General features: G+C 39.5%; 5 protein-coding genes, 1 long non-coding RNA gene and 1 other non-coding gene across 19 annotated transcripts; 4 read left to right on the top strand and 3 right to left on the bottom strand.

Moving 5' to 3' along the window:
* Positions 1–12301: 12301 nt before the first annotated feature.
* On the top strand, positions 12302–12403 carry LOC124085981 (U6 spliceosomal RNA). The gene has a single exon (XR_006849658.1). It is a non-coding gene; the product is annotated as a U6 spliceosomal RNA (small nuclear RNA).
* A 3447-nt stretch (positions 12404–15850) lies between these two features.
* Positions 15851–29945, top strand: Chgb (chromogranin B). The gene is made up of 5 exons (XM_046433752.2): positions 15851–16098; positions 20439–20485; positions 20916–21009; positions 26974–28733; positions 29557–29945. The coding sequence occupies exons 1-5, from the start codon at positions 16050–16052 to the stop codon at positions 29632–29634; spliced, it is 2028 nt and encodes a 675-aa protein (XP_046289708.1). The 5' UTR covers positions 15851–16049; the 3' UTR covers positions 29635–29945.
* A 4922-nt stretch (positions 29946–34867) lies between these two features.
* Trmt6 (tRNA methyltransferase 6 non-catalytic subunit) lies at positions 34868–47779 on the bottom strand. Its single transcript, XM_046433312.2, has 11 exons — positions 47507–47779; positions 43630–43757; positions 41986–42095; positions 41229–41320; positions 41016–41099; positions 40625–40749; positions 39192–39547; positions 38740–38825; positions 38084–38186; positions 37894–37980; positions 34868–36418 (listed from the first exon to the last, which is right to left on the bottom strand). Exons 1-11 carry the CDS (start codon positions 47632–47634, stop codon positions 36227–36229), a joined length of 1491 nt encoding a protein of 496 aa, XP_046289268.1. The 5' UTR covers positions 47635–47779; the 3' UTR covers positions 34868–36226.
* Positions 47780–47829: 50 nt separating this feature from the next.
* Positions 47830–82045, top strand: Mcm8 (minichromosome maintenance 8 homologous recombination repair factor). 4 transcript variants are annotated; one of them, XM_046433306.2, is made up of 19 exons: positions 47830–48224; positions 49137–49289; positions 49575–49658; positions 51256–51338; positions 51765–51914; positions 54604–54707; positions 55678–55876; positions 57892–57977; positions 61219–61370; positions 62051–62246; positions 64649–64679; positions 65202–65342; positions 67936–68077; positions 72475–72670; positions 75051–75270; positions 75641–75850; positions 76727–76803; positions 81009–81198; positions 81735–82045. In XM_046433306.2, exons 2-19 carry the CDS (start codon positions 49142–49144, stop codon positions 81825–81827), a joined length of 2502 nt encoding a protein of 833 aa, XP_046289262.1. In that variant the 5' UTR covers positions 47830–48224; positions 49137–49141; the 3' UTR covers positions 81828–82045. The 4 variants fall into 4 exon arrangements, with proteins under 4 accessions (XP_046289262.1, XP_046289263.1, XP_046289266.1 ...); XM_046433307.2 differs by having other exon boundaries at positions 47830–48284; XM_046433308.2 differs by having other exon boundaries at positions 47831–48173.
* Positions 71372–85428, bottom strand: LOC124085546 (uncharacterized). Of its 4 annotated transcripts, none has more exons than XR_006849460.2 (5): positions 85290–85428; positions 84768–84992; positions 84166–84296; positions 81301–81478; positions 71372–72634 (listed from the first exon to the last, which is right to left on the bottom strand). It is a non-coding gene; the product is annotated as an uncharacterized LOC124085546 (long non-coding RNA). The 4 variants fall into 4 exon arrangements; XR_006849457.2 differs by having other exon boundaries at positions 84204–84296; XR_006849458.2 differs by lacking the exon at positions 84166–84296.
* Crls1 (cardiolipin synthase 1) lies at positions 84297–104104 on the top strand. Of its 7 annotated transcripts, XM_058575608.1 has the most exons (8): positions 84662–84759; positions 86002–86158; positions 87376–87513; positions 92028–92157; positions 98586–98671; positions 99491–99559; positions 100919–101010; positions 103115–104104. In XM_058575608.1, exons 3-8 carry the CDS (start codon positions 87403–87405, stop codon positions 103200–103202), a joined length of 576 nt encoding a protein of 191 aa, XP_058431591.1. In that variant the 5' UTR covers positions 84662–84759; positions 86002–86158; positions 87376–87402; the 3' UTR covers positions 103203–104104. The 7 variants fall into 7 exon arrangements, with proteins under 7 accessions (XP_046289269.1, XP_058431594.1, XP_058431591.1 ...); XM_046433313.2 differs by lacking the exon at positions 86002–86158 and having other exon boundaries at positions 84297–84759; XM_058575611.1 differs by lacking the exons at positions 84662–84759; positions 86002–86158 and adding an exon at positions 84511–84529.
* Positions 104105–105067: 963 nt separating this feature from the next.
* On the bottom strand, positions 105068–116518 carry Lrrn4 (leucine rich repeat neuronal 4). The gene is made up of 5 exons (XM_046433311.2): positions 116306–116518; positions 114636–115302; positions 113071–113275; positions 109984–110121; positions 105068–108449 (listed from the first exon to the last, which is right to left on the bottom strand). Exons 2-5 carry the CDS (start codon positions 115291–115293, stop codon positions 107255–107257), a joined length of 2196 nt encoding a protein of 731 aa, XP_046289267.1. The 5' UTR covers positions 115294–115302; positions 116306–116518; the 3' UTR covers positions 105068–107254.
* Between the last annotated feature and the right edge of the window lie 17999 nt (positions 116519–134517).

Raw genomic sequence — 134517 nt, 5'->3', positions numbered from 1 at the left:
GTGGTCACCCGGGACTTGCCCTGGAAGGGTGGATCTTCATCTACCAGCCCTTCTCCCATCTCTCTGCTTCCCACCTGCTCTGATTTGAGCAGCTCTCCTCTACCAAGCCCTTCTGCCATGATGATATGCCATCACCTCAGACCTAAAGCAATGGAGTGGACCAACCATAGACTTAACCTGTGAAACCATGAACCAAACTAAGCTTTTCTTCCTCTACACTGTTCTTGTTAGGTATTTTGGTCACAGCAATGAGAAGCTGACTTACACACAAAGTGAGGTAGGGAATTCATGAAATTATAACTTTTTCTTTCCCTATTCAACTAGTGCATCTGTGTTAGGAATGCCCTGTTTATTAGGTACTGAGTTGATTACCTTCATCAATATACAAATTCAATGCAATCCTAATATTATATAACTCAGAGCATTTTTTTTACATGTATTTACCAAGGGGAATCATTGGTGGCTTTTATCAGTTAAATATTTTATAAATGCAATCACAATGCTAACCACAATTGTTTGATGTGATTCCTTATAATTCTAATGGGAACATATCTATTTTTTTAATATTTATTTTTTAGTTTTAGGTGGACGCAATATCTTTATTTTTTGTTTTTATGTGGTGTTGAGGTTCGAACCCAGCACCCCATGCATGACAGGTGAGCATGCTACCGCTTGAGCCACATCCCCAGCCCCAGAACATATCTATTTTTTAGTATTTTTTCTGTGTAAAAAATTTGTAGAATTTTGACTATTGCCTGCTATTCTAAATCGTTTTTCCTTTAACATGCTATGTAATTGTGATGCCAAAGAAAAGATGTCACTTGAGAAAAATAAAAGATTCTAGCCACCATAAACAGCAGCTCTCAGATCATTTATGAACATAATGGTGGTTTCCATGTACAGAATGGGTCTCAGTTCTCTCAGAGGATTTTTCTTGGCATTTCTGTGATGATTCAAAATTCTATTCTTAAATGACTTCTGAATCTTTCTACCAGATTGAGATGATCTTTGCAATGAAGAAGGCCTTGAACTTTACTGAAGTCCTACATTAGTCAGCTTTCTATAACTATAACAAAACACCTGAGATAATTAATTTACAAGGAGAAAAGGGGGGTTTGGCTCACAGTTTCAGAGGTTCCAGTCCATGATTGATTGTCCTCATTTGTTTTGGACCTGTGACAAGGCTGCCAACATGGCAGGAGGACATACTACACCATCGGGAGCAAAACTACACACCTGATGATCTGGGAAGAAAAAAGAGAGAATGAGGAAGGGGCTGGGGTCCCACAATCCCTTTCAAAGTCACTCTCAATGACCTAAGGACCTTCCACTGGCCCTATCTCCTAAAATTTTCACCACCTCCCATTAGTGTCATCTGTGGAACAATCTTTTAACACATGGGCCTTTGAGGATTGTTCAACATTCAAACTATAGCAGGTCCTAAAATCTCCTTTATGTGTGTGTGTGTGTGTGTTTATTTAAGAGTTTTAGGGCTGGGGATGTGGCTCAAGCGGTGACGCGCTCGCCTGGCATGCGTGCAGCCCGGGTTCGATCCTCAGCACCACATACAAAAGAACGTGTTGTATCTGCCGAAAACTAAAAGTAATTAAATAAATATTAAAAAAAAAAAAAAAAAAAAAAAGAGTTTTAATATCCCATCACTGACTCTATCATTTGACACTGTTGAGATGGCCCTTTCCCACTTGGGAAGAACACCTGCCAGGTAGAGTGTCACAGGGGAAGGAATATGGGTATTAAAAGTCAATGAGCTTGTTTTAGATATCAGTTCTGTCATTAAAAGCTGTGTGAAGAGGGAAAAGAAGAGGAAATGAGTGCAAGCTGTGCAACCTTCAATAAGTTGCTTAACTTCTCTTAACTTCGGTATTCTTTCCTACAAAATGAAGGGAATGGCCCTACCTCTTATGGGAGTAATGACTTTTACAATATGGGAAGCACATCGTAGGGATGAAGGAGATGTAAGAAGGCCCTCAATGAGTGCCAACCATTCTTATTCTTCCCTGTTCCCCAGGTATCCCTTACACTTCCCACCTTCCTGCCCCTTATGAGAGAGTTCTGCATCCATTTCCTAGGATGGCTTAAAAACAACAGGAATTTGTCTTCTCACAGTTCCAGAGCTTCAAGTCTGAAATCAAGGTGTCAGTGGGCATTTCTCCTTCTGGAACCCATCAAAAGGGATTCTTCCTTGCCTCTTCCCAGTTTCTGGTGGTTGACAGCAGTTCTTGGCATTTCTTGGCTTGTAACTGCATCACAAAAATTCCTGGGTCCCTCTTCATGTGACCTTCCCTGGGTCTCCTCTGTGTCTCTGTATCCAAAGCTCCCTCTCCTGTCTCTTATAAAGACACCAGTTACAGGAGTTAGCACCTGAATTAATCCAATGTGACATCACCTTAACTGACCGCATTTTTAGAAACCCTATTTTCAAAATAAGAGCACATTTGAGGTTCCAAGTGGACATGACTCTATTCCATCCAGTACATTCACTTTGACTTATCCAATGTCACCTGCCACAAAGGCCCCGCTCACCTTCTATCACCAGGTGTACTGTCTCTGATTGTCAGTTGTTACAACCATCCCCTCAGACAAGCCACAGTAGCACACTTGTCCTGTGCTTAGGAATGGGCTAGTAATGTTTAGCAACCAGCTGCCTTGGGCAGGCATGGAGAGAGAAACCCTGATAGTCATAGAGCTAGTTTCTGTGTTGTAATTTCCCCCATCATAACAAAATTTAAGCTACCAATGTGATATTAACCCATCTTGAGATCCCTGAAAATGTATCACTTGGCTCTCCAGCTCCAACACCAGCGCCCCACTGCTGGAAACTGCTGTTTTGTCTTCAGTGTTATACATCCTATGAAATAATAAACTCGTCTGATGTGTTTATTGAAAAGGCAGCTCAGAATCACCACCATGGAAGCCTTGAGAGCCCCCCTGCCAACCTTCAATACCTCTATTGGCCTTAACTTGTATTTTGCGTTTTCCTCCAAGGTAGCTCTCAAAATCCTGTATTACTGATGGTCCCTGAACTCCAATGCTAGTTTGACCTACAATTTTTCAAATTTATGATGATATAAAAGCCACGTACTTCAGTAGAAAACACATTTTGAATTTTGGTCTTTTCCTAGGCTACCCAAGTGCAGTGCAATTCTCTCATGCAATACTGGGCAGCAGCAATAAAGCACAGCTACCAGTTACACGATCACCATGGAAAACAACTGATTCTCCACACTGGACTCTGTTGCTAAGCTGGGGCATTCTGCAGATTGTTTTAAATGCATTTCCAACTTGTGAGATTTTTTTCAATTTACCAGAGGTTTGTCATGAAAAATCCCATCATAAAACAAGGAGCATCAGTATTTATTTGCTTCTTCCAAGTCCTAATAGGCTCACTGAGATCAGTTACTGTACGACGTAATTGTCCTTGAATTCCAACAATACATGCAGTATCAGACTTTCAGCAGGAGGTTTCTTGTCAAACTGAATCGAGCTCAGGGGCTACGGTCCATATCTTGTTTTGTGTGGGTACTAAAGGCCCACCTTTCCTCAAATCACTCAATGTCATAGTTTTGGCCCCAAAACTAGACCATCTGTTGGTTGACTGTCTTTCCTAATTATGGTTCCTATATCTGCTTATATATTATGCATTCATTCAACAACAGGCACTGTACAGCCACCGCAAGCCAAGTCCTTCTCTAGGTACTGGCAGTAGACTGCAGAATGAAACAGGCAAACCCCCATGCCCTCATGGAAGAGATGGGCAACAAATAAGTAAAACATATCTGGTGTTTTACTGATGGTGATAAATCCTTTGGAGAACAGTGAGCCAGAAGAAAGGATAGGGAATTTTGACAAAGAAAGAGGGGGAAGGTCTGTGATGGTCTCACTGAAAAGATGACACTGAAGCAAAGCTCTAAAGGAGGTAGGAGGTGTTATGGGCCAGCCTAGGCAAAGACCAAACAGACTCCATTTTACCCTGAGACTCCATATCATGTAAGAAATGCTTCTCCTATGGGAAGGCCCCACCTCTGTACCCATTAATAGTTACCTAGCAATTCTTATACAATGTAAAATTGTTCTCTTTGCTTTGCATATTTCTTGGACAGTGTACCTTGTGAAAGATTAATTGTCTAGACATTAGTAACCATTCTCTAACTTGTACTCAACTAGGGTCATTTTGACCCACTTCCTGTCTGCTTGCTTGCTGCTATGCCAACCTGGAAAATCCTGTGGGAAATACCAATGTAACCCATTGCATTGTCTCATTAACTGCCCAACTCAGCTTCTGTACTTGCTTGTTTACATTGGCTAAACCCCCAAACATCCCTTTTGTGGTTTTTTGGCTTAAATATGAGGCCAAATGAAGATGGATGTGTCACTCTGACCATCTCACTTTTAGAGCGTAGAGTGTCCGCCACTGGCCAGCAATAAAGGCTTTATTGGCATAAAAGTGTGTGGTCTGAGAGTTATTTGAGGGTCTCAGTGTAATATTAGTTTTGGTATAACAGAGGGAGCATGTGGAGTTCTGGCCCTGTGTCAGGGCACAGTAAGTACAAAGGACCTGAGGCAGGAGGGTGCTTAGCAGGTATCAGGGATGGTACAGAGGCCAGTATTGCTGGAGAAGTGTGTGTGAGGGGGAGAAGGGGAGGAAAAGTGAGACAGGTAATGGAAACCAGATCATAAAGAGCTGGTGGACACCACGAGGACTCTTGCTTTGTGAGAGAGATGGAAGCCATTGGAGCATCTCCAACAGAGGAGTAGCAATACCTGACTAATCATTCTAGTATATGCCCTTTCTAGCTCCAAGTGGAGGAAAGACCATAAAGAGACAAGAGTAACATTTTAGGGCTCTAAAGACTTGACATTTTTCAAGATTCATGGGAATTTTATTTTGAATTTTCTGTGAGAGCATTCGCTAAGGAAATATTTTTTGGGGGTGGGTGGATACTGGAGTTTAAACTCAGGGGCACTTAATTCCCAGCCCATTTTGTTTTTTATTTAGTGACAGGGTCTCACTGAGTTGCTTAGCACCTCGCTTTTGCTGAAGCTGGTTTTGAACTCGTGATCTTCCTGCCTCAGCCTCCTGAGCCCCTGGGAGTGCGCCACTACACCTGGCTCACCAAGGAAATTTTAAAAAGCAACCCAAGGAAATGTGTAACCTGCCTAAAAGTAGAGTCAATACCAGAAGGAACTTCTAGAAAATCATCATGTATGAATACCACTGCAACCACCAATGTGATAATCATGGTGATTTTTATCTTCTTACTAGGTAATAATAATAAAGAATATTATTACTATATGTTTCTACATACCTAATTTACTGATCTTTATATTTATTAAGTAGAATTATCAAATGTATTCTAAACTTTCCTTTTCTATTAGTGGAGTTACTCAATGAATATGAAAGCAATACAATTATATTTCTTCAAAATAAAAAAGAGAGAGAGAGAGAAGAGCAAAAGCAGGGAGACCATGAAGGATAACAGAGACTTGTGGCAGTGATGGCAGTGATGGCACAAAAATATTTTTAAAAACCCACTTGTATGCTTTGAAAAGATATATTGTTATATCTCAATATAGTTGTTATTTCTTAAAACATAATAGAAACTACCATGTCTTGAGTGCTCCACATACCAGGCACAATGCTAGAGGGTTTACAAAAACTAGCTCGTTTGCTGCATAGCCCAGGCCTCTGAGGCTGGCCTTGTTACCCTCTTTTTTTTATTTTTAATTTTTTTTGGAGGGGAGTACCAGGGATTGAGTACTCAGGGGCACTCAACCACTGAGTCACACTTTTTTTTGTATTTTATTTAGAGACAGGGTCTCACCGAGTTGCTTAGCACCTGGCTTTTGCAGAGGCTGGCTTTGAACTTGTGATCCTCCTGCCTCAGCTTCCTGAGCCACTGGGATTACAGGCGTGTGCCACTGTGCCCAGCTTACCCTTCTTTTATAGATAAGGAAGGCAAGTTTCAGAATTAGGTTAACTTGTCCACAATCACACAGCTGATAAGTAGCCTAAGTGGGATTTGATTAGAGGTCTAAAACTCTTAACCACACGTTATATAATATTGGACTAGAATGGAGGTGGCTAGGAACAGGACAGAGACAAGGCCAGTTATAAGAACTCAGATTCCAGATTGGGCCAGACCATGTATAAATGTAATCTGATGCTAAATTCTGTGTCTCTCCTAACAGAGACTACAGGAGATTCCAAGACTCAGATGTGGCTGAGCTCATAAGTGTCAGGTAAAATGTGTTAGTTTTGAGTGAAAGAAAACAACAGAAGCAGTCAAGTGATGCTCTGAGATCAACACCCCTTTAACTCTGCTAAGATGCAGACCACCTGATCCAGGCAATCATCTCTGAGTTGGGGCTAGATGCTTCAGAGATAAACAAGAACCCATACCCTCTTCCTAGGAGTTCTGGAAGGCCTTCCAACCTACCACCTATTCTGCAGTACTCACTGAAATGTCCACTTGAGCAGGCTCCCCCCACCCCACCGCCAGGCTGTTACCATGAGAGTTATCAATTCCAGGTGAACCAGAGCAGAGTTGGCCCACTCAGTTAAGAACCATAGGTTATGAGCTGAGGTATCCTAAGAAGGTTCTTAATGGGAAGGGTGTCCCTGGTAGAACCTCTGCACTGAATCTGAAATTCTACTCATGTTCTCATTCCACTTTGGATGTCTTCTGGAACAGGTTGTTCTGAAATGGCTTCAGGGATAATTTGAGTTTGGAGCCTCCCAGCATTTACTAGCACTTCATAATAGCACATTTTGTGCTGATTACCTTTTTCACCTTTGGATATGGTATGGTGGGATGTTAATCAGGTTCTTGAGAGGCAGGCAGATGATGCAGCTGGACTCATTTGGATGCTTACTCTGGAGCAGAATGACAAGAAGACAGAGAATAGTCTCTGAGTTACTCCCTCATCTTCCAAAGTTGCCTTGGTGTCTTCCTTTCATTGAGAAAGGCCAGGGGAAATGGAAGTAAAGAAACAGATTGGGGGACACTGACTGACTTGGTATTTTAACACCTGCTCTGAGCCTTGTGTGACCTTCTATGTGACTCTCAAAGTATGAAGCCGCTTCCAAGAATATCATGTGTGGGTTTACCAAGAGCAGAGGGTGGGAACTCTGTGTTACATTCTGCCTCTTACAAACACTTCCTGTTTCCTTTGTCTCTTCACATCCCCACTGTCCAAAATGTCATCCAAAGTTTTACAATGAAGTCTTGTGAGTTACTGTACAAACACATTGTTGCTCTAGCCTTTGAAGAATGCTGTGTGTCCATCTCATGGAGCCTTTAGGTGAATTTAAGAAATGAGGAGGGCACGGGTTGTGGCTCAGTGGTAGAGCACTTGCCTAGCATGTGTGAGGCACTGGTTTTGATCCTCAGCACCACGTACAAATAAATAAATAGATAAAATAAAAGTAAAAATGTTAAAAAATAAAGAAAGAAAGGAAGAAACAAGGGACTCAGGTTCACTTTGAAGTGACAAGTCCATTTATTTCCCTAGAGACAACTCCTATCCTCATGCTTCTCTGAACATTTTTTTTTTCAGTCCTTCCTTGTGTTGAAATTGGTAGGACTTTATGGTTGCCTTTTTACTTTCTCTTCTATCTCTGGCCTAGAAGTCAACTCATCTTCCAGCAGACTCCACGTCTGGAGAACCCTGATGATTCTGCTTTAGTCTGTCAAAACTTGGTTACCACTCCACCCCTTGGGTCACATTCCTGAAAATGACCTTGTCCTTTCCAAAGGTAAATTCTCCACTGTGCTTCTGGGAGGTATGGAAAAACCACATTCAGCAAGTCTTTTAATTTTTTTTTATGTCTTTTAAGATAACATACCTTCTTAAAAAAAAGATTAAGATTGCTTCATTTATTGGTCATTTAACAGTTTCAAACAAGACCGTGTTTCTATGGAAGTCTAAAATTATTTGGCACTCTTTTCTGAGCTTTGTGAGTAAATGAAAGAAAGAAAGAAAGAAAGAAAGAAAAGAGAAAAGCAGCTAAGAGAGAGGAACAATCCTTTAACAAAACTTATCAGAAGTGACCCACGGTACATCTCTATTTCTGTTACCCAGAACAAAAATATGGGCAATTATATTGTGGTAGGTTTCAGACTATGAATATTTACTTAACAATAATGGTTCCTCAAGGGCCATTATGAGTTATTGGGAAATAAAATATTCATAGGTGTAAAATTGAAATTAGCCTACATGAAATTTTCCTGGAGTTTACCTCTACAGAAAGCATTTTTGTTGAGGAGAGGCCGGCCTGGGAGTTAGTATGCGCTAATATTCACCATAAATAATTAAAAATTCTGCATCAGTGGAATGCTCCTCTCAGAGCTAAGTCAGCCAAATCTCTCAAAATCATAGAGGCAGAACCAACTTACATTTTATGACTCCTGAGGATGACTGCCGAGAGAAGGGCCAAAGGAATTCAGCAGGCAGAGCAGGAGAGGGAGACCTCAAAACAATCAGCACAAGTCTGCTTCCAGATTTTTTTTTTTTCAATTGTTTCAACATTTTTTTTTAATATTTTTTTTTATTTTTTAGTTATCGGCGGACACAACATCTTTGTTTGCATGTGGTGCTGAGGATCGAACCCGGGCCGCAACGCATGCCCGGCGAGCGTGCTACCGCTTGAGCCACATCCCCAGCCCTGCTTCCAGATTCTTGATCTCACCCATATTTGACTGTAAGTGGTGTGATTTCAGGATCCCAGCCCTCAATTCTGGCTGGGTGCTGCAAATGTGACATATTTAAATACATATTTGGGGATGAACTCAAATTTCAAAAATCCCTAGGAAGAGTGCCATAGAGAGAAGGTTTGTTTCAGAGGAAGAAAAGAAGGAGGCTGTGAGTTTCAAGGCACCAGAGGTAGAGTAGTAAGCTGCTAAGAGGTGGACAGAACCAGAATGGGATGAGGGCTTGACACCTTAGGTACTCTCGCTCAGCTAAAGTTGGAGGAAGGAAGAGCCACCACACATTGTGCTTCTACCAGGGACCCCAGCCAGACTTCCCAATAGTTACCTTCAAGTCCCATTCTGCTTCTGGGCTTGAAGGAACCCCAAATCTCCCCCAATCTTTTGCATTAGTCCTGAGAGTCTGAGATCTTTCTTCTCGAGTATGAACTCATCTGCTTTTATTTTTTTTTTTTTGGTGGGGGGATTGTCAGAGTACTTCCTCTTGTATTGTAGCATCAATATTTGTAAACAATGGGTATACATTTTTCAATCCTATATTATACATATAGCATTTTGCAGATGATGAATTTGGAAGGTACATGCAGGAAACAGCTTCAACTGTTCTCTCACAACTTCCTTCAAACATGTTCTTGAAGGATCTCCCCTCCTGATCCTGGAACAATGATTCAGGCTTTTCATTAACTCTGGACCATACCAACAGACTTATCTAGGCCTGGATTTCCATGCAGATGCATGTGTGTGAAGCATCACTCTGATCTCTTGTGGAGCCTAAAGTTGAAGAAGACTGGAACATCCTCTCATTCTGCCACATTGATCTAGTCTTTCTGCTGTCAATTCTAGAAATAAATATTAAAGCAAAAGATGTTAAGGAAATGAACAAAATTAATAAAATATTCCCCCAGTGGGTTTCAGTACTCTTCCTGCATTGACTCTGCATTAGCACTGAATAAACAGGAATAACTTCTGTTTCTAGGTCCAAGCTTTGAGCAAATGTGTGAAGTAAGTGAAATGTGGTTTGCATTAGTCCTTTTTGAGAGTCTGTGGTTTGGTCTTTTTCTACCCAAGACATCTTGGAATGAAATGCCCCACCCCCAACTCCAGGGGGTTTGCACCAGGGTGTTACATCACAGAAGAGCGCCATGGGACATCCAAACAATCTAGATTTGAAACCCAGTCTCTCTCTGGTGTAGCCATTTTAGAAAACTAGTAGTGTCTGCTAGATCTGCTGAATAAGTGTACATAGAAGTGAATATTCATTAGAAAAAAGTGCCTATGTCTCACATAAGTCATATGTACACAAATATTCAGAGCATTATTCATAATATTTCCAAACTCGTACCAATCCAAATATCCACTAGCTGTGGAATACATAAACACATTCTTCTATGTTTATACTATGGAATACTATGTAGCAATTTGAAAAATGAATTTTTGCTATGCATAACAACATGGAGAATTCCCACAGACTTGAAACCAAGTGAAAGTAGTCAGACAAAAAAGAGCACAAAGTGTATGATGCCATTTATACAAAATTTTGACAGGCTAAAATAATTTTTGGTGGTTGACATCAGAAGAGTGGCTATATATGGTGGGAGTGTTGGTGGGGAGACACGAAAAAGCATTCTGGGGTTCTGGGAATGTTCTGGATCTGGATGGTGACTATATGCATGTATATATGTGTAAAACTCTAATGATTTATACACTTAAGATTTGTGTGTTTCACACTTGGCTCTATGTTAATACACTCAATTTTTAGAAACAAATTGCAAAAATTAATTTTAAGAAGTTAACGAAAACGAATCTCAATCCTGCCTCTTACCAATATGTGATCATGGACAAGATGTTTTGTTTTTTATTTTAACCTCATTTTCTTCATCTATGAAGTGATGATTGGAGACCTAAGCAGTCTGTTTCATCATTTTTTTAAATATAAAAACCCAATGTGCAACATTAATGAAAGTGCTTTGAAAAACGAAACTACTCTACTTAGTGAGCATGTCTTAGAGGGAGAGACACATAAAAGAACATGAAGCACCCTCCATTCTAGTTCTGTATCATGTGATGTTTTATTAACTCTAGAGATTTGTCAAGAGCCTGATGGTCTTGTCAACTCATTAGGCTTGAAGCACCCTTCTCTTGCCTACTTCCTAATGTCAGGGTCTTAATTTTTCATATATATATTCATCTGCCACATTCCATTATATGTAAACTTCAGACTGAGAAGAACATTCTCTGCTCTGTCGCACTCCAATGATTGTGGTTTTACCTCTTGACTTCTCTTGAGAAGTGCTAATTTTCGTTAATACTTATCTACATGCAAGTTGCAAGGAGTTACATTATCTACAATGTGGTAGACTAACAAAACAGTCTCTATCCTCTCTTGAGATGAAGGTTTGGTCTGTAATTTTGTAAATACTTCTAAGTGCCTCAGGAGTTTTACCTGACATAAGAAACGTATGCCAGGACCAAATTACCCAAGGAAAATGACTTGTTGATATGGTGCTATTTATTAGGGAAAAAAAACCCTTAAAGTCATAAGAGATAAATGTTTATCTCATTGGTCACAAACACAGGGAATTCTGTGTTTTCAGGGAAGCAGTTTCCATGGTAATGCCATTCCCCCGACATGCCATGCTCTCTCACCCTCCATCACTGGAACTGGAGTCTACTCCACACCTCACCCACGGTTACTCCCTAACTGGCTGCTGGACTCTCCTAGAGCAATAGGAGTGTACCCCTTTGCACCATTAATGTTGGATTTGACCATGTAATTTACTATAGCAAGAGGAATATGTGTTCATCACGGTATTTGACACATAGTCAGCATTCATATAGGCAAATAAACTGAACTAGTGATACTTCTATTCCTGGGTGGTTTTGATCTATATGCCATTCATTGTCTGTTTGCTTTCCACTTTTCTCCTCTGCACCATTCTGCATCACTGGGGGATGGGAGAACTAACCTTGCATACTGTATTTTCAGGCTTTTGTCAGTAGGTCCTAGATAGGTTCAGTCACTAAGAAGCACTAACAGTGAAAAGAAGGAAAAGCCAAGGTGTTTCTCTCCCTTTCTCTTCTTGGGAGGAAGAGGATGCATCTCTAGCAGGGGCTACTTCTCTTCTCTATTTCCAGCTCCCATCAGACAACCCTTCCTCCCCATGAATCCTGCCTTTCTGGCCTGCAGTTCTATGAAGTGGCCTGTGTTTCTGGGAAGCAGGGAGGACACATCCTTCCTTAATCCTTCCATCCCTAGGGGTGAAGCAGCTGGCTGTGGTTGCTAATCTCTGGTTTTCCTTGCCTTTCCCTATTTGCTCTTTGAATGTTTCTAATCCCTGCTATTTCCCCTTATTGGTTTCATTTTTCAGGCTGGACTATTTCAGAAGCTATGTACAAAATCAGGCTTTGTCTTAAATTCTGGTCCCTTAACCATGTTTGTTTTCCTCTCTTTTTTGGAGAGGATTCCTGGAAGATATTTTTCTCTATGGCTTCTTTTCCTGGTATTTTGTACTACTTCAGATAAGACTGTATTCAGAATATTATCAGCAGTCAAAAAGCTAACTCTGGTATATGTATTTGGCAATACATATGCTAAAATCGGAACAAAACAGAGAAGATTAGCATGGTCCTTGTGCAAGGATGACACCCAAATTTGGGAAGCATTCTATATTTTTTTGTGTGAACTAAATAAACTTTTCTATATTGTTGTACTTTTTTTTTTTAAAGAGAGAGAGAGAGAGAATTTTTAATATTTATTTTTTAGTTTTCGGCGGACATAACATCTTTGTTTGTATGTGGTGCTGAGGATCAAACCCAGGCCGCACGCATGCCAGGAGAGCGCGCTACCGCTTGAGCCACATCCCCAGCCCCTATTGTTGTACTGTTGAAAAAAAAAAAAAGCTAAACTGCTCAAAATTGTGAAGATGTCAGCTGTTCATAAATTGATCTATAGATTTGCTATAATTCCTCTCAACATTCTGTTTTTTTAAAAAATATTTTTTAGTTATAGATGAACACAATACCTTTATTTTATTTACTTATTTTTATGTGTTGCTGAGGATTGCACCCAGTGCCTTATACTTGAGAGGCAAGCACTCTGCCACTGAGCCACAATTCCAGCCTTAATGTTTTTTTTTTTTTAATGGAAATTGACAACTGATTTCACAATCTTATGGAAATGTAAAGAGTCAAGAGTAGCAAATACCCACCTAAAGAAAAACAAAGTGATAAGAGCTTTTCCACCAGATAGCAAGACATATTAAATAATATGATACAGAGAAAGTGTGGTACTGCTTCAAGGAACAAGTAGAACAATGAAATGGAGTGCATCCATGGTCTAGAAGTGTCCAGAAACATACCCATAAATGAACTCTAGATTTTTTTTCAAAACAACATTGAAAAACAGGTAAAAAAGGAAAGTGACTTTAATATAATATTTTCAGGACAATTTGGTGATGATATGGTAAAAAAAAATGTGACCATACTCCTGTCTCATATCATGTTTATTCTGAACCCTGCTTCCTTAAGGAAATATTAATTTTCCTTCTTTATCTTGTTTCAGAGAATTCTTCAGAAATACTCCTCCTGATAACTTCTTTTCTTCTGGAACAAATAGATATAGATGTAAGAGGTAAAATCATAAAAAGTTTATAAGATAATGAAGAGAGAGAAAAAAAAAGGAAAGCTGAGTCTGAATGTGGAAACTGACTATAGGCCAGGGCTGCCTCCCCCACTCCATTCCAATCGGCAATAATGAAAAGACCTTTCCGACATCAAGGTTTTCTTGATGACTAATAAAATCATCAGCCCAAGCACACTCTGAAAAGCCACAAAATGATGTTAATGTGCTTACCAAGGAGCAAGAAAAAAGGAAAGCACTGGAAAATCAGAATGCAGATGCTTCTGGAAGGTGGTGATTTAAAGGACTATTGGCAATCAGTACATTTTAAAGAGCAGTTGGAACCCTTATATAAATTCAACAGTGGAGAAAGAATCTCTCACTTATCTACATCAAGGAAGGGCCTCATTTGACATCTCCTTTTTCTGTACCCACTGCTTTACAGACGTTTTTGAACAATATTTTGGGGCCCTGAACATTCTTTTTCTTGTTTTGAAAGAATTTCAGATTTCAGACAAATATAAAAAATAGCATACATATCCCTACATGTTGTTCATCCCAATTGTCCAAATACTAACATGTTGTCTTACTTGCCTTAGCATTCCCTTCTTCTTTTTCTACTTCTTTATTTTTTTCCTAAAAATTTGAGAGTAAGTTGTACATATGAGATCCTTTTACTTTTAGAGACCTCAGTGTGCTTTTCCTAAAATCAAGGACATTCTCTTACATAATCACAGTACTAATTCTCAAAGCAGGAAATTAACATTAGACAATTAGACAATAAGATGATGTAATTCATAGATCATATTCCAATTTTACCAATTTTCCTACAAATATCCTTTTTAAGACGACTACTCTTTGAAATATTCTTTGGCTCTAGTTTTGGTGAGATAATTCCCAGCTTTTTCAGGAAGATGTAGCCAACCACTCAGCACATGCAAAAAGAATTTGAGGCCTCATTATTTTTTAGTTGTACATGCAGGCAATATCTTTCCCTGAATGAAGAGAACCCAAATGAAACTTTGCTTTGTTCCCCAAAGCCTGTGTTATTAGAGAAGATTGTTTCTCTTCTCTGTAGGGTTCTTGCCTCATGTTTTTTCCTGATTCCTCATTAGGCTGAGGCAGTTCATGTAAAAAATACTCTGTAAGATGTTTTCATCTCCTCACATATAATAACAAGATACTTTCCTATTTCAACTTAAAAGCAAGAGAGTATGCACAGGGTGTTCTAGTTCCTGAAAGCAGGTTATTCCATAAGCCACCCCTAATTCTATGCTTCTGTTATAAAGGAGTTATCAAAGGGCAAAGGGTAACAACCTAAATAAATGTCCATCAGAAAGAGAACTGGTTTGTCAGACATGGTGGCACACACCTGTGATCCCAGAGACTCCAGAGGCTGAGGCAGGAGCATTGCAAGTTCAAGGCCAGTCTCAACCTTGTCTTTTTTTTTTTTTTTTTTTTTTAAAGAGAGAGTGGGGGGGGAGAGAGAGAGAGAGAGAGAGAGAGAGAGAGAGAGAGAGAGAGAGAGAATTTTTTAATATTTATTTTTTAGTTCTCGGCTGACACAACATCTTTGTTTGTACGTGGTGCTGAGGATCGAACCCGGGCCGCACGCATGCCAGGCGAGCGCGCTACCGCTTGAGCCACATCCCCAGCCCTCAACCTTGTCTTAAAAACAAAAACCAAAAGGGCTGGGGATGTAGCTCAGGGGCAAAATGCTCTTGGGTTCAATTCCAGTGAGAGAGAGAGAGAGAGATGCTTGAATTCCAGCCTATCCATACTATGTAACACTGCAGTCATTCAAAAGAAAATGCAGCTGTATAAGTTCCAAACCAAACTAAATCTAAACCATAGAAAGTGACTCTGAAGAGGGGAATTGGGGAACTTGAGAATTGAGACTGAGGTGGGAGTACACCATTTTGTATCCTCTGATTTTTAAAATTATGAGTATATATTATGTTTGGAGGGGTGGGAGAAATCACAAATGGTAGATAGATTCAAAGACTCCACATTTGAAGGAACAGCAGGTCCCATAATCCCTAGCTGTGCCTTCTATTTTTAAAACCATCACTTCCTTTTTCATTTTCCCTGAACGACCATCTAGTACTGTCTCGTTAGCAGGAATCTTTCCCTCAGCTAGGTAGTGAAGTCACAAAACAGACCGAGTCATGCACACACTCTCAGCAGAACTGCCCGCACATGCACACAGCCTCAACTACACGTTTTTAGATTTGGAGGTGTGTGTGTGTGTGTGTGTGTGTGTGTGTTGGGGGGGGGGGGGGGGGGGACGGGAAACAAGCTTGAGCAATCTAAACCAGACCCCCTACCTCTCCCGGCGTCGCAGATCTACACTACCTTCCGTCACCCCTTTCCTTCCACCGCCTTACTCCCCACCCCCGCTCCAGACCTCGGAGCCTGGACTGGCGTAAATTTCCGCCTACTTGCGCCACCGCCCTGGGGGCTGCCTGATGACGTCAGGGCTGAGCGAGGGGGGTGCCTCCTTCTGGCTGCCCGCCTCTCCCAGGACTTGCGGCCCCCGCCAGCCCTTTAAAAGAGCTTGGCCTGCGCCAAACGCGCCACACCGCGGGGACCAGGACGCACAGCTGGTTTCCCGAGGCATCTCCATCTCGCCTTCCTTCGGCACCTCGCCTCCCTGGTCCAGCCGCATCCTTTTTCCGCGAAGGTTTTGGGCGAGTGGGGCCATGCAGCCGGCGGTGCTTCTCAGCATCCTGGGAGCCGCGGTGCTGGCGGGTGAGTGGGCGCGGTGGGCCCTTCAGCACCGCGGACAGCGCCAGCCCCGTTGTCCCCGCAGCTCCGGGCGTCCTGGCTGGCGAATAATGGGAATCAGGGAGGGTTAAGTGTAAGATTTCTCCCTTTACTTGAGGTTATTCATTTCTTCCCGTCCCTGGTTGTTTCCCTTAGATTATCCACCCCCGCCAGTGCTCCCCTCTGACTTGGAAAAGCCAGAGGATTCCCTAGCCCAGCCAGGAGAGTCTCGGTTTTGTCATGTGTGGTTTTCCAGGTAGCTAGAAAGGGAGAAAGCGTGCCGCAAACCCCACATTTTTTGCTCACTTTAAAGATGTCACACTCTCTCTGCTGGTCTAGAAAGTCGTTGTTGAGGTCTGGATTCTGTATTTGTTTTGACTTTTTATAGCCAGGTGACTACAGAGAGGTGGAAATTATGTAGTATGATATTAGTTGGCACCTGAATAATTTATTTTATTATTATGACTATTACTTCGTAAACAATTAGGTAAAACTGAGTTCCATATGCATAAAAGATAAACCTTTTTCTTAACATGTTTATATGTATGTTCACATATATGTGTGTACACATTTAATATATTTCTGCAGTATGCTTTTTTCATATCTGGAGAGAGGAGATTTCACATTCAGTTAATCCATTTTTAAGTTATGAATGGAAGCTGCACTAGACCTTTGTACTCCAGGAAAATAACTAGAGTATTTAATAATCACAAAAGTGTCTCTGGAGTAGTGGAAAATATTTTGTTTTAGTCAGGTTGGGAAGATGAAAATTTTAAGTAGTAGATATTTGATAGTTTTTCTTTATGTGTGGAAGATTGTGGGTTCCTCTTTCAAACTACTCTGAACCTCAGAGAAATGATCTTGGAAGATTCAAAGTTGTGTGTGTGTGTGTGTGTGTGTGTGTGTGTGTGTGTTTTGAAGTAAAGTCCAAATGGATAATCAGTCTATTGAGAAGTAAGTATACCACCACCAAATTAAAATAGAGGTTTTCTTTAGCTGTTTTGATGACCTATCGGAAATTATTTTCTTCTGAGGTTGATATTCCTGTCTAGAATTGAGATATTGAATATTCATAGCTATACCCATATCCATGAGTATGAAACTCTTATCGACAGCAATTTCTGTGTCAAAAAAAATGTTGAGACAAAATTAAAGCCAATGGTAATTTATTTTATTGGAAACTACATGCATTCAGGATTTTCTAAAATCTTTGTCATTCTTGCAAATTGCTAATAAATGTTCTCAATTTAATTAAAGGAAACCAAATGAATAATTTAGAATTCTTTATGGTCAAAATATTTTTAAAAAGTAATTGCATAAGAGGACAAAAAAATGCTATCTATTGTGTTATAAACTAAAAAAGTGACATTTGTGGGACTTAAATAAGTGGGATCAACTATGATGATAAAATACTTACAGATCTTTCATATAAGAGAATATTGTAATCAAGGTTCATATGTTAATAGCAGCTAAAATGGAGTCATAATATTATTTTTAAATGTCTGTTAAGCTCTAATTCACACATCACAAAATCCACTCTTTTAAAGTGTATAATTCAATGGCTCATAGTATATTTACAGACCATGTGATTATTACCAATATCAAATTTGAGAACATTTTCATCACCCCCAAAAAATAACCCAAATCCCATTAGCAATCATCTCCCCAATCCCCCTCCCACACTCCTGGCAATGAGACATCATATCCTTCAATTGGAGTATGTTATTTGGAAAAATCACAGGGCTGAGGGGAAACCTCAGAAAGCCATCTAGTTCATTTTCTACCCTTAAGAGCATCTAGAGGAAGTTCCACAACTGTCTATGGTAACTTTTGTGCATTTTAAAAATTAATGTAAGTGAAGTAGCCACATGATCACCATCTAGGTAAGATGGTTTCTGGCATCTAGAGTTTGATTGACTTTCATTTTAGGAGGAACTTTGAGGTCTTTGTAGCTTATTAGCAGAAGAGCTTGCCTAATCTGTTTTGCAGTTGTATTTTCAATCTGGAATCAAGCCTTAATAGTCTTATGCAACATTAACATTTTAGAAGTTATTCTCAGACTTATTATATTATTATATTATTTGGTATAATTTTTAACCATTTGATTACTTTTAACATGAGCATTAGATTGTTTTATCTTTTGAGCTCTTAGGATCTTACTTTCTACAAAACTAAGTTTAACTACATCATTTTGGCTATCATTTCATTGTCACAGATTCTATTGGAAGAAATACATTGACACTTATACGTCTCTCCAAATGTATAATGTACTTACACAAATGGAGTCTAGCTCCTTTCCATCAAAAAGAGTCTGAAGACATTAATACCCTTTGTGCATATATGATTACATGACCGGTGCAATTCTACATCATGTACAACCAGAAGAATGAGAAATTATACCCCATTATGTATGAGGTGTCAAAAAACATTCTGCTGTCATATATATCTAATTAGAACTTAAATATATTTAAAAAAATAAAATAAAGAGTATGAAGAGCTTCAATTAGGGAAACAGGGCTGTTCTGTAATGTCATATGCAAACCCCAATTGTCTAGAATATTGAAGAAACATATCCCCCTCCATCTGATAACTGTTAATACTTTGGTAATGTCAGTAGTTAATAAAAGCATCTATTTTACATTTATGAAAGAAGACAGAAGTATTAGCCTGAAGCTGTGTTACCAGAGAAGGTTTACTAAAGCTGAATTTTTAAAAAGGCAACTTCTAGTGTATTAGGAGAGTAATTCTTTCAGTTAGTTCTTTCCAGAGGATTTTATAGCTTTCAATGAAAAGAGAAAGTGCCAGAGTAAGTAAGTATACCAAATAACAACCATTTGGTCTATAAAAGAATAGCCCAGAATATTGGATCCTGGGTACTAAAGGTTGGTCATTGAGATCTGGTGTGACCTGTATTGTAAGAATAAATCAGGGTCTTCATAGCTTGTTAGGCACTTCTCAAACATTTTTAAATAATTCTAATAATCTGGGCAATTTGGGGCCTCTTGAAACACTTTGGGTAGATCCCAGGCCCTGCTTTGTAAAGAGAAACTCAGTAAAGTAAGCAAATGAAATAGGTGTTTTATTTCTAGGCTGAACCCAATGATATGTAATTGATTGGATGAGGATGGATTGATGTTTAAAGAGGCTTGGGGAACAAAGCATTTTGGAAGGAAAGGTCTAGTTACTGGTCACAAATAAACTACATATGAGTAGCTCCCATGTTTGGTGTCTGAGGGTTTTGCTCCAGCTAGTTCTTCTTTAGTTTCAGAGACCTAGAATAAATTTCTGTACTGTGTCTTTCATCATAATACCAGGAGTGCCAGAAGAACTGTAGAGATGGACCTACATGTAAAAAAAGCATTGAGCTTCTCCAATGGAAAGGGCACAGGCAAGTTAAAGATAAAAGTGAAAGATAAAAGAATCAAAGCAGCATTGAGAGAGAAAAAATGGCACTGGAAAATTTAAATTACCTGAAGCACTTCCTACGAGTTTTTAAAGCAGTCAAACTCTTGTGAAATTTGATATACATAAAATTAAAATTTTCTCCTTTTAAAATATTCGCATAAACCTATTGTTAAACATCAATTTGCATATGATATTATGAGCTCCATCCTGTACTGGGAGAACTTGATACTTCCCACGTTCTTGACATGCTTATAGATAATAGAAAGAAAAGGAAACACAACATTGATAGGGATGCATAAGCAAACTTGTTCAGAAAAAGACCTTGGGTTAAAAAAAAAAAGCACATGTGGGAATTATTACCCAATGATAATGTTTTTGTAAAGTTAGTTTGAGGGAGGATATTTTATTGGGAACAAGCATAGGAAGAGAGAACAACAGATTGGTACTCATAGGGTATTGAGGAGGGTATATCTTAGACTATATTTTTAGTTTTAAATTTTTTAACTGAAATATATAGAAAACTGCAGGAATCATGAGTATACATCTTAATAAACTTTTTGCAAAGTTAGGACAACTGTGTCACCAGCATCCAGATCAAGAAATGAAACATTACCAAAACCCAAGAAGCTCCTCTTATTTTTGTTCTGGATTTGATCTATTCTAGATTTCTTATAGCATTCATTTTCAAAAGTTTGAAGCATTGCTCAGGAAAAACAACTATGTGTGTATGTGTATGTGTACATGTGCAGTTGGGGCAATTGTGGCCACTGTAGCAGTTGTCCCCAGCCATCTGCACTCTGCTCAGTTCTGACTCTGTCCTTCTCTCCAAGTAATGTGGGGTGACTTGGGGAGTATGGGTGTATGGCTTCCAAAAATCAACTCAAACCAATTTTTTCCCCACTCTTTTTCCTCCTTCAAAGCTGTCAGCTCTGTGCCAGTGGATAGCAGGAACCACAGTGAAGAGATGGTAAGTCAAATGTCAGTTGATTCTAGCTTCTCCTGCTCTTTAGCATACCAAACCCAACACAGTGTTACAAAGCCAGGTTTTCATCCATGAGAGAATGGTGACAAGGGATGCCCCTCCCGCACTGAGCTCCTACATCCTCTAGGGAAGGTTTAGCAACTCTGAGATAACTGTGTCATCATAACATTTTCCTTCTGACCTGTTCAGGAAAGGAGTTTATTTCCCTTCTCAGGGTAATCACAATTCAGTGACTTCTTCCATCATTCTGGTGTAGGGGCTTAAGGGCTTCATCTAGGTACTGTGAATCTGTTTCCCTGCATTAAGAATCCTGCATCAGTAGTCAAGTCTACCTGACAGCGGTTCTGGGTTGAGTCATCATCCCAATGACACCAGTTTTTCCAACCTGCTTTTGTGTCCTCCCCCACTACTCTAGGTGACTCGATGTATCATTGAGGTCCTCTCCAATGCTCTATCAAAGTCCAACATTCCATCCATCACCCCTGAGTGCCGGCAAATTCTGAAGAAGAGTAAGTATACCATGCTGCAGGCAGACCAGCATCTCTGCAGTGATTCTTACTGCTGCTCCCTCCACCTCACCTACAGATGAGCCCAGGGCATAAGGCAGGAGGAGAAATAGTGTTGATTGACCAGATTAGTACCTGGGGATACGGAGATATGACTTCTATTCTCTGCTGTACCACTTGGTAACTGGGTGACCACAAGGGAAGACCCTTTGTCTCCCTATGTTTATTTCTTCAAAGTAAAATGAGGGAGATGAGCTCAAAGATGATCTTTGAGATGTTTATCAGTTCTTAAATTCCTTGGTTTCATATTTTAAAAACACATCTTCATTTGGGTGGAAGGAGCTGTGGGAAGTACTTCTTTTGTGATTAGATGAGGAGGGGTTTGGGGAGATGCTAGATGATAAAAGTGCAGACCTAGATTTAAAAATCACTTTGCCCTCTACTTTTCCAACGGTGAGAAGTTAGAAACTTAGAAAGGCAATCCAAAGACTTCTGGCCTGTTTACATAACAAATTAGTTAAGACATTTTAATGCAGAGCTTATTAGAGTGGAAGGTACTGCCAAATGGTACAGTAGTTTCAGTTCTGAAGACTGGAAGGGTTTATAGGGCAGAAGCAAAGCATCCTAATGAGTCAGACTAATGGCCTTCTGAGTCAAGACTGGGATGCTTTCTTTGCACTAAAGAGCTTCTGTGGGAAACAAGATTTGAATAGTGATAGAAGCAGCATTCATTGGGAACTGACATTATGAGATCAATTTTACAAAACTATGCAGTCCTTTTTATGCTTGAAGTCAGACTGAATCAATAAGTGGCCTCTACTTTTAGGTTTTTAGTTGAGCTAGGAACAGTAGTCTGCTGCCTTTAAAATCTTTAAAATATTGCAAGACAACATGCTCTTGCAATTGCTGCATATGAGTTCTCATGCATAGAATGGTAAAAACAAGTATTAGCAATTGGCCCAAAGAGTAACCTGGGTAGCTCAATCTGCCTTTGGGGTTTTCAGGATAACCATGGGAGCCTTGGTCATCAGGGATTCCACAAATAATGGAAGCTTTCCTATCACTCCCAGCCCACATGGCTTTCTTTGAATTTCATGTCAACTTTCCATTCCAGCCATTACAGGAAGTGAGAGCAGAGTGGATCTTCAGCAGGGAATAAAGACTGCTCCTTGGTGCAACCCTATCTTGCTATCTCCCTTTCCCATTGTTTAGTGGATACATGCAGAAGTGAAGGGTCTGTTGTGTAAGGTCAGGATGTAATTATGATTGCTTAGGAAAAGTTATTAGATGTCAGGCTCTGCTTGCCTACCAAAGTCATATGCTTATCCCTCAGGTTGTAAACATATAATTCCAGCTTCTGCCTGTCACTAATTGTGCCCTGAGGTCTTTTGGAATCTATTGAGAGAGCACCAGGGAAAATGGTAAAAACCAAATGACCCATGTCTATAAGAACCTTGAAGATGTGGAGAGTGGCAGAATACTGAGACAGAAAAAGTTTAAGAGTTCTCCAAGGCTACAGCCTCAAAAACCAGTCAGGGCCAGACAAACAGATAATATAAAGAAATAAGGCAGGACAGGAAGTGAGTCACAAATTTGAGATCACATGTCCCTTCCGAGTGGAACATATGTTTCTCAATACTTATCCTTTTGTGGAGAACTATAGACCCTGCTTAAATCTTGCAACTTTTCAAAAGAAGTTACAATTTTTATTTTAATTAATTAATTATTTATTTATTTTTTTGCTGTGCTGGGGGTAGAAGCCGGAGCCTGCTGCATACTAGGCAAGTAAGTGCTCCAGCACTAAGCACCCCCAGCTAAAGTGTGCTCTTTAAGCCACATGCATTTAAATATTACCTCTGAATTCAAATTTACTAAAAATGCTGTTTAGGCCAAATAGAACTCATTTCTGGGCCACCAGTTTGCAACATCTGTCCTATTCTAGTCTTAACTCTCTTGGCAATATATTCTAAGCTAACCAGAAGACCGGTAGAACTTTGGCCAATTTGATGCAAGATTCCTGCATGCCATCTCTGTTCTACCCCAAGCCCATCTCCTCCCACTCTCTTCTCCACATCTCTGAGTCAGCTATGCTCATTGAGCAAATGAGCATTTGGTGAGAAGGAAAGAATCATTGTTTTATGGAGACTTTAGGGAATACATAAACCAATTTCTTAGCAGGTAAAAGGTCTTTCTGACTAAGGTCGATCTCATCATCCTTGCAGCATGGCAAAAGTACAAGGTGCATTTTCCCCTTTTAACTTTAAAGTAAGGGCGAGCTTTACACCTTGGTTTTACAGATTGACAATGACTGTGTGTTGATTACCACAGCCCTTTTCCAATCTCACCTGCGGGGGCTTAGAGCTAAATTTAGGAGGAAGTGGCTAAGCTTCAGGCACAAGCTGCCACAGGCAGTGCACTTTTAACTGAGAAGAAATAAAAATACTTCTGTTCCTGTCACTTAAGACCTGTGTGCACCAGCAGGCCACATGTCCCCTTCCCCTGGAGGCTGAAATCTGTCTGATCTCAGATCAGCTCTCCTTCAGGTGACTCCAAAATGACATCAGCATCTGCCTGTCTCAGCTCAGGATGCTATAACAAATACCATAGGCTAGTTAGCTTGAACAACAAATGGTTATTTCTGGTGTCCAAGATCAAGATGCCTAGTGAGGGCCCACTTCCTGGTTTATAGACAGCTACCTTCTCATTGTGTCCCTGTGTGGGGAAAAGAGATAAATGATCTCTCATGTCTCCCTAATTGGGGGACCAATGCCATCATGAGGGCTCCAACCTCACGATGTAAAATACCTTCTCAAGGCCCCACTTCTTATTACCAGCACATTGGGAATTAGGACTTCAAAAATAACTGAAAGATGAGGACACAAATATTCAGTACCACCCCAAACCTCCCTGTTTATCTGTGCCCACCTGCTAGCCTTGCCTCAATGTCGTACACACCATCATGGACTATTAAAGTTCAAAGAGACCAGTGATGGAAAGGCCAGCCCTCAGGTATCTGGATACGGAAGGTTAGAAACATTCCTATTGACTCATAAACTTGAGAATGTTATTATCATGACAGGCTTGGCTTTAAATAGAGAGGTACAGACTGTCTGCTATTTCTTGAACTTTTTTTTTAATAGAACAGATCAATTTTTTTTCCTTTTGTAAATATCAGCTCAAAATGACTCATCAGTGTCTTTCAGTAGAAAATTAATATGAGCCACAAATATAACTTCTAATTTTCAGGTAGCTATAGTTTTAAGAAGTAAAAATGAAATTAGTTTCAATAGTACATTTTATTTTATCCAAATAGGTTTTATCTAATGTATAATTTTATATATCAAATATATTTGTAATATATTCTCTAATACCTTCAAAATATTATCATTTTCAACATATAATCAGTACGAATTTTTAAAAATATTTCACATTCTTTTTTTTTATATGAAGTCATGGAAATCTGATGTGCACTTTACACATACAACATGTCTTGGTTTGGACAAGTGCTCCATAGTTCAAGGGCTCCACAGCCACAGGGGCAAGTGACTCCCACAATGGAGAGTGGAGATGTTGATGCCAGAGGCCTTGGCTTCAGGCTTTCTATCTGAACTTAGTGAGATAAGTTGAAGTTCAAGTCCTCCCTGCTAACCACTAAGACAATGTTAACTGTGTATATCCTTTCATGGGAGGTACAGACCATCTTGGTTAAGGAAGATCAATAAAAGAACTGTTGATATTTGGAAAAAATGGAAGAGAATAGCAACATATCAGTTAACCATCTACTGTTGACTTGTGAAACAGAAAAACAACTCAGTTTTCTGAAAATTATACTCAACATCTAAGAACATGTGAAGTAGATGTGACCTGAGTGAAGGAAGAAATGGTCCTTTCCATTGCAGTGCCATTTTCTCAGGGAAAAAAAAATATACCCTTATTATCATCAACCACAGTCATGCATTGCTTAACAAAGGGATTCATTCTAAAAAATGCACTGTTAGGCTATTTTCTTGTGGTGAAAACATAGGATGTCCTTATGCAAAATAAGATAGCTATGACATCAGTAGATAAAGTGATCTTATGGGCCCATCATCGTATATTTGGTCCATTGTTGGCTGAAACATCATTATGCAGTCCATAGTTATACTAAGTTAAGTTGCCATTTACTTGCAGGTTGTCTACACAGTTGATTGGATGATCAGGTCGTCAGATAAACAATTAAGTTTTTTTTTTTAATATTTATTTTAGTTTTCGGTGGACACAACATCTTTGTATGTGGTGCTGAGGATTGAACCCGGGCCGCACGCTTGCCAGGCGAGCGCGCTACCGCTTGAGCCACATCCCCAGCCCAACAATTAAGTTTTAAGTCCTCCTTTAATCTTGATATTACCTATTTGGGCTGCCTAACTTTATTTAGCTCAAGTATAGTTAGAACCATTCATGCAATGCTAACTTTTTCAGCCAACTTTGAGGAAATACAGGAAGAATGGTTCTGAATTTTACCACTCTGAGGATCAGAGTCCTCCACATCTGCAAAAAAGAGGAGGTTGGACTGGAAGAATTCTAAGATTTCTTCTAGTTCTACACTCTAATATTTCATAAATCTATCTGGATTTTGATTTGATCATTGACAGTCCCAATAATAAAAGCTGATTGGATATTATGAAAACTTAAAAATATATAGAATTTATTATTAAATTCAAATGTAGTTAAGAAGCTTCCATAGCATTTTAAAAGGAACTGTAGTATGTTTTTTTATTCATTTAAAAATTATCTAAGGGCTGGGGTTTGTCGCGATGGCAAAAGGTATGACTTATGCAGTTAGTGGTGGGAGGGGAGAATGTCCACATGCTTCCGCCCTTTTCAATGCTTTATTCACTCAAATCACTCAATACAATTTCACTCTATAGGTTCTTAATAAAGAAAATGACAATCCTTAAAAAAAAGAGAATGACAATCCTTAATGCTAGGCACTGCAATAGACATAATCAATTCACAGCAAACAATTATAGATTGATTCTCAGCACTGCAAACACACTTAATCATGACAGGCTCATGACAGACATTCCCTCTGCAGGCTAAGCTCAAGTGTCAGATCAAAAGTCTCAAGCCTTAGGCTCTAAGTCCAGCAGATGCACATTCATTCAGACAGTGGTGATCAGGTCAGGAACCAAGGCAGGCTTATCCTGAGATGGAGTGATGGCTGGCTGAGGAGAGGGTCGGTCGTAGGGAGAAGTCGCAGCTCTCATCAGGGTCAAGATGTGGCTATAAAATTTGAGAGTGGTGAGGAAGATGCAGAGGATCAGGCAGATGATGAGAAGAGTTGGGATGTCAGTCCAGGTCCTCATCAGGCTCTCAGCGTGAGGGCATCAGTGTCGGCTGCCTGAGTGTCTGTTCATTTGCTCCATATTTATACTAAATTTGGGGGTTTCTGACCATCCTTTCAATCCCTATCAGCTGCCATCAGATTTCTCAGTGATGTCATTTTCCCTGGGGTTAAAGCATCTGGTCTGGTGGTCCCCACCCTGATTTTCTTGCCTTTCCCCCTTATTGGGGTGAGAATAACATGACAGACTCTGAGCTTTTCAGGGTGAGGAGAAGTGACTTGTTTGTGCTTGAGGACCATACTGGAGGGCTCCGAAGTTGTGCCTGGGGAAACTGCAGGTTTCAAACCTGAGTTTTAAAATGGAGTTGCTTAGGTTCAGGCCTAAGGCCATCCTTACAGGGTTGTGGCTCATTGGTAGAATGCTTGCCTGGCATGTGTGAGGTACTGGGTTCAATCCTCATCACCCCATAAAAATAAATAAAAATTAAAAAGGTATTATGTCCATCTACAACTAAAAAAATTTTTTTAAAGAATTATCTAAATAATTTTTAGGGACCTCAAGATTTGAGGTGATTACTGAGGCTGGTATTTGTTGAACTACAAGCATGACTGATATTATCTTTACTCTTACATTTTCATGGTAGGTGGAAAAGAGGTCCAAGATGAAGAGAAAAGTGAAAATGAAAACACAAAGTTTGAAGTAAGATTGTTAAGAGACCCAGTTGGCACCTTGGAAGCCCACAAGCCCTCCAGTGAGGAGGAAGCAGGAGACCTGGGGGAAGAGGATCCTCAAGGTCCTGCAAGGCCAAACCCAGAGAAGTGGGCAGAGGGAGGCAGGCATAGCAGAGAGGGAGCAGAGGATCCCCAAAGGAGCCCCCACCCTTCCAACAGTCAAGTACCCAAAGAAGCAAAGGCACACCATTCTGAGAAGAGCCAGGGAGAGGATGGAGAGGAGGAAGAGGGAGAGAACTATCAGAAAGGGGAGCGTGGGGAAGAGGCCAGGGAAGGGAAACCCCTTGAAGAGCCAGAAGAGACACAGAATACTTTTCTAAACAAAAGAAACCAGGCTGCAGCCAACAACAAAGAGGAATCAGTGGCCAAATCAGATGCACTCCCTGTTGGGCAGTCTGAGGAGAAGACGCACAGCAAGGAGAAGAGCAGCCAGGAGAGTGAAGAGGAGGTGGGGAGCCAGGAGAAACATCCCCAGGAGTCTGAAAGTCAACCCCAGAGCAGGGAAGAATCTGAGGAGAGCGAGGAAGACACTACCTCTGAGGTAACCAAACGACGCACAAGGCCCAGACACCACCACGGGAGGAGCAGGCCCGATAGGTCCTCTCAGGAAGGGAATCCTCCCTCTGAGGAAAGAGGACACACCCTCGAAGAACCTGAGGAGGCAAAGGTTGGGGAGAAGAAGGACCACCATTCAACCCACTACAGGACTTCAGAGGAGGAACCCGAATATGGGGGAGAAGTGAGGAATTATCCAGGCGTCCAGTCTCCCGAGGACCTGGGTGGGGGGCACTATGGGGGCAGAGGAAGTGAGGAATACAGAGCTTCAAGGCCTCATAGTGCCGAGATCCAGGAGGAGGAGGAAGAGGACAAGAGAAACCCCCCCAGCTCAGAGCTTGACCCCATGGCACACGGATATCGTAAGGAAAGTGAGGAAGAGAGGGGCCGCGAGAGGGGAACAGGACACCATCCCAGAGGCAAAGGAGGGGAACCCGGGGCCTATTTGACTCCTGACACCAGAGAAGAGAAAAGGTTCTTGGGAGAAGCCTATCACCATGTTCCAGAAAGCCAGAGGGATAAGGCCAAGAGGCACCAGCAAGGTGAGTGGCAGGAGCCGGACAGAACTTACCTCAACTATGATGAGGAAGGACTCCAAGGGAAGTGGCCACAGCAGGAGGACCCCAGGGACCTTAGAGAGGACAGGGAGGAAGCGAGTCTACAAGACAAACAATACGCCTCCCATCACACCACTGAGAAGAGGAAGAGACTAGGGGTGCTGTTTAACCCGTACTACGACCCTCTCCAGTGGAAGAGCAGCCGTTTTGAGAGAAAAGACAACGCAGATGACAGTTTTCTGGAAGGGGAAGAGGAAAATGGGCTGACCTTGAGTGAGAAGAATTTCTTCCCAGAATATACCTATGACTGGTGGGAGAAAAAGCCCTTTGCAGATGATGTGAATTGGGGATATGAGAAGAGAAGCTACGCTAGGGCCCCCAAACTGGACCTGAAAAGGCAGTATGACAGAGTGGCCGAGCTGGACCAGCTCCTTCACTACAGGAAGAAGTCCGCTGAGTTTCCCGACTTCTATGACTCTGAGGAACAACAGATGGGCCCGCACCATGAGTCGGAAAATGACAAGGAGACGGCCGACCAGAGAGTTCTGACAGAGGAAGAGGTACACGGTGGAGATTTTTGTTTAAAGTTTATTTACTATGGTCAAGGTTAATATGTTCAACACTAATATGAATGGGGGAGAAACTGGGGAGAATTTGTCACCATGGGAACATAGCCCTAGAAACCAAGTGGAGGCCACTTCTGGGATTGAGTTCACATCCATCCCTACCCACCTCTCTCTAGCGGGGTGTTTCTTAACTCTGTCTGCACAATGGAATCACCTGGTGAGCTTTGAACTTTACCCTATTTGGGATCCACCCTCAGGGTTCTGTTTAATGGATCCTGGGTGCTACCTGGCCATCAGGTGATCCCAGTGTTTAGCCAAGGTTAACAAACACTGTTCTGGTGTCTTTCCTTTAATCATTTGACTGCTCATTCCTGTCTCCCAGCGTCAGGAAAACAGATGATACAGAAATTAGTTACTTTGGTATGTCTTTTTGGTTCATGTCATACTTCAATCAGAAGTTTACATCTGGGAGAGGTAATATGATTGAAGATATACCTACCCAAACAATGCTTCCCACTCCCATTAATATGTTAGTTGGTGCTTCTCAAACTTGAATGTGCATCAGAATCATAAGGGATTTCTAACCCCCAGAGTTTCTGATTCAGTAGGTTTTGGGTGGAACCCCAAAATTTGTGTTTCTGACAAGTCCCTAGGAGATACTGGGAATGCTGATGCTACTGGTCAGGGGACTACACTGTGAGAACCACTGATGTAGGTTGACTTGTGTACCTTGTAGCATATCTAAAATTCATACCCCCTCAAACTATAGCAACATCAATTGATCTGGAACCTCATATTTCCACTTTTTATTTTCCAGGAAAAAGAACTTGAAAATTTGGCTGCAATGGATTTGGAACTACAGAAAATAGCGGAGAAGTTCAGTCAAAGGGGCTGATGGTTATTGGAGCAGTGGTTGGTTTTAAGGAGCAGCAGCCCTGGCATTATCTATTTTCCACCACCGCACTGAAAGACACAATTTATTTATCCAAAGGCAGAAAGTAGAATGTACTACTCATTAAATGTTCGACACAATTGAAAATGTCATTAATTTTTTGCCAAAATGCTATTGAAAATATGAATAGCATGACTTGTAGCATATTCTTTCTTGCAAAGTAGATATGTTAACATGCTTGTGACAATGACTTTGTGCTACTGTCTTTGAAAATATGTTTGTCTCGATTTGAAATAATAAAAGATTCACCTGAGACCCAAAACTTCATGGTCCTCAGCTTCCTTTGGGCTAATTAGGAGGAGTGTGATTTTTAAATCATTCTGTAAATTCTGAAAGATGAAAGGATTTGTTGGTCTTTGGATGTGTAATAGAAAAAATGGAAAACCTTTTGAAGTAAAACAATGCACAAGATCTAAAATGAATGAGATCAGGAAAAAATATCTGCTGCCCCAGCTGAGAGAGATTAGCTAGGCTTGAAGTACCTGTTTTTAACATAATCATAAAATACTACTTTAAAAATCCTATAAACTGGAGGCTGGGGGTTGGGCTATATCTAGCAGTATAGTGCTTGCCTAGCTTGCGGTTAAATCTCCAGCACGGGGGGGGGGGGGGGGGGGGGGGGGGTCAGGTAGAGTGGGGGAAGCAGTATAAAAGAAAAAGCGGCTGATCCTCATTATCAGCTGGGTACAGTGGTATGTGCCTGTAGTACCATCTACTTGGGACCCTGAGGCAGGAAGATTACTTGGGTCTAGGAGTTCAAGGCCAGCTTGGGCAACATTTATTAAAATCCATTTCAAAACAAATAAAAATTCTATAAACTAGAGAGCTCTAGGAGTAGCCAGCCAAGGGCCTCCTGTCCCCCACTACCCTGCCCCTGGCCCCACTGCTAAAAAGAAAGCCTGGATAACAGGAAGAGCCCTGATTGGCACACAGAACATCTGGTCTATTAGACAGTTCCTTGGTCCCTCTCTCATGACATGATTTCTACCCTGTAAGAAGACAGAGCTCTGACTTTGTTACTCTGTAATAGCAGCTGTGAGCCTTTGAGAAAGTGACTTTCCCTCTTTGAATCATCAATGGGACACTTGTCTGGTTGGGTTCTTACAAAATGATACAAGTTCATATAAAACACTCAACAAGGTGACTGGTATGTCAATGGCATAGGAAGTTTTGGATACTACAATTTTTATCCCCGTAGCTTCAAGACAGTTGGACAATTTCCCTTTTACCTTCTATTATTACCTGTCATTTTATTCCTCACCAATGACAGCTTCTGCTTGGCTATTTGTACTGTTTTGCAGTTCAGGTAATGAGCTGTTCTCTGAGAGGTGGAAAATAGATCTGGGGATCACAAGTTGTCTTTTATCCATCTAGGAAGTCTGGTTCCCTTCCTCTGTTAAGAATTGCTTCGCCCCAGCAACTTGGGAGGCTGAGGCAGGAGGATCCCAAGTTCAAAGCCAGCCTAAGCAACATCGATGGTGCTAAGCAACTCAATGAGACCCTGTCTCTAAATAAAATACAAAATAGAGCTGAGGATGTGGCTCAATAGTTGAGTGCCCCTGGGTTCAATCCCAGGTACCAAAAAATAAAATAAAAGAATCGCTTTGCTAATTTAACCAGTTTCTTTCCAGATAAACTTTCAGCGACATACTTTTTCCAGGTGAGTTGCAGTTTTATAATATGGATACAAGTGAACTGGTGCTATGAATTTGACAGCAAATTGTTCTAAACCTGGGCACATACTTCTAGAAGTTTGCTTACTATTTCTCTGCCTGGGATCATTTTTCCCTGGCCATAGAGTCATGACTTTGCAAAGGCCAAGGAGGGGTGCCAGGGAGATTGTGGCTTCTGGAGGTGGCCCTCATAGTGGATAAAGGACTGATATATAAGTATCATACTAGTTTCCAGGGCTACCGTAGGAAAGTACCACCAACTGCTTACAGCAACAGAAACATATTCCCTCGCAGTTCCGGAGGCCAGAAGTTCACATCAGGCATTAGCAGGGATGTGCCCCCTCCAGAGTCTATAGGGGAGGATACTTCCTTCCCTTTTCCTAGCAGCTTCTGATGGTCCCAGTCATTGCCTAGCTGGTGAAGGTATAACTCCAATCTCTGGGTCCTCTTCCTATGCCATCTCATTTTTTCTCCGTCTCTGTTGCTTCACATGGCACTCTTTTGATAGAAGTATACCAGTCATTTTGGTTAAGGGTCCATCCTACTCCAATATGATCTCATCTCTGCTAATTATATCTGCCATGATCCTATTTCCAAATAGGGTCATATTTTGAAGTTCTGGGGGGTGGGACTTGAACATGTCTTTTTCTGGGTACTGGTTCAACCTATAACAAGACAGTCTAGCCACCATCTTCCTCTGGTGGAGTGACTCTGAAGCACATACTCTTCACTGCCTTCTGAGATTCCCTAGTGAGTTGGGCCCAGGTGACGCCACAGGGACCTTCTCCATCATCCTGCTCCATCTTTTACTGGCTGCCTTTACCCTCCTGTTTGCAGCCTTCTGGTGACCTTACTGGTATTTCCTGGGAAAACCTCCCTCATAAACTGCTTATCCTCAAATTCTTATCTGAGGATTTGCAACTGGAGGATCTTGACCTAAGAAACCATCCAAAGTTGAGGCAAGTATCTTTAACAAATAATAAAGCCACAGTTGTAATATATCAGAGTTTGTCTATCAAGACATGTAAGATACTAAAATGTAAGTTACCAAGAAATGCTTAACTTGTGCCCAAACACAGAACTCAGTAAGACTCTGCCTTGGGCTGGGGTTGTGGCTTAGTGGCAGAGCGCTTGTCTTGCATGTGTGAGGCCTGGGTTCAATCTTCAGCACCACATAAAAATAAATAAAAATAAAGATATTGTGTCCATATACAACTAAAAAATATTTTTAAAAAAGACTCTGCCTTTTTCCCAATTGCATCCCAGTAGAAAACAAAATCATTTCCTAAGTAAACAGCATTTGAGGGGCCCAAGATGGATAGGAGTTGATCTCACTAGAAGAGAGAAAGCAAAACACTGCAGTGCACCAAATGCCAGCCTAGCAAGTCTCACACACACACACACACACACACACACAAATACATTATGTGTTGCTTAGTGACAGGGACATGTTCTGAGAAATGAGTCCTCAGGAGATTTCTTCATGTGACCATCATAAAGTGCACTTGTACAACTAGGGGATATAGCCAAACACATATGTAGACTATGTGGTGTGTGTGTGTGTGTGTGTGTGTGTGTGTGTGTGTCTAAAATAGCATATGCTCTAAAGGCCATGATGAAGAGAACAATATGAGATTACATTGAGCACAGAGAAAAGGATGCAATCAAAAGAGACAGTAAACTTGGGGGAGGGAGGAGGGAAGGGAAAAAAGAAGGGAAAGAGGGAAAGAGATGCAGTCACCTGTTATTTTAGAGTTTTTAAAAAATTGAGTATTTTAATTGTCATGGCCTCTAATATGCTATCAACATATGGGGAAGACTGCAGGAGGGACTAGCTTGGGAAGGAAGAGGCGGGGAGCTCAGGTTTGGATATGTTAAGTTTCAGATGAGAAAAAACACATGTGGAAGATGAGTTGGGTACGTAGGGCTGGCTGAGGGAAAGGACCTGTGCTGAAGACAACCTGGGACTCACTGTCCTGGAGATGGCATTTGAAGCTTTAAAACTGGGTGAGGTCCTTCACATTATATAAATGTCAAGGATGACCTCTGTGAGGTGACTCCTAGACTGCTTATTGCTTCATTGTAGGGCCAGACTGGTTAGCTCACCTATGCCAAATACAAATTTTATATATCTATTTTAGACACAGTGTAAGCAATCTTATTTAGCCATTTAGGGTCTGCTAGTCCCCTTCCTCCCCCTTGCCAACACACACAGCAGACTAAGCCCAACAAAGATCAACCAATGACAGCCATTGATAGGAGAGAGCCTTGTGGTTTAAGAACCCAAGTTGCTTCCCAAGAATCCTGCTCAGCAACATCACCAAGATGAGCTGCCTCTTTCAGGTCCCCTCTCCCTGGGGTGGAGGTAGGGGTGCCTTGGCTTCCTTCCTCCCTTTCTGAGTAGTAACCCTGGTGGTAAGGCCTCTGGCCAGACTCATCCTCTCTTCCCCATACAAACCTGTTAAGAATGTTAGTTACCCAGTGAAGCATGTGTGCTACTGCCACCTTATGGTCACATCTTTCTTTGATCGGCTCCCAAATCATCATTATCCTAGGGAACCAGTATAGTAGTAGAAGGAAGAAAGGTACAAGGTTGAGCTCAGAGCACACCAGAGATGAGAAGGAAGCAGTGAAAGAAATCAGGATGGGAGGAAGCTGGGAGACAGTAGGGTCCTCCAAGTGAGCAGACCGGCAAAGGGAGTATTGGGTGGGCTGGTGATATGGCTCAGTTGGTAGAGTGCTTGCCTCACATGCACAAGGTCCTGGGTTTAATCCTCAGCACCACAAAAAAGAGGAATGGGATGCTGCTGACAGACTTAAGAGGTCTAAGAAACTCTGGATTTACTTTTATATCTTTGCTGCCTACTCCAGACTGTCTGTGGTTTCATTCAAAACACAATGCCTATAAATGAAATTTTAATGGAACACTCTGCTTTCACACTGTGACACAGCTGAATAGTTGTGATTAAACCCCAAAATATTTACTGAGACCCTTTTTAGTTTGTTGATCCCTGAAAAGCTATGAGATTATGTCAGAGTAAGTTTGTGAACCACTGAATTAAGTCATTTATACTCACAAAGAAGTAAATTACATTTGAGAAAAAAAATAACACAAGTTCACTTTTGTTGTTGCTGGGGAGGAGTTAGGTTATCTCTCAGGGCAGGAACATGTACAGGCAGGGCCTTGGTAGCTGAGACCTGACCCATCCCTCTGAGAACTGAGAACCCATGCCAAGGGGTTAGGGAAGGAAATGGGACTTGGAAACTGGTTGAGTTCCAAGTAGAACACTGTTTTAACAGTGACCAGAGGAGACAACGCTACTGAATCTCATCTACAGTTTTGTCTTCTCGATAAACTTGACTGGTTGTATACAGATAGGTGAAAAATCTGATTGATATTCAGTGAGGTGTGCTCTCTACCAAGACAGACCATGCATCACAATTGACTGGAAGCTATCAATATGGCACCATGACTGCATCATTAATGACAGTTACACAGATCATAGTAGGAAACACTTTTATTCTTTAAAAACAACTGTTTTAAGAAAAAGGAATCAAAATTGTACTTGTTGGTAATCACACTGGCCATTATCAGAATAGCACATGCTGTTAGGAAAAAAATTTTTTCTGTGATTCCTCATTGGATGATAACCATCTATACTATGACAATGTGAACAATACACAAGAGCATGTTCTAGTAAGCAAGACTGATTCTCAAATGGATAAGAGCTGTGGCTTGCTCAGAACACTTTTATTTGCTGCAACAGATGATTAAATAATCTGATTATAATTTTTCAGAGTTTATAAAGGTTAACCACCTAGTCCTGGCAGAGCTTTTCAGACCAGTATTTAATAATCACCAGAAAAAGGCACTTTTAAAAAACATTTGACAAGGAGCAACAACAACGCAATGAGAACTGGTCTAAGTCCTGCACAAAATTTTATCATATTTCAAATAAATAATATGTTCTCTGTCTTTGTGTGTATTAATATAGGTAGTACATTCTCTGTGTGTATATATGTGTATATACCAACACCTATACACCCATATACATGTGTGTGCATGTGTGTATATATGTATATACAATCATCTATACATACATATATATACGTGTGTGCACAAGTGTGCATATATACACGCATGCATGTTGTATATCATTAAGTCTCTGGGGAAAACAATTGTTTCTTTAATTAAATATCATACAAAAATTCTAGTCACTTTATTTCAAACAGGGAATAAAAGGATTGGCAAATTAACACCAAAAAAGTACCTACTAAACCTTTCTAATGTTACCCCCCCCCCCAAAAAAAAGACAGTAAAATGAATAATTCGAACTTTCTCAGGTTGACAACTATTAGAATAATAAAACCTAGCATTTAAAAAATGCTTTTTCCACGTTGGGGAACAGAGTGGATATTTTTGGTACTATAAATCTCATATACTCACACATTCATATTGCTTATGTTAAAGAGAATGGAATAAGCAGAGGAAATTTCTTCCACAAATTCCTTCCCTTCAGTACCCATCAAGTTTTAGTTATATTGTGTTATTCCACTTAGCTTAAAATGCAAACAAGGTCTTGTATAAATACGTTTTCAGTATTCTGAAATTCTCAAGATATTTGCCGAGTATTTAGAATTACTCAGAGGATTTTTGTTAAATAAACAAAATTGTCTCATTAATCCACTACTGCATACTTGAGTTGTAGTTTGGACAGAGTAAACACATCTGTGTCAGAAGTGGACAAAGGCTATTCCTTCTTCCCAGAAGGTGTATACAGCCATGTTCTTATTCTCAGAATATGAAAAAGAACAGTTAACTGCAGAATGCCTGAGAACAAAAATCAAAGCCACTTGAAGAATTAAGAGCCAGATTCTGGGCATTTCTGTCTTTTAGCTGCTGGTTCTTCAGTCTTGTGTGATTCTAAAGTGCTCACGCTGGACTTGAGGCTGGTGTCTGCTCGAAGATTGTCCAAGACAACAGTGAAGCCTGACAGAAGGTACCCCCCGCCTCCACTCATCAGCAGCTTGGGATGACTTCGATCTGGCAAAACCTAATCAAAACAAAAAACAGACATTCACATTTTCCCAAGATGATAAAGTACATGCCAATGACACATTTACTAAGAATCATTAACAAATTCTCTTGAAGATTTAAATGAGTGAATTTCTAGAGTTCATTCCTCCACATGTCAGTGTAGAAATTGGGAAAATTGTTTGTGCAGTATTCTGGGTCTATGTGCTACTTTCCTCTTGGTTTTAGGAAGTTTCATAGCCAATATGGCACCTGGGTTTATGGAAAGGTGGCTACTAGATGCACACTCAGAACTCCCTTCCCTGCTGCCCTGTTAACTGACAAGAACTCTTCTCTCCTGTTACCCTTAATTAAATAAGACAACTTCCATAAAGGGTAAGGTCATTCAGGGATCAACAACATCCCTATCACAGTATGACAAGATGCCAAGTAGTAGAACAGGGTGTGGTAGTATGGAAGAGCCCCTAGCCATTTTCCCCAGATGAGGGAACTGGCTTTGAGGCATCCAGGCAGCAGAAAGCTGCAGAAATCAGTTGCTGCTGCTTTGGGATCCACTACAGTAACCATACTGAGGGAGATCATGGCCTGCTCGCAGTGGTAACTGAGCAGAGATACCAAGAGTAGACCTTTCTGCCCAACACAGTACAATCTTTATTCCTGAGGTCCTCAATAGCTGGGCTGAAACTTTCTCAGAACAGCACTGCAGGCTCTTCCTCCCCTGCTCTCCTTCTTCCACCCTCCCACTTTAAAGGCATCAACCTGCACCTAATCCTGTTCCGTCTCACCTTACCTCTTTTTTTTGGTGGTGGTGGTGATGGGGACCCAGCATTGAACTCAGGGGCACTCGACCACTGAGCCATTTTCCCCAGCCCTATTTTGTACTTTATTTAGAGACAGGGTCTCACTGAGTTGCTTAGTGCCTTGCTTTTTGCGGAGGCAGGCTTTGAACTTGGGATTCTCCTGCCTCTGCCTCCAGAGCCACTGGGATTACAGGCATTTGCCACTGCACCCAGCTCTTTTTATCTTTCAAAGGCATTTTCCCAATAAATCTTATACTCGATTTCCATCTCAGCATATGTTTTTCAGAAAATCTAACTGACATAGACTCCACCTGCAAATCCTAAAAACATGCTGTGAAGATGTTCTAGCAGAGAGAGAGAGAGAGAGAGAGAGAGAGAGAGAGAGAGAGAGAGAGCCTCCCTCATTCACCTGAGGATTTTGCTATTATCGATTTGTCCCCTCTACAGAGATGTCGAGGTCTTGGGGAAATAAGAACTACAACTCTTTGTACTTTACAGGCTTCTGGGCTGGAGTAATGAACCTTGAAATGAAAATAGAGTCAAGAATGGTAAGGGGCCCTTTCTCTGAGTCACAAGAAGAAAACATATCCATTGCAATAGCCAGAAATATTTCTACTTAACCACTTCCAGTACTACTGTAAGGAGCCGGCAACTCTGGAGAGCAGCTCCTCAGACAGACTGTAAGAACATGTACCTGATAATTTCTGAGCCAGGTTTCAGACAGCCTGAGGTTGATGACTCCTCCCCTCTCACGCAGTTTTGTGTAGCATTCCAACAAAGGCTGAAGGCAAAAACAGAGTTCTGTTAAGAAATACTTCCTGTGCTGCAGTTTGAGAATCAAAATTCAGATGTAAGAATGCCTGTCCATCTTGTTCTAGTATTACCTCTTTATACTGACAGTAGACCACAAATGGCCTTGAAGGGGCCACAAAGTCCAACAAAGACAGCAACAATGGAGTGGGATGGAAACGACTGGCTACAATTAAACTGCAAGGAAAATGTTAGACAAATTATTTCCCTACTACTCCGAAGTGAAATTTATTTAAAATAAATTTATTTATTTCACACAAGAAAGACTTAAATATGACATTCTAGAAATTCAAAACAATAAAATCATGAGCTATTTATTTCTAGGAAACACAAACTGGGTTTAGTTCTCAAATTTTTCTCTGGCAACAAGTCCAACACCAGATATACTGGTTCTGTAGATACTTAAATATAACTCTCCCTGTCAGGAGATTTTCACTAGATCTTGCCATTAGCCAGTATCACAGCTATTTAAATGTCCCACCCCTGCACCCAGTGGGACCACACAGCTTTGTCTGATGCATTGTCACTGGAGAACACTCAGATTTCTTCTGAAACAGACTAGCACCATCAATGTCCCACTTCAGCCAGATCTAGCCTTTCTTAAAAAATAGAGAATCCTTATCTCGGTTCCCACTAGAATCAGAGCAAACAGGCAGAAAGAGAGTGCTGATCCATTTGAAGCAGAGCCTACGAGCACCAAAGAAGTACCCTGCATTCTTTATTAACGCACCCATCTGCGTTCCTTTCACTCAGTAGAGCAGCAGCATCCAAGTGTCTCTTCCTCTGCTCTTCTTGTCTCCTTTGCTTTTCCTGAATCTTCAAGAAGAAAAAAAAGAAACTGATGTATGGAGGTTATTCAGTCAGGTTTACAGAAATACTTTGGTTTATCAAACATTTCAATGATATTTATCAACTCAGGCTAAAGCAACAGAAGGAGGGTCTTTGTAAGAATGATAAAAACCTATTATAAACCCCCACCAAGCAACTACACAATGTTTCTGAATCCTAGAGCTGCATTCCAAAGATTAAGTCACGTGTACGTGTGTGCACATACACAGTCTCCAACTATTTTGATATTTATCAACTTGGGCAGGGATGTTCCATAGCCAAATCAAATCTCATTACTTAAGTTAATGAAGGCCCTGGGAATATTACAAGGGATATGATTCTTGACATTCTTACATAATCTTTTTTGCTTCCTCTATCTTTAGGCTCCTTATATTCTGGATCTTGAGGAACAACTTCCATTGATTCTTGTTCTGGGTGATTGCTCTCTGGGGCCTCTGCCATGCTGTCTTCATTGTCTGGTTTAGAAGCCTGCTTTTCCTCAAGTGCACCATTACTTTCTTCAATTGATGCACTGTCTTTTGGCTCTGCATATAACATCTCAGCAGAAAATGTTCCATTTAGGAGACTGTCCACTTTGTTGAGGGGGAATTCATAAAGACCACTGAGAAAAGATTTGGGAAATCCAAAACACGCTGTTGCTACCCGAACAGGTCCGTCTCCAGGGTAGAGCTGAATAATGGAGCCAAAACCTGAGCAAATAAAAGAAACAAACATCTGCACAATGGAGGCAATTCTAGAGTACATAAACACGTAGAGAGTTTTCCACAATAGTAAGACTTTCCTACTCTGTTTAGAGGCTGAGGAATGATACAGCTCCTCTGGGCCTATTTGGAGCCTATGCCTATTTCCAGTGAAGAAAACATAATTCCAAAACAGATAAATAAGAAGTCTTAAAGAAGCTACCCCCACTTGACGTTACCCTTAAAACCCTGGGATCATGGGTTAGGGTGTGGCTCAGCGGTAGAGCACTTGCCTAGCATATGTTAGGCCCTGGGTTCGATCCTCAACACCACATAAAAATATATAAATAATATAAAGGTACTGTGTCCAACTACAACTAAAAAATATTAAACAAACAACCCCTGGGATCATGTGAATTTGTCTTTTACTCCAATCCTTAAGCGGCATAATTTATATAACCTTGTCTTCCACAGGGTCAGAGAACAGGCAAATCAGGTTGTATTCTTCCAGGAGACAATACTTCCCCAGTAATTTTCCCACTCAATCCCTTCAATTTGGGTCAATAAAATGAGTACCAGCTATTTTACCGAAATCTGTCCTGAAGATCCTAGCCAGCCACAGGTCCCACACTCATCCCCCACTAATACTGAAGCGGAAAAGCAAAACCATCAACAGTAGGATAGATATACAGACCACAAAGGAAGGTCCCAGAACGGCAGTTATAAGAGTTCATGCCAAATCCCTTCATTAATCTTGAAGTAACTCAATCCAACTTTTAAATTTTTAATTTTTGGACTAGAGATTAAACCCAGGGGTGATTAACCACTAAGCTACATCCCCAGCCTTTTTTTTTAACTTTTAATTTTTAGAGCGGGTCTTACTAAGTTGCTAAGGGCCTTGCTAAACTGCTGAGGATGGCCTTGAACTTGCAATCCTTCTGTCTCAGCCTTCAGAGGGGCTGGGATTACAGGCATGTGCCACTACATAGGGTTTCCTTAACCCAGCTTCTTATCAGTTTACACTTTTGGGCCTCTCTACTAATGCTAGAGTAGGATTTTACTGAACTTGCAAATGTTAAATCTTACCTCCCATTCGTTCCATCATTGCACCCAGCACCAAGCCTGAACATGTTTCCATTACGATCATTTTATTGCCAGCACGGATATTTCCCAATGTCAGCATCTGGGCTAGTGTATCATATCTCATATGGCTAAAGAAAAAAAGGATGGTTCACTCACTTATTGCTAAGTAAAAGCCTCAAATTTTAATCATCATTTTCAAGTTTCACTTGCTTAATAAAAATTATGTTGATAAAGACTAGTGATTGCTTTGGAGGTGACAGTAAAAGGACTTACAATTTATGAGGTAGGAGGGCACTTTATGCAGGTGAGCAAGTTTTTCATTTTATTTAAAATCATGACTTTCTTAAAGATACATTTTCCCCCAATTATACTTTTGAAAGGAAACAAAGCGTACTTAATTTTTCCAGGTTCTCTTGCATAATACATAATTGAAAGAATACGGGTAGATGGCTTCAAAATAGTTATGACAGCTTCATATCTGGGGGAGTTAAAAACAGAAACCAAGTTTTTAACAAATGTTTAAAACATTTTATTTTTTAGTAATATATACTTTATAAATACAAAAAAAATCAAATATTTTTCATCATTTCAAACTGAAACTACTTACTTCTTTTTCTTCTTTTTTATATATTTATCTTGAGCAAATTCTGTCTTGTCTCGGAATGTTGTACTATTTTCAATTAACTGCTGAACTATTTCCTATAAAAAAAGGAGCAAGCAGATTTCCTGAAACTTCACTTTCACAGAACAAATAACTTCAAGGGTTTCTTACCCCAGAATATATCCACAGGTCTGATTTTCCAGTCCCTCTTCCACAAAAGTCCAAATAGATCAACTCTGTAGTTCTACACTCTATTTAAAGTATTTTTAAAAATTCATTTAAACCAAGGTAAAGAAGAGAAATATCCAATAAAGAGATAAAAAACACCGTCATTTCTAAGGGCACTGGCTGAAAACATTACTAAAAATAAAGTTAAATCCTAATATGTATTGTTATTAAATTCTATAGCATTAATACTATTGGTAATATTATTCACTTATATTCTTGCACTTAAGAAACAAAATCTTGGGCCGGGTTATGGCTCAGTGGTGCGGGGCTTGCCTAGAATGTGTGAAGCACTGGGTTCAATCCCAGGAACCACATAAAAATAAAATAAAGGTATTATGTCCATCTACAAAAAAAAAAAAAAAAGAAAAAAGAAACAAAATCTTGATTATTGAATCGCATGTACATTACAACCTATTTCTAACAAAAGTATAACATTATTTTTTCCATTTTGCCTTTGGTAAAGACTGCTTTAAAAACTGAACCATTTCCTATATACCAAGCAAAGACAAAACTTTAAAAATCCTTTGAATATTACCTCTCCTTTAATGCCCTTGTCTTTCAAAGCTTTAATGTCATCTTGAGTAAGTTTCTGAGATTTCCCATCATCAATTATATTTCGATTATCAGTGCCAGCTTCTTTGGTCTCTAAGGAAAAGAAATTGCTCTATGATAATGACATTTATTATCGGAAATTATTTTACAATTTTTTTTTTCTCCAAGTAAATTACCACATCTATCCCATGGCCATTCCAGTGTGGCTTTCCAGTTCCTTTGCCCTCATTGCAGTCTACTCTCCTGTCTTGTGGCGACTAATCCAATCTTTTAACTCATTTTCCTGTTTCCACTCTTACCCTCTTCCTATCCACATGGATTCCAAAGTGCCGTTTTTAAAAATAAATACTGGTGCATCTATTTGGATGTTTAACAGCATAGAGTGGTTTCCCACAGCAATGAGAATGTGTTCCAAAAGTGACCTGCAAGGTCCTATCTATCTGATGTGGACCCTGCCTCCCTTTCCTGGCCTTATCTCCTGACCCTTAAGCATCAGCTATATTGCCCTTCTTTCTGTTCCTTGAACATTCCAACCAAGGTCCCTCAGCAGAATTTTGAGACTTGTTGCTCCCCTGCCTGGAAGGCTCTATGACATATCTCCAAGTGGCTGTTTCTTGGTCATCCCAGACAAGGTTCATCTTGTCCAATCAGGCTCTAGTACACACCCCCTGCTTTACTATTTTCACATGTACCATCATCAGAAATCATGCTATTTGCTTGTTTCCTTGATAATTTTGGTTATTCTCCACTGGTAAATACATTTTATAAGATACCATGTCTTATAAATTGCTATAATAGGGCTAGGGTTGTAGCTCAGTGGTACAGCGCTTGCCTTGCATGCGTGAGGGGCTGGGTTCGATCCTCAGTACCACATACAAATAAGTAAATAAAATAAGGACATTGTGTCCATCTACAACTAAAAAATATTAAATAAATAAATAAATAAAAAATAAAATAAATTGCTATTAAGTACCAAATAGGTGCCAGGCATGATTAGGGAACTGAACCATGATTAGGGAACTAATCATGCCTGGCACCTATTTGATACTTAATAAAAATACAGATGTTAATTTTAAAGTATCTAATTGTTCTGGCTTAGAACTTTAACAGTATTTAAATTAACTTTTAGTAATTATTTAAATATATTTTACTGGAAATGTTAATTTAAATAAGCAAGAATTTATCTTCAGTTAATAATAGCTAAAATTATAAGACCTGACTATAGGCAAGGCACTGTTGGGATCTTCCTAAGAAGGCTATGTCACTAAACACGCATCATTACCTAGGCATTAAACATGTTTATGTCCCCACTTAATGAATTAGAATCACACAAATCAAATCATCTGCCCGAAGTTGCAAGTCAAGTAATAAAGTAGGCACTAAACCTAGCCACTTTATTCAAAGCCAGATCCTAATCTTCACCCTATCCATGACTCTGCACCAGTTTCTTAGCTTTTGGATACTGAAAAAGTTTTTTTGCAACAAAACAGCAAGACTCATGGGATTAACTGCCTGGTTCAAGGTCAGGGAGTCAGTTAATAGTGGGCTAGAGCCAGAATCCAGGTTATTTCATTGCTGAAGGAAGTATTTGCTTCATTCCACCAAGATACAGTTCTAATTGGTGCACCTGAAGTAGGCTCTTCCTTCTTTTTCTTGAGCTGAAGACCTCCTCCACTAGTCACTTCAAATGTGGCTCCATAATTATGGCCAATCACGTTATCCAGGTAGAACCACTGTTTTTCAAAAGTTACTTTCCTGGGGGAAGAAAAAGCAATTAATTAACTGATTTCTTTTGTATTCAGTCAAGAAAAGTCTGTTCATTCTAATTTATTTCAAAAGTGGTCTCCTCAACAGATGATCAACAGCACAAACTGACAAACTACAGGGAACAAGTTTGGGGCAGAGACATAAAATTAATAAAGAAGCCAGGAAAACACTGAATTTTGGAAAGAGGAAGCAAAGACAAAAGATGTTTCTCCTCTAGGGCATCATCTGAGCCCCTTTTGTAGTGTCTACCAGGATGTCCAAACTCATAGGCTCTGCAGATTCCTGAATAATACACATGGTCACCAAGATTGCCAGGTCACTGGACATGCACCGTGACACCCCTCACAACTCACAAGTACCAAAACAGAACAATCACTGAGATGACAAGGATTACAATCAAGACCAAGGAACTCCTTGGTCTTGGTCTACATAGACATTTTACTGAAAAATTATCTAATACAAGCAAATCACATTTCAAATAAACATTACTGGCAATCTATATATTTCTATACATTTGGAAATGGAATCTAACACTGACAATGCTCTACTGTGACTGTGGACCAGGAAAGATTTTCTTATTACTCAGATTTGTATCTTACTGTTAGGAGGGGAAATCCCATAAAAACAAAAATCTTTCCTTTCAAAAGAAGAAAACTGATACCTGCTGCTGAACATCAACCAGAGATTAGGCACTATGTTATGCTTTTTAATTCTCATACTAATCCTGGGACACAGCTCTCTCCAAAAGAGAAATCTGAGGCTTAGGGAAAAATGTTCTGTTCAAGATTGAGTTACAAGGTGCTAGAGCTAGGATACAAATTCAGGTCTGTCTGATCTCAAGGAATAGTTAATTCCAATATATTACACAATATTTCTCAGCAAAGGCCAAATGACCTTAGGAAGTACCATTGAGCTTCAGGGCCCAGCCCACATCCAAAAATTTCTGAATTTTGGGAGATGTAGTGCCTGTCCTATTTGTGCCCTCCTTCACTCCTTATCTTCCTTTGAGCTCCTGGAGTGTAACACAATGCATGCTGTATCACCTGGGTTCTCATCAAATGCTTCCCACCACTGCTAGTTCCCAGGTACGTCACCTTCATTTTTTTGGTTCCTTATATCCTGCCACACCTTTGTATATGTACGTGTCCCATCTTCATTATATGTTACTTGACCACATGAGGGAAATACTGCATGATCCCAAGTGATCCAGACAAGGCCAATTCTTGTTTCGCTGGGTCCCCCAAAACTAACACATACCAGATATTCAAAATATTTGTTGACACAACCCCCTGAGAAGTTGAAACTCAGCTCAGATATACATCCGTCACCTTCATCCTTCAAACACTTTAGTGTTAATGAACCAATGGATCTAAGCTTGGGTGAGTTATGCCCCAGTCTACTTGATATGCAAAGGCAGGGAGGGGTGTCACTCAAACTGATTGGTTTGACAGGCCAATACACCAGGCGGGAAGGGCATGTGTAGTCAGAGAGGATGTGGACACCCCATCTTCACTGGGAAGGAGTAGGGCTTGCCGTTCTCAGAGAGGCAGAACCACTTCTACCTAACCAGATGAGTGCAGCCAAGAGTGAAAGATGATGGGAGTCTGGCCTGGGATGCAACTGAGCTCAGAGGGTCATTTTCTAATTAAAAATAGACATCATGGCTTTGTCAAGAGAGACCAAAAATAAGTGTTTCCAAATCAGGCCTAAAGAGAACCTATTAGAATTAAAGATGCTGCTATCTCCTTAGTAATGAAAAAGCTCCTGTTTAAAAGAGCACATAGTTAGAAGCACAACTATGCTTGAAAATTAAGGCACTTAGAAGAATAGTATGAAAAAGAAAGTAAAAATGCTTCACCTGGATAGTTATTATACAGATGTGTAAATTGGGCTTAATCATCAAACTATATACTTACAATTGTTATTCTTCAACGAAAAAGTTCAAGCAATTAGTATTGGAAAGCTCCAAAAATTTTGCACTTGGAAGCAGGCACAATTTTTTCCCCTATTAAAAATTTGTTCTTTTTAGATATACATAAATAGAGTATATTATAACTTATTATACATACATGGAATATAACTTTAGAATAAAGCTAAATAATAAACCATTCTTGAGGTTCTACATGATATGGAGTTTCATTGGTAGTGGTGTGTTCATATATGAACACAGGAAAGTTGTTTCAGGTTCATTCCACTGTCTTTCCTATTCCTATCTCTCTCCCTTCCCTTCATTCCCCTTTGTCTAATTCACTGAACTTCTATTCTTTCCCTCCTACCCACTTGTTGTATATTAGCATCCTCATATCAGAGAGAACATTTGACCTTTGGTTTTTTGGGACTGGCTTATTTCACTTAGCATGATAGTGTCCAGATCCAGCCACTTACCAGCAAAAGTCATAAAGTCATTCTTGATGGCTGAGTAATATTCTATTGTGAATATATACCACATTCTCTTTATCCATTCATCTGGTGAATGAAGGACACCTAGGTTGGTTCCGTAGTTTAGCTATTATGAACTGAACTGCTATAAACATTGACTAATTCTTAATGATACGTGCTTCACCTTAAATACTAGTTTGATGAAAACAGTAGTAAAATAATTTATGTGAAGTAAGCATTTATCAGAAATTCAAAATACTTAATGCCTAGCTTTTGGGTCTGCAGTCTCCTGCCACTGCATTCAACCTGCACCTTACTTCTTTGTCAAGAGTTGATATAAGACTGAGGTTGTAGCTCAGTAGTACAGCACTTGCGTAGCATGTGTGAAGCCCTGGGTTTGATGACCAGCATTGCAACAAACAAACAAACAAAAAAGTAATATAATAACCTAGCTCAAAAAATAACTCTCAGTACAACCAAGCTATTAGAATTTAACAACCTCACCATTGTCATTGCCAGAGTTATCAAAATCCTACTTCACTAGTACTAACACAGAATATTAGGTAGCAGGTTCATAAATTCTGAGACCTTGAGTAAATTGCTTTTGAGCAATTCAACTTTTCTGGAATTTGAATACCTTGGTGTAAAAATGAAGCAAGCCCCATTGGACTCCATACTTTACAGGAAGTTGTCTTCTTTCCTTATTCCACGTAGACAGGTTTTCCCGTTTGGGTAGAGAGAAAAGGCCGGCCAGCCAGAAAGCCAGGCTAGGTAGAAGAGGTCATTTTTTTTGGCCGGGGGGTGGGGTGGGGGCTGAACTGATCCTGGCTGAGGGATAAAAAGGAAGGAGACCTGTGAGGAAAAGGGGGGCAAGCAAGGAGGAGACTCTGAGAAGTAAGGATGAGAACCCACATGAAAAGAGTGGGGGTCTGTAAGAACACAGAGCAGATCCTAAGAACCTAAAGATAGAAACCCAGGCGGTGGGAAGCGGGGACGACGACGGTGGAGAGGGAAGCATTCAAACTGAGCAATCAAGGACCAATAATGGGATTCTGGGGAAGGGTCTCGGTGGCAAAACTGGAAAGGACGCCGAAGGTAGACCGCCGGGTATGGAGTCGAGAAGGGGGACTCTGTGGGAAGGTAGGAGGGACATGGGAGAACCTGAGTGTCGAGACTGGATAAGAATCTCGGAGGAAAAGGCCACTGTGACAGGATTATTTGAGAAGAGGCAACGACTGCGGGGGATGGAGATCCAGTGAGTTAAGAATAGGATCCTGGAGGAAGGGGTTTGGGGAAGATCTGAAGGGAGGGAATATCTAGGTGGGGTGGGAGACCCCAAGGCCAGCAACCTGACTTACTTTCTCCGCTGGACCTGCACTGCTTTCAACACATCTTCCCGTTTCAGCACCACAAAGTCGCCCTCGTGGATGCGGTTATCCCCGGGATGCGGGGGCTGTGGGCTCGGGTGTTCCCCTGAGCCCTCCATGACGCTCAGCCGGTCTTGGTGTTCCGCCACGTCCCTGCAGTCCCAAGCGTCACGGCCGCGGCCGCCGGCCTCAATCCCCACAACACCACGGAATCAGGAGCCCTCCGACCGGCACCGCCCCCACGTGCTGTGCGCCGCTTCCGCTTTCCGGTCTGGTCCTTTCTTTCCGGGGGCTTCACGACTTCCGGCTGACCGAACTCTTTGATTGGCTACTCTTCGCCCTTCCCTTCTTGTTTCGCCGCTTCCTGGAACGGAAATTGCGTCACGGAAGCGCCAAAAAAGAATTAGAGGGAGATTGGACAGTGTCTTGAGATGTTGGGTCCCTTTTCTCCGGGGTTCTTTCCCGAGGTCGCAGTGGAAAAACTGAAGGTCCTGAGCTGCTGTGACTGAAGGGATCCGGCCCTGCGCAGGGACGTCAAAGAAGCTACCGCTGAAAAAACTCAAGACCTGAAGGGTCGTCTGAGGAGCTGGAGGCTCTTCGTAGCCCCGTGTGCTTTCCACTAAGGAGGGAGGGAGAATCAGGCCGTTGGGATTAGCAGGTACCCCGGAGTCGTGAACTGGGAGAGCCTGTTTGAGTTTTCTCCATGCAAGTAAGAACAGCCTGAGGAGATGTAAATGAAGTATTTAACGACGCACAGCTGCCCTCTTAAGTTTGTGTTGGAATTATTACTATTCTCATATTTTCTTGTTTGAGAAGGGTATGGCACGTAGCGTTATCTGAAGGAGCACTTCAGCTTGGGAGTCTGAAGACAGTTTGTCTGCTGTACTGTCACCAAACAAGTTTGATCTTCATTCGTTTCCTTAATTTCTCTGAGCTTCAGTTTCTCAATATATAATGTCTGGTTGATGATGAGAGACCTGTCGTGCCCTAGAATCGTGAACTTTTTAGTTATTAACTTATTTACTAACTAAGCCCTCTTTAAATAGGGATTTGTAAAGGTCTTTGTGATGAATTGCACTACAATGTACAGATATATTTTTATTTGTGTCAGTAGGATGTGGAGTTTTGTAAGTAGAACAATTTTTTAAAGAACAGTTTTAGTTTTTGGAAAAAATTGTGCAGAAAATGGATATGATACTGTGGGACTGGAGCTATGATGATGTTTCCCTGGTATCTCATAGTTCAGAATTATGTTCAACTATTCCTGCTCTGTAATAAGTTTTAAACACAGCAAGCAGGCATCTTAGAGTTAATTACTTGTCTTATCTTTATTTCTGTCATGGAAGCTCCTTGAAAACTGTTACAGTATAGTACCTTATTCTTATTCCATAAGAACTTAATGTTTTTAATAAAACATCTACTGTATACCTTAAAGAGTGGTGGAAATTAGAAGAGTAATTGCAGACTGTTTGAATTTTCTCCCATAGTATATACAACTTTGTAAACCTATATTCACTCAGAAGCAGAATAAATTTTCTGTTTTGTACTACATTAATACATTTTTAAGAGCACAACTTTCCCTCCTGTTTTGGTGAAGTCTTTTCTAATATCTATTTATTAGAAGACATGAATGGTGAGTGCAGAGGCAGAGGATTTGGACGGGGAAGATTTCAAAGCTGGAGAAGAGGAAGAGGTAGTGGGAACTTTTCAGGAAAATGGAGGGGAAGAGAACACAGACCTAACCTGAATAAAGCCATTGGAAAAAATAGCTCTGGTATGTATGACCATGTGAGACAATGATTGTTGTTTTTTCCTTTATGAAGCAAACAGTTCATCCCTATCAGACAAAGTAATTTAGCTCAAACTTCAATCTTTTATTTGATGTTACTCCTTAGCAAGTATTTGAAAATTAATGTGCACAATTCTTCCAGAAACCTTTTTTAGGTGCACTATTAATGTCATTTCATTGTTGAAAGGGGAAACAAATTGGAGAGAAAAAAAAAAAAGCTTTGCTTTGTTTTTATTAACCTAGCATTTTAGTTTTTGTTTTGTTTTCCAGAACAAATCCCACAGCCTTTGCTACTACAGTCAACATTGGATCAATTCATACCATATAAAGGCTGGAAGCTTTATTTCTCTGAAGGTAGAATTAAAAGTACAAAAAGTACCATAAGTTATATTTCCTTAACTTGCCTTGTTACATCTTATGTTTCTGTGATTTATTTGGCTTACTGCTATGTACTTCCTAATCTTTGTTTTTTCAATTAAATCATGTTTATATTAAAGAGCGTTATTTTTAGGTTTTATATCAGGTGGTAAAATACACTAGGTATTTCAGAAGAGAGATTTATTATAAGAAATTGGACATTCAGATGAAAAACTGAAAGAGCAGAAAGGGGAGATCAAAGTAAAACCCCAGAAAGTAGTAATTTGAGGAAACAGTAGCCATTCTTAACTTTAGCAGAAGTTAAGAAATACTGAGATTATCAGAACCTAGGAATTCAAGGGTAGAGGCATAGCTGTTTGGCCTCTAAAGGGTACCCTGTAAAGCTGTACTTAGGCCCCTGAGGGATACACTGTAGCACTGTGCTCAGACCACTGATATAAATGAAACTGGTTGTCACTGGTAACTCAGGGGGCATGACTTAGTTGTTGCTTGGACCTGGAGGCTAGAACTGTAGTTATCCTCTGCAGCTGTAGACATATTGAAAAGAATTGGAGACAAGAAAAAATTCCTTTCCCACTTCCTGCTTTCTTCCAGTTTTTTGAAGTGCCTCTAATTGGCAGAACCTAAAAGGAATCTGGGAGGTAGGGTGCAGATCTTGATCACAGCAGAAAACAGACGATAGACCTGGAACCAGGAGCAAGTAACCAACACAGATTTCCATAGAAATCAGTTAAGAAATATCTCTGAATACCAATCTTTGTCATACATCTATGTGTATGGATATGGGGGGCTATCTTTTCTGTGCTCTTATAACATCTATGTGTTCGTTATCTCTCTTATAAGATATGGGTTTTGTTTTATATATATGTGTGTGTGTGTATGTCTGTGTTACACTGCTTGAAGTCAAGGACCCTGCGTCATACCAGACGCCCATGATTTATTTTATGAATGATGCTTTACAAATATTTTCCTTATTGGCAGTCTTTTTTTTCCCCCTATTAAATAGACACATGTGTTTCATAGATTGTCTTGTTGCTTCAGGATACATTAGTCACCAACACTTCAGTTATTCCCTTAGTGGTTAACCTCAGAACACTATAAGAGATTTTGGGACTGATCTTAAAAATAAAGTGCAAGAGATGCCTTAGGCATTACTTCATTATCCTGTTTCTTTGAGAGGGTACTTGAAAATATATAGCTTTAGGATGTTTAAAAAAAAATGGGGGCTGTGGATCTATTTCAGTTGGTGGAGTGCTTGCATTGTATGGCACAAGGCCCTGGGTTCGATGATGTTTGGTTTTAGCTGTTGTGTAAGCTATTTGAACTGATATATCTAATTAGGTTTCTAAGGCTCCTCTAAAGGTTTCCCAGATGTTGGGCTTTTTAGAGAGATTTTCTGTCTGCATTTTGGATTATGCAGGCCTAAACATGTTTTAGAATCTTATGTATATGTTTATGCTAGTTCTTGTTTAAGTGTAATCAGAATACAGAGCAACTGGAAGAAAAAAAATCTGTCAAGTTTATAGTGTTATCTAATGAAAACATAGTGCTAATGCCATGTTTGTTGGATTAGTTTACAGTGATAACTCTCCTTTTATTGAGAAGATTCAAGCATTTGAAAAATTTTTCATAAGGCGTATTGACTTGTATGATAAGGTAAGATTTTCTTACAGTAACACTACCTGTTGACCTTTATGTGTCATCTTATTGAACAGTATATTTGAGGTGCTAGTGATTATGATCATATGCACTGGAGTTGGACTGCCTTCATACAAATCCCAGCTCTGCCACTTACCTACAGTATGACTTTGGTGAATTACTTAACTTCTCTGTGCCGCAGTTTTTTTTGTCTATCATTTGGAAGTAATAGTATAAATAGCTACCTCAAAGAATTGTTAAGAAGTACAAGTGAGTTAATATATTGAAAACATTAGGACTGTGCTTGGTGTAAAGCTTAAATGGTACTTAGCATTTTCACCATATAAACATGGTATGCTTTCTCAAAGTATATAATTGAATGCTCAATTATGATAATTAACTCTAAAAGACCAATTGTTACTTTAAAACTTTAATCTTTTCTAGGATGAAATAGAAAGAAAAGGAAGTATTTTGGTGGATTTTAGAGAATTGACAAAAGATGATGAAATAACTAATTTGATACCAAATATAGCAAATGAACTAAGGGATGCACCTGAGAAAATCTTGGCTTGCATGGGTCTGGCAATACATCAGGTAAATATTTATCTTGTGCTGACTTACATCAGAATTTTAAAGAAAGATTCCAGTGTCAAGACTTTCTTTAAAAGATAATAAGATTACCTGGGTGTGGTGGTACATGCCTGTAATTCAAGCTACTCAGGAAGCTAAGGCAGAAGAATTGCAAGTTTTGAGTCCAAACTAGGCATCTAGCAAACAAGACCTTTTAAAAAATAAAATAGATTTTACTAATAGATAGTGGTTACTGGCTTGAAATGAAGGTTCACAATCTTGTGTTTAAAAATTACCGTTCATTCTATGTATAAAAGCTTATCTAAATATAACATTATTTCTAATGTATTTGAATTAGCCTAATATCATTAAAAATGGGGCAGATATTAAACTTTATTTTGGGGGAACTGTTCAGTCTCATAGGGAAGATAAGACAAAGCATCATGATGTTGGCAGTTATGAACTTGGAGCAAAAGATCAACTTCAGATCTAGGTTCTGTGGCATGAAGCAGATCACTTCATTTCTCATATGTAAAATAGAAATAACAGTTTATTTTGTTCTTGCCTGAGTTTTTTCTCAGGGTCAGATGGTATACATATATGAAAGCATTTTTCAGGCCAGCAAACAGGTAAATGCATTAAGGTAAAGAGTTGCAGATCTTAGGATAGACATAGATTGTATTGCTGATTGCAGTCAGAGGCAAATGTAATACCCTCACATGTAGGGGGAGAATGGGGAAAACTCAGAGATTATAGTAGGTCTTAAGAGTGTAGCTAGAATTTGGACACTGAGCAGGTACAAGGAATAGTTTATCACAAAGGTCTACACTCCTAGAAATTCTAAATTGTAAACCTTGCCTGTTGTTTTCAGACTCATTCAGCACCTTATTAACCATATCCTTTCATTTCTCTTTCTAAAATGTCTCTTAAACTGGGTGTAGTGGAATGCTGCTGGAGTCCCAGTTACATTGGAGACTGAGGCAGGAAGATTGCTTGAGCCCAGAGTTTGAGGCAGGCCTAGGCAACATAGCAAGTTCAAACAAACAAAAAAATGTTTATTAAGTCTACCTCCTTTCTATCCTTACTACCTCTGTCTCAGGCTAGGCCTTTATTGTTGTTCTTAAACAATTGCTTTTGTAAAATATAATTTGTTCTTGAAAACTGGTCATCCTTTTCTTCTAAATGAAGTCAAAATCTTTTATATAAAATGTTTTATATAAAATCTTTTATGTAAAATAAGTAGTTGTAATCTTTTATATGACTTCCAAGATCTGGCTAAATTTCATCTCTCCTGTCTTACATTCACTATGACCCAACTAAACCGAGCTTCTTCCAGTATTCTCTAAGTACTCTTGTACATGTTGTCCATTCAATATAGCATTCTCTTTATCTCACATATCCAAATTCTTGTGGGCCTCTTTTCGCTTTGTAAAAGCTTTCTTAAAAATCGTTTTCAAAACTCACATGGCATTTTATCTATAAATCTTTATGGTCCTTATAACAACTATAACTATTTATGGGCATCTAATTTTGCCTCTTAGATTGTCAGCACGCAAGTATTTTATATTTATTTAGTATCAAATGCCAACAGAGCTGGTATAGGGTATTTTATTTTTTTAAATTTATTTTTATATTTTATATATACATGACAACGGAATGCATTACAATTCTTATTACACATATAGAGCACAATTTTTCATATCTCTGATTGTATACAAAGTATATTCACACCAATTCATGTCTTCATACATGTACTTTGGATAATAATGATCATCACATTCCACCATCATTTATAACCCCGTGCCCCCTCCCTTCCCTTCCAACCGCTCTGCTCTATCTAGAATTCGTCTATTCCTCCCATGTTCCCTCTCCCTATCCTACTATGAATCTGCCTCCTTATATCAAAGAAAACATTCGGCTTTTGGTTTTTTTGGGATTAGGTAACTTCACTTAGCATTATCTTCTCTAACTCCATCCATTTACCTGCAAATGCCATGATTTTATTCTCTTTTATTGCTGAGTAATATTCCATTGTGTATATATGCTACATTTTTTTTTTATCCTTTCATCCCTATTGAAGGGCATCTAGGTTGGTTCCACAATTTAGCTATTGTAACTTGTGATGCTATAAACATTGATGTGGCTGTATCCTTGTAGTATGCTGTTTTTAAGTCCTTTGGGTATAGACCAAGGAGAGAGATAGCTTGGTCAAATGGTGGTTCCATTCCCAATTTTCCAAGAAATCTCCATATTGCTTTCCATATTGGCTGCACAATTTGCAGTCCCACCAGCAGTGTATGAGTGTACCTTTTCCCCTACATCCTTGCCAAGACTTATTGTTTGTCTTCATAGTAGCTGCGGTATTGGGTATTTTAAAAATCATTACTTTTTCTATCTTGATTAATCAATGAATATGGAGAAGTAGAAAAAAATTTTTATAGAAATCAAGGTATAATGGCTTTGGGGACTATTATAAGGACTTAATAATGTTAAGTTTATTTGGGACAATAGGTAGCAGACAAGGATGCTGAACATTTCCAGTTCAGTAGTTGTAATTAAATATCAGACTTTCCAAGGGCTATTAGAATCTTGTTCTTATTCTGTCTTGTTCTGAACTGTTTATATTGGTAAACTTGAGATTCTCTCTATATAAAGTTCTGCTTAAAGAGGATACTTTATTTTTTAACTTTGAGTAAATGTTTGTTCTGTTTAGGTGTTAACTAAGGACCTTGAAAGGCATGCAGCTGAATTACAAGCCCAAGAAGGATTGTCTAGTGATGGGGAAACAATGGTAAATGTGCCACATATTTATGCAAGGTGAGCAACTTACTGGTGTTATTTAGAATATGGCCTAATGACTGTTTAAGGATGAGAACCTTATTTTATACGAACAAGGAAATAGTAAAAATGGTGTGAGTTCTTGCTAATTTCATAGATCATCATACCCACAGTGAACCTATTGAAAATTATTCAGAATGATCATGACAGAAATCAACATTTTCTGCCCAAATAGGTTGACTTTCCAACCTGTAAATATTGATTTTAGATATGTACTTAATCAAGACTCTGATGTACAAATTTAATAATCCACATAATATGCTAAGTGGTATGTATGTGTATTGTTAAATTGTCATGTTTCTACTAGACACAGGGAATAAATGAATTCTTGAATTCATCTTTATTGAATTCTACATTTTAAATTCATTGAGATATATAGGAATAAATAAGGAAATCATCAGGATTTTATTTTTATTTTCCAAATTTATTGAAGGTATGCTAAGAAGCAGGTGTTTAAAAATAAGTTAGAAATCCAAAGATTGTTGAATATATAGGTTTTCCTATATGCATTATATTTTTGCTTTTGTCTTTAATTTTTTTTTCCCTATAGACAACAGCCTATTGGAATAAGAAAAGTGAAGACATTGTTTTGGGGGGAGGAGGAATTGAACTCAGGGACACTTGACTACTGAGGCCACATCCCTAGCCCTATTTTATATTTTATTTAAAGATGGGGTCTGAATGAGTTGCTTAGTGCCTCGTTTTTGCTAAGGCTGCCTTTGAACTTGTGATCCTCCTGCCTCAGCCTCCTAAGCTGCTGGGATTAGAGGTGTGTGCCACTTCGCCTGGCAACATTTTTATTTTTAAAAATAATTTAATTCTTGGGAGATTTCTGATATATAAATGGTGATATTGTTTGGGAATTCCATAGTTGTTACTAAAAAGAACTTGTGAAAATACAGACATCAATTTTCTGTTCATTATATATATGTTCCTGTTTTATATTTAGGATATACAACTTTGAGCCCTTGACACATCTCAAGAATGTCCGAGCAAATTACTATGGAAAATACATTTCTCTAAGAGGGACAGTGGTTCGTGTCAGTAATGTAAAGCCTCTTTGCACCAAGATGGCTTTTCTGTGTGCTGCATGTGGAGAGGTTCAAAGTTTCCCTCTTCCAGATGGAAAATACAATCTTCCAACAAAGGTGATATATTTTTATAATTGTTTCTTTATTTATCTTGGTAATAAAGGCAAATCAGTTTACAGATACTATTTCCCAGTGTTTGTGAACACAGAGATTTTTATTTAATTATTAAATACTTCAGGATACAAGAAATACAGAAATAGATATTTTTCTACCCACTACCCAGAGTTTATATTTTCAGTTCCAGGTGTGTGTGTGTGTGTGTATGTGTGTACACATTTTTACTTATTTATTTTTGTGGTGCTAGGGACTAATTAAACCCAGGGTGTTGTGCATGTGAGGCAAGCACTCTACCAACTGAGCTATATCCCGAGCCCTAGAAATTTTTAAATGACATCAGATTAAATTTCAGAAAGATGGCTATTCCCTAAAACTTAGGAGCTTAGGATAATAATCATGTTATTTCTGTGGGTCAGGAGTTTGGAAGAACTATTCTCCTGTGTAGTTGAGGCTCCAGGTCTTTGGAGATATAATCAGGTAGATTGTGGCTGGAGTTGGGAACAATAAGATGTTGTGTTGGCCAGGCATCTCTGTTTTCTCTGTGTGGCCTCTGCATGAGCTGTTTGTTTTTCACACAGAGTTTGGCAGATCAGAGTGCTTGGTTGGCTCATATGGTGCTGATAGCTGTAAGGTGATAAAGTCCAGTTGATAGACAGAAATTCTAGCCTTCAGAGTCATGCAGCATCACTTTTGTCAACATTCTGTTGATTACAGAGTGAGTCACCAACTTGCCCAAATTCTAGGAGAAGGAATTAAGACTCCATATGTGTTTTGTGTTTTCTCCACTACTAACCTCGCCACCCCCAATACTGGGAATTGAACCCAGGGCTTTCGGCATACTAGGCAAATGCTCTGTCACTGAGCTACATCTTCAGCCCTTTTTTTTGTTTTGTTTTATTTTGAGACGAAACTCATTACGTTACCCGTGCCGGCCTTGAACTTGCAATCCTCTGCCTCGGCCTCCCAAGTAGCTATAGATTCTATCTCTTGATGGGAGAATAGTAAGGTTCTGGAAAGATTTGAGGGAATACATTATTTATTTTTTTTGACATTAATTTTAAAGTAATTTTATTCTATTATTGACACATAACTTAACCAATTAGATGCAATTGTGAAGTTTAAAACAAAAGTACAGTCACACTGTTTACCTCTCCCCAATATCCTCATTCCTCTGTCCAAGAGGCAAATACTTCGGAATTTTTCAATTATTTAATCTGGAATTATATACATATATCCACAGTCCCAGCAAATATCAGCAGAAACATAGTGGTCCTATAGTTCTAAAACTTCCCATAGCTCCTAAAATTATAGAGATAAACCATGTTGATTCAATAATGATTTAACTAAAATATGTGTGTTAATAATGGGCATTTGAAAGAAGAAAAACATCCATGCATGTGTGTGTATTCTGTGTTTATTTCAACCTAGTTGTAGGAAGTACTTTACTATGTGCTGCTATAGTTTTATCTTGTCCATGAGGGAATATATTATTGTAATCATATTTGTAAATCTGCCACTGAGTCTGAATTTATAATTGTATCTTGTGGTCCAAATGCCAAGCAAGTGACTTATGAAAACTTGAACAGAACTTGTTTTTATTTTGAGGACTGTGTGGTACAGTGAAAAATACTATGTGAACAGCACAAAAGGAAGATAGACAAAGAGTTGGGGATTAAAGACCTAGGGAAGGCTTTTGGGGCTGGACATACAGACTGAAGGAGGAGGAGTGTTCAAGGAGCCCATGGAATTAGGAGACTACATGGGCACAGAGGTAAGAATGAGTGCCTGATCTAAGGCAGAGGAAGGTGCCTGCCTGCCTACAGCTGAAAGAATAGGAGCAGGGGGAGAGAGAGACCAGCTGGACAAATGCCTTGAAAGCTTATGACATTAAACTGTTTTTGTAGGAAATGGAACATTACAGCTCTTAGTCAGTTTACTTTAATGAAGTATATCTTGAAATTTCCTGAGATATGGTTGTAGTTTATCAACATCTGAATGTGAATTACTTGTTGCAGTGTCCTGTGCCTGCATGTCGAGGGAAGTCTTTTGCTGCTCTCCGTAGTTCTCCTCTTACAGTAACAATGGACTGGCAGTCAATCAAGTAAGCAATCAAGACTTAAAAGGGGGCAGGTTTTAGGATCTTTGATACTGCTGAGTAAATCTATAATTGTATTGTATTGTACTGTAATTTTTATCTGTAAAAATGATAAGTGTATAATAAATCTATTCAGTGACAAGTTTGTATGTTGAAATAGTAACTGTCTTTGAAATTTATTCTCTACTGGATGCCAGAAAGGATGTAAACATTATGAATTATTGCTACTGATAAATAGTTCATTTTATATTTCAATTATGTGATTCATTGAACAAAGATATATGATTCATTGCATAATAAGTTGTGATAGAAATAGTATTGAAGTTTTCAGAAAATCTCTTAGAGGTGGTCCTATTTGATTTCATGTTCTCATTGCCCACTAGGAATTTTATATTATGTTCCTATAGGCTCCCCCCACTATCCACACAAATCTATTAGTTGTTTCTGTTTATATTTTTCATCCAATAATTGTCCCATTTTTTTCCCTAGCCACAGGCCCATAACTCATCCCTAAATATAAAATAATGGATAGTTTTGAAGCCTAGAATGTTCTTTAGGAAACCTGGCTGAAATAGGAGATGGTCCTAAAAAATAGAACCTAGGAAAAAGATGAGGTGGCTTGCTACTAAGCCCTGTCCTAGCTTCTCCCCATTATTCCCTGTAAAAACCAAGACCCTAATGTATAGCATATATGTATGTATTATTTATTCAGAGATCTTTATAAATAACTGATTTTATAAAAGAGGAAGTGTTTAAGACTCTTGCATAGGATTGTGTCCTGCCTCCACCAAAGGAGGCAGAGGCATTTTATTCCTTCTGTTTACTTATGTTTTACAATTTTTCCAAAGGAGATATATGTAAATATAAGCTATTTTAATAAGAAATAGCTATAAACATTTATTTATGGCAAAGTGATCTGAACATGTGTTATTCTGAGACTTCTTATTTTACTTTGCTAGTTCTCCCCCCACAGACACACATTTTCTATTGGTGCAAGAAAGTTGTACATAATGAAGCATTTGTTACATATAACAATATAATTTGGCCAATGCTACTCCCCAGCACTTACTCTACTAGTTTTGAATGTACAATTAGGGTGAACGAAGCTAACCATGGAGCCAGGTTTGAAGTTATGAAGATTAGATGGATGGTGTCTGGCCATTCTCTGAAGAAAATTGGGAGAATGTATTCCAAAGTTAATATTTTAATGTTGTGATTATACTTACATTAACTATTTAAATGAAAATGTTATACATGTAAATTTTCTTTTTTAAATCCAATTATTATAAAGGGCAGTTCTATACAACTTTGAATAATATTCTTGGTCTCTCTCTTCCTTGGCTTTATTGCATCCACTTTTGGTGAGTAGATAACATTAGAGATGCTATACTAACTTTTATGACTTCTACTTCTAGACATTCTGATGTTACATTAAATCATCAAAGTTTATTTTCTGTTTTCTAATTATAATAGTCTCCCAAGAAGAGATTGCATGGCAAACGTGGAAATCAGAGCCAAAAGGGTAGGCCCCATCTCTAGGCTCAGTCTCTGAATTCTTGAATCCTTGGGGGATATACCATATCCAAACCATACATTCTTTCTTAAATATATTATTGAATGCATGGAGTTCACCTTTTATTTTTTAATAAAATGAAAATTTTAAAAATGTACCTTCCTGAGTTCTACTTGAGTCTGGATCTCATGTTCTTTAGACCTGCAGTCCTACTTCATCCTGGGATTTTCTTCATTGCACAATTGCAATTAGGCCTCCCAACTTGGACTTTGTCTTCTACTTTTAATAATTCTAAATATTATTTTTCTGGAGAAATTATTAAGTAAATTTTTAGAAAGTGTGCATAGCTGGTAAAAAGTTCTGGGTCCTTGCATGTCTGGAAATATCTCTGGATCCTAGCTTGTGTAAGAGTTTGCCTGACTACCAAAGTAGTCTGTTTTGTCATCATTTCCCCTGCTGTCGATGAGAGGTTTGATTCTTATTCCTTTGAGGGGATTGGACTTTCCTTCCTTTGCAATCTCTTTAAAGGTTCTGCAACAGTTTATCTAGTTCTGAAATAGGTTTATCTAGTCATGTCTTCATCCTCCTAAGCTGAAGGGTCCTTTTGTCCTGCAGTCATCTTCAACCATATAGTGTCTTTTTTCTTCTCTTTTTGGGTTTCTTATGGGATGCATCCCTTTGATTGTTCATTTGTCTTAACTTTTGGTTCATGCTTCCATTTTCTTTATGCTGTTCTCTAAATTTCTTTGGCTTTTTCTTGTTTTCTATAGTTTAACTTTTATATACATATTTTTAATTTTCCTAATTTTACTTTTTTCATAATTCCTTTTTATAGCAGCTTATTTTTGTTTTACAACAGCAACATTTTCTCAAAACTCTTAGCTGTTTTTTGTTTTTAATATTCTTCTCCTTGAATTACTGCCATTTTATTCTTAAGTATATGATGAAAAAAAGAAGAATTATTTTGAGTAGGATAAGTTTCCTTTGCTATTTTGTAGGCAGAAGTCTTTTCTCATGAGGCCTCATTCCTGAATAAGAAAGTAGGAATTTTGACTTATGTGTTTTTGAATTGGTTTCAGCTTCTCAAATGCCAAATGAGAAGGCTTTATTCTGGAGCTTTGATTGCTTCACTGGACACTAACTTTCCATATATAGGGAAGAGATCCATTTCTGTAGAACTATGCTCTAGTTTTTGCCAGATGCTTAAGTCCTCATTCTTTCCCTACGTGGCTGTCTACCCGCCTTCCAAAAAAATTCTGAATAGCTATTATCTTTTAGTTGATAATCCTGTTTCTTCCTGTTCTCCATTCCTGCCATCTTCAATTTGGGACCTCTTCTAGGGTTCTGCTGAGAACATTGAGTGCCACTTCTCTTGTATCCTTATAATTTTTGTCTGCATGCATTCTGGATTTTGTTTGTTTTATCCTTTAGTACTTTCCTACTTGCTGTTTTCAAAAATTTTACTAACATTCTATTTACTGCATGCCCCAAAACAACTTTTTGCTTTTTCAGTATCTTTTTATTTTGATTGCTCCTCAGAGGAAGGCTAGGCAAATGCGCATGTTCATTATGCCATCCTGAATTAGAAACTCTTAAAACAATTTTAGATATGTTGTTGATCTTATTTAAACTAATTTGTCCTTTAGCTAAGTACTGTGTGAGTCTGGAATAGTTAATATGCTAAAGAACCCAATGTAAGTATGTATTCTAACTGAAAACTTTTCACCTTTTTAGAATTCAGGAGCTTATGTCCGATGCTCAGAGAGAAGCAGGTCGAATTCCACGAACAATAGAATGTGAACTTGTGCATGACCTGGTGGATAGCTGTGTACCGGGAGACACAGTGACTGTTACTGGAATTGTCAAAGTCTCAAATGCTGAAGAAGGTATGGGGTGGCTCTTTCTTTTCTTTAATATTCTCTCAAAAATGATTTGTCAGTATTCATCTTTTCTCTTCATACTTCTAAATCTCAAACAATTTAGTAAATTCCTTGTTGCTTACATAAATGAAACTTCCTTTAAAATAAATTTAGCCACACGACCAGTACGCTAGCTTCATACTAGAGGTTCGAAACAGAAATTAACTAGTGAGTTCAAATTAAAGACAATTTACCTTTTTCTTGCCCAGCTCAGAGACGGCTCCTCCCAGCTCCTGCCTCTAGCCCCTGATGCGGTAGCGAGGTTTACACAAGAGGCCAGCAAGAGAGAGAGAAGCAAGCCAGGGAGTGAGCTTTTATTGGGGAACAAAAAATTCAGGGGAAAATTCCATCCAATGAAGGTCGAAGGGGGCAGCATTCCAAGGTCAGGGTCAGTGATTGGTTTTCAGGTCAGTGGTCAGTCACACCCCCACAAGCCATTGCCCCTGGGGAAGGGTGGGGAAGGCTCTGACACAGCTTGTCGAAGCGCCTCACACCCAGCCAGGGAGGTAGCTCAAATCACTAGATTTGCTAGAACGGTTTCCCACAATAAATGTTTACTTATAGCTCTCTGTGACTTTAACATTTTAATTAAGTCATTGTAGGGCAAATGAATGCCAATTGTTATATTTAATATTTTGAATTTACAGGTTCTCGAAACAAGAATGATAAATGTATGTTCCTTTTGTACATTGAAGCAAATTCTGTTAGCAATAGCAAAGGACAGAAAACAAAGACTTCTGAGGATGGCTGTAAGCATGGAACATTGATGGAGTTCTCACTTAAGGATCTTTATGCTATCCAAGAGATTCAAGCTGAAGAGAACCTGTTTAAACTTATTGTCAAGTATGTTTGAGGGTATCTGAAAATTTTTTTACATATATGCAAGTTACGGGAATTCTTAGGTTACACATTAAAAACAGCTAGTCAAAATGGTCAGCAAACTAGAGTCCATAGACAAAATCCCAGTGCATTACTCATTTGGGCATAGCCCATTAACTAAGAATGGTTTTTATATTTTTTAATGGTTGAAAAGAAAGGAATATTTTATGACACGAGATTATGTGACATTCACATTTCAGTGTACATAAATCAAGTTTTACTGGAACACAGCCACACTCAGTCATTTACATCGTGTCTTTGGCTGCTTTTGTGCTACAATTGTGCTACAGGCAGAGTTGAGTACATGTGACAACTCAGCTCGTTTAAGAAAATATATATTTAGCTTATAAGGTTGCCACTGACTTTTTACAGAAAAAGAATTTCTGATCTCAAGTTTAAGTAATAAGGAATATTTACTATCTGAAGAAGTCTACAACAAAAGGTTGTTCTGAAGGTTTAAATCAGATTTTGTAACATGCTTAACAGCGCATGCTCTTTTTTTTTTGGTAGTCCCCTATACACACATCAATTGGGATCAAACCCAGGGTCTCTTGCATACTAGGCAAGGGCCCTACCACTGAGGTACATTCTTAGCCTTATTTTTGATACTTCTATGACAATTTTTTGAGGAAATAGGGGCAAAACAAGAGACTGAATAATAGATGTACCTAAGAGAGGTAAAGAACTGAGAAAATTTCAAAATGGATTTTATCAGAAAAATTGTACTTGTCTTGCTTTCCTTTTCACCTATACTTTGGGCTCTAGGAGAATTTGATGCTTTTTCTTTCTGCACTTAGGGGTTATTTATTCTTAAATCCTCAGAGACTTCCATCTAAATAATGGTCCAGACCTACCATGAGAGAGAGGATGCTCTAACCTAGGGTTGGGAGTGAGCAGGCACGCAAGGAGAATCCAAACACCTGTTTGATTCTTCTCATTGGTCATAAATGAAAACTGAATATTTTCAATGGTCCTTCTGTCATGCTCGTAAAAGATAAGTTGTGTGAAAACTTGGGTTTTCTTCCCAGAGTTTGTTTTTATCTCCCATGTTTGTGATTTCAGCATCAGAACTAGAATTTTTCATGGTCCTACATTTATTAATCTAGCAGATTGACAAACTAGGCCAGTTGCCTATTTTTGTAAATAAAGTTTTAGTGGAACATAGGCCCACCCAGTTCATTCACATATTGTCAGTTGTTGCTTTCACTCTACACATTGAGTAGTTATGACTGAGACAGGGTAGCCTACAAAGTTGAAAATATTTACTTGCTAACCCTTTAAGAAAAAATTTATTGACCCATACTAGATAACAAATGGAGGACCATGAAAGGAGTAGGGAGAAGACAGTGAAAAGCTGTATTTAGATTCCTTTGGAAGGAATGATTTGGTTAAACATCATTTATTTGGGAGGTGGTCCTGGAAATACTGATATAGGAAGACAGAAGTAATACAGAGAAAGATATAGTGCTTTAATGAACACATTACCACTGGCATCCAGGACATAATCCTCCTGAGGCTTCTGGAACACTATATAAAAGTAGCCTCGATTTTTTTTTCCCCCCCTTAAGGCCCTAGTTTGAGGATCCTCCTAGGATATGAAACACACCAGCACTTCTGGCCTGCCTATCCTGCGTGATGATGCTTTTGTGGCCATAGAAAGCCCTTTCGAATACAGGTATAGGTGCTTGGTAGGACACCAGCAGTAATCAGGCAAAGACATGCACAATAGTGAGTACCAATAGGATTATGACCAGGGCACCAACTTCTTCTGTGCTTACACATATTAAAGGGGATAAAGAGTTTCATTTTACTCCTGATTGTATTCTTCTATCACCCTGTCCATTTTTGTTTGTTCCTTGTTTATAAAATGGGCAAATGTAAATACACTTCTTTATATTCAGATTCTTATTTAATCTGACCCTTTCAGAATTGAACTAAAAATGAAATTTTATCCCATCTTAACATATTTTGTACTGAGCTCACTCCTTCGTCTCCTTCTTTCATTGACTTGGGTATATAGGTCTAAAGATGCCTCTTCATATAAAGTACATGTGATGATGGGTCTAAAGTGGAAGATCTTAAGTATGGAACATTTTAAAGTCTAGTTCTGTCAGAAAATCAATAGCATATTTGGTTACTTTACAGTGTTTTCCAAATATCAAGTCTCTCTTCCACAAGCATACTTTTTAAGGTATTCTTCCTTTTAAATATTAAGAACTGTTAGAAATTTACTTTTGAGGAGATGTAAATTTTTTATACTTGTCTTTTTTGGTTCTAAATAAAACAAGTTAATCAAATAACTCTAAAATATATCAACTGGATTAAGAATTGTAAGTAGAATTTATAAGTTGTATTCTGTTTTCCAGCTCACTTTGCCCTGTGATTTTTGGTCATGAAGTAAGTATTTTACTTCGTCTTCACTTAAAAAACATATAAAGTCAACAAAATAATACTTTATAAAAAAAAAAGCTACTCTGTTAAAAAATAGGTACTCATTTTAACATGAATCTTTATTCTCCATGAATTAATGATATGGGAGGCAGACTATAGCCCCTTGTAAGAAAAAGCTGCTTATCAAGTACATTTATTTCATAGGAATGAGTTTTTTAAAAAAGTGACTAAGTTAAAGTAGGGACCATAAATATTTCTCACTTTTATGGAATGGATTTATGTCTTGCAAATTAGGCGTTTACTTAGCAGTTTGTAAGATACATTTCTTGTTTTAATGCATTCAAGCTTTTACTTTTTAAGCATTTGTTATAGTTCATTTCTAGATTTTTATTATAAAAAAAGTTAAATTTCAATTATGCTTTTAAAAAATCCTCAAACATCAGTGTTGAAGAATACTCCTTTTGCTAGTCATCTTTGTGGTTGTTCCCCCCCGTATTTATTTATTTATTTATCTCTTTTACACCTTAGCTCGTTAAAGCAGCGTTGGCATTAGCACTCTTTGGAGGTACCCAGAAATATGCAGATGACAAAAACAGAATACCAATTCGAGGAGACCCACACGTCCTTGTTGTTGGAGATCCAGGCTTGGGAAAGAGTCAGATGCTACAGGTAAAAAAAATCAGTCCTTTTAGTGTTCGACCTTTTGCTTATAAAAATGTATGAGTTATTGACAAGTGAATTTTCTCAAAGCATAGAATGTTTGTGTTTTAGAGGATCTGCTTTGTTTGGTGGCAGAAGTAAGCTGGAGTTTGAATAACATATAACTTGTATCTGACCCTATTTTCAAATTGAATCAGTCTCCTGACATACAGGCTGCACAAGCATTCTGGTCTGATACTTCAACTATAAAGAAATGAAATGTTAACTGTTCTTTATTATTGTGATATGACCTCTTATATAAACAGGCTAGTTAAGGAGGTAAAACAGAGTCTCCCATTCTGTCTCCATACAAGCACATAAACATTGTATTGGGCTTTAAGAACAATCTGATAGAGGCAAGGGATCTGTCTTTATACTTCTCCATGTTTCTCCCGAATATAAAGCAAAGCAACTTCTTTTTTTTTTTAATATTTATTTTTCAGTTTTTGGTGGACATAATATCTTTATTTTATTTTTACGTGGTGCCGAGAATCAAACCCAGTGCCTCATGCATGCCAGGCGAGTGCGTTACCACTTGAGCCACATCCCCAGCCCAAAGCAACTTCTTTGATCAGTTAATTGTTGGTCACCAAGAAGATTTTGTCCAGTGTTTTTTCCCTCCTGGGTTTGTGATGGTTCCAATAGATGCTGTTTGTTGGAGTGCTTGTGGTTTCCTCAGAGTGGTGCCTGGTAAGCCAGCCATACATATTGGTTTAATTCAGAATGCCCTTGACTCTTTTCTTCCCTGCCTAGTGGGGAAAATGTGGCCAGGCCAAGGGCTCCCTGTGAGTTGCAGTCCTGTAGTTCCTGAATCTTTGGGAACCCTGACTTTCCCTAAGAATCACCTTTGGAGCTCTTTGAAAATACTGTGGCCAGCCCAAGCCAATTGAATTAAGAGTCTCCAAGTTAGAGTCCCAGTATCTGTTCTTGTGTAATCCCACATAGTGATTCTGATATGCAGCCAGGATTGAGAACTGCTTGGATCTTGCCATTGCAACTCCAGTGTCCCTCAGGTGTGAGTCATTCTTTATTCCCTGTGCTTGAATATTAAACCAGTCTTTATTTTAATTCCATTTAAGTATTGCATCCGTGTTTGATTCCTTTTGATGAGCTAAGCCTACTTAAAAAAAAAAATCTATTCTGAGCCCTTGCCACAGCATGACAATGGAGGCACAATACATAGTTGTAGGTGAAACAAAGTTCATAATAAAAATGAAAGCAGAATATTTCACCAAAATATGCAGGAGAAGGTATATGTGGAGATTTGCATTGTTACAGCTTTCTTTTCTTTTGTACTTGTGTGTTTTAGTACCAACAAGTGTTAAAGCAGTGTTGGCATTAGCACTTTTCTTGATACTTAGAACCAGAATAAATGCTTTTGTGACTCTTGACTTAATTTTAAAATAGAAGCTGTAATATTAATGGAAATTAAACATTGTAAAAAAAGGAGGGTATTGCATATAAGCCCCACTAAGCCAGGTTTTTAAAAATTAGACTAACGCAGTTAAGAGCTGTTTACCTCTTAAAACTTGTTTTCCTCTGTTTAGTAAACTGTCTCACTCTCAAGAGTATCGTAAAGGGCTAGAGTTGTGGCTCAGTGGCAGAGCACTTTCCTGGCATGTGTGAGGCTCTGGGTTTGATCCTCAGCACCGCATATAAGTAAATAAAATAAAAGATTCATTGACAACTAAAAAATATTTTTTTTAAAAAAGAGGCATCATAGGTTTTTCAAAAAGACTAAAAAATACGGAATTGCAAGTAACAAAAAAAGATAACTGTTTTTGAGCCAGTGTTATAGGGTCTTTTGGGGTGTGCCCTGTACAAGTCTAGAGTGTACCACTGACAAAGATGACGATGTGATCCCAATAGTATATACAACTATAATGCAGGGGAAAAAACAAAATAATGCAAATGCTATCTCCTGGAGTCAGGCAGTGCATATCCACATACCATGGCTTTGAGTTGTGCACCTATGATGTACTTGTACCAGGTTAAGTGCCTTGCATACACTATTTCATAAGTTGAGGTTTGGTGAGATCCAAGAGCTACATAGCTGGTATATGGTAGATCCGGGATTTTAATGGGTCTGCCTGACTTCAGAGATTGGTGCTTTTAATTCAGTACTATTTACTTTTCTGACCTATCATAACTTATCTGCTTAGAAGGTAAATACATATTGAACAATTTTATTACCTGATCTTTAAAGCATTATTGAGCTTTTAAAATTAAAATTGGTATTCAGGATTTGCTGTTTGTACTTGAAAAATGAGCATAAAATGGAATTGTGTTAAACATTGACATGACCACAAACTCTAGGGTTAGATTGCCTGGATCTGATGGAATTCTGGCTTCCCACCTTCATAGCTCACTTCATTCTCACTCACTATAAGCTTTACTTTCTACATCAGTAAATAAGAATACTTTTCCCTTCATAGTGGTGAAGGTTGTATAGTAAAGCTCCTAAGAGAATTCTGAGCATGTAGCTAATATTTGTGAGCAATTAAGTATTTGCTATCATTTCTCTTTTACTCTGAGTGATTCTTTTATATGTTTTGTTTTGTAGGCAGTATGCAACGTTGCTCCACGTGGTGTGTATGTCTGTGGTAACACTACGACTAGCTCTGGTCTAACTGTAACTCTTTCAAAAGATAGTTCCTCTGGTGATTTTGCTTTGGAAGCTGGGGCTCTGGTACTTGGTGATCAAGGTGAGAGATAACAGGGATATTAGTCAATAATTATTTGTTGTTGTTGTTGTTTTTAGATATACTTGCTAGTAGAGCATATTTTGACATATTATACATACATGGAGTATAACTTTGTTTTTGTGGTTGTACATGTTATGGAGTTAAACGGGTTGTGTATTCATATATGAACATAGGAAAATTATGTCTGATTCATTCTACTCTTTACTATTCCCCTCCCCCTTCCCTTCCCACTAATCAATAATTCTGCGTTTTTGTTCTTTTTTTTTTTTTCCAAGAGGCATTACATTTGGTCCAAGAGGCATTTGGATAGCATTGCTTAACCAGTGAGTTGCCAGTGAATGTCAGAATTCATAATTGAAAATATGGTACTTATAATGTTTATTTAGACTATAGAATTAAAACTGGAACTTAAGTCCTTTATTTTCAGAATCTCTTAGCACATACAATTACGTATAAAAATTAAGTTTTGGAGCTTGTAAGCTCTCTATAGAGTAGGATTTAGATATTTTGTTGATTGACTATTCACACTGACTAGTATTTAGGTGCTCATTTAATACATATTGAATGTATTAATGTTACTTAGTTCAAAATAGTCTGGTTACCTTGAACTCAAAAGAAAGTGGATGTCATCCTATACTAAAAAGAGACTTGCCATATAAGTTTAGAGCTGTCACTTTAGAATTTTAGTTTTCCTATATTTCAACCCATCTCATTAGGGTTTTTCCAGGGTTTGAGTGATAAGTAGGACTCAGCAAGAATGGATCCTCACATTAGATGTTAGTACTTAAGGAGCCTTAAAACATGTTCCTTATGCATGTGTCAGGAAGTGTCCAGATTCCAGGCCAATGGAGAATATTCTTTGAGCTTGCCAGTGATCTCATTATTTCTAAGTCCAGTATTGTCATCCACATTTGACACAGCGGATCACTCCTCCCTTTTGAAACACTTGAAACTCGGATGTCAGGCCACCATACTTTGCTAGGTTTCTTCTTACTTCACTTGCTATTCCTTCTCAGTCTTTAGTGCATCTTCATCTCCTCAGCCTCTTAACTAGTAGGTACTTTAGGTACTTAGTTCTTGAACCTTTTGTCTTCCAGGTCTATACTTACTTTATTGGAGGTCTTGAACTTAGTTTCATGGCTTTGTTTACCTACTTGTCTGCTAAAAATTCCAAAATTTATAATCTTTTCTCCTTTGAACACTAAGCACATATTCTTATCTATATAGTATCTCCATCAATTTCTCAAATGTAACATGTCTAAAGCCAAAATCCTCATCTTGCCTTTTAAGCCTATTCCTCATCAGTAAATAATTTCATAGTTCTATTTGCTTAAATCAGGAAACATGGAGGCATCCTTGACTTGTTTTTCATACACACACCTAACTTCTTAGTAAATCTTCCTTTACATTTAAAATCTATCCAGTATCTACTTCTTCATTGCTCCTACCCTGGTCTGTGACATCATCATCTCTCACTTGGATTCTTACCTTTAATGACTTTACCTCTTTCTATTGTTTTTAATGAAGTAGAGTAATCTCATAAAACCTTGATTTATGTTATTCTTTTGCTCAGCTGCTTATCTTAATCAGAGTGAAAGCCAAAGTCATGAGGGTAGTCAAGGGCCATTCACATTCTGGCCATTCATCACCTCTTCTGCCTCATTACTTACTGCTTGTCCTCTTCTCTAGCTATACTGGCCTCCTTGCTGTACCTTGAACATCATCAGAATTCCAGGTGTATCATATTCCTGCATCAGGGCCCTTGTTATTAATCCCAGGAATCCCACGTTTGTCTGCAAGCATTGTTCCTTTCCTACCTCATGTTTTTGCTCAAGCATTCTGCCCCAGCAAGTCTTTCTAAACATATTTTAAGTAGTCATAGCATCATCCTTCACACTGTTGCTGCCTTAGCAACTACTTTTTTTCTTTACACTACTTTTTCTTTCCATAGTACCTACCATTTCCCATATGATTTACATTTTTAATTGTCTGCCTCCTGTCAACTGAGAATAATGTAAGCTTCACAAGGGTAGGGAATATTGTCTTTTTAGTAGTATATCTTGCATGCCTAGAATATAGTACTGGTATGTAGAAGTTATTCAATATTTATTGAGTTAATAAACTCAAAATTATAATATAGCATATCAGAAGTGAGAGTATTTTTGCTGAGATACCAGGTGAAGGAAATAAGTACATGAAAAGAATACTTTTTGTTAAACCATAAAACTTCTCATTTAGAAGTTGAAGGTGATTTGGAGGTTTAGCTGTATAGACAGTTAATGGAATTTGGGATTTAAAATGCAGAATGTGAAGAACCAGTGTCATCTCTACCAAATATAAGTAGATAAGTTAGCGCTAGGATGGTGAACTGTTAAAATAAAAAGAAATTTTACAAATACAAAGGAAAGGTCAGCAAAGATTGGGTTCTAGAAACAAACACAGGATCCTACTAAAATCTTTACTGAAGACTTTCAGGGGATAAAACAAGTAATAAAGCTGTGTAATACTTCCCTTCTTCAGCATCTAATGAAATGACCAAAAAATGTTAAATTGCATAATTTAACATTTATATTTGAACAGGAAAATGAGTTTAATGCTTTAAAATCAGGGGTCAGCAAATTTCAGTCTATAAATCAAGCTCAGCCTGTAATCTGTTCTAATACAGTACACAAGCTAAAACTGGTTTTTATGTTTTTAAAGGGTTGTAAAGAACAAACCCAAGAATGTACAAGACTGTAGTGGCCTGCAAAACTGGAATATATACAACTGTTCCTTTATATTAAAAGTTTGTTGTCTCCTACTTTACACTCTGCAAAGTAGCAGCCAGAGAGGAAGTAGCCTTGATTTTGTTCCTATCCCATCCCTACCTCTGAGGAAAAGTACTAGTCATTTTGAGAATTTCTAATAACACCATTGATTCCAGAGAGGTGTGGGCAGACAGAGTAATAGGCAACACATGGAAAATTTGAGATAAAGCCTTCACATACCCTACTGCCAAGACCAGGGAAAAATCATAGGGAAGGCTCACTATCATTCAGAGTGCCTTACTGAATAGCTGAGACAAGCTAATGTACAGGGATCTTCTGTAGTGAACATGAACACAGTCTCAACAGTGAGGGGTGAACCTTTTCAAAAGAGAGATGAGTAACAAAGCCTCTCCCAAATGTTTGGGATACTGAAAGGTAGGGTTAACACCCTAGTCTGCAAATTGTAGATAAAGAGGAAAAAAAATGGGTCAAAAAAGTGCCCAGTCTAGATAAAATTGTAATTGAAGGAACCAATGAAAATTCACCCTGAATTTTTCAAACATTTAATAAGTACATGAATTTAATGAAATAAAACAAGTGGAGGACGTGGTAAGGACACTATAGATAGCAAGTTGATGACTAGCAATATAATTACTAAAGCAGCATATAGCACTAATCCTGCCAAAGGAGAAATTAAAGGTACAGAGGAAGGTTTAAGATAATCTCAGCAAATGCAAAAGAAAAGAACAAAGTTTAAAATAATTAGAGGGGCAATTATAGAGACAAAAATGAAGGGCATTTGACATAAAAGATACTTAACTCCATGAATTAGAGAACCCAGTAAATGAAACCAGAAGTGGATCATGGAATCTTGAAATTTATACAGAAGACTAATCAGCAGTTATTTCTCATAGCACCTCTGAGCTAGCTAATAAAGTTTACCTGGATATAGAGTAGATATACATGAGGTTAACCCACAGCAAAGTCCTTCAGATATGACCCCTTAACAGCTAATTTAACTGATCTGGGGAAGTGGGAAGAAGATATTACAATGTGATATTAGGAGGTTTTCATTAACTTATGGATTATATAACATTCTTGCCCTAGCACATAAAATGCCTTCAGTCAGTGGTGGTGCTTTGTTTTAGATTTAAGTTGGTTAAGTGATTCCCTGCAAGTGTATGATTAGAACCTGGTATTGTTGACAGCTGTCCCTAGATTTTCTGTTCTATAGGGCCCATACTCTTCCTCTCAAATTATGCTGTCCCACTATCCCTACAAGATCTCCTTTTAACCACTCCCCACTCCAGAAAACTCATCTTACATAATTATGCATATCTCATAGGATTTTTAAAGTATTTTTTAAGTATTTTTTAATTAAGTCCATAAGCATTTTGAGTATGCTTATATCTTCATTTTTGCAACTCTCACAACATAATGCTATGGAAAAGTGGTGAATAAATAAATATTACATAAAACTTAGTTAAACAAAACAAATATAAAGCAAACAGTAATTTTCCATTGTATGACCTTTTTTTAACTAGGAACAAATTGAAATAATTATTTATTGTAGAATAATCTATCTTACAAAATTTGGAACTTGACCAAAGAAAAATATTTTTTGTCCATATTATTCTACTGCGATTGTAGGCATTTGTGGAATAGATGAATTTGATAAGATGGGGAACCAACATCAAGCCTTGTTAGAAGCCATGGAACAGCAAAGTATTAGCCTTGCTAAGGCTGGTGTGGTTTGTAGCCTTCCTGCAAGAACTTCCATTATTGCTGCTGCAAATCCAGTTGGGGGACACTACAATAAAGCCAAAACAGTTTCTGAGAATTTGAAGTAAGTCTTTTCAAACTCAAATATTTATGACTTTAAGATCATGAACCCTTATAAACCAATAAAAAGATAATAGGATATAAATGGATAGTTCACAGAAGTTAAAAGTTCCAGTATATAAAATGTGCTTGAGTAGTGGAAATTAAAAACAATGTAGTACTATTGATAACTACCAGATGGACAAATATTTTAAATTTCAACAGTCATTATTGGCAAAGGAGTGGGGAAATGGGTTCTCACATACACCATTAGTATTTTGAGGGAAGACCTGCTATGTTTATCACAGTGTTGTAAATATATAATCACATTTGCTTCAACCATTTTACTTTTGGGAGTCTTGGTCACAGAAAAAAGGCATAAAGATATACTTTAGGGTGGCTATTGAACCACTCTTTATCACTGGGAAAAAATCAGAATACTTAAAACCATATTAAAATTGCACAGTAGAGAGTAGCAATTTAAGAATGAAAGTGGCTTTGAATGTACTGATAGAAAAACATTTTTATGCTTTGTTATTGAGAAGACCATGTTACATACTTACAAATATATTGTGATCTCACTTTTTAAAAAAACAATGTTTATATGTTAAGCATGTGTACTTTCTCTTCTAATTAGTTTTGAACAGTTTGGATGAAATATGGAAAGTGGAAAACAGATTTAAATATTGCAAAAGTGAGAAAAAGACTAGAGTACTTCATATGAAAAATTAGAACCTTAAATCTAGTGAGGGGAGAAAGCTAATTTTCTAGTTTTTAAAATTTTATTTATTTATATTTGGGGGGTGGGTACTAGGATTGAACTCAGGGGCACTCAACCACTGAGCTACATCCCCAGCCTTATTTTATTTAGAGATACGGGGTCTCTCACTGAGTTGCTTGGTGACTCACTGTTGCTGAGGTTGGCTTTGAACTCACGACCCTCCAGCCTCAGCCTCCCAAGCACTGGGATTACAAGCGTGAGCCACTGCGTCTGGCTTTATTATTTATGTTTTTGAGATGAAGATCTCATTGTGTGGCCCAGGCTGGTCTTGAACTCAGGGCTCAAGTGAACCTTCTGTGTTAGCCTCTCCAGTAACTGGACCTACTAGGTGTGTAACATCACCCTGGCTAACTTCTTAATATTTAATGATTTATACTTCATATAAAAATAGTCTTTGATACATCATTAAATACACAATTATACTTGAGGATCTGGAGCATTTCCGTGCTATCACCACCAAAAATGTCAATCTATTAGGAATTTTTCTTTAGTGAAGTATTATAAAAATCAGAAAGATCCTCTTGAATAAAAATATAGGACACTTGGACTCTGATTTTAGTGGCATCATAGACCTGTTTTGGAGCCTTCATCACATTGTTCAGTCGCTCCAGATTTCATTTCTCATGTCTTTAATTAATTAATTAATTTTAATTAGGTATGCATGACAACAATGCATTTTGATTCATTGTACACAATAGCAGCACAACTTACATTTCTATGGTTGTACACAATGTAGCGACATCATAAGTGCAGTCATACATGTACCTAAGGTAATAATGTCCATTTCGTTCCACCATCTTTCCTGCCCCCTTGCACCCTCCCCTCTCTACCCTCCTTCCCTTTTGCCCAACCAAAGTTCCTCCATTTTTTCCCATGTCTCCCCCATATCCATTATGGATTAGCATCCACTTATCAGAGAGAACATTTGGTCTTTGGTTTTTTGGGATTGGCTTACTTCGCTTAGCATGATATTCTCCAACTCCATCCATTTACCTGCAAATGCCATGATTTTATTCTCTTTTAATGCTGAATTATATTCCATTGTGTATATATACCACAGTTTCTTTATCCATTCATCTATTGAAGGGCATCTAGGTTGCTTCCACAGTTTAGTTATTGTGAATTAAGCTGAAGTTACCTGGATTGATGGGTTCAGAGAAGATGACTAAATAGAACATTTTGCATTTTCTTTCTAATGACTAATAGACTTTGAAGAAAAAGTAGGTTTTTGCTTCTGAATGAGACAAGTACTTTGAGAATTTCAATGTTTTGGTTAGAAAAAAGATATAAAAGCTTAAGACTCAATTAAATACAGCCTCTGATAGAAAATATAACATTGCCAGTTAGTAATAATAGAACATAAAGGAGAAGTGGTTTTAAGGGTATGGAAAGGGGAAATGTATCCTCAGCCTACCAAGGTTAGGGTCATCTTTGTCTCATGCATATACTGAAGGTTGTAATAGATATGTTGAATCCAAAAAACTATTTGCTGATGTCTTTAACCTAAAGCTTGATTTAAGTTCTACATGGAACTTGGGCACTAAACAAGTGAGTAAATAGTAATCTAGATTTTCTACTTGTTTTGATTCCAATCATTGTTTCTTCTTTCTTTCATACTTCCTAGAATGGGGAGTGCCCTACTATCCAGATTCGATTTGGTCTTTATCCTGTTAGATACCCCAAATGAGCAGCACGATCACTTACTCTCTGAACATGTGATTGCAATAAGAGCTGGAAAGCAGAGAACTGTTAGCAGTGCCACAGTAGCTCGTATGAATAGTCAAGATTCAAATACTTCCATACTTGAAGTGGTTTCTGAGAAACCATTATCAGAAAGACTAAAGGTATACATGTTTTTCCTTAATCCTTCAGTTTGGTTCTATTTGAATGTTCAGTGTGTGACAGAAGTTGGGTTTATGGCACCATAATGGGACCTAGATTCAATTCCCAGCAACCAAAAAGAGATTAAAAAAAAAAAGTTCAGTGTTTGATTTATGGTAGAGCAATAATATATAAACTTTCATACAATGATACTAGAGTTTATGTAAACTTTGAAATCATCTAAGTCAGTGAGAATGAGAACTACAGCTATAATGTTTTCTTTGTTTAGAAGTACATATTTTAGAATTATATATTTCTCTAAACAAGTTATTTTAGCAGGAAGATTTTATCGCTGCTTATTCTGTAATCTTGGGCCTTTCTATCATGCTTTAGGTGGTTCCTGGAGAAACAATAGATCTGATTCCTCACCAGCTATTGAGAAAGTATATTGGCTATGCTCGACAGTATGTCTACCCAAGGCTGTCCACAGAAGCTGCTCAAGTTCTTCAAGATTTCTACCTGGAGCTCCGGAAACAGAGCCAGCGGTTAAATAGCTCACCAATCACTACTAGGCAGCTGGAATCTTTGATCCGTCTAACAGAGGTTTGTTAATTTTACATTCATACTGTTTTTGTTTTTCTTTTTTTTTTTTTTTGGCAATAAGAGGGTAGATGTAATTTCCATTTTGATCAAATTGCTGCACAACTGACTTAGTTTTTCTTCCTATGGAGAGATGTTAAAAATTGATGTATAAGTGTTTAAAAAGATTGGTCACAACTGTAACATGTCAACATATAGTGATTTCTTTCTAGGCACTGGACCAGTTACTTACTATGTAACTTTTCTTTTTCTTTGAAACATTTGACCACTGAGCCACATCCCCAGCCCTATTTTGTATTTTATTTAGAGACAGTGTCTCACTGAGTTGTTTAGTGCCTCACTGTTGCTGAGGCTGGCTTTGAACTCTCAATCCTCCTGCCTCAGCCTCCCAAGCCACTGGGATTACAGGCATGTGCCACCATGCCCAACCCTTATTTTTTTTAATGGCACTTGGGAAATTCCTCAAGTGTCTGAAAAGACCATGTTGGGTATTTGGTAACATGAAATGTGCCAAGTACTTAGGTGTTTGATTTGATTACCTAATAGGTCTGTAAGGATAATACCTATTTTTCTAACAGCAATATCTTTTCATTTCACATTTTGGGATGCTACAAGAATTTTTGTAGTTAAAATAATAAAATTTTCTGAAATGAACACTCTTAGAAAAAGATGTTAGTAGGTAGGAATAAGTTTTATCAGTATTTTAAATGTTATTTTTATACTCAAGCTTTTTAATTATTTTTGTAATTCTGACTTTTCCTATCTCCCTCAAAAGTCAGTTGTTATGTACAGTGAATAAATAAGTTAGACATAGCATACATGCTCAAACAGTAGTAAACATATTTAACTTTTGTTATTTTAAAATTCTTCCTTTCAAAGGCACGAGCAAGGTTAGAATTAAGAGAGGAAGCAACCAAAGAAGATGCTGAGGATATAGTTCAAATTATGAAATATAGGTGAGTTTAAAATTTTAAATGCTTTTAAAATGAAAAGATAGTTATCTATCTTCCCATCTCAAATTATATTGTTAATAAGGTTATTTAGCTTATGAGATTATTTATTTTCCTTCAAAGAAATTATACTTTCTTGGTTTAAAATATTTCTGGCTGTGTAAATCTTTAGGTAATTTTTGAGCTTGGTGTGGTATTTCATGCCTATAATCCCAGCAACTTGGGAGGTTGATGCAGAAGGATTGTAAGCTAGCAAAATTTAGGGAAACCTTTGTCTCAAAAAAAAAAAAAAAAGGTTGGGGATGTAGCTCAGTGGTAGAGTGCCTCTGGGTTCAATCTCTAGTACTGAAGTTGGCGGGGAGAGTTAAAAAAAGAAAAAAAAAATTTAATGGGTAATACATTCACATGGTTCTGAAATTAAAAAATACGTATTTTGAAAATGCTTATTTTTATTCCATTTACCACTCATCCTTCCCCTCTGAGACAGCCATTACTTCCCCTTAAATAGCATACTGTTTACACTGTTCTGTACCATTTTTAAATTTAAGGCGGTATCCATAGATCATTCTTTAGTAAATAATAGGGAACTTTTTAAATAGTTACATAGTATTCTGTTGTAAGATACATTGTAGTTTATTTAATCAGTCCCTCATTGCTAGATTCATGAATATTTTTGATTCTTGGCTATTAGAAACAGTGCTACATAAGTAATATTCTATATAAGATGCTTCACTTGTGGGTAAATTGTATTTTAATATATTCTTAAAAGTGATATTGCTGCTTACAAGGTAATTATATTTCAATTTTGATAAACAGTGCTCTCTTGTATCCTTTGCATTTTATATCATTAGGCAGATCATGATTTTTAGAAGGTAGAAAAGTTTTTATTTTAATTGAGTATATATGGATACCTTAGACATGTATTTATTTTTTTAATCAGCAAAAGTAAAAGCTAATTATTTTAGTGTTCTTTTCCCCCCAAATTTTAAATTTTAAATACATTTATAATAAAATTCAAAATTCCAAAGTTAAAAATTAGGTAGTAGAAAAGCTGTCTTCTTAACCTGCTTAATAGCTATCCAGTTCTTCCTCCTCCTGCCTTAGTAGCAACAAATATTACCAATTTTTTGTGTGACTTACAGATACAAAATACTCATCACAACTACATATGTGTATTTTCTTTTTTCCCCTTTGCAGACAGATGGTTGCATACCATATGCAATTGTATATTATATATGAATATTGTATATATTGTATATGTATATTGTATATAAACATTGATTTCATTTAGAAAGTATTTTGGTTATTGTTCCATATCACTGCCTAGAAGAGTTCCGCCCTCATCTTCACAACTTTATCATAATTTAGGTATTAATTTTATTTTTTCAATATGCTCTCACAGCAAATAAAATTTAAATCAATTAGGATTCTATTTTTCCAAGGCCAAAAGTATGTTAAAGATTATTTTATCTTATGCTAAGTCATTTCTATTTCATCAAAGGTAGATGTATTAGTTTTCTAGTTGCTGATATTCTGGGGCTTGCATGGTGTCAGAACTAGGTGGCTTTGCCCAGTTGTTTCTCTTTGGCTATGAATTATAGTGCCTCACAGCTGGAAAAACAAGGCTGTAGAGTCCAATCTGGAGCTGCTAGGCAAGTTAGACTCTGCTCTCAGTCTCTTGTATAAAACACACCACAAAGGATTGTGCTCTGATGTGTCTTCAGTGATGCTATTGAAGGTGATAAATGTGGTTCTGGCACAGTAGTGGACACTCAATGACACTATTTAGTCTCGGTGCCAGCTTCGATATTGAGAATATCCCCTCTTTCCTCTGGCTCATACCATAAACTGAACCCTTCAAAAACTGGCAAATTTTGGATCCCATATTAGAAGATTGCAAAATTACACCATCAAAGAATTTCTAGGGTCTAATTCTCAGTGCTGTCACTCTAAATTGTGCAACAGCCCTCTACTAGAGAATCTTTTTTCTCTTTCCTAATGGGGAAAGACTTTATCTAGTTTTCTTTATCCTCAGTCTGGTATTGCTTCATACATGGAGGCTGCTTGGTTCCCTCAGCTGTCTCTGCAGGTATGCATATGATTAGAAGAGAACCCAAACTGCCTCCTGAAGACCTGAGCAATAATCTGAGCTTGTTTTTTTCTCTTATAAGCAGCGTATTAAAGAGGAGGGACTTTTTCTTTAATTCAGTATGTTAGAGTTTGTCAGCAACAGTGAGGATAGAGAATGGATTGCAAATGATTTGAATTGTGTGTAGCATTATTTCCATGGTAGACCCAGTTAAACATATTGAGATTACATTGGATTATCTGTTTTCTATACTAAACGTGCTTTCTCCTTAGCCTATGAGAGCAGGGACCTTCTCAGTCTCATTTACCACAGTGTATTCTAAGGCCCAGAATCATGCCTGGCACACAGAAGGCCCACATTTAATGCTAAAAGTGAGCTTAGTAATCATTGTTCATTCTTTAAATTTTCTGTTTTAGAGTTTCTTATCTCTTCAGCTTCATTGAAGGTTTGCCCTTAAAGTGGTTTTTGAAACTGTAAAATTACATTTTAATTGGGAAGCCTAAGCTTGACTAAAAAAAATCTGAACTGTGACATAGTTCATCTGAGTTAGCAGGGCACACAGCTGTATATTTTTTGAAAATTAAATGTTTGCATTTAGTAAATGGTACATATAAGATTCTTCTAAAATTGAAAATACACTAGGAAACATAACAGAATAGAGCAACCTTTAAAGGTTGCAGATTATTTTGAGTTTTTTCTATTTCAGGAAAGTAGCTCAAATATCTAACATATTTTTCTTCATATCTGCAACATTGTAGCATGGATTAAAATTCAAAATATGCCACTTATTAGTTGTGTGACCTTTGGCAAGTCACTTAACCTTACCAAGACTTTGTGTCTTCATATGTACAATGGAAATAATAGACTCTAAATCATAGGGTTTGGGGAAGGATTAAATTGGATAGCCTATGGTAAAAAAAATATATAATTAAGGTTAGTGTTACCTAATTATTAACCTAAAGCATTTTGACACCTTATAAGAAGCATACTATAATCATAAAAGCCTAAGTAAAATTATACTTTTCAGAGAAGAAAATACTCATCATAAGTTTTGTTGTTTTATTATAGTCTTATATTCCTATTAGTTCAGTTTGTTTTCTTTAATGTAGGCTATTATCTGTTCAAGGAACACCATGAAAGTTTATTGTTAGTGACTTTAAGATCATTCCTATGAGCTCCATAAGTGCAGGGATTGTACCTGTCTTGTTCACCAATATAAACCCACTGCCTAGCAAGTGACTGATACATAGTTGATTAATTTCTGATTAAATAACATCTTTGCTTCTTAACCTGGCTATGAGTTTGTATCTGTTTCATTGTACAGTTAGGGAACTGGCAATAAAGCTAGATTATAGGCTGGTTAATTTAATCTCTAACTGGTGTTTTCAGACTTCCAGCTAAAACTCACTGTCAAGTGCATATTTCTTTCTTTGGTGATATTGTAAAAATAAGAGAAAGTGAAAGAGAGCTGGAGGTAATATCTAACCATCATTACTGCGCATCAGCATAAACCTAGTTCATTTGTAGAGTATTTTAAAATGTCTTTTCTTTGCCAGATGCCTCCTCTCTAGGAAATAGGAACATATCTTTACCAAATAAAACCTAAATTTATTATGTTTAGAATTTCTTCTTTTCATAATTTAAAAAGAATGTTTCAGGTGTTGTTGTAGTTTATCAACTCTGCTTTTATGTGTTTCTCTTTTCAAATTTAAAATTTTCTTAAAAGCAGTTGTAACTGTGTCCAAAATGTTCTTATCCTAAACAAATGTATACCATACTGGATTTCAAAGTGGTCACTCAAAAAATACGTTTGAATCTTTGCTAAGTGAGAATCTCACGGCTACTTCCAGGTTTTTCTGTTTTTTTTTTTTTTTTTTTTTTCCTTCTTTTTTTTGTACTAGAGATTGAACCCAGGGGTGCTTTACCACTGAGTTATATCCGCAGCCCTTTCTAATTTTTTATGTTTTGTTTTGAGACAGGTTTTTGCTAAGTTTCTAAGGCTGGCCTTGAAGTTGTGATCCTACCTCAGCCTCCCATGTCGCTGGGATACACTTAGAAACCCAGAACAAAAATTCCTATAGCCATGCTATATTGGATAACATTTTCTTTCCCTTTCCTTAAGCATGCTAGGAACTTACTCTGATGAATTTGGAAACCTAGATTTTGAGCGATCACAGCACGGCTCTGGAATGAGCAATAGGTCAACAGCAAAAAGATTTATTTCTGCTCTCAACAGCATTGCTGAAAGAACTTATAATAATCTGTTTCAATTCCATCAACTTCGACAGATTGCCAAAGAGCTAAATATTCAGGTATGATAAACTAAATACTTAATCTTTTTTTATTAATAATTTCAGGAGTCTCATTAATGTATAATAGAACAAAAACAGTTTTTATTTAAGATTTATACCTACCTCTTTACAAAGTTCTTTCAACATCTTCATAGCTAGAGGGAAGCATCATAGCAAGACCCAGTCTCCATACGGGGATTGCTGACAATCCCTGTGGGCAATTCATCTTATTGTCTTTGAACCTCAGTTTCTTCATCTGTTATATGTACATCATTCCATCCATTCTTCCTATTTCAGAGTTCTAGGGAAAAATCAATGTAATTGCATTTTTAAACATGTAAAACAGTTTACATGTTTTGGTAAAATTACTTAATTTTAAAAGCTAGTCTAATTTTTGTTTTTACACTAAAAATATACTGAGGTACAGTAAAAAGTACAAATAATTTTATTTCCCCAAGAAACTTGATAGTTACATATTACTATTGGAGAGATTAAAAAGTCATATTTTGGCTATTACTTAACAGGCTAGTTTTTTTTTTTTTTATGTTTTCTTCCAGGTTGCTGATTTTGAAAACTTTATTGGATCACTCAATGACCAAGGTTTCCTCTTGAAAAAAGGCCCAAAGATTTACCAGCTTCAAACTATGTGAAATGGCTTTGCCATGTCAAGGACTTCATTTAAAGCTGTCTCAAAAATGAAGACTATGTAAAAAATTGTTCTGAAAGATAATGATCTAAAAGTAATACATTAGGAAGAAAGTGTTATAATATAAAAAGTGATAGTCATGTGTTAAAATTTTATAGATTCTCCAAAAAACAAATTATTTACATTGTTTTATCTAAATGAAATAAATTATTTATAGTTGAATTTTTGAATTTTTTTTAATATTTCAGTTTTACATATATTAGATGTTCATCAGGGAAAACATTCAGATAATACCTAAACGAGTCTGTCCATGTTCCAATAAAATTTTCAACATTAAAATCTGAATTTTATAAAACTTTCATGTTGAGAATATAAAATATTCTGAATTTTAAAAAAATAACTATTTAGCAATTATAAGCAGGGTGTCTGATTTGACCCACAGGCTAGTTTTTGTAGACTCTTGGTTGCAAGCAGTAGAACTTGATTAAGTAAGAGAAGAAGTTTTGGGGAAGAATTTTGGTTACCTTACAGAATTGTAAGAAGGCAGATGATCCAAGAGGATAAGCTTCCAGAAGCAATTTGTAAAACCATGCCTTAGAACTGGCCTGAAAAGGAAACTGCTACCACCCTACTGCCACACTGGATGCTAAATAGGAATGTGCTACAGCCCCCATGCCCCACTGATGTCACTTACATACCAGGAACCTCTGCAGAAAGACTAAAGAATACCCCGTACCCACACCAGAAGAGCTACAAAGGGATTCTTCATGGGCATCTTTAAATTGCTGAATTCTAAAGAGAAGCCTAATCCAGAAGCAGTTAAAGAAGGCTTTTCATAGGATGCTAGGGAGTTTTCCCAGTTCTAGTTCAGGAGACTGGACCACTTATGTCAGAATTTTCCACATTTTGTGAGTGAATTAAAATGGAACTAGGCTGCCAGCCAAACTAGCATTTGTGTATGTAGCCAGCAAACACTTTTAACATACAGGCAGTGTGAGCCATTTGGAAAATCTACTAAAACTTTCAGCAAACCAGATGAATGAAAAAAAAATTTAAAAAAAACAAGGTACATTGAATATTTAAACAATAATAAGATCAAAACTAAAATGAATGTGGGATTAATATTCAATGTGAATATTAAAAGCTGATTTTTTGAAAAGGTAGATGGTAATGTAACTATGTCTTTAAAGAATAAACAGACTTAGTATGTTTCATAAGAACTCAAGAGATGATATCAAAAGTAGTAGACATTAAAGAGGAAATAGGACCTTTTGGATCTTTGAAAGATCAAAGGGTAATAATATTAGGTAAAGTTGAAGTTTATGTTTCACTTCCTGCCCAATAGGGGGCCTCCCCTCCTATAAGCTTTTATTACTAATAGTAATAAAAGCTCTGGACTAGGCTTTCCTCTCCTTCCTTCTGCCCAATTTTCCCTTACCAGGGTTATTCAAAATCCATGTCTACCTAGGAGAATTGTAAATGTCTGATTCCAGAGCTTGTTTCTACAATGCTAGAACAAAAAAAATCAGTTTTTCCCTCAGTATCAGCATTTCAACATGTGCATAAGAAATTAAAGATAATCTTGATAAAATGCTCAGGTCTATAATTATGTTCAATTTCAATTGGTCTTTAAGGTCAACTTTAAAGTGGGTATGCCATCACAGACCACCCCCTGGAAGGGTGTAATGGAAGCCACAAGACCCATTCATATTGTTTGGTACAGCAGAAGATGTAGCTCCATGGTAGTGGCACCTCAAATAACCAACAATGTTAATGTGTTAATATGTAACATGTTAATACTGAATACATATTAATCAATGATTAACTAATTCATGACTACTTGGGATTTTCTTAGAACAAGCAAGTTTTTTTAACCTCTAAACCTAATTGTTTTCTATAACTAAAAGTAAAGGTAATACTGGAGGAGCCTGTGTTAGAATTGGGAGGATTAAATGAGATAATAATGCACTTTAGCCTTTATAGTAAGTTCTCTTCCCGGGTAAACAATTAGCAATTTTTATTACTGACATTCTCCATTATTCCTATTTTACACCTAGATATATATGTTCATTTTAATAAAAGCAGGAAAGGAACAGAGAGCTAATACTTAGGCTACACCAGATACTTGACTAATATTTTAAGCCTCCCACAAGGACCCCAAAGCTCCACATACATCTCAAAGGTTGTTTTATGTCGACCAGCCTCGGAGGATTTCACCCTGCTACCTTAGATGACGCCTGCTGCCTTCCAGCCACTTTGGCCAAACAGTCACATGAGTCCGTGCTCCTCTCCCCCTTTCCCAGCCCACTGGCTTTGGTTCTGAGGCCACGCCAGGTACCCACCACTTCCGCAAAGCCCGCGGGATCCTAACGGTACACACCTCCCGTTGCCGCCCGGGGGCGCTGGGGAGCCGAATAGCGTCGGTGTCGCAAAAGTGTCGCGAAGGCGTACTTCCTTGGCGGTTCCAGGCCACCTGTATAAGCGGAGCGTGCTGGGATTTGAAACTAGTATGGAGGCACCAGCGGCCGTGCTTCCCCGGCACTTCGGGGTCTCTATGGAGAAGAGGCTCGCCGGTGACCCGAGCTGCTGAGCTTTCGCCGCCTCGGCCCTCGCGGCACGGCCGCAGGGCCATGCTGGCCTCGCGCTTGGCGCGCGGCTCGTGGGGGGCCCTGCGTGCGGCCGCCTGGGTGCTAGGGGTGCGGTCGGGTAAGGGGCGCTCCCGCGGGGCCTTGCTGCCGCTCGTGCCCTGCTGCCTGAGCTGCCAGGCCGAGCGCTGGTCGCTGCGCCGGGCCGCGCTTGCCCTGCGGCTGCCCAGAGCCGGCCCACGGAGCCACTGCTCAGGCACGGGCAAAGCGGCCCCCGGGCCTGCGGCAGGAGGGGACGCCGCCGCGGAGGCCCCGGGCGGCGGGTGGGTCCCGGCGAGCGCCCCCAGTCCGGTACGTACCGAGCGGGGCGCTAGGGGCGCCGGCTTTCCGGGGTTGGTCCTGGGCGGGAGTGGCGGACGGTGGGCTGTCCCAGCGGTTTGGTTTCAGAACTTTTCCACCATTTCCTGAGAAGTATTCGGCCAGGATGAATTTCAGGGGTACCATCGGGGTCGCCTCCAGTTTAGGTTGTCAAGTTAGAAACCTCGTTCTTATCCTTCTTTATCTGCACCCGTTGCCGAAAGCGCCTATGCATATTGCATTGGTTTAAAAAAAAAAAAAAGTCTTCGCTAGCCTTATCGAAAGTTTGTTTTTAGTTTTCTAAAGCGAATCCCTAAGGTATAGGGCGAATCTGTGGGAATCTTCAGAAAAGTATACAGTCCCTTCCCTTTGCTTGTGCAGGTTTGATTCACCGTAATTTGACCTGACACATTAGGATGAAGTATAATTAAATAGTTTATTAGGTGTAATTTTAAAAGTCCTTTCACCTTGAGTTATAGAGAAAGATTAAAACTGTTAACGGAAATAAATACCTGTCCACTTACCTGTTGAAATACTTCTCAGGCAGAAGACATCAGAGCATGAGTGAGACAGCTTTTGATGTCATGTCAGCAAGGCTGATGCAATTATTACATCTTCAATTGTTAGGTCTTCAGTGGGCCCCTGTACTGCTTTCATCAGTTGTACAGCATGGGTTGAAGTGGCCACATCCTGGCAGGAGTCTCAACTCCACTAATAGCTAAAGCATGTTGGGGTTTGAATGCTGGATGCTTTGAAATTGCCCTGTCCTGGCTGAAGTCCTTCTCAGAACGGCAGTAGTTGGTCGAGTATGCCACAGGTTATCTGGTTGGGTAATCTGAGATTAGCTCTCCTAATATTAACTTTGAAACTTACAAATTTAATAGCTAGAAATTAATGAGGTACTTTATTTTACTGAAATATTTTATGTAGAGCTTAAAAGAACTCTTTAACTGTTCCAATAACTTTCAGTTATTTATTAATACACCAAAGTGGAAGTGGCTTTTTGCAATTTTGTGTTTAATTTTGTCTGATAGGTATCTCTGAGATTATTATTTTGGGGCTCTTCGTTGTGATCTTGATTTGCTTTCCCATTTTCTCAATCATGAATGTTCCCTCTCCACCCCTTCTGTGCGTTGTTGTACCTTTGAATCAGTATTTGACTTCTCTGTACCACAGTATTGTCAACAGACTTTATCTTTTTTCCTTTGGACTCTGACACACTATGATGATTTGCAGGAGTGGAAGATACTGGAGATTGAACCCAGGGGCATTTTACCACTGAGCTACATCCCCAGCTCTTTTAATTTTTTATTTTGAGACGGTCTCGGTAACTTGTGAGGCTGGCCTCCAATTTACAGTCCTGCCTCACCCTCCCAAGTTGCTGAGATTACAGGTGTGTGCCATCACTCCTGGCTCTAAAACACTGTAATATCTGAACTTAAATTTGAAATATATTCTTAGAATGTTTTCATGTAATTATAATGTGTCCTATTTTTAATAAAAGATCTCAAGTAGAGGTTTGATTCTTGTTTAGTGACTGTTCACTGGGAAATATGAAGTTGTTCTGTAGTTTTCAGTTACAGTATTCTGCCACCTGACCCCTCAAACAGTCTCTCTCTCTTACCCCTGTGAACTGAGATGCTTTCTTGCTGGATTCTGTTTATAAACTCAAACTTAGTATTTTTAGAGATGCTTTCTTTAGAGAATGCCTTTTCTTACCCAGTAGTTCATGGTATTTTGAAAGATGAAAGATTTAGGCAACTTGATTACTGATTAAGAAGAGTTAAGTGTAGGGTTAGTTCTTTAAAGTCTCACGGGGTGAAACTGTCAGTCTTGATTCAGTAGAGAAAAAAATCTAGGCTTTAGGGAAAGGCATTTTCTTGTTATTTCTGTACCCTGTTGTGCCGAGAGTCTTAGCTCCGTTAGGCTAAGGGTTTTTTTTTAAATTGAAATACCTTCTTATGAATCAGATTCTTTTTGGCAAGGAAGGGGGTTGTTCTTTAGAGCAGCTGTCAAAGAGCTCTTTGGTTAATGCCAGCTTCTAACAGCTTGGTTCCAAATGAAGTTTCAAGGAATCAAACTTCTCATATGGAACTGTGAAAGCCCTGGGTTTATACTTGAGGGTGTAACATTGTCATTGCTATTTTGAACATATTTACAAATGTCTGTCATAGGAAAATAAAGATATTCCTGTATGTATTTCCTTCCAGCAATTCTCTGACTTAGTGATGAGATTATTGAATTAAGTCTGTGTAAGGGAATGAGGGAAGTAGATTGCAATAAATGTTTGAAGTTGCAGTGCCTGGGTTGATAATTTGACTTTTTTCTAATACTTTCTAGACTTGTCTACTTAATAAGATCGTTCAGAAATTTAACTTTTAAAAGCAGTATTAAATAATAAAGGCTTAACTTACATGATAATACATGTTGTCTCTTCAGTCTTTAGAATGAAAACTCAGTCTATACACACACACACACTTATATATGAGTACAAAGTTTAAAATTTATGTAGCTTCTTATTGTTAAGTTTATTAAGTGGACTTTTTGATGTATAAGTTTATTTAAAGTGTGAATTTTTATTATTTAAATTTTGTTGTCTTTGTGTTTCAGTATGAAAATCCATGGACAATCCCAAATATGTTGTCAATGACAAGAATTGGCTTGGCCCCAATTTTGGGATATTTGATTATTGAAGAAGATTTTAATGTTGCACTAGGAGTTTTTGCTTTAGCTGGGCTAACCGATTTGGTAAGTTGTAAATGCACGGTTGTTTTGCTCCCTTCCTACATTCCATGCTCTTTACTACTGTCCTGAAATAGCACAGCCTTAGTCAGCTTTTCCTTGGAAGGAAATCCTCAAGATGAATTTGACCTAGTTCTTTATGTAAGGACTTGTCTTTAGCATCTGTGTGGAATATTTTTATATATAGTCTAAGGGGAGGAAGTAAAGGTTTTAGGAAGGAATGACACTTTTTACTGTTGGTTTTAAACTTCTTTATAAAAGGAGTACCCTTAGAAGTTTCCAAGAGCCGAGTGCTTGCTTTAGGATAGAAATAAAGAAGAGAGGTTATGAGATTGTTTTTCTGTTTATTGTGATAGAAATTCTCTGATCTGCAACAAGAGTTAGTTTTCCTAATGGAGAAGAAAACAATTGTTATGGCCTAGGGAGCTAGGATGTGCCCCAAGAGCTTGTAGAGGTCAGAGCTCTTTTCAGCTTTAATGTTAGCATGAGGCTGCAGTTACCTCACAAATTTGGTCCTTGATTCTGCTCCATACCCCTCTGAGTACCCTGCAGAAGACCTTGCTTTTGGAGGAGGCATTTGGGCATCTTTCCTTCTTCCACTGTCCCTGGAGATGGACAAAAGAGAGAAGAGCTCTTTGACACCAGTATGTCAGTTTGGGGGAGGGTAGATTTATTTGAGTCATCTCAAATTAGAACTGGGGAAATAACCTTATAACAGAAGGCTATATTACTTTTGTGGACTGTCATCATCTATGACATTATTTGTAATTATCACCAACCTTGTTTCATAAAAGATTTGAAGTAACTTATAAAACTACACATACTATAAAAACAGTTGAGAGCAGTACAGAAAAGGTAGAGGAAAAATTACAAATCAGGACAAAGTTAGTGTGTGGATGATAACTTCCTGCACAGGGCTGGTTTGAGGTCCATGTGAGTACCTAAATAGGCAATAATAATTTGGTGCCTCTTCAAACCAATTTGCTTTTGAAAAGTTTTGCTTGATATTTATTCAGTGAGAATAGAGAGAAACTAATTTATGATAAATAAAAGTGATAAGCATCTTTCTTTGTAATGTCAACTGTTTCTTTTGAGGTTCATAGAAACAAAATTCTACCTTCCTAGTACTAGTACATTGGTGTGTAGTATAGAATTAGCTGATGGTTTTAAAGGATAAACAAAGGACATTGTTTACATTGTTATATGGTATTTCCAAATATAGCCTCTCAAATTAGCTCTTTTTTTCCATAGTTTAGCTATTTTTTTGTCACCTCCTTGTCCCATTCTTAGAATCTATCTCCCTTTCTTTTATGCCTTCTTTTATTTCTGAAGCCTAAAGGTCTTCACTCATTAGTGTGATCTCTAAGTCTGTCAAAGATTATTACACTGATAATGAAAATTTTTACATATTAGGACAACAACTTTTTCAGTTATTGGATTCACCATTTTTGTTTGCTAGTTTTTTGTTTTGTTTTTTGTTGTTGTTGCTGTTGTTTTTTGAGGGGATATTTAGCTGCCACATGAGATTGCAATATTCACTACAAGGAAGAGAGGCTCCATTAATATTTTTCTGTGTATATGATGTGCATGGAAACCTGAGTTGACTGATATCATATTTCTCGTTTACTCCATGGAAGTTTTGATGGCTTCAGATTGGCCACAAATCAGATGGCCAGACTTCTGTTTTAGTAGGGGTTTGGCAGGTCTAGATTGAATTGTATATAGGAAATGGGCTATAGGAACGTAAGAATAGAAGCCTACCTAGGAAAGAAATGGTGGTAGCTTGGACTGGGATGGGAGTTAGAATTGGAAATGGATGGGTTTGAGATAATATTTTGAAGATAGTGTTGATATGTTGACAAAGTGGATATATGGAGTGAAGGAGGAGTCAAATATGAACACTAGACTGTTACTTTTTAAAAAATTTTCCTCTTTTCAACAGCCAGGTGCGTGGAAGTAACATTTTCTAGAATGAGCAACATTTGGGGTTTAGGGAAAAATAGGAAGAATTCTGATGCCTGTCCATCTAGAGGCATCAGTTGGAAGTCAAATGTAGTGTGGAGTTGTAGGAAGTCATCATTATAGAAATGCAGATTTGGGAGCAGTCAGGTACATTTGGTCAAAATTGGGTGAAATATCTAGGCTGAGGTAAAAGAAGAGAAATGAGAGGTTAGAGAAATGAGCAACAAGTGGAAGAACAGGGAAGTCAGTGAAGGACACTGAGAAAAGAATATTTGGTGAGAAAGGAGGAAAATTAGTATTCCAGAGTAAAGAAAGTGCTACATGCATTGAGGTCAAATAAAAATGCAGAATTCATAGGTGACCTTTGTAAAAGCCATCTCTAGAGGAGTCGGGGGGCCTAGTGGAGTGGGTTGATGACAAATGTGAGATGGTAAGATGTCCTTACAGCACACCCAAATGTTAGGTGGTAACATCTTATCTTACCACCTCACATTTGGGTGTGTTGTAAGGAAGTTTTGCTTTGCAGAGGGATAGAGAATTAGGGTCAAATAAGGGTAGTTTTAAAGATACATGTACAAAGTGGATTTTTTGTTAGCTGATTAATGTGATGGGAAGGAATTGATTGATGATGCAGGGGAGATAGAAAGAAAGGAGATAAATCACAGAAGGTGAGAGGGCTTGGTATAGAGATCAAGGAATACAGTGAGGATAAGTGGATGCATCTTGGAGGTGGGAATATGAGGGAGTACTAAAAATGGCTTTTTTTTCTTTTTTTTTTCCTCAAGGAAGATATAGATATGGATATGGGTTAGAATGAGAGAGTTTAGAAAAAGTGAAGTAGTATGGAAAGAGAAGGTGAATATCATTGGCAGATATAAGATTGTCAGGCGATGTTGAGTGCCACCAGAGGTTTGTGGTCATGAATTTGGAACGAAACCAAATTTTGCTCCAACCATGTATGTATTTATCTTTAACAGTATTGAGCTGCTTGCCTAGAGTCCTGGAATATATGGATGGTTGTTTTGTGGTGGTATCCAGGGAGAATATAGAGTTTACAAAGTTGTAGATGTTTACTAAGGAATGGTGATTGTTGACCTTGAAATCTAGTGTGAATCCAAGTAGTGAGAACAAGAAGGTAGAAGTTAAAGAAAAAGTGGAAGGTTAAGTCTCCTGAGATCAAATAACTAGCTTACAAGTTGGAGCTTATAAGGTCCCAGCTCCCCATTCTAGAGGCTTTCTATTAGACAACATTGCCTTTAGTCTGCTTAATAAGAAAATGGATTGTTTCCATTGAGAAAGTAATAGCTAGTAACTGCTTTTTTTTGTTTTGAGGATTTACTAAGTGCTGAGCACTGAACAAATATTAAATCTCATTATGTGCTGAAGATAACCAAGCCTCTGAGGTAGGTGATATTATGTTTCACAGATGAGGAAACTCAGAGGCCAAATAATTTGCCCAGGGTCACACAGTAAGTGGCAGAGCCAGGACTTGAGCCAGTTCTATTCTGCTATAAAGACCACATTTTTAACCACTGAACTATTGCTAACTCCTTTAACTCATGGAATACTTGAGATATGGAAGACTTTTTAATCCTTTAAAATGTACTGTATTTAATTATATCTATTTTATTTTTCTTAGAAATAGGAATAAAAAATTCAAACATTTGTTGAAGGTTGTTGTTAAATAAAATGAGTAAAAAGCCTAGTAGGAACTGGGATAAACCAGAAAGTGTCTGCTTTGGTTAATATGGGTAGGCAGTATTTGGTTTTGTGGCCCCTGCCTGACAGGTCTTTGTCTCTCAAGTTAGGCTATAGATCTGGATTTTTATGGTAAATATTGGCAATTAGTTACTATTTTTAAAAGCTTTGGCAGATCAAATAAAACCAGGCTTCAGGACCCATTTGACCCACTGGCAACTGGATTTTAGTCTCAGCTTTAAAATATGTTTTCAATAATAAGTAATAAAAATAAGTATTTTAAATATCAGCATTATAACTAGACCAGGTATAGAGGACCAAGCTTTTTTTTCAGATACAGGTAATGCAAAATACAGACAGAATATAGATTTAACAGTGGGACTGAACAAAATAAATTATAAAATTAAAAATAAGTTGTAAGGAATTGAATCATATTATGGAAAAGTAGACAGGAAGATGTTTGGTATCTCACAGGTAGAGAAATTCTCATAAATAAAGGCAGCTGTTTTGGCTGCAGTGAATGTAACCCAGGGATCAAAAGCTCTGTCAGTCATGCTTTCTGTGAGTTTTGTATGGCTTCCTCTAAATTGGTGTCTGGTTTCATTCCACAAAGAGACACTGTGAAATAGTGAGAAATAAGACCCTTGAAGGGGGGAAAAAAGTAATGTAAAGTCTGAAATTATTTTCAGACCAGTTGTTAATTTAAAAGAATGAGAATACTGTTTGTGGGGGTAAAGAAACAGAAGAGATTTTATTAACATTTTATGAAAGTGTAGTTGTGTTTCTGGTATCTCTTAAACTTCAAGATATCTACTCTGTTCCTATCATGACATTTATAAAAAAAACACTTCTATTTTCAGTTGGATGGATTTATTGCTCGAAACTGGGCCAATCAAAAATCAGCTTTGGGAAGTGCTCTTGATCCACTTGCTGATAAAATACTTATCAGTATCTTATATGTTAGCTTGACCTATGCAGATCTTATTCCAGGTAAGAATGCCATCATGCGAACTTTTAAATAGCATAGGGAAGAATGACATTGGTCTTAGGATTTCTCTAGAGAGACATTATTTTTGTTCCAAAAATTGATTTTGCAACTTTAAACTGTTTCCTTAATTTTAAACTGTTGAACTGTTTTGCTAATAAAACTGTTTATTTTAGAATTTACATTCTTGTTATACTAATAAAAGCAGTTGTTTGCTTAGTAAGATTGTTTAAAATTTAAATTAAGCAAATATCTCACAGTGCCAATTCATATTATTTAAAAATGTTTTGGTGCTCTAGTATATATTTTTAGTGCTTAACTTTTTAAAAGTAATTTAAGGTTTTCCTAAGTCTCTGATTATCTTTATAAAGTACAGTTTAATTATAATGAGAACTCTGAAATCCTGAAGGTATCTATAAAATTTCACGCTATGATTATTTAGACAGTATTGTGCAATTTTCAAATCACACATATAGTTTGTATATTATCTTAATATTTTTTCTGACATTTTATGAACTTTTGCTTTGTGTTTTTGCATGTTCATTTTCTACTTGAATTGTACTGTTCCCCCCCGCCCTTGATCCAGATTAAACTGTATTTTTTTCCCCAAGAGTTAGAAATCTAAGAACAGTGAAGCTTCCATATGGCCCTTTAGTGTCACATCACTATTGATATTTCATGGAAAGAAGTATAGTGGCAGTTCAGTCTAGTGTAGTCTCTTCAAGCTCAAAGTTCTTTTTCTCCTTTTCCTCAGTTTTATAAATTATCAAACCAAATTAAAAATAACAGATTAATGTTTATATTTATATGCTGCTTCGAAAGTTAGAAGGTGTGTATGTAATTGGGAGGTTTGAAGAGGGAGGGGGTGCTTTCTCATTCTAATGCATATAAATTTCTAGGGAAAAAAACCTGTAGAGCATTCTGTGGACATTCAAAATTCAGTTGATCTTTTTATTTTTTAATTTTTTTTAGTGTATTTTCATACCTCTCATTTTTCTTTAAGTTACATTGTATTTTGTTATGTTGTTTTATTCAGGTTGGCCATTTCATTTTCCTGTTGAATATTGTTTCCAGGTTTTTGGTATTATGTAATGTTGCTATGAACTTCCCTTAAGTAATTGGAATGGGTTGCTTTCCAAGTTGATTTTCTCTTCACTACCATTCTGTCTGTTTTTCCAGGCCTCTCCTGTCTTCCTTTTTACCAAGTATCCCCTTTGGTGAAGTTCATCCTTCACTTGTTTTCTATAAAAGGATGTAGTTTGGCAGCAAAACTTCTGGCAGTTTTAGACATTTAAAATATCTTTTGTTTACCCTCTATACTTTATTGGCAGTTGAACTGGGCATAATTTTTCAGTTGCAGATCACTTTCATACAGAATTCTGAGGATGTTCTTAAACTTCCAAATTTTATCTTGCTATAGAGAATTTCATGCCATTCTGATACTTTTTCTGTTATATGTGATTGTATTTTATATTATAAATCTTTAAGGATTTATTTTCCTAGTTGATTTTTTAAAAATAATCTAAATCTTATCTAATCATTTTCTTCCACCTATTTGGGTATTCAGTTATCCCAGCACTGTTTGTTCATTAATAAACATGTATTGTCCAAACTCACTGTAATATCCATGTATACCTGGGTCCATTTCTGGGTTTTCTATTTTTTTTTTTCTGTTGATTTGCCTGTCTGCACCACTAACACTTTTCTTGTTGTTTTGCTAAAAGTTCTGATAAGTGATAGAGCAAGTCCTTCTACCTTGGATATTCTTAGACCATTCCATTTGTTTATAAATTTTAGGATTATTTTTCCCAAATCAGTAATTCTATGAGCTGGAGGGGGGCAATCTGTTGATTTTGATTAGAATTGCATTGAATCTATAGATCTATTTGGAAGAATTGACTTTTTTTAAAATGAGAGTAAATCTTTAATCCACTTGGGTCTTTAATGTCTCCGACAGTTTTTTTTACTATTCTCCAGAGAGGTAATAAATTTGTTGATAGGTTTACTCCTAAGTACTTAGTAGTTCTTGATACTTTTATAAATGGTAGCTTTTAAATTTTTATTTTATAATAATTGCTGTTATGATGAAAGTCAGTTCTATTTCTAATGTTGATTTATGTGTAGCAAAACTTAATTAAAATGAATTCTGTTGGACTTTCTACATCTTCTGCTGTGTACTGATTAATAACAATATTTTTCCTTTTCCATTCCTTTCACCTTTTCTTTTACTTACTGCACCACTCATACAAGGAAAAGGAAAAGTGACATCTGTCTTATGAGACAGATGAATCACAGAGAAAGCATTTAACATTTCACTATTGAAGGTTCCTATAGGGATTTTTAGAGTTCCTTTTTTTCAAGTTAGAAAGTTCGTGTCTGGGGCTGGGGATGTGGCTCAAGTGGTAGCACGCTCGTCTGGCATGCGTGCGGCCCGGGTTCAATCCTCAACACCACATACCAACAAAGATGTTGTGTCTGCCAATAACTTAAAATAAATATGTTTTTAAAAAAAAAAAAATAGGAAAGTTCATGTCTGTTGGGAGGTTGTTAAGTTTTAATTACAATTGGATATTGAAGATTCTTTGTGTAAATGTGATGATCAGATCATTTTTCCCTTTTAGCTGTTAATGTGGGATCAAGTACATTATTGATTTTCTAGTGTTAAAACAACCTGAAGGGCTGGGGATGTGGCTCAAGCGGTAATGCACTCGCCTGGCATGCGCAGGGCGCTGGGTTCGATCCTCAGCACCACATAAAAAATAAAAAAAATAAAGATGTTGTGTCCACCAAAAACTAAAAAATAAATATTAAAAAAATTCTCTCTCTCTCTCTTTCTCTCTCTCTCTCAAAAATAAAACAAAACAAAACAAAACAAAAAACTGAAATTGCTGGTTTAAATCCAGTATGGCCGTAGTAAATAATAGAGATATTGTTGGATTTAGTCTGCTATAATTTTGTTGAAGATTTCACATACAGATTCATGAAATTGGTCTGGAATTCTTTTCTCCAAATATTCTGGTTAGGTTTAGTATAAAATTTATAACTAACCTCATAAAACAAGCTAGGGAATTTTTGGTTTTGCTTTTGTTTTCTTTCCATTATTGTGAAATGTTTTTGTGAGATTGTACTTATTTTCTAATTTTAAATGTTTCATATAATTTGTTGAAGCCCGTAAGGCCTAGAGTTTTCTTCAAGGGAGAGTTGAAAGAGGTGATTCGTTTTTCTTCAGTTGTTATAGGATTATTCAGTTTTAATAATTCATCTTTTTAATAGTTTATCTTTTGATCATTTTTAAAATTATGACGTTTTTCCAGAAATTCATCGATTTCATCTGTATTATTAAAATTTTATTATAAGCTATTGACGCTTTTCCTCTCCTTTAATGTTTTTTCTGATCCATCTTGCCAGAGACTTGTCTATTTATGAGTAAACCAACTTTGAGTTTTGTCAAACCTCTCTGATACGTTGTTTACTACTTCATTAAACCTTGCTCTTTTTTTCTGTTTGTTTTCTCTTCTTTGAGTTTTCTTTGCTGTTCTTTCTCAAAATTCTTTAGATTAGTTAGTTCTCTCTAGTAGAAATAAAGTAGGAACCACATATGTAATTAAAAATTTTCTAGTAGCAATGTTAAAAATTAAAAAATAAGAGGAATCAGGTGAAATTAATTTCAGTGAATTATTTTATTTAACCTAGTATATTTTAAACCATGTCATTTCAACATGATTGATAAGAAGTGATTGACTTTTTAAAAAATACTATGCTTTTGAAGTCTGTATTATGTTTTGCATTTATTGTCCCTCCCAGTTCTAACATTTCTGGTACTTACACATGGCTATTCTATTAGAGAGTGCAGCTATAGATGGATATGTATGTAACTCACTTCTTTTTACCTTTTCTAAAGTTTGCATGTAAGACTTTACATTTCCCCCTAAATACACTTTTGTTGCATCTTGTATATTGATATTAGTGTTTTTATTGTCCATTATAGAATATTTTCCTGTTTCTATTATGATTCTCTCCTCTACTTGTATAGTTAATATTAAGTGTTTTTTAATTCATTGTCAATTTGTGGAGATCTTTCTAGCTTTCTTTTCCAGAGAACATGTTCTGTGATTTCAGTCTTTCAATCTAGTGTATAAATTTGTTAAACATTCCACATGTGCTTCAAGTGAATTTATATTCTGCAGTAATTGGGTCTGATATTCTGTATATATCCATTAGATCAAGTTTTCAATCCTGTTAAGTCTTCTATTTTTTTGATACTGGGAATTGAACCCCCTGGGGTGCTTAAACCACTGAGCCATATCCCCAGCCCTTTAATTTTTATTTTGAAACAAGGTCTCACTAAGTTGCTTAGGGCCTCCGCCTCCTGAGCCGCTGGGATTACAGGTGTGCACCACCATGCCCTGGAGTCTTATTTCTTTATTGATTTTTCTTACTCTTTGTTCTGTTTGTTCTGTTAGTTACTGGGAGAATGGTTAACATTTCCTTATGTGTATCTAGTTTTCTGTTGTTTTTCTTTGCAGTTCTGATTTTGCTTTGTATCCTTTGAAATCGTGCTGTTAATATCTTCTTGGTGAATTGAATATTTTAATGGTGACCCACGAGACAATTGCAGGTGGTAAAATAAGTTCATAGGTGATAATCCCTGGGTCACACTGCTGGGTTTCAGCCCAGTGCACTGCCCAGCATAGCCTGAATTCCATAGACATGAATTTTAATTTGCATGAGTTTGCTGCATTTTTAAAAGTATGATTGGTGTTAGAGTTTACCAGCTAATGATTGCTATAGAAAAGTTTGTTCCATAGGTTTAAAAAGGCTTCTAAAAATCATGGTTTGCTGTTTTTTTTAGCTTGGTTAGTATGCCATTACTTGAGTGCATTAGGATTTTCTCCTTGGAATAGTGTTGTAATAGAGGAGTGGGCCAAGGATCAGCACTTACATCATATCTATGACCAATAGAGCTTGAAAGTTTAATTCTGAGCCAGGTGTGGTAGTGCACGCCTATAATCCCAGCAATTTGGGAGACTGAGATAGGAGGATCACAAATTCAAAGCCAGCCTCAGCAACTTAGTGAGGCCTGTGCAACTTAGTGAGACCCTGTCTCAAAATTTAAAAAAAAAAGGGGGCTGGGGATGTGGCTCAATGGTTAAGAGCCTCTGGGTTCAATCCCCAGTATGTACATTTGTACATACATACATTTGTTTAAATCTGCAATTAGTGAGATTTGTTCAAATGGAAGAGCCAAAGCCAAAGACTGGATAGGACCACAAATACAACGTCATGTGCTTCATAAAAGGGTTGTTTGAAACTGTTATGGAAGAGATATATATTATACACACACACACACACACACACACACATATGATTCTTTTATTTCGATAATTGAAACAATTTGAACTGAGTGGACTCAGGATTCTTTTCCCTTAAAAAAATTTTTTTTCTTAGAAAAGATATAGGGTCATGGTTAAAATTTCCTTTAGTGCAGAAGGATATAAAGTGAAGTAAGTGTCTGCCCTCCCATTTCTATTCAACAAAAAGAGTAGGGATGCCTTGGCTATCCATCTAAAATATTCTTTTGGCTCTGGTTATAGGACCATGTTGCAAAATCTGAGGAATACAGCATCTCTGATGACATGTTCAAAAAGTTTTGGATTTTGGAGCATTTCAAATTTTGGATATTTAGATTGGGGATGTAGCTGATAAAGCCCAAGCAAATATTCCAGAATCTAAAAAACTGAAATCTGAATCACTTCTTGTCCTAAGCACTTTGAATAAAGGATACTCAACCTGTATTAAAAATTAAAAAAAAAAAAAAATAGACAAGTTAAATTCCTTCAGTGCTTGTGTGGGGAGAAAAATAATAGTTGCCTGGGTGGAACTTTCTGGACTAGACTAGAATGAAAATATTTTTTGTTTTTCTACAAGTTGTACATATAGCAGGTTTTACTCTTCAGAGAATAGTTTAAAATGCAGAAGCAAGTAATCAAAGCTCCAGATGAGTTTAAGTCCTCCTGCATCCTTCTTAACTTCATTATCATCTCTTTCCATTTAATTCTAGTGGGCATGGCAATTTTTTTTTCCTGAATTCACAAAGCTGAGAAAAGATTGGGGGGAGGAGGGGCTGAGTAAAGCTGTCACTGATATCTGCAAACTTACAGCTTATAAACATATGAAGGAAAAAACAAAAAGAGGCAAGAGGACTGACATTCTGAAAGCCAGATGGAGACTTTGAAAATCTTGTTTGCATTTCACTTTTGTTAAAAAATGAATCTAAAGATCATCAATGAGTGTTTATCATGAAATTTTTACTTATAGAAAACATCAGCTCATGGTCAAGCTGAATTTTTACTTATAGAAAACATCAGCTCATGGTAGTCATATTAGTAATTTGCAAAGTCCTTGTTAAAATTATTTTTTATTTAATTTTCAGTTCCACTTACTTATATGATAATTTCAAGAGATGTAATGTTGATTGCTGCTGTTTTTTATGTCAGATATCGAACTCTTCCAACACCGGTGAGTATTTTTCCAAAAATTATTCTTTTAGCATTATTTATGACTTTAGGCAAAAGTCAAGATTCATTGTATTATATGCTGTTTTGCTTTGTGAGAATAATTTGTAGCAGTATTTTTTATTCATTTACCATAGACTTTTAAAAAATTAACTGTGCTATTTAGATCACACTAAAATATTTATTTATGGAACTCATGAATGGCCCATTTTAAAAAGGCACATTTCTGTTTAAGTCCAACTCTTTTTCAGTCACTGGTACATGAAATCTTGCACAGCTGGTCCCCATCCTTACTTAACAAACTGTTAAGAGGAATTTTACATGACCCTAAGCCATATTGTTGTCTTATTTATTAGCCTTTACTGTGGATTATTTAGAACTGGTTTCTAAGATCACAGTTGTACAAATATGGGATGATTTGCTTACATACTTGGTCATTGATGATGTAAATATCTGAGCACGTAAGCATAGCATAATAACCTTTTTTTGATTGCCAGTCCAGTGAAAATAAAACAGTATTTTATTCATTTTGTTTTTTAAGAAAATAGTGATAAGAGAATGTCATTAGTTTATTTACCAAAAGATGTGACTTAGGATTTTATAGGATTTGAGAAATAAATTTGTAATATTTAAAGAATTGATTTCTTTCAAGAGCCTGTGCATGATTTGTAAGGAATGTAGATGCTCTTATTTAACATAATTAGAAGAATGCATATAAGAGCCAGGCGTATGCTAAGTATTCAGTAACTGTTATCTACATATAAAAAATGTTTTAAACTTGAACAATAAATTGAAACTTTATCTTTTTTTTGTCCTCTGCCAGCGAACACTAGCTAAGTATTTCAATCCTTGTTATGCTACTGCTAGATTAAAACCAACGTTCATCAGCAAGGTAAGAGACACACAAAATCCTTTTTAAGTTATTCCTTTGTGAATTTTTACATTACAAACCTCAAGAGCAACTGAAGCTGGATCAAATTAAACACACTGAGTAAAGGGGATAGAAAAAGGGGTCAGGTAGACAGTTATAACACAATTCTTTTGTCCTCCAAGCTTTTTGGGTTCTTATATTACATTTTGCCTCATGTTGGTGGTCTGAGTTTAAGCTTAAAGAGTCACCACAAAGTGGAAAGGGATAGGAAAAAAGTTTCATTTTTTTTAAAACTGTTACTCTTAGTTATCCCTTTTGTTTTCCTTCTTTTTCAAGGTAATAACTGTACACCTGTCTTTGCACACAATATTATGAAGCCATATATACACACACACATACACACACACACACACACTTTTTTTTTTCTTTTTCTGATAGCCTTAATTTGCTCAAATCTTTCCTGTTTCATCCCTTAGGAAAGATTTATTAGGTTAGGAAAGCTGATCAGCTTCAAGGCAGACGAGCCATTGCTTTTGTTAAAGACTTATGGGGTGGACTTTTACCTACATACATAGGAGCTTTTTTGGCTTTGAGTGACTTGTATTTATGTCAAATATAGCAATTGGAGTGTAGTACTACATAGAAAATGGCTTAGGAGGTGCTGGGACAAATTGCATCAAAACAATTTGTTCTTTAAGGAGTCTTCCAAATAGAATTTATCATTTATTTTTTAAACGAAATGGAATCCTTATCATTTGGCTATGGAATGATTGCTAGAACTGAAGTGCTTCTCTGCACACATCACCCACTGCTTTATAATCACAGACTCTTTCATAAAACACTTCTCATCATAATAAGTGGATGGTGTCTTCAGACTATTTCTTGTTTTGTTTCCTTTTTCCCCACTGCTATATTTCTGTTTTCTAGCCTCATATGATCTGATAGGCAAATTAAAGGAACACTGGATAGGCAGTGGGGAATCTGGATTACAGGTTTGATTCTTCTGTGACTGCAGGCAAATCACCTAATTCATGTCCTCTCAGTTAGGAAGAGGCAGCTTGATTATTTCCATATTCACAGCACTGCTTTAATTGGCAGCTGGTAAAAAGGGAATGAGTTTTACAACATTATGGATTGCTGTGGAAATTCAAGGTGGTAGTATTTTTCTGATAGTCATTACCCTCACTATAATAGGCAGCTATGGAGACAGATGGGTGAATGAAGCTGACCCTTTTATGTGTTCTCACTTGTGAATGCCAACTTCTTTGGCATGGATATTGCAGGCCATCTTTAAGCCTGCTGAGTGTATGTCATGATGGACTATGCTTGAATCAGGATCCACTCACACAATAACTTTTTTTTTTTTTTTTTTTTTTTTAGGTAAACACAGCAGTTCAGTTAATCTTGGTTGCAGCTTCTTTGGCAGCTCCAGTTTTCAATTATGGTGATAGCATTTACCTTCGGATGCTTTGGTAAGCTAACTTTAGCATTGCTTTTGGAGAATGTCAACACAGTAGCTTACTTTGACAATCCTAGAATGACTTTATGTTTAATGGACACCTAACTGGAGAAAGTGGAGACCATATTTTATGATTAATAATCATTTTTAAGAAGCTTACTCTCAAGAATTGGGGTATAAAAGCTAGTTTTCATGAATTAAAAGGAATGAGGGGTACTGCTAATGCATTAGGGTTTGAGCAGAGGAAAGATTTTTTCAGGTAAGAGGAAGAGGGAGGTTAGCTTCAGGGAGAAAGTAGCATTGAGCCACGAGATAGAGGTAGATTTTGTATAGGGCAGCCATCAGGTGGAGGACAGATCCTCAACAAGGTCAGTTTAAGAGAGCAGTAGACAGGGAAAAGGAGTCCAACCTAGGGAAAAGGTATAGTGAGAGGGACCCCTGGAGAAAGGAGTTTGAATCTTACGTTAATTGTTTATTTATATAGTCTTGAAAATTCAAACTTTAGGAATTCAAAATGTGACACAAATTTTTGGTCCATTTTTACCAATAATTAAAACTGTCTTGCTTGTTGCAATCTGAGCCAGAAAGTGTTGGTTAATCAGAGAGTTAAACCAAAGAATCTTTTTAAATGATGCATACTCTAATTTTTTTAAATTTTAATTTAAAAAACTTACTCTGGTTCATTTTATGTGTTACTATATAAAATGAAAGCTTTTTCGGGGCTGGGGTAGTTGCTCAGACGTAGAGCGCTCACCTGGCATGCGTGAGGCACTGGGTTCGATCTTCACCACATTTAAAAAAAAAATGATAAAAGATATTGTGTCAACCTATAACTAAAAAATAAATATTTAAAAAAATGAAGGCTTTTTCTTTGGATATAGGCCCATCAGTGGGAGTTTTCTCTCTTGAATAAACCACAATACAGCCTCTCTGATTTCCATATTTTGTTTCTTTCAGGTGATGTAAGAACTTTATGATTGTTGATTTGTCTTTTGTTTTGGGGTTTTTTTTTTTTGTAGTGCTGGGGATTGAACCTGGACCTTACATATGCTAGGCAAGAGCTCTAGCACTGAGCTACACCCATCCTTACACAAGAACTGCAAAGCAATCTAAGTGTAGGATACATCTAAATGTTTATCATATTTTTCCAGGTTTTTTTTCACAGCCATCTTATATTTATTTTGAATAGTATTTTTTAAATCAACTTGGCTTTTGATTTTCTAAAGCATCCATTCTAGTTCTCAGTAGCAATTCTTCGTACATTTGTATTTCATTGTTTATATATGAATTTAGAATACCAAACTGACATGAACACAGATCTGGGATCGAACAAAAATGAGTCTTAATGATTGTACATCACCTGGTGGAAACATAATCAAGTGGGTACCCTGGGAAGTAACCTGTTAATTGGCTCGTGTTCCTCATGCCAAGGGCATCCCTCATGTCATCCCAAGGGGAATTTGATTAACCTGGCAGTTCACTTAAGGAAAAGTAAATAAAGTTGAATTTTATTTAAATGATGCAGATATCCTTAGACTTTTAAAAAACTGTATTAAAAAAATAGAATCTAATATTCTAAGCATCATGGAACAGTGGAAAGAGTACATGGGCTTTTGAGTTGAAACCAAGCCAGGTGCCTGCTTAATTCTGTCATATCCCTGAGCAAGTTCTCTTGTCCTCATTTCTCATCTGTAGGTAGAACTTATTGTGAGAATAAAATAGAAACATGAGACATCTAGAATAATATCTGCCTAAAAATGATAGTTGCTGTCCTGGGGTCATGACTTAGTGGCAGAGTGCTTGCCTAGCACGGGTAAGGTTTGGCACCATATAAAAATAAAGTAAAGGTATTGTGCCCATCTACAACTAAAAATATTTTTAAAAAAATGACAGTTGCTAATATTATCGTTAACTTTTAGGGCTTATTAACTAGATTAATTTGTTTGACATTAGTAATTCAAATGAGGTCTTAAAAATGCTATATAGATTTTTATAATTTAAAAAAATTATGACAGTCTTTTTGTTTTTTAAATAGATCTTTTACATGAATTCTTTATGATTATCTGGTTATTGTTTTTTAGATTTGGTGACTCAATCTTTCTTTCCTTCCATAAAAGGTATTTTACAGCTTTCACCACAGCTGCATCAGCTTACAGTTATTATCATTATGGTCGGAAAACTGTTCAGGTGATAAAAGGCAGATGAGAGTCACCCATCACCATTAGCAAGGAAGCAATACACATCATCCGTGGCAATGCCAGCGAAAATCTACAGGAGTTTCCCTATTTTGGTGTTCAGCTTGTAAAAGGACTTGTCAGAACAAACCATGTCATCAAAATTGAAGTAATGTGCATTGAAAATAAGCTTGATCATGGGCATATGCAGAATTTCCAATGTATTTTTAAGTATAAATAAAACTATAATTTAGAATTTTTAATCTTAGGTTTCTTGAATATAAAGAGATGAATTATTCCAATTATTGTCAGTCCTTTTTTATGTTTTTTAAAAATATAGTTCAGAGCATGGAAACTGAAGTGTTGACACCTGTCTCTAGAATCTAAGTTGCTCATGAAGCCATAGGGACTTGCCTGGGATTAAATATATATCTTATATAACTTGGCTATTCATTTTTATGTTTGATTTTTAGATTCATGTATACATTAACAGTTCATGTGGTTATTATTTGGTCATTTAGGGTAGTGAGAATAAAGCAAAATTGTAAAGAGATAAGTGTGGTAAGTTTTAAAAATAAATAAGATCAAACAAAATAGAAGGTATTGAAGCTCATCTCATGTTCAGTAGTCTTCCAGCCTCTCAGGTGCCTAATAGTTCATATATCAGGATATAACAAGTAACAAAGATAGTTGAAATATGAGAACTTGTCCATTAGTCTTTCATCTAAAAGCAGTGAGTTACATCATGCCTTCCAACTGTGTTTCTAACATTACAATATTTGTATGATATTGGAACCTGTACTCATATATTGTGTAAATAATATGAAACTGTATATTTTTCAAAGATTTTTTTAAACTTTGGGAAATCTTCTTTTGTTAAGATGTTAAAGGAATAAAAGCTGGAAAAAAAATAAAACTGTACCTTCAACTTGGGTTGTTCATGGTGTGTATTCATCCTCTCCCATTATGTAAGTTTTCTGATTCATGAAGTCCATTTTCAGTTGTACTTAATTGTAAAAGTCATTGATTTGGGACCATCTAATATAAAAGACCTTATTGCTACACTATCATGTTGAAGAGAGTGGGGAGTACAAGTCGGGGAGGAGAAGACTAGCTGGTGCTGGTTGGTTCCTATTAATAGTGGAGGTCTGTTGCTGCCCATTGTTCCTGGTTTTAACCCAAGTATAACATGAGATCATACTGTGAGATTATCCAGTCCACAGCCTGTTGATCTGCTTTAAGTTAAAATGGGAAGTTAGAAGTAAAGCTTGTGCCTTTTTAGCATTGTGCCTCAGTGTGCCCCCTCTTGCTGGTCCTGGCTTTCCTGTTGTCATATAAGCAGCTTAACCACTCTAGGCTTGGAGCTTTCTGAAGCCTGCAGTCAGAAACACTACCACCACTGGATCTTACATGGAGGCAGGTAAGAAGGAAAAGAAGATTGGCGTGGAGCTGGCTGTTCGCCCTCTCATAGGCTGGAGGTGGGAATCCCACTGACAAGACCATCCAAGAAGTACGCAGAGGGCATCTCAGCACTAGCCAGGTGTGAGCACAGAAAAATATATATTTTTTTAAAAAGGAGACTTGTAGTTATGGGGAAATTTAGGATTTCATGCATTGTTAACACTTATTTACATTTTAGTGTTGCTATTTGGGGTGACATGAGTTGGATCCATAATCATGTTGAGATTAAGATCAATCTGGCTCTGTTCTATATACTTTTTCCACATCTACCATTAGAAAAAATGGTCCAAGTCTCCTCAGATTCTTGGAGCCTGGATTGTTATAAATTCTGCCATTTTATAAAACATTGCAATTGTAGTAAATTAGGCATATTCAAGTACTTGTGCATATAGACTCAAAATACACAAAGTTGAAGTCTTCACCGAATAGACAATATTAGTAAAAACATTGGGATCGTTTAATTACATGTCAAGATTTTACATTAATTTGTCACATTTTTGGCTTTTTTTGCAGTTTTGAAGTAGGAGCTGGGAGACATCTTTTAAATCAGTCTAATTCTCTTGGTTGCATATGTGATGAAGTTAGAGATACACAAGAATTTCAGGAAACTCAAAATTTCAAACACCTAGAAATATATAGTGTTCAGTTATTCAGTTCAAAATTTGATATGCTTTAGCTTCTGCAGAATGTTTTGGGAACGAAATATATAGGATTCAAATGGCTTTTTCTTAGAAAAGAAAAAAATTGCTGTTATGGAGTAAATCATGCCCCCCAGAAGATATGGTCAAGTCCTTAAGAGTACCTGTGAATTGACCTTGTTTGGAAATAGGGTCTTTGCAGATTTAATCAGGTCAGCATGAGGTCATACTGGATTACAGTGGGCCTTAATAAATGACTAATGTCTACAGGAAAAGGGAAATTTGGACACGATGTCATGAGATGATGGAAATAATATCTTACAAGCTAAGGAGCACCAAGGATTGCCACCAACCATCAGAAGTGAAGGGAAAAAGAAGCAAAGGTTCCATCAGAACCTTCAAGAGGAGGAACCAACCCTGCTAACTTGATTTGGGGTTTCTGGTCTGAACTATAAAAAGTAAATTTCTGCTGTTTTGAGCCATTTAGTTTCTGGTAATATGGCAGCCACAGAAGATTAATGCTAATATAGAATGTCAAAATCTAGAAATAAAGGCCCCAGTTATAATTTCATAGAATCACTTTCCCCCCCTAAGTTTGTCATAAATGAAAGAGTAGATGCATCCTACACAAAGACACAAATCATAAGACATTGATATAATTGAGAGATGCTTTGGCTTCTGGCCAGAGCTTAGAGGTTCTCTTTTGCCCATTTCTTTTCTAGATCTAAACAAAGTTTGTAAAAGTAAGCTTATTCTTCCTTAAATAGGAATTTATAGTAACGTTGTCCACTTAGACTTGGGTGAAATGCAGTAAGTGCTGACTTTTAAGCTAAGAGCCTTTTCCTGCATTTCAGAGATGTTCCCAGAAGACCAGTTTTAACTGTAAGGCAGTAAGGACATTTTTTTGCAATGCAACTAATAAACCCAGAAGGCCTTCAGGAAACCACAGTAGCTCTTTTCCCTGGCTGCCAGTTCTCAGATTAAGAATCCACTGGAGTTGAGTCCTTGAATAATACAGCTCATTAATTGTGCCTTGGCCAAAGGTTGACCGTAAGGGGACTTTGGCTAAGAAGACCCAAGGAAGTCATTTCCCATATGACAGAAGACATTGGTTTATGTAATTTCTGTTTTTCTCTCTTCCAACTTCCATATATTATTCTACTGGATACTGAGGAACACGTAACTGCTGAAAACCCAATGAGACCACACAAAAGAATGGCAGGTGCCAATGAGAGTGTTCTGACATTTACCAGGTTTCTGAGCAAAGTAGAAGGAAGGGAAAGCAGTTGTTCTTTGAGCTAAAAAACAGTATGGCAAGTTCCCTGTGTGCCCCGGGCATGCTGGCTTCATGGAATTGGAGCCCACTGGGCCACTGTTCTGTTGTCTGTTGAGAGCCACAGCCTGAGGGGCCCCAGCAAACTTCCAGCTGCCAGCTGATGATTGGCTCACAGCAGCCCCAGCAACATCTAGCTGATTGGCTCCTCGGCCCCAGCAACATCTAGCTGATTGGCTCCTCTGCGGTGATGCTCATTGGACTGTTTCCCTGCCCTTTCAGACCACGGAGCTGCTCATTGGGGGACTTTTTTGGCTCCGCCCACGTGACCCAGCCAATCGGCCTCAAGAGCAGGAGGATTGTGGGAGGTGGAGAGAAGCTTGTGTGGGAGAGAGAGGCTTGTGGAAAGCCGGTGGTGGCAGTTGAGGCTCTGAGGGTTTTTCCTGAGAGGCTATTTTGTTTGGCGTGTGTGGTTCTAAAAATAAAGTTAGCTTCTTTTGACAAGTGGCTCCTGATTGTGCCCAGCCAGACTGCGGCAGTTGTCCTTTGTTTAGTCCTCTGTATTTTCTTCTGCACATAGATGGAGTTTGATTAGAAGGAAGCTGGGCTAATTGAGGATCTGGAGCTCCAGCAGATAACCAAAGGCTGGTTGTTTGGTTTTGGTAATGGGGATCGAACTCAGGGCCTGGTACACACGAGGCAAGTGCTCTATCACTGAGCTACGCTTTCAGCCATCACTGGGTTTTTGAAGGCCACCAAGTGTGTATCGTAGCACTGCCTGTGTGACGTCCAACCCCGCCTGCAGAGACACACAGACAGCACTAGCGTGCTGATAAGCAGAAGACTGCTGGTTGCACACAGTCCTGCCAAGATGCCCAAGTAGCTGGGCTTGGTGGTGAAGTTGGTGCATGCCCTCCTCCAGCCTGAGGCCCGAGGCAGGCTCAGGCCAGCCCTGTTGGCTGCCAGCACACACACGCCGTATGTGGTGCCAGGCGAGAGCCCATACAAAGGGTGCTGACGGGCGGTGGCATAGATGTTCTCTACCACTGTCTGGTTCTCTGCCTTGCCCTCTGCGAAGTAGCGGATCTGGTACCTATGCACCACTGAGTTGGGGGCACACCAGAGGATGAGTGCTGATGTGTCTGTCATTTCTGACACCCCCTGCAGTCTGGGGGGGTCTGGAATAGTGTCTTCCCGGCTGAGGCCAGGGCAGCTGCACCCTGAGTGCCTCTGCAGTTCGGCGCATGGGGTCTGCAAGTGCTTGCATGGATGGTAATCACAAGGGACATACTGTTCAGGTGCTCTCACCTCTTCCTTGGTCCCTTCCTCTTCACCATAGTCATCCAACAAGACGACTGGAATCCCACCCTCCGAAGGACTTGGCTGGGGAACCTGGGGGGTGGCCTGTGACCTCTGATCAGTCTGAGATGTGTGCACGGGGTTCCTTGAGGTGGGGAAGGGACCACGGTGTTTGCTGGCCTGTGGGGTGGAGGCAGCTGAGACATCAGTTTCAAGGACAATCCTGGTGGTATGTTTTCCTCCATGATTTGTCCCAGCTATGCTGGCAGCATTGGGTGGAACACTGAAGTTATAGTAACTTGCCGTGGAGTTGACACTGGACTGGGCAGTCCCCTCCCCAGCATCACCATGAGTCCATGCAGCTTGTGAGAGGGAAACCGCAGGGTGGGAGGGGGTGTTGGTGACGCTCTGTTGGCCGCCTGCAGGCTGGGTGGAGGGACCCTGTGTAGATGGTGTATAGCCTGAGTGGTCAAAGGAGGGTGGGTCTGAAGCCAGGACGGTGGTCCTGTGGTCTGACCTGCACAGATCAGGCAGCTGGGAGAGCAGAAGAGGAACCGAGAAGGGACCTCCAGATCCAGCAGCTGGTATGCACATAGTGTCTTTGGCCCTAGAGAGGAAGCCAACCAATTAGAAGATGCCTGGCTCTGAGGCTGCATGTGAGCTGGGTGTCAAATCCTCAGAGCATTTGTCCCGTCCTGCCAAGGCTTGTCAACATGTCTCTTGCCAACACGTCTAACTTGGCATGTGCTTCTCACACATGGCCTCACTGAACCTCAATATATCTATTCAGAAGGCTCCTATCACCACTTCCATTGGGCAGAGAGGGAAGCTGATTTTCATAAAGAAGAACCAACTGCCCAAAATACCATGGCTAGTCAATGGCAGAACCTAACCTGGGGCAAGCACTCTGAGCATCCCAACTCTCTAAGGATAGTTGGCCATTTTGTTCTCACCTGTCCACTTCCTGGCAGTGAGTACTCATGATAATATTCACACACTTGATAACATTTCTGAGTGCTGCCATGTGCTGGATTCTATCCTTCACACTTTAAACTAATTTAGTCTATGCTATCTTATGAGGTAGGCACCATTATACCCATTTTCTAGTTAAGGCAGTAGAGGTACAGAGAGATTAAGTGACCACCAAATCAATAGTAGGAGGTGGTAGGAAGTCACACTCTAGCTCCAGCCTGAACTCTCAACTCCTTCATCAATACCATAGCAAGAAACCCTGGATGGCAGAGGGCCTGGGCACCTATGTTGGGAAGCAACCTGGGGAACAGGAGTACAGATTATGTCTCACATTGCAGCTGCGCTTGGGTGGGAGGTAGAAAAGAATCCTGCAGATGGGAGGATTGTTTCCCAAATAGGAGCAGTTGGCTGGTGGAGCTGGTTGGAGAGTACTCATCATGGGGGATATTTCTAGTGCCCCAGTCCCCATCTTCTCCTGGCACCAGCCTGGGTGTGGCTCCCTCACTGCAAAAACAGCTCTTCCAGCCAAAACTTGCATAAGAATTCTTTTTTTGCTGTCCTGCAAGACAGCTCTGAAAGCCTACAGGCCTTGAGTTAAATGGCCCAGGAGCAGGAAGCCAGACTCCATCTTGGAGATTCAGCAGGGTCTGGTGGTTGAGAGTCAAGTTTTGGAGGAAGATAGAACCTGACTTCTCCATCCAGTGGCTGCATGAATTTAAGCAAGTACCTCATCTGTTTGGGTCCCATTTCCCTCGTCTGTAAAATGGGACAAAAATACATACACTTGCTGTAGCAGAGACAAGCTAGCTGTTCCCCTGACTCACCTCCTTTTCCCACTGGGCACATGGCTAGACGACAAATCCCAACTTTCCTTGCAGTTAGATGTGGCCTGTTGACTGAGATTTTGAGCAGAAGCGAGGTCACCACCTACCCAGCCTGACCCATATAAAATCTCCCAAGGCAGCTCCTCCATGTTCTTTGCCCCTTCTGGCTGGCAGGAAAGGGGACAGAGCCTCCACCACCCTGGTGTAACTAAATGGAGGAGGGGATGCTCTGTGCAAAGCTGCTCAAAGGCCCAGCATCATCACATGAGCAAAGATGCACGCTGAGACAGCTTTCCCTCCTGAAGGCGAAGTAACCTCAGTCATCTTGTTTTGTAAGTGTGTTACCTGCTTAGGATAGTTCTCTTTGCATCCACAAGGAGCCAGGACAGCTCACAGCTGCAAGTGAGAGGGTTGCCGAAGAGGTTGATGGATAGAACCTGGGAGGAATTCATGGTCCAAGGAGGGAAGGAACTCAAGTTGCAACTGAATAACACACACACAAACACACACACACACATATATATACATACACAAAAAAAGAAAAAAATCAATTAACTCAGGCTTTTACAGACACTTTAAAAAAGTTCCCCAGAGAGCTGGGTGTGGTAGCTCATGCCTGTAATCCCAGTGGCTTGGGAGGCTGAGGCAGGAGGAAAACAAGTTCAAAACCATTTTCAACAAAAGCAAGGCACTAAGAAACTCAGTGAGACCCTGTGTCTAAATAAAATACAAAATAGGGCTGGGGATGTGGCTCAGAGGTCGAGTACCCCTCAGTTCAATTCCTGGTACCAAAAAAATGTTTCCCAGAAAGGCATGGTGGTGTTATAGAAAAATCATTCTGTTAGGGGTTAGAGGATATTGCTTTGGATAAAACATTCGATGATTTTGAACCTCATTTTTTGCCAACCTAATGGAGTCAATATCATTTCTCATATAAAATAAGGATAACACTTTCATGCCAATAGGTCATATCATGATGAAGGTATTTATGAATGAAAATCTCTATACATAAATAGATATTTTTATTATAGACCAGTGACAATAATTGGTAGATTATTTTTTTTCTTTGCAGTGCTGGGCATCAAATCTAGGACCTCTCACATGCTAGGCAATTGCTCTACCACTGAGCTATACCCCCAGCCCAAATTTCTTAATGAGAACTTTATTAATGGATGCAACTGCAGCTGTAGCATAGGTGATGGCACACGACACCAGTCCTAGGAAAGATGCCTCACTTAAGTATATCAGTTAGCTCTGGCTAAGTAGAGAACTGTGCCCCAAAACTTAATAGCTTGATCCAATAAATATTTTCTTTCTTTCACATGATTCTGAGGGTTTGCTTGGTGCTTCTTGTAGTCCAGGCCAGCTCGGCTGAGGCCATAGGATCTTGGATGTTCCCACATGTATGTGGCCTCAACAGTGTGTGCTAGGACCTTTCTCCTTGCATCTCATCACTCAGGAGGTCAGCCTAGACTTTTACATGGTAAAAGACTTTTACATGGGTCCCCAAAACAAGAGAGGGCCAGCCTGTGTTCAACTGTGTTCTAGTTTATGCTTACATCACATTTGCTAATATCCCATTGGCTTAAGCAAATCACAGAGCCAAACCCAACTTCAAGCAGTGAAGAAATAGACACCACTTTTTTTGGGGGCACGCCGACAGGGGTGAGAGGAATTACCATGGTCATTTTTTGCAAATAGTATTAGCAACAGCAATCCATTCTTGGTTCTCCTTCCTTTATTCCCTAGAGTCCCCACAGAGTATTTGGCCTCAACTCCTTCCTCTCCAAGTCTCCTGGCCCTCATAGATTTTGCATCCTTTACATGGATTCAGTTAGAATTCATCATTAACATGAGCTGGGCTTTTCCTGAAAGCCCCGTCTTATCAAAGGATGCCTTTCTTCCATTTATCTGGGAACCTGCCTCCTCTTACTAGTACTCTGGGGCAGATGCTAATGTTCTGGGTAAGGAATGACATACCACCCAGATCTGCTCTATCACTTCTGGCCACCAGGAAGGTGAAAGGCATCACCTCTGGAATGCCAGCTATAAGTGTGTGCCATTTATATTGAAACTTAAACCATGCCCACATAAACAAGCTTGGATTCACCTTCATACCTATTCTTCCCAATCCAGTCTGATGAATTGTTATTTCCATCTACTTTATAACACAGCACATGGCATGTGCTTCTGCTATTGGTCACATATTGAACTGTGAGCTCCTTGAAAACAGGGGCCATCACCACCATCACCATCACCGCCATCATCATCGCTATTTCTATAAGACACCCACTATATGCCAGAAATTAAGTGTTCTACACATGAAAAGCCCCAAGGTAAAATACTATTGTCATATCTCTGTTTTACAGAAAAAGAAACTTTATGTTGTTGATATTCTGGCACATTACACAGTTCTTGGATTTTTATCAAGTTCAAAAAAAGAGTTAGAGCCAGACACATACAGTGTTTTCCCTCATAATGTTGTGTGCTCAATGAATGAAGGAAAGAAGGAGTGAACGGCTCTGTCTTTGAATAACTATTCAGCCTTTTAGTCCATCTCTAGTGACTTTGTTGGGTAAGACAGAACTAACAAGACCCACTTCTAAACTTCCCAGGGATTTTTGTCAATAATACATCCAGTGATATTTGCAGAATTCTTTGGTATTTTTTATAACAGTATCTACTGGACTCTGGAAGGCAGGTGGGGAGGTATTATTATTCTTCTTTTACTTAAAAATACCAGGCTGTGCCAGGTGTAGTGGCACATACTTATAATCCTAGTGGCTTGGGAGGCTGAGGTGGGAGGACTCCAAGTTCAAAGCCAGCCTCAGAAATTTAGCAAGACTCTGTCTCAAAATAAAAAGGACTGGGGATGTGGCTCAGTGGCAAAGTGCCCTGGCTTCCATCCCTAGTACCCAAAACAAACAAACAATCAAAAATGTCATCCAAATCAGTGGTTGCTCTTGGGCACCAAAGTGGGACACACTGGACATCCACCATGCCAGAGGGCACCAACTCCAGATCTTAGCTGCAAGACCTTCCCTCCCAGACCTGCTCAAACCCTGCAAGGGACTGAACTTGTATGATGTGTGGGAAAGGAGGTGGATCCAGTAGAGAAAACATCCAGCCTGATGTTTTCACCCCCTCTTCCTACTGCACATTTCTCAGCTGGACTGAAAAGAAACTTGTATATCTAAGAGTTTGGATCTTTAATATGACTATGAACTGGACTGAATTGCTGGTTATTAGGCTGGGTGGATCATCTGAGACCTGTCCCAATTGCCCCAAAGGATGAGGAAGAATAAAACCCCAGAGAAGATTTGGAAGAGCAGGGAGAGAAAGATTAAGATCCAGTTTGTTCTATAAAATTCAACACAATATAATAGAACAAAAATCAATTCTGTGATTAAGATGTGTCTTAGAAACACTTACTTCTGGAACAGAAGGACCTGTAGACAAGGAGTGTCTTGAAAGATGTGTGTGTGGACGGAAGTAAGTGCTGGGGAGGCCTGACAATCCAGATGCTGGAGGTTAGGGGTCATCTTGAAAATGTCTCCCTCCAGGATCCTCAGCCTGGGCATCTTCCTCAGGTAAAGGGACGTGAGCTTCGGCAGGTCTCTGATCCACCCAGTTTCAACTGAAACACAGAGGGGACACTGTCCTTTACCCCAAAAGACACAAATTCAGGTCAGCCCATCATTAAGGAAACAACAAAGTGACAAGAGGAGTCACAAGCATGGGTGCAGTTATTGATTTGGGGAATCTCAGAAGAATGGCCATTTTAGCTGAAAGGGCCCTCAGGGATGACCAGTCCTTCCTGTCTTCTAGCCAAAGTTGTCTAGGAGAACTGTTGGCCCAAAGCCATACAGCTGAGAAGGGACAGAGTAAGACTGGTACCCAGGACATTCCAAGCCCACTGCTGCCTCACCTGATTAAACTCCGCACACAAAATAACCAGACTTCACTGCGATGGCTCCCAGGAGTGAGGAACCTTTGAGGCATGTAAGTAAGGAGAGGGGATCAGCCCAGAGTAGAACCAGAAGCCAATTTTTGTGGCTTTCCCAATAAATGGAGAATGTGCTTCTTCTCCTCTGTATTTTCCATTCTTGTTTTTTTCTTGTTTCTTTGTCCCTGACAGACAGGTGGTTATAGACACATGAAGTTTTTTTTTTTTTTTTTTTTTTTTTTAAAGAAAAAAAAAAAAGCAATAAAACCAACCTTGCAAATCAAAGTAAGAACACCAAGCACAAGAGAACCATTTTCCTCACCTCCTGCCTGGGTCCTGTTCAAATGATTCAACATTCACGGAAACAATGTTATCCAAGGGAGTAGAAAAATCAATGAATTAATCTTGAGATCATCAGTTACTTCACATTAACTGCACGTTTGGTGCCAAGTTCATACATCAATGAACCCCAAAAGTGACCATTAACGTGTCCATTCCACAAGCATTCATCTAACCATACTGGGAAGCAATACAAAACTGACCATGCCGGGCAGGATGGCGCACGTTTGTAATCCCAGCAGCTCGGGAGGCTGAGGCAGGAGGATCACGAGTTCAAAGCCAGCCTCAGCAACTTAGCAAGGAATTAAGCAACTCAGTGAGACCTTGTCTCTAAAAAAAAAAAAAAAAAAAAAAAAAAGTATTTTAAAAAGGACTGGGGATGTGGGTTAGTCGCTAAGCGCCCTGGGTACATCGGTACCAAAAAAAAAAAAAAAAGTGACTACGCTTTGGGCTCTGGACCCAGGATGGCTGGATGGATGATGGACTCCGATTTGGGAGCACCAAGCATTAAATGACCTGTGCCATTCCACCTTCCTGTGACTTGGTAACCTCCTACTTAAAATGGAGATTGTAAAGTTCCCACTGCTGGGGAAATGTAGCTGGTGTTATTGTTGACCACTACTGTGAACTTAAACACTCGGGTCACGCCTAGAGGAACCCTTCCTGTCCCGGGCAGCGTGTGCATAGCCGGGTTCTGTGCTCCCAGCCTCACCTCGCTCTAGGTATGTGCTGCTGAGATCCAGGGTTTCGAGCGCGGCCAGAGGCTCGCCATCCGCCCCAGCGAACGCTCCGTCGGTGATGCCACCCTGGAATCCGAGGCCCAGAGCGGAGGCCGAGAGGTTGAGGAGCTGTAGCGCGGGGAAGCAGGCGAAGGCCCGAGGCTGCAGCGCCTGCACTGGGTTCCCGGCAAGGATCAGCACGCGGAGGTTGCTTAGCGCAGACCCCGCGCAGGGAGGCAGGGCGGCCAGTTGATTGTAGCTAAGGTCCAGCGTGTGCAGCCCCCCTGGGCCGCCTGGGCTCCAGCGCACCGCTGCGATGCGGTTGTGGCGCAGCGTCAGCACCTGCAGCTGCGGCAGGTGGCGGAGCTCGGGCATGTTCAGGGCGCGCAGCAGGTTGTGGCTGCCGTCGAGGCTGTGCAGCGAGCGAGGCAGGCAGCTGGGCAGGCGCTCCAGGCTGCGGTTGGCCAGGGTCAAGGCCGAGGCTCCTGTGGTCAGGAGCCCCTCGCAGGGCGAGCCCGTGGCATTGCTGGCGTCACTCTCCCAGGGCCCCTGCTGAGTGAGTCGGAAGAGGGGGACCTTCTCCTGGAAAGTCTCTGCCTGGCTCCGGTGCAGCACATTCAGCAGCCACAGTAGCAGCAGGGTCCACCGCATGGTGAGTGCCTGGGGGAAAGACAGCCGGGCAACCCGTTAAATCCAGTGAAACCCCCAAACGAAGGGCAAATGTGTGTTCCCACCCCAGGGTGCAAGCCCTGGATGTTCATTGTGGACATCTCCTGTGTCGCCAGGTGCGCGGAGATTTTGCCCCTGTCTGCTTTCCCCCATCAAGAACCCCAGGCACTGTGACACTTCTTGCCCTTTCTTCTCTTAGCAATGCCTTTCCCTCTTCTTGTGGGAGGCCTCCCGCATTGGTCCGCTGTGGTCCTGAATCTCCCAGTAACCCCCTTCTTTTATTTATTCCTATCTCTTGAGCTTCAGTAGAGAGGGAATATTCCCCTTTCTGCTGTAAACAGATTGTAGATTCACAGCCGTGAATATCCTCGGTATTCTTCTGGGATAGAAATATGGGACTCACGGAAGATTTTTGTCATACCCAATAACACTCAATTGTCACGATTTTCCCATTAGAACTGCCCAGCTGTGGGTAAGTTGTAGTTTGCATAAAATAAATTCTGAGGTCCCTTTTTTAGGGGTAAGTTGAGGTTTGCCTTCAGGATAAGAAAACAGCCTTGGGGATTGGGACATTGGAGTCAACGATTTCCTGATCCTATATAGGTTTCAACAAAACCTCAGGCCTTCAGTGTCAGCACTGCCAGGGAAGGGTGGTTGAGAGTTGCTAGGTGGGAGTTTTAGGAGTACCTGGGATTGCACAGAGAAGCTGGGAGATCAGATTGTGATAGATCACACTGCTGTGGATTGGCTAGAGAGTGGCAAAACTACTTCTATCAGGCCTTGGTCTTGAAGTTACTGCATGATACTGCTCCCCCTCCCCCCCTTACTACAGATGTGTGTTTCTGCCTTGGCTGTAGGCTGACTACTAGATCTGAGCCACCACCCAGGCTCCAGGGAAAGGACCTCCCTGCTGCTATTTGAGGGTCAATGCAGGGAGAAAGATCCTAGAAACTGAGGCCAGAAACACATTCATCCAGCAATATGTCGTACTCACCCAGAAGCTGCCTTGTGGAGTGTGGATACCCCTTGACAGTCTTTGATCTTGTTTTATGTATTCCAGGAACCAGTGACTTAGAGAGCAACTCAGCTTTGAATGCCAGAGGGATTACTTTTTCTCAGCTGCCCTTCCCCCTCCCTGTCCACTGAGAGAGCCTGAGATTCTCCAGACTTGCAGCCCCTCCTTCCCCAAGACATTGTTGACTTTAGCCAACACCACATTGCCTGTCTCTCTCCTCCCTTCTGGGAAGTGGGCTGCCCCTCTCCAGATCGGGCACCTCCTCCCAGCCCTCCCCATCTCCACCTTTCCTTACTCCACCTCTCCAGGCTTGAGGAATGGAGGCAGAGAGCAGCTAGAGGTACATGAGGCAGAGGCAGCTCTGTCATTTCTCAGGAATCCCATTCTGTCTGCCAGGTGCTTCTCATTTTTTGGGATGGGTGGAGGCTGAATGGTGGGCTAGTAATGGTGAGTTGAATCCCCCTCTCCCAAGGAGGGCATGGGGCTCTAGTCTAGGGAAGGGCTTGCAGAGATTCACAGGAAAGTGACAGGAAAGGGGAACTTCAGAGGAGACAGAAGACAGATCTGCCTTTGGTTGCTCTGAGAACCAGTTCAGTGACAGCGTAGATGTTTGTCTCTCCTAAGGAGTGGGAACAAATAAAGGAGGCAGAAGTGGGGAAAGAGCATCCTTGCCCAGGGACCGGGACTATGGCTCCTGATTGTCAAAGTCCCCAGGTCTCTTAAAGATGTGATGGGACACCATGAACTTTGTTTACAGCATTGTTTAGAGCAGAGAGCACCCTTCTTCCGCAGAGCTTCAGAGAGCAGAGATGACGCATTTTACTTAAGAACCTTTGATCTCACTCTCTCCCTTCATTTCTCCCAGCCCCCCAGGAGGCCTGAGAGCAGGCCTGGGCTCATTTTCCCCAGTTCTGTTGAGTGCAAATCCTGAGACCAGAACTTTATATCTTTCCTTCTGTCATTCCTTATCTGGGCAACCCTGAGCAGTCCCAGGACACCGTTGGCTTATTTGGATAATTGTATGTCCTAGAGGTTTCCTTTGACCTCTTCTCTACCCAAAGCTTCAAAAACACCCTTGTCATGTAGATGTTAGTGAGGGGAAGAGGTGTTGCTCAAAAATATTGCTTGGTCTGTCCAAGCTGGGGCTGGTGGTACTGGGGAGGTCTGTTCTATACTCAGGATTGGGCCAATGCAGTCTCCACCCACAGCGTCTGGGCCCTGGCTCCAGAGCTAGAAATACTGCACTGTGCATGACCAAGAGTCCTAGCAGGAGGGAGAAGTTGAGAGAAAGGTGGGAAGGGGAGGGACAAGGGGGCTGGCCCAGAGGGACCAGCCAGTGGGCAGCTTGGAGTTGAGGCCCTTCCCTCTGCCTTTGCATCAAGAGTTCCCCAACCAAGAATCAAAGCCTGAGGCTTCCTTCAGAGTTAAACCAACTCAATCCACCCAGGTGAGATGATTGGCCACCTTGAGGCCAGCAGGGGCTTGGGGAATCCAGGCAAAGCTGGCCAGATAAGAAGAATCCAGATCCACTGAAATGTACCCTGTTCAAAAGAGATCCCAGGAGGAAGGAAATTGGTGAACCAGGAAGGTCTATAAAATAGGACCTCAGGGAGCCACGTCAATGGCACTCCTCTGTGAACCCCCAGGGTGAGTGGTCTGGAGAGGCCCTGGCTGAGGAAATCCCTGAGGTTATCACCTGTGCTTGCCTGGTGCTCAGGCCCTCCAAACCGGCTTCTTATCATGGGCTTCTTCAATAGTCCATCAGTGGTGGCAAGGGTCTGGCCTCTATAGATAGCTGATGTGCTGTCTGAACTTGGCTCTCTGGGCTGTTCTATTGTTATGGTCACCCCCCGCCCCAGCAGATACAACCACGGTGGGCTGTCCAGTCAGGTCCTTGAGCTAGGAAGGTTAATGACGCAGAGGCAGCTCTGTGTGGAAGAGTTTGCTTATTGTCCCTCCTCAGGTAGGGAGGTGGCTTTGCCCTTGTCTCCTCCAGTGACAGTATACACTATCATCATCACAGCTCCTTTTTAAAAAGATAGAGCCTAATGCCGTATGCATTATCTATTGAGTTCTCTCCAAGTATGATTTTTCTCATGTTACAGTTAAAGAAACTGAGGCTCACAGAAGCTGAGTAGGTTCTGGAGTGCTGTCTGACTTAACTGGTGAGCTGTCTGACTTAAGCACGGAGTTCAGTCACCTTCCATGGGCTTTATTTAGCATGTTAAATTACAGAGTTAATCTGTAATATTCCCCTTAAGCACAAAGAAATTTCTCCAGATATTTAGATAGACTCAAATCATGAAAGAAGTCAGAATGAGGGAGAAATTTTCTTTCATGGTTGAGCAGTTTATTCGTAAAATGCACTGAGCTGACTTCTTGGGTCACTGGGCACAGGACTGCAGAAGAATCCTGAGCAGGGCCCACCGGGCACCTCTCATGGAGGCCCCAGCCAGTTTTTTTCCAATCCTTTCTCCTCTTCTAACATGTCTTGGAGGTCAGGAAAGGGTGACTGAAGTGTTGTTCCCTTCATGGAAGGATGCCAAGAAGTATATGAAATTTCCAAGTGCCACACCAAATGTCACATGCCAAATGCCACACTGGGTCCTATCCCCCATGGCTTTCCCTGAGCCGTTCCTCCTGCCTGAGTGCTCCTCCACTCTTCCTTGATTGACTTAGTCTCTTGCATCAAGTGGTGAGAAGCCAGCCTCTGGTTCTGATTGGTTCCATGGTTCTTCTAGCAGCTTCAACCTCTGGGTACATCTGCCTTTTCCAGAACATAAAACAGCAACTCCACGGAGGGCTATGGGACCATGGATGGGTACTGACAGCACCTGCTATAGCTCCCATCAAGATTTCACCCAAGCAGACCCTCCCTTGCCTCCCGCAAGCTATATTAGGTGCCCTTCCTTGTTGTTCTTTTTCAGGTGATATTGGCTGCCTGCCCTGGGTGCTTGACATGTTTCTTCCATCACTTAGGAATGAACTTCCTGACAACAGGACCCCATTGGTTATCTCATTAGCCCCAGAGTATGGCACTTAGGAGAATGTCTGACAAGTAAAAAGGAAAAGGCATGGGAGGAATATGGTGGATCGTGATGTTCTCCAGTGTCCAGTGGGTGGATGGAGTGGGACTCAAAATAGGACAAATTAAACCCAAGAGCCTAAGATTTGCAATTCAAGTCCTCCAACATCCCAGTGTTGAGAAAGGCTAAGGTGAGGGTGAAGATGATGGAGGTAGAAAATTGAGTCACAAAGAATTTTGCAGCCCATTTTCCAACACACTCATGGATCTTGGGTGGAAATTTCTCTTAGAAGATCTATGTTAATAGAAACAGCAGCAGGGGAAGAAAGAACCAGTAATTAGGGGCTGGGGATGTGGCTCAAGCGATAGCGTGCTCGCCTGGCATGCATGCGGTCTGGGTTCGATCCTCAGCACCACATACAAACAAAGATGTTGTGTCCGCCAAAAACTAATAATAATAATAATAATAATAATAATAATAATAATAATAAGTATTAAAAAAAAGAACCAGTAATTACACACTTGGTTAACCTTCCTTTTTGGATTTAGATAAAAACCAGGGTTATAGATCCTTGGCTTCAACAGGCACTTTAGAACTTATCTGGTCTCATCACCCCACATCATCAGAGGGAGAAAACTGAGCCCCAAAGAGAAGGATATTGGCTTGTCTGAGGTCGCATAGTGGGGAATTCTTCTTTGTCCAGTGAGAAGGAAGGGAGACTCATTCTCACAATTCCGTTCTGGGTTATTTACATAGATGACCAGGTCACTCCTATCCAACATTAGCAATGTGTGCTTATCCCCATAGGTATGGCTGAGTCAATTTTCCTGGTGGGAGCCAAGCCCTGAAAAGAGTTTCTAGTGGTTTTGACTCCTGCTGTACCATCCCATCCCGTAAATACAGGAACAAATACCCCTAACACAGGTTGCCCCAGAAAATAAAAAGAGTCCTATTTGGCTTTCTTCAAAACTCTGGCAGCCCTGAGTGGGGTGAGGGGAACTGGCCCAGGTGACAGGTGACTGCCCAGCCCTGCTCTCCCCATGCCAGCTGGCTCTGCTGCAGGTTCTTTCCCCAAATGCTGGATCTGGAATGTGCAAACTTCAAACTACATTCTTCTCTGACACTAGAGATAAACCACAGGAATGGGAGGACGACTGAGGGAGGAGATGGTACCAGGTGGACAAGTCTCCGGAAGAGCAGTCTCCCCTGGAGTGGAATGCAGTTAAGGGGCTTTTAAGAAAAGGACCAAGATAACCAAATGAGTTCACGGATGTCCTGCCTGCAAGGAAGTGACCTTAAGGAAAAAACAGAGTCATGGGCTGAGAATTGGATTTATTTTCCTACTGAGGTTCACTCATTAGTAGTTCTACTACTGATAAGATTGCAACCTGAGAATTTGTGGTAAGTGTTGATTGTAAGAAGATACCATTAAAAGAGATCTTAAAAATCTGTAGCAGCAGAGGAAAGGTTCAAACTGGAAATGAGAGGCCAGACTCCAGTCTACCATTGGAAGGTCATGTGGCTGAAGGTCATGAGAGGAGACTGTATACACGGACTGTACACACATTCTGGAATTTACCCCAGGCAGAGGCAGCACATTAGAGGGAAAACAAACAAAAAACAAACAAACCTTAAACTGGGACACAGGTTGCTGGATTCTCATCCCCACACGGCTCCCATCTTACTGTGTTCTTAAGCTTCTGACAGTCTCAGTTTTCATCTGTAAAGTAAATGAATTGATTCAGCAATTCAGCACACAAATCCAGAGAACACGCCAGAGCGTGCTCTAGGGAGATACACACACACACACACACACACACACTCTGAAATCAGTAAGACTTGCACCTGCCTTCAAGCAGCTCCCAGTCTAGAACAGGCAGAAGACGGAACGACCATGCACAGTGTGTGCACTGAACCATGAGCTCTGATAGCTCAGGGAACGAGTCCAGCTTGTTTAGTGCTCTGTCTCCCCCAGGGTATTGGCAGTTCACTCATACAACGCATATGCCATAGTTTGGGTATAAAATATCCCCCGAAGGCCCATGTATTATTAAAGGCTTGGTTGCCAGCCAAGCACTACTGGAAGATACTGGACCCTGTAGGAGGCAGGGCTACTAAACAGAAGTTACGTCATTGGGAGTGTGCTCTTGAAGGGGACATTGGGACCCTGGCCTCTCCTTTCTCTTTCTCTGATTTCCAGCCACTATGAGGTGATCAGGACTGTTCTACCACATGCTACTGCCACGATATACTCCCGCCTTGTCACAGGCCCCAAAGCAACTGGCCAATCAACCATGGGCTGAAAACCCAAAACCTTGAGCCAAAATAAACCTTTCCTCCTTACAAGTTGATTATCTCAGGTATTTTGTTATAATAACAGCTGACTAACAACATGCTTAAGATAGTTGCTGCAGGAGTGAGTGTTTATTATCTGTTTCCTTCCCTCCCTCTATTTTTTTTCTCCCCTTTCTCTATTTTTGATCAGTTTTATTTCCTTATTTGAATTTTCTATAGAAGAGCAGTCAGGATTTTCCTGTGTATTTATTTAGATTTCTAATATGTTAAGAAAACATAAAAGTGCTCAAGTTGTACAAACAAAGCCGTGATTCAGAATCTTATGGAACTTGAATGTTATCTATTCCCCTTTCCTATAACAACTTGCATGTGCAATGTGAATTTTGTTAAGTGAAGAAATGCACATTGTCCAGTAAACATCTGAGCATGGGTTAGACATCATTACTCAACAGGAAAATGCAACTTTAAGCCACAGTGAGATATCAGTATGCAGCACTCTAATGACAGAATTAAAAGACTGATGATTTCAAGTGCTTCTTCCAAGGATGTGGGGCAAAAAGAATTCTTTTGCAATGCTTGTGAGAGTGCTAAATGGTACAGTACTTTGGAAAATGGTTTGGCACTACTTATGAATGCTAAGAATATGTCTACTCTATTACTCAACAGTTACACTCCTGGGTTCGTACGCAAGGGAAATGAGTGCATATAGCCACCAAAATGTTTGCAGCAAATTTATTTGTAAATGCTCCAAACTGGAAATAATCCCCAAACGCTTTAATAAATAGAGAAATGGACTCATAAACTATGGTATAGTCATGCAATGAGCTACTGCAGAGTTACAGAAAAGAAGGAAAAATGCTACTCTCAATAACACAGATGAGTCTCAAAACATTATGTTTAACAACAGAAGGCAGGCACACAGAATATGTACCATATGGTCCCACTGATACAAAGTTCAAGAACAGGCAAAAATTAACTGATGAGCAGGGTGGTGGTTATCTCTGAAGAGCATCCCAGGTGGGGATCCAGTATGTGTGCAAGACTGGAGGTATGGTGGCATCGAGATGTGTTGAAGGGATGGACAATTCGATATGGCGGGAGGATAGCAGAGGCGACAGAGGAGGAGGGCAGGGAGAGAAGAGAAGGATGTTTGGGAGTCTTTTTGTAAAAGGCTCTGCAGTAGTCATTGACACTGTTTTCCACATAATTCCAGGCCGTCTCTCTTCTGGTTATTTGGTAGAATTGTACTTCCTGGCTTTTGTGATTGGGAGGGGCAGTGTTTCTATGCTTTGTTCTGATCAATGAATTCAAACAGAAAATGATGAATGTCGCTTCCAGACAATGCATTCAATTGTTGGTGTAAGATCCTCCAAAACTCTTTCTTCCTCTCTGGCATGATAAATGATACCATCTGGAAAAAATAAATAAATGATACTATTTGGATTGTGGTTGCTTCATCAGCCTGGATCCCCAGGAAGACCAGAACTCCGCTGGGCTGAACCCATAGATACACAACATGAGAAATAAAACTTTGTGGTTTTAGGTTGCTTGTTAGGGCAGTATGACCCATTTGCTTGGATGCCTGCAGACTTTGATTATGGTGTCAAGTTCATTCATCATTTATTCATTCATACATTGAAGGTCTGCTCTGTCCCCAATACTCTTCCACATGCTGGAGAAGACATAGTCCTTTCTTTCCCGGAGCTTTTATTTTGTTGGGGAATACAGACTATAAGTAAATAAATTAACAGGGTAGTTACAAGAGCGAAGCAATAAATGTGAAGGAAATAAAAAAGGTGGTGTGATATAAAGGAATTGGGGATGGGGGGAAAATGGATGCTCACCAAGAAGGGTTCTCTGCATTTGAACTGAGAACCGAGGATGAGATGGAGATGTCTTGTACAGGATCAAGTTCCAGGGACTGCAAGAAAGAGCCTTCTGTGTTTGAGTCACAGAGAGCAAATCCTTGGGCTACACACAGTGAGTGAGGGGAGAGGTACATAGGGACTTTATGATGGAGCAAGGTATGTGTTAGCAGGTCACCCTTCATGTATTCAAAGGTCACCCTTGTTGGCTGTGTCGATTGCAGGCAAGAGCAAAGCTGAAGAGTTACATTAGGGAGGTGTTATGAATGACTCGGGAGGTGAAGATGCTGGCTTGAGAGTGATGATAGCGAAGTTGAAAACCAGTTTACAAATTTGAAGCATGTTTGAAAAGTCGGAGGAACAGGACCTGTTAGTGGATTGGAGGTGAGGTGTGGTGGGCTGAATAATGGCCCTGAAAGATATCCATATCTTAATCCCCGGAGAGTGTGAATGGTTCCTGATATAGCCAAAGGAATTTTACACATGGGTTTAAAGTAAAGATCTTGAGATGGGGAGATTGTCCCGGGTTATGCTGGTGGGTCCTGCATAATCTCAAGCATCCTCATAAGAAGGAAGCAGAGGGAGATTTTACTAGAGAAAAAGGAGACTGTGGAGACTCCAGGAGGATGCCACACTGCTGGCTTTGAGGATAGAGGGAAGGGTCATGGAATGTGTGGAATGCAGCTCTAGAGGATGGGAAAAGCAAAGAAATAGATTCTCCCTTGTGGGAGGTGGGTGTGTGTGTGTGACTCTGTTGACACCTTGATTTTGTCCCAGTGAAAATGATTTCAGGACTCTCACTTCCAGAACTCTAACAGAATAAATGTTGCTGTTATTATTTTTATTTGGTAAAATATAGATGATGTAATATTTACTATTTTAAATATTTGTGAAGTTCAATGGCATTAAATACATTCATAAACCAAGCAACCATCACTACTCTCCATACCTAAAACACTTTCATCAACCCTAACAAAAACTCTGTACCATTAAACAATAACTCCTCTTCCCCACTATCCCAGCCTCTGGTAACATCATTCTGCTCTCCATACCCAGACTCACCTGTTCTAGATACCTTATATGAGTGCAATCATATTTTTATTTCTCTCTTTCTGGAATATTTCAGTAAGTGTAATTTTCAAGGGAAATCCCTGTTGTTTGCAAATGTCCAAGATTTCATCCCCTTTATGGCTGAATATTATTGTGTGTTGTTTTAAGCCATCAAATTTGTGGTAATTTGTTACAGCAGCCACAGGAACCTAATACATAAGAGATGAGAGAAGCTAGGCTTGGTGGTGCACTCCTGTAATCCCAGCAGCTTGGGAGGCTGAGGCAGGATTCTGAGTTCAAAGCCAACCTCAGCAAAAGCAAGGTCCTAAGCAAGTCCGTGAGATCCTATCTCTAAATAAAATACAAAATAGGGCTGGGGATGTGGCTCAGTGGTTGAGTGTCCCTGAGTTCAATCCCAGTACCCTCTTACCACTCCCAAAAAAAGAGATAAGAGAAAAGAAGGTACCAAGGTTGACCCAAGCTTGTGACTGATAACTGGATGGACTGAGATGCTATTAAATGGGATAGAGAAATCTCAGAGCACAATAGATTAAGGGTAGGAAAATCACAGGATCAGTTTGGGTCATACTACATTTGATTTTCTTTTTTTCCTTTTTCGTTTTTAGGCCTTGCTCCTTTTCAGATGTCTGTTAGGTCCTCAAAGGACACATGGAAGAGACTATTGGACCTCCAATACTGGCATTCTGGTTGGGACTGGGAAATTCCATTTGAGAAATATCAGTGTGTAGATGGCACTTAAAACTAGAAGGTTGGTTGAGCTCACCAAGTGTTTACAAAGTGGAGAGCAGGGGGCTGAGCCAACGTTTGGAGGTGGGACACAATGTACCATGAGGCTGAGCAGGAGCAGTCAGGAAAGTGGGAGCAGACTCAGGAAATGTTGGTATCATTGAAGCTGAGGCTTGTGTTTCACTGAGGAGAGGATATTGTCAATCAGGTTTTGAGAGACTGGAAAAGGAGGAGATGTTTATGTCCTGGTCATTTATGTGCTGGTCCAGGGTCTGGGGGTGAGGGGTAGGGACAGAAGCAAGCAAGAAGTGAGTCAGGTGAGCAAGTGTGTATCAGCTTTCTTACTTCTCTGGAGGAGTTCTTCTGTGAGATGTGGCAGAAACATGGGATGAGGTAGAGTTTTAAAATTGGTTGAGATGGGAGATGTGGTTTGGCTGTCTAACAAGTACCCAAGAACTTAATGGCTTCAAATAACAGTAGTTATATCCTATTCCATGATTTTGTGGTTAGGAATTTGGTTGGAGCCCTTCTGCTCCACAGAGTATCGACTGAGGTCGTTGGTAATATTCAGCGGTCCAGTGGGTGGGGGAGTTCAAGATGGCTTCCCTTCTGGTCTGTTGCCTTGGTGAGGGTGGCTAGCAGGCTGGGCTCTGGTAGGACTGACAGATGGAGGTCCTATAATGCCAGATTCGTGGGACCCCAATAGACCTCCAGGAGCCGAATCCCATGCAATCACACAAGAGTCTTTATTGCAAGCTGGAGCCTGGACTCACAACTGTTTCCGACGCAGCGGTCCCAGGGAGTGAGTCCTGGTCCCTTGTTCAGTGAGATTTTATAGGTTCTGGGGGGATACTCTATGCGTCACAACATCACACAGCAAATCATTCCACACTGTGGGAAAGTCAAACAACAACTCTTAACATTGATTAGCACATTCACAAGTTGGGTAGGGGTGATTGGTTAGTACAAGAGGAGGATTCGTTTGAACTGATTGGTGTAGGCCATGAGGGGTGAACGTGTTAAACTAGGTGGTTTTCCAACATGTTATCAACCACCATAAACTACTGGGGGGTCATCTGGCATCCAGGTATTTTCCCTGTCTCATGCTGATTGGAGGTTGCTAGGGGGATGGATCCTCACCAAGAAGGGTTCCTGCCTTTGAACTGAGAACTGAGGATGAGATGGAGATGTCTTGCACAGGATCAAGTTCCAGGGACTGCAAGAAAGAGCCTTTTGTGTCTGAGTCACAGAGAGCAAATCCACAGAGCACTCCTAAGCACATACCCACCCTGCTGAGTTGTTTGTCTATAAATAACAAGAGAGATCTGTGGAGCCAGGTGTCCCTGACTCAGTTAGAGTCTCTCCTGTTAGTTACAGACAAACAACTCAGCAGGGTGGGTATGTGCTTAGGAGTGCTCTGTGGGTTTTTCCAAGGACAAGGTTAAGGTAGAAGCTGCTGTTATTTATTTATTTTCAAAAATGGAGTCACATCAGTTTCTCAGTCCCACTTGTGGCCTTTCTAGTATGGTGGTCCCAGGGGAATTTAAGTTCTTACGTAGCATCCTCAGGGCTGTAAGAGAGGGAACATATGGCCTTTTATTACCTATGCTGGGAAGTCCCGTACTTCATTTCTGCTGCATGCTCTTGGTCAATCCAGCTGCAGGGCTACCCAGATTCACTAGGAGGCCACATAGACTCCACCTCTTCGTGTGAAGACTGTCAAAGAATTTGCAGCCATGATTAAAACCCCTACAGAAACAGAACACATCATAGGCTGGACAGGACCACACCAGGAAGCTGGAGGAGGTGAATGTTAGGGAAGAGAGGAGGAAACTGCTGGAATAAAGCCCTTCAGAGGTCTCAGTGGGACAGTGCTCAGGAGACTGAGGCTGGGCACATTTCTCACCAGGACAGGAGGAAGAAAGACACTGTGAGGCCAGGTGCTGAAGCCGTTGGGTGATGTCACACTGCTCACACTGATGTGCATTGAGCTGAGGGTGGATGCTGAGGAGTGTCAAGAAGAAGTCCCGACACAGCAATCTCAGATTTGGAACATTAGGAATATTTTATTGATTTATTTGGTACCAGGGATTGAACCCAGAGATGCTACATCTTCAAACCCCACCCCACCTTTTTTGGAGATAGGGTTTTGCTAAGTTATTTAGGGCCTTGCTAAGTTGTTGAGGCTGGCCTGGAATTTGTGATCCTCCTGCCTCAGCCTCCCAAGTAGCTGGGATTGTAAGTATACAATACTACACCTGGTTAGGCAGTTATGTAAAAGCAGATTTTAATAGTGATAGTGTTCTGTCATTACTGAAAATAATATAGATTGTAAATACATGCTTATTAATCTCTCATAATGTATTAATGATACTAAGTTTATTGGTCATTATTAATTATGCCAAATACTTATGGAATCCATGAGAGACCACTCCAGCTTCTAGCAGTTGCTGACAGCTTTGGTTCATCACACTCCTCTTAGGGGAAAGTCACATGCTATTCCTTTCATTTTATTGCTGCAGAAGTTAGGGTTAATTTTATAAATTAAGTCTGAGAAAGAACCCAAGAGATAATTTCCTATTTTGAAGCTATTGAGAACATGAAAAATACTTGAGAGAATGTTTGGATCACCAATTTTCTTGAAAGTATTTTTTAAAAAAATTACCTGGCAAGAGAATCTTCAGCAAGTTTACTTGGTAGGCAATGGTCTCTCTCTTTTTTGGTACTGAGGATTGAACCCAGGGGTGCTTTACCCATGAGCTGCATCTCCAGTCCTTTATTATTTTGAGACATGGTCTTTTATTACCTATATCACTAAGTTGACAAAGGCTGCTAATGGTCTCACTAAGTTGTGGAGGCTGGCCTCAACCTTGTGATCCTCCTGCCTCTCTTGAGTTGAGTTGCCAGGATTACAGGTGTGAGCCACCATGCCCAGTGATAGGCAATGTCTTTTTATAAATGCTGCTTCCAGGGTTGAAAAGAGGTAATACTTGTTCTGAAATTGCTTTCAGGAGAAGTTTGTGATTGATACCCACATATGCACCAATCAGCTGGGTTACTTTTATTTATCAAATTATTCGCCAAAATCCTTTATCACAATCTCATAACTTAGTTAGGCTTGAATATTTCAAAAACTTGAATCCTCATGAGATACAACGTTTCATCAACGGTGAGGATATTCATATAAGGTGAATCAATCAGGCTTTGCTGAGAATTTACTAAGGGAGAATTTACAAAAACAAAGTTGTTTGAGGCAGCACCATTGTAAAGGTCCTCAAATGCTTCATAGAATCACACCACATTAGGCATGATTGAGATCTTCAAGTCACCCAAAGACACTGGGTGCCCACTGACCTCTCCTGCCTCTGATACCCTTTGTATTTATCTAGGTATTGGGTTTCTGTCCACCCAGTTGGCCAAGCTAGAAACTGTAGGGTCAAGATTCATCCTCTGTTCCATTAATTTGCAAATTCACTTCTGAAAAGGTCGGGCGAGCGCTGGAGGAAAAGACCACCAAGAGACCGTCTCATGCAACAGCAAAGGGTTTATTGGGGGTCCAGCATGCTGGGGCTCAGAGCTCACTTCAGAGGAGCAGAGAACAAAAAGCCCCTAGAACCACTTGAGCAGAGTTTATATACATTCTTTAGAGAGGGCAGGGGCTTCACATACATCATAGCCTCCTTTAGCAAATCATCATATACCGCGGGAAAATCAAATAACAACTCTAAAACCTGATTAGCACATTCATTGGTGGGAGCAGGTCGGGTGGGGGTGATTGGTTAGTACTAAGATAGGTATATATTTAAACTGATTGGCTGAAACCCTGAGATGTATACGTGCTGAGCTACACGGCTTCTGGGAAGGGGTGATTTAGTAACTAGGTGGTCAGGGGAAGATTTCGACACACATCTAAAAGGCAGTTCCGGGAATTGTCTTGACTGCCACAGGAATTTCAGGCTCTGAGTGCAGCTTGGAAACTTTACAAAACCTGGTTCTTTACGTTTCAATTTCAATTTCTTTTATTCTTTCAACTTCTTCACTGTCTATAGTAATAATTTGTTAGGAATGTGTTCAGCAGCAAGTTATAGAAAACTCATCTAATAGTGGTTTAAGTACATTCATTTATTTTTCTTTCACAACGGCAAGTCCAGAGGCAGACAGCTACCGGTTTTCCTTCAGCTGCTCTATGATGGCACATAGTTTTCTGTTTTTTAGGGTCTGTTATCTTAATGTATTCGATTTGTCCACATTCTTGTTGCCTTCTGGTTGTAAGATGGCTGCAGCACCTCAAAGCATCACATCCACATTCAAGGCAGGAAAAAATAGGAAATGGTGAAAAGTGAAGCAGGCTACATCTCCCTTTTATCAGGACAGTAAAACCTTTCACAGACATCTCCATATCATGGTTCTCATTGATTAGAACTAGGTCATACTCACATCCTTATCTGAAAAGGAAGCTGAGAAATCAGGAAATAGGATTGTTTTGATTGATAACGATCCATCACAGGACTTAGACACATTGACTCAGCAAAAATCAAGTTCTGTAAGCAAAGAAGAAAGAAAAATGGTTTTGTAGGTACAAAATATGGTTGTCCAAAATCGTGATGCTTGCTAGTTTTAGTTCTGAGACGGATGTGCAATCTCCTCCTGCTCTTTCCCCTGGTGTTTGAGACTGCCCAGGCCATTACTACAGCCTCTGGACTTCACTGTGGCCTCCTCTCTGTCAGCTGCCATGCTGAGCTTCATGGGAATCTGACCTTGGAGCCTCATGGGTGAAAGCATTTGCTGCTTCTACTACTGAGTTCCCTCGGCCAAACTTGGCCTGATTCCTGTCCTTCTCTCCACTTGGCAAATCCTGTCATCTGTTAAGGCCAAGTCTCAACGTCCCCTCCTCTGGGAAATATTTGATGCTGACTCTAACAAAACAAGTATTCCCTCCTTTTTGTTCTCACGTCTCTATTGGACATTGTGAATCAGGCTTATTATGTAGCATTACAGAATTATTTGTTCCCAGTCTGTCACTGTTGCTAGTTTGTCACTTCTCTCACTCTATTGTCCTCAGCAGCTAGTCTCATACCCGATACTTGTCTCCTGATATCTAACCTCACCTTCTTGGTCAGTAAAATAACCTTGACTTCTAGTTGAATCTATGGCTATTTTGAATAAAGACCAAGTATTTCACATTCCCTGGAGGCTACCTGGGGCCATGTGACATCAGGCCTGGAGCTATAATGTTCTTGGCGACTATGAGATGACTTTGTGATTAGGAGCTGGATGTGGTGCATGAAAATATGAGAGTCCCTGGCATGTATTTAATAACTTAAATACAAGTCTACATTTTTCTATCTTAGGAGCTTTAGGTAGAAGAAAGAAAAAACTCTGATGTTTGAGACACTATTTGGGTTTTTTTTTCTGTCATTTGTAGGCAAACAATTCTGATAGAAAAATATGTGTATGTACGTATTTATTTTTGTGATACTGGGGATTGAACCCAGGGGCGCTCTACCACTGAGATAACCCTGCCAGCCCTTTTTAAATTTTTTGAGACAGGATCTCTCTAAGTTGCCCAGGTTGGCCTTGAACTTATGATCCTTCGGCCTCAACCTCCGCAGTTGCTAAGATTACAGGTGTGCACCACTGTGCCCGGCTGTATATGTGTTTTTGAAAAATTGATTTGGTAGAATCACAATCTAATGCATGTTGAACCCTAATGCATGTTGAAACTGTTGGCCCCTGGGCTTCATGAAGTTCTGAGATAAACGATGTCACACGGTATTTTTAAAATATGTGAATACTAAAAGCAGCTGTGCCTCACACATGGTCTCATAGCTGATTAGCTGTGCTCAGGACATTTCCTAACCCCCATTGCCTTTGTGTCTGTAGCCCTTCACCTAGAGGCAACTTTGCTTGGGTGACAAGAGATGGATTATGCAGTAGCTACTTGCCATGTATTTTTCTGGGGGCATTGGCTCTCCTGATAGCTCCCTGCTTCAAAGGATCATTCATAAAGGGAGGAAAAGGTCAGGATAAAAACATGGCACTCGGCCTCTACAAACAGAGCTCAGTCCCTAAGGAGGAGTTGCCTCTCTGTGGTGGGATCTGGCATCAACCGTGTGTATGCTATTGCTAGCGAGAGTTGGGCCACCCAGGCACGGGGGCGGGGTGACTCATGGCTTGGCGTTCTCTCTGTGGGCAAAAAGGCAGAGCTCTTTCCTCTCACCCTGGACACCTCCTCAGACCCAGACCTGCAAGCAGGTGTTGTCCTGGATAAATGGGTCAACAATTGGGGTCTGAGGAGTTATTTACTAGGAAAAATTTCACTGTTTTGGCATTTGAGATCTTGTACAAATCAGAAGGAAAATATCTATGGAGTTTTTGTAGGTGTTACCCAAATATGTTCTGCAAAAAATCAGCTCAGGGATATTATCACAAAGACAATCTAGGTTGGCTCACGAGGCCTTGCCTTCACCTGGGACATCAGGAGGAGGGCTCAGGAGCACAGTTCAGGTCCTGGTCAAATCCTTGCTTTCCGTGGACTAGCTGGTGTCTGTGTACAGTTCTAGTGTGTGCTGGGGCTGGTTCATCTCTGCGGGAGTCCTGGGTGTTTATCATGCCCTCCCGAGTCTGTGTTCCCCCATGTCATGTTGCTGAGGTGGGAGGGTGGGAGACTTTTTTTTGGGGGGGGGTACCAGGAATTGAACCCAGGGGTGATTTCCCACTGAACCACAATCCCAGCCCTTCTTTTTATTTTTATTATTATTTTTTTAAATTTTGAAACAGGGTCTAAGTTGCTTTGAGCCTTGCTAAGTTACTGAGGCTAGCCTCAAATTTGGGATCCTCCTGCCTTAGCCTCTCAAGCTTCTGGGATTACAGGTGTGCACCTGCTGTGCCTGGCTGTTTTGGGAGTCTTTAGACCACGGGAATAGGCAAATCAGTGCTCCCCTTGATCTTAATGTTGGTACATATTTACATATTACATACATATTTACATAATTACGTTTCCTAATTTGTGCAATGGGCAGATAGTACTTTCCTGACTCAGAGAATGAATGGAGAGGACTGGTGAGAAGCACAGGTAATAGCCCTTCATACATTAGCTTTCTAGTTCTTTTAATCATATGATATTAGTGATATTGTTGAGACTACTATTTGGGGGAGGTGGAAACTGATTTCCCTCACTCTCACGTTGGTTTCCAAGAGCCATTGAACCTCCTATAACCTCTCTTGCCCTGGGGTATGTTTGCGTGCTGTGCCAGACTGTCAACTTACCATGAAATGTAAGTTATATAACTAGGTGGCCTGACCTAGAGGACAGATTCCTGTTGGCACTAGCACAATTCTGACAGTGAGGGCCTCTTTGAAGGTTCCCTGAGTGCCTTGCTTGCACCATCCTGATCCTGGGCCTGCTCCATTCTGACAGTCTGCTGGCCCTAGGACCGCACTTTGAGTAGCAAGTCCTCAAGCTGCAGTTTGTGTGGGTTTCCCGCTTGACACGTGACCCTCAACAGCAATGAGGATGTTTCTAGGTTGAAGTTGGATGTACGTAACGCCTGGAAAAGAAGCATCGATTCTGCAAACTTTTTTATTTTAGATAACACAGGGTCATTTGTGCCAGCCTGGCTGCCAATCTCAGTTCTTTAGGGACATTTCAGACAGTTCAGTGGTAGCTCAGAGATCCAGGGCCCTTTCGTAGGCACCTGAACAGACCTCTGTCTCCAGTCAGTCCTTCCCTGTTCCCAGAATAACTCATCATTATAATGTGGCACTTCCTGGAAGAGTGTCCTTGCTCTCTTCATGGTGGCACAGTGGGGTTTCTTTTGCCAGCCAGGTGCTGGGCCCCAACCAGGTCCTGGGCTGCCAACGCATCACATCATTGAACCTCATTTGCTTCCCTGTTGCAGGCTTTGTTTAGGGCCACCAAGACCGTTTATGATGGCATCACTCTTGAATCAGAGGACACAGGCTTGGGGTTTGAACCCTCCCCTCCCCAGAGGCCTCTCTGCTCTCCTCACAGAGGGCTCCACCTCCTCCCTGGGGCCCAGTTCTGCATGCCAGGGACCTCTGGGTGCAGCCAAAGACCTCACCTCCTAACTTCCAGGGGTGAGAAAGAGAAACAGTATCTGCTGTGTTCCCACAGTGTCCCTCAGTGGGATGGCTGAGGAGTGGCTACAGGACTCTCCCTTGATACCAGCTGAAGGAGCTGTGGCATGCAGGGGAATTCTGAGTCTTTCCAAGGTCACCCAGTGAGTCAGAGGAACAGGCAAATCTGTTTAGTTAGAAGAGTCTCTGTATTCTTTCCCACATTTGTTAATCCGGAGCATGAGTGAGTGTACAGAGAGACCTTTGTTTCCCATTCTGTTCATGTGTTTGTCTGTCCCTCCCTCCGGCCCTTCCTTCCTCTCTTTGTCTATACAGCCCCTTCTTAGCTAACTAAGTGCCTTCCTCCATCTTCTGTTATAACAATTTACCTGAGACAGGGTAATCTAAAAAGAAAAGAGGTAAAAAAGAGAGGTTAAAAGAAAAGAGGCTAAAATTTTTGAAGTCCAAGAATATGGTGCCAATATTTACCAGGCCTTTGGTGAAGACCTTGTGCTGTTTCATGCATGGCAGGAAAACCAAGGGCAAGTGCGTACATGCAAAGAGAGGAGCGGACAAAAGGGGGATCTCGTGCTAACAACCCACTCTCATAATAACTAACTCTTTTTTAAAAAAAAATTTATTTATTTTTTTAGTCATACATGACAGTAGAATACATTTTGATTTATAATACATACATGGAATGTACATACATCAATCATATTGTCTATTCTATTCTGTTGCCCTTCCTATCCAATAACTAACTCTTATAGGAACTGCATTAATTCTTCCATGAAGGCAGAGTCCCCATGACCTAAACACCTTTTAAAGGCCATACGTGCCTCACTTCCACTATTTTGGCCAACAAATTTTTATTTTTCATTTTTTGGTACTGGAGATTGAACCCAGGGGTGCTTAACCACTGAGCCACATCCCCAGCCCTTTTTACTTTTTATTTTGAGATGGGGTCTCACTAAGTTCCTTAGGACTTCGCTAAGATTCCAAGGCTGGCTTTGAACTTCCAATCCTCCTGCCTCAGCCTCCCGAGCTGGGATTGCAGGTGTGCGTGACCAATAAATCTTGACATGAATTTTGGTGGGGACAAACCTACATATCCAAACCACTGCACTGA

This window comes from Marmota monax, unplaced genomic scaffold, assembly GCF_021218885.2.
Source record: "Marmota monax isolate L192 unplaced genomic scaffold, Marmota_monax_Labrador192_F-V1.1 WCK01_AAM20220418_F8-fsc00014, whole genome shotgun sequence".
In the NCBI taxonomy this organism is placed as follows: domain Eukaryota; kingdom Metazoa; phylum Chordata; class Mammalia; order Rodentia; family Sciuridae; genus Marmota; species Marmota monax.
The sequence above is the reverse complement of the archived record's forward strand: the minus strand, read 5'-3'. Positions and strand labels throughout refer to the sequence as shown.

Excerpts from the sequence above, each read along its gene's own strand:
- Chgb (XM_046433752.2), top strand. The coding sequence starts at position 16,050 with ATGCAGCCGGCGGTGCTTCTCAGCATCCTGGGAGCCGCGGTGCTGGCG. Across the intron at positions 16,099-20,438 it reads GGGAGCCGCGGTGCTGGCGG|CTGTCAGCTCTGTGCCAGTG; the intron begins GTGAGTGGGCGC and ends CCTCCTTCAAAG. Across the intron at positions 21,010-26,973 it reads CCGGCAAATTCTGAAGAAGA|GTGGAAAAGAGGTCCAAGAT; the intron begins GTAAGTATACCA and ends TTTTCATGGTAG.
- Trmt6 (XM_046433312.2), bottom strand. The coding sequence starts at position 47,634 with ATGGAGGGCTCAGGGGAACACCCGAGCCCACAGCCCCCGCATCCCGGG. Across the intron at positions 43,758-47,506 it reads GTGCAGGTCCAGCGGAGAAA|GAAAGTAACTTTTGAAAAAC; the intron begins GTAAGTCAGGTT and ends TTCTTCCCCCAG. Across the intron at positions 38,187-38,739 it reads AGTGAAAGGAACGCAGATGG|TTTAATTGTAGCCAGTCGTT; the intron begins GTGCGTTAATAA and ends TTTTCCTTGCAG.
- Mcm8 (XM_046433306.2), top strand. The coding sequence starts at position 49,142 with ATGAATGGTGAGTGCAGAGGCAGAGGATTTGGACGGGGAAGATTTCAA. Across the intron at positions 49,290-49,574 it reads CATTGGAAAAAATAGCTCTG|AACAAATCCCACAGCCTTTG; the intron begins GTATGTATGACC and ends TTTGTTTTCCAG. Across the intron at positions 62,247-64,648 it reads CTGTTTAAACTTATTGTCAA|CTCACTTTGCCCTGTGATTT; the intron begins GTATGTTTGAGG and ends TCTGTTTTCCAG.
- Crls1 (XM_046433313.2), top strand. The coding sequence starts at position 84,454 with ATGCTGGCCTCGCGCTTGGCGCGCGGCTCGTGGGGGGCCCTGCGTGCG. Across the intron at positions 84,760-87,375 it reads CGGCGAGCGCCCCCAGTCCG|TATGAAAATCCATGGACAAT; the intron begins GTACGTACCGAG and ends TTTGTGTTTCAG. Across the intron at positions 98,672-99,490 it reads ATCGAACTCTTCCAACACCG|CGAACACTAGCTAAGTATTT; the intron begins GTGAGTATTTTT and ends GTCCTCTGCCAG.
- Lrrn4 (XM_046433311.2), bottom strand. The coding sequence starts at position 115,293 with ATGCGGTGGACCCTGCTGCTACTGTGGCTGCTGAATGTGCTGCACCGG. Across the intron at positions 113,276-114,635 it reads CAGCACATACCTAGAGCGAG|TTGAAACTGGGTGGATCAGA; the intron begins GTGAGGCTGGGA and ends TCTGTGTTTCAG. Across the intron at positions 108,450-109,983 it reads AAGAGAACTATCCTAAGCAG|GGCCAAAGACACTATGTGCA; the intron begins GTAACACACTTA and ends CTTCCTCTCTAG.